General features: G+C 38.6%; 1 protein-coding gene across 3 annotated transcripts; it reads left to right on the top strand.

Annotated features, from left to right (window-relative positions):
- The first annotated feature begins 85,769 nt into the window (after nucleotides 1–85,769).
- Nucleotides 85,770–143,440, top strand: LOC143856124 (uncharacterized). 3 transcript variants are annotated; one of them, XM_077366204.1, is made up of 8 exons: nucleotides 85,776–86,593; nucleotides 109,625–109,710; nucleotides 121,381–121,549; nucleotides 128,327–128,415; nucleotides 136,328–136,492; nucleotides 136,844–136,921; nucleotides 141,146–141,249; nucleotides 142,902–143,440. In XM_077366204.1, exons 1-8 carry the CDS (start codon nucleotides 85,909–85,911, stop codon nucleotides 143,005–143,007), a joined length of 1,482 nt encoding a protein of 493 aa, XP_077222319.1. In that variant the 5' UTR covers nucleotides 85,776–85,908; the 3' UTR covers nucleotides 143,008–143,440. The 3 variants fall into 3 exon arrangements, with proteins under 3 accessions (XP_077222321.1, XP_077222319.1, XP_077222320.1); XM_077366205.1 differs by having other exon boundaries at nucleotides 85,779–86,593; nucleotides 109,634–109,710; XM_077366206.1 differs by lacking the exon at nucleotides 136,844–136,921 and having other exon boundaries at nucleotides 85,770–86,593.
- Nucleotides 143,441–144,179: the final 739 nt, after the last annotated feature.

Below are 144,179 nucleotides of genomic sequence, written 5' to 3'. Positions count from 1 at the left end.
AGGCGGGACCCATTAACCCCGAACTGATCATTCGAGGGGAAGATAGTCCTCCCATAAACAGACGCCCTACGGGGTGCACTAAGAATACCCTCACCAACAAAATTCGCAAAAGCCTGAGGAACATTCGAAAACCTCGCGGCGCATCGTATATATGCAGAGATGTCAATACGGTTACATACCAAACAAAAAAATAGGTAGTTCAAAAGTTATTACAGACCAAATAACCAGGAACATTAAAAGAAAAGAGCAAGCCCCCCGAGGCATTTACAACATCACTGGGCCCCCTCAGAAGTCTCGGCAACTACGCGATCCACCGGGGCGGCCACCTCCTCTCCTACCGGCTCCACCACTTCCGCCGGTACCGGCAAAGGATCAACCTCAGACTCATGCATCAGTTTATCGAGAGGGAAGGAAGGATCGACCTCTTGAACGCGCCGCCGGCATTCAGCAAACGCATCAATCTCAATATCCACGCTGAACGCAGCCGCAGCCTTAAAAAACTCCGCAGAGTCGCGCCATTCCTCCCGTGCCTTCGCCAATTCCCGGGCATGAGTTCGCCGAGCCAGCGCCAACTTGTCCGACGCACGGCTCCTCCCCTCCACAGTTACCCGGAGATCTTCCCGGAGTTGAGCAACGGTGTCATCAAAGGTCGCTCCTCCGCCCGGGCTCTGTCCGGTTCCTCGCGTAACTGCCGGTTTAGCTCCCCCGCAGCACTTATCTCAGCCTCATCCTCAAGAAGGCACTGCACCATCCTCCTGGCATAACTTTGGGACTGCAAAAGGCAAGTTATCAGAAAACTTCCAACATACAATCTCGAAAACAGCAAGGAGAGAAAAATACCATCAGAAAACCGGCCACCCGTTACTTACGCAGGAAGTTGATTGAAAATACTGAGCCCCTAGGGCCCTACGATCGTAGCCTTTCAGCTCAGCCTCGTCACAAGGAAGGGCAGTTGTCACCCCTAGCTCCACCCCAACCCGGGGATTCGCAAGAACGCTGTCCTCAACACCAATCCTCCAGCCAGGCTTAAACAGTTCCCCTCGCACCTGGAAACTCTGCGGGGGAAGCTCTGCCCGCTCCAGAAGAAGCTTGGTCATTACCGCCCCCTCCATCCGACTTGGCACGTCCTCCGCAAAGATTGAAGGACACGCCACGCGGCCGGCGACCCTCTTGGCAGGATGCTCAGACCCCGGGGGTGAGGAACTAACCGGCCCCTTCTCTCCAACCGCTCGACCAGAGGGGCTGGATGGCATAGATGTTGCGAGCCTCGCTTGCGACCGACCTAGCCTGGCCGCGGCCATAAAGTCAGAAGGAATTTTCTTACGGCTCGACAAGCCCGTTGTCACCGCCGCAACCTCCTTCCCCTTACCAACGTCACCAGAAGAAGACATCTCTCCTGCCAAAAACAAGAAAATAACAATTGCTCAAAGCAAAAAAAAAAAAGAGAGAGGAAGAGGGGAGGGGCTCACCACGATAGCTGGCTGAACTCTCCCCCGTTCCCTCGCCCGTGCAACGGACCCTCCTCTCCACAGCTCCCACCAAGCCAAACCTCTTCAGGCTCCTCTCCCACCTAAACTCGGAGACATCAATAGCCTCCCCAGAGGCGAGCTTCCCCAAGTCAAACTTGCTGTAGTCAGACTCGTCGGGAAGGGACTTCCTCCGCCACTCAATGGAGCGCCTCCAAGAACGAGGAAAATCCCAGCCAGCGCCCGATGGAGGGGTAACAAACACATACTCCTCTTTCCACTTCTTGATGGACGAAGGCAAGTTCGCTGCAATCTTCACCTGAGGACGCTGGGTCAGATAAAGCCAGCTGTCCTCCCCCTTCACCAACGGACTGAGGGCAACGCAGGCCCGGAGCAGCGGAAGGGTGGGCTGAACCTTATGAAGACCCGCCTTGGCCACAAAGGCCAGGAGTGTGCCTCAACTATTAGGCGCCAGTTGGGAAGGAGCCACTTGGTAAAACTCGAGGGCCTCTATTATAATGTCCAAGAGCGGAAACCTAACCCCCGCCCGGAAAGCTTCCACGTAGAAAGCTGCCTCTTCCTCCGTGGTACCCCCACACACCCCTTCTACAAAGGAGGGGACTCTAATCCCATAATCGTCGGGGATATGGAACTCCCTCCTAATTTTCTCCGCCAACCCTTTTTCCAAAGTATTCCTGAAACACGCCACCCGGCCGGGACGAATAACGGCGCCAGGCCGAATGTCCCCAATCTCCGCCCCACGAGCATAAGAAACTCGAGCCAGAGATTCCGAAGCAGCGGCCCCCACCGACGACCCGGAGGCCCCGGAACTATCCCTCAACTCCGTGGGCTGCCGCACATCTTCAGCGACGCCGCCCCCACCCTCTGCAGACAACCGCCTCCTCTTTCTCACCGGAGCCCTCTCCACCACCTCTACCGACGCGGAAGAGGGGCTCTGAGGCACAGTCGCAACAGACATCGTAAGCTATGAAACAAAGACACAGAACTCACCGAACGAAGCGTGGACGACAAGCAACACGAAGAAGAATCGCCGCGGAGAAAAACCCGTTCTAATCGAGCAAGACGAAGGAATACAGTAAAAAATGAAACCCCCAAAAAGGCTTTAAAAAGGGCTAGGGTTTTGACACCTGTCGTTCGATCTCCCGCCCTTTCTAAGTCGATGGGACGCGCACACGTGGCACCGATTGAGAAACCCAAGGGAACCGCCATAAGTCGAAGCGCCATACGGAAAGGACGTCTCTACCCCTACCCACGACATAACTTCCCCAGCAAGCCATCCATACACCTCCACCAGATGGAAAAACACTGCGTTCATAAAGAAAGGGCTCGGACCCCGTCACAAGGGCTCGGCATACACCTCCCCAAGATGGAAAAAAACCACGTTCGATGGCAAAGAGCTCGGAACCCGTCATAAAGGTACGACTAGATACCCCGTACAAAATACCACCGGGCCAAAAATATCGAATTCAGCGACAAGGGCTCAGAAACGCGCGAGAAAGCAAGCATGCAAAAGAAAAGCAAACACGTAAGGAGAAAACACACATCAGAAACAGGAAAAAGAAAGGCGCCATTCATAAACCACTTCCTCCTGGCCCAAAGGCCTACAAAAAGGGGGAGTAAGGACAATAGGCGCGCATGCCCGAAGCCCCCAAGACCCCTAAGACAAAAAAAGAAAGCGCAAAGACAAGAGGCTTCCTCCAAAAATTCTAAAATCCCACCGCAATTAGCTCAGAGGGACTGGCCGCTGAAAGAGTTTTCCGCATCAGAAAGCTCCCTATCGCTCTGTTCCCCGTCCGAAGAGCCACAAAAAGGCACCAGGGTAATTCCCCTCTTTTAAACTCGGGAAAGAAATCCTGGTGCCTCGAGACAAGGCAGCCTTCCTAACGACGCTGCCGCTTCCCAAGGACAGCCGCCGGATAAAACGGCACGTCTCCTCGCACCCCGGAGCCCTCGTAAATATCCTCATCATGACTTAGCTCGAACAAAACGTTACTCCCTTGGCCCATTCAATGGACCAAAGGAGTAAGGGGGAGTTATGATGGGGCACAAATACGGCTACGCTCCCAGATATCGCCACGTGTCATCCATGCACGAGCAGAGCCCAACCATCATGAAGAAGGGTGTTGGAAAACGGCAAAGACCACACATTCATGACACATGTCGCCCTCTCACCACCCAGGCCTCATCATCACAAATTAGGGAAGGAAATGGCCGCCAAAGCCACGCGCGCCGGCGAGGCAGAGGGACGGCCCAATCCTGCAAAGGAAGTTTTTCCCTCCATAATGATGAAAATGGCCGCACACCTCCCTTTAAAAGGGGAGGGAAAGGAAGAAGAAAGGGACCTTTTTTTTCTTTTTGCCCCTGAAAGCAGGGAATTCACCCATTTTTCTGATCAATTTCGTATTCTCCGGCAAGCTCCGGTGAGCTCCGGCCAAATCTTCTACCTTCTTCAGCTTCTTCTTCATCTTCTTCTTTTTCTACTTTTTCTTCTTTTTCAGCTATACCTCTTGAAATCTTAAAAAAATTCTTCTTCTAGCTGTTGAAACCCTAGATCCAAGCACCTTATAGCTTCTATTGTTGTTCTTGCTCTAAGATTGTATCAATTGCAAGCTCATCTCTGTCAGATTTGATGATTTTCATTGAAATCCGATGGTCTCTGCAATTTTGATGTGTCCCTGTTAGACTTGAGAATCATCCTTTCTATCTCAATCATTATTAGCTGCGGCTTTCGTATTTTTTAGCTCAGATTTACTTCAAAACAAGCTCTGATTTGTATTTCATGGCCATTTGAAAGAACATGGAGCTTTTAGGGATTGCAGAGAAGTGCAAAAATAAGTAAGGATTTCAAATTGTGTAATTTTCTTATCCAGGTAAGTTCCGTTTACATTTTTTTTATTATTCTAGTTCATATTTTTTTAGATGAAAATGATATAATGCTTTATTGTGCTTTGTATCTTGATATTTTATGATTTGTAGAAGCTAGCTCTTCATTTTTATATAATTTGTCTTACATGTTTGAGATCTATAAGTATATGCAGAGGCTGTGCATTTTTAACGTTTAATAGTTGTTTGCTTTTAGCTCATTATTAGCATGACCAGATTTAAAGGCAATGCATGATGTAGGAGTTGTTGGCCATAGATTTGGGTTCAGGAGTTTTTCCTGCTGTCATTAAATTTCAAGTGAATCCTCATAGTTCATTGTTCTATTAGGGAAGCAAAGGCTTCAGTTTTTGCATTCAAGATGAGGTCAGGGTATAGTGACATTCTAATTTTCGGTTATCCAAGTGTAATTTAGATGAATATAGAGGTAATGTCTGACTAATTCTCATGTCCATGTTGGTCCTCCAGCTTGATGTGTGTATATTTGGGGGTGGAACAAAGTGAAGTTCCTTGTTCTAAAATTTATTCTTAATCCATTGAGGTTCCCTCGAGTGAACTGAGGGAGTAGTGAGGAGATTTGTCTTTAGTTTCAGTCTTTTTACCCATGTAAATTCTTATGTGCTTAGGAAAAGGTCAGGATGAGATCTCGATGGGTTACAGTCTCCATATGAATATAAGAAATCTTATGACTTGTTCTTTGAATGAGTAAGTTGTTAGTTCTTTAACTTAACAGAAGGATTTTTTTTTTCTAGTGAGGGCCAGTTGTTTAGTTTTGGTTCAAAAGGTTTGTTTTGGATTATTATCTTTGAAAAAGATACTTAAGTTTAGTCAGTTGTTGTTAAGAAACAGATATCTTAGGTATGGAAATTTTATCATCATTTGTTTGTTAAGGACGTCCTCATAAGCAAAATCATGTGTTAGGATATGCAATGCCTTTTTCTTATGTGTAAGGATATCAGCTGGGCTTGTTGAATCATTAATTGTAGTTCATGGTAAATTTGGTCCAAATATCCAGCTGAGCTTTTTGTCCAGGTTGTCACATTTGTGCCTTGATGACAATACGATGACAATACTACTTGTATTTTAATGCTGGTTCAAAAGTCAGGTTGTTGTCCTGATTATGATTTATGTTCTTGTTTGTATCTTATAGTCCTAAGAAGGAATTTCATTGATGGGAAGCAAAATGAATCTTGCTTATAGGAAACTGTAGGGGGATAATTATCAGTTTTTTTTACAGGTCATCTTAAGAACGCATGTGTATTTTCATGTCCTAAGAATTATGTAGATTGGTTTCTTGATCTTAGCTTTGTAAACTTGTTCTAGGGGTAAGGTGTTTTAGGGGTAAAGGTGTCACTTGATTCTAGTATGTCTGTGATTGACATAATTCAGTTGTCTTTTCAGCTAATACGATTTTAATTGTATAGACTTATTTCTTGGTCTTAGCTTTGTAAGCAATTTTAAGGGTAAAAAGTGTCACCTGATTCTAGTATGTCTGAGATTAACATAATTTTGTTGTCTTTTCAACCAATGTGATTTTAGAGTTTTCTAGGAATTGAGATTCCTAGTATCTCAAATCAAAAATGTATTCCGGATACATGGATAAAAGCAGCACAATTTATTGGAAGGGCAAGTTCTATTTTCTACCTCTTATTCCATGTTCTATTTGCTTCCTTGTAATGTATCCTTAAGTCCATCTGACATGTACTCTAGGGATTTATTTTTGGTCTACTTATCTCCTTGCAAGATCCTATTTGCTCAAAGAGGAGTTTTGATTGCTTTGTTGTCTAGCTAGTTTTTTTTTTCTGATAAATATAATGCTATTGTTAGGATGCAGGGTCCGTGGTAATGTAATTGCCAAAAGGGGATTAAAATTTTGTGTTGCATTTGTGTTGCTATGCCTTGTTTGCTTAGACTTTGGGCTTCTTAGTTCATCTTTTACTTCACAGTAATAAAGGGATAGAGCTGTGCTAAAGATATTCCTCACAGGTTTCAAAATATGAGTGTCTGAACAATGTCAAAGTATCCCTTACTGATTACATTTTGTTTTTTTTATTTCCGAGCTTTTCTTAGGTTAGTTGTTGTTTGATATGAGTGTTTTTTTTATGGGCTTTAAAAAGATTTTTTAGCCTTGCCTGATCATAAATTAATCATATCTCAATAGAACTTTATTGTTTGAATCTCTATAAGAATTTTGTCAACTTTATTTGATTTATGGCATTTTTTTTTAGTTTGGACAATATGAATCTGTTGTAGTTATTTTAACTACTTGATTTGTAAAAAATGCAATGGTTTAGGTAGTCACTTTAAATAAGTGTAAAGACATGGTGTTATCTATAATAGCTGCTGGTCTTTATAAAACATGAGTCATGTATTATTAATTTTTTTCTTTTTCCTTCATTGCATCGACGATGAAGGCGATAGCCCAAGCCCATCCTTAGGGGACCTGCACAGTCTGAATAGCGCTCCCCTCTTTTTATTTAAAAGACTTGCCTAGTCTTTTAGATGTGTATCCCCTAGACATTAGATCTCCTCTGTCATTGCTTGGGCAATGAAAGAGTCATCTAGAGCCAACCCCTTTCAAAGAGACAAGCTATGTCTCGATAGAAAAGTCAAATCATTTAGAGACAGGCTTTGTCTCATTGGTCATAATTGTCCTCTCTCTGTGTCTAGGAGACTTGAGCAGTCTCACTAGCACCCTTCTTTATCTCCTCTTCTTTTAGGAGACTAGCCTAGTCTCATTAGCACTCTCATCTTAGGGTTGTGCACTAGGAGTCAGTCCTTTCGTATATGAGTCAGTCTTTAGCTAGAGAATCTGTCCTTAGTTAGAGAGTCATTCTTTAGCATATGAGTCAGTTCTTCAGCCTTTTAGGAGTCTGTCCTATCATCATAGGGGTTAGGATTCTGTCCAACCTCTCATCAAGTCATGTGATTTTATCCAACTCCTGCAAGGTATAGGATGGTGTCCAACCCTTGCAGAGATGTGATTCCATCCAGCCCTCCCCGCAAAGTATAGGATTCTGTCCAACCTTTGCGGGATATTAAAAGTCTGACTTTCCCTTATGATGATAGGAATCTGTCATCTTGAGTCAAAAACATCAAAAACACTTCAAAACATCCAAAAATTCTAAAAATCTTGAGTCATTAGGAGAGTGGTTAGGAAATCTGTTCCGAACTACGTTGCCTTGATCCCTCTCCACAGGATACGTAGGCAGCTTGGGATCTTTATCCCAGGTTCAGTCAAAACTTTCAAAATAAACATTTCAAACCTTCCAAAAATATAAAAAATTCTTCGAACAATTCTTTTACACTGGTTTTCGAAAAGATCTTCCCCTAGAGTTAGGAGTATGTCCTAGATATTTGGGGTGTCTTAGAGTTAGGGGTCTGTCCTGGTTATGTTGATGCTTTGTATGTCTTGTCGTGTGAGTGTCCCTAGAGTTAGGAGGCCTCAAGTCGTGGTCGGTTATACACTTAGTCGAGCCGATGGCTAGACTAGGAAACACTTAGTTAACCCATGGTTTTCCTTAGGACACACAGCCTAGTGACAAATAGGATATAGAAACCACCTGCATTAGCTTAAGGCTAACCAACTTGCATTAGTTAGGGCATATAGAGAGTCCTAAAAATTACAATTCACTTGAACTTAAGCAATCGCACAAGAAGCTTTAAAAACTAGTCAGGTCTAGTTGATCGAGTCTAAGATAGCGGCCTTAGATGGTTAGGCATTGTAGTTTAGAATAGGTCATACGTAGAGCAGCCGGAATGGATGGCCATTTTGGTCCGAGTCAAGTGTCACATTAGAGTTTAGGGTTTGTTGTGTCGAGTCGTGTGTGGAGTCGAGTTGTGTCGTGCGTTTCGTTTTGTTTTCTTACTTTCATGTACAGACCTTATACCTTTAGCTGTAGCATGCATGCGTTTGTTCACTAGAACTGAGACACCAATTAGGTAATGACACTCATAACCTAGCTATTCTTAGGTGGCATTCCTTTCATTTCTTTTGTGTGTGCTTATTATTCATCTCCGAGACATGCATGATTAGATAGACGTCTTTTTGGAGATATATGTTCCAATTTCACATGACTTTTGCCCAAAATTCTTCAAAATCAATAAATAAATGGCATAAGAGACTAGGTGCTTACACTTGGGCGGATGAGGTGCTCTTCGAACCTTCGAAATTTGTAACCAGGCACGAACCCTCGTTTATATCTCTGGTTATCCATTACAACAGAGCATAGTATGGGATCCAGGGCCTACTTCCTTAGATGACGACTCTTCTTTGTTTAAGGTACGTCTTGAATCCGGGCTAGTCCCCGAATCTAGAGGTATCTCACCGTTCATCGCCACTCATGCTGTGAGGGGCAACCTTTTTTAGAGTTCCTTGGTAGAGCTCTCCTTCACGTGGATGATCCAGAGACTTTCGGGGGCTCATCCCCCGCCTCTCTCGGATCGGGGTCCACAGGCTGGCGACTCTACTAGGGAACTTTTGAGATATTGTATAACTCTGTTAAAATGCCATTTAAATTAATTTTGAAAAAAGTTTGGGCCAAAATCATTATAAATGGGAATTTATTCGCTTAGAATCCAGGGGCACCAAATAGGTGTTTAAAATGAGGGATTCACACACTGCACAGCATGCATTATCATATTCTTTATCTTTTTTTCATAGATTTTATTGGCTCCACGGGATAGATACAGTGCGTGCCAGATGGGATGTCATTACCCTAATGGTGCTGTTGTATCTATTTCCAAGCTATGTGCCAGTGCTACAGCCGTAAACACTAAGCGTACTTGTGTTTACAGCAGCCAATGAGCAATGGAACATACTATGTATAACACTCGGCGTACTTGTGTTATACATCTAAAGTATGGATCATACGCATAGTGTCCGATATATTGAGTCCGGAGCCCTACTTTCATTTTACATATTATGTATATAAATATATTTGCTAACTTAGTGAAAACCCAATTAGGCGTTGCATGTATTTATATATATATATATATATATATATATATATATATATATATATTGCATTCATATAGGGACAAACATGTGTTGCTTACACATGTGGAGCCTAGAGTTAGGAGCCTTGTCCTATCTATAGACTAGGGTAGGTTACTTTATGTGGCTACAACGCGGTCCTAGTACATTCACATGTCTGTCTTGAGTGAAGCGTCTTGACTCTGCTGGATCATTTTTAGGGCTGGTGCCCCTGGTTAGGATGTATATATATATATATATATATATATATATATATATATATTGATTATTAGAGTAGGGCCTACTCTTTAGTGAGGTTTCCTTATCTAATCTAATCAATTATATCAGTCCGTTTTTCAGATCTAGACCCGACCAATGGCTTTTACTTACCACTCTCATTGTCGTAGTCTATCTTTTGATCTATTCTTGGAAAATTTGTCCATATATTCCTTGATTATGAGGTCGGGACCTACTTTGTAGTAGAGATTCCTGGTTTGAATCAATCAATCATACAAATATATCCTTCAGATTTAAACCCGGTTTGTGACTCCTACTAGTCATACTTATAACTGTGGTTTATTCCTTGATCTAGTGATGATAATTTCTGCTTGTTATTATCCTTCAAATTCAAACATCATTCATCCATTCTTTTATTGTGTGTCATAGAGTCATATTACATATGTATTACTCAGATTTTTGCTTACTACCTGTTTTGTCTTAGATATGGTCGATAGCTTGTCTGCTGTCTTTATGGCCATAATCTATCATTGCTGATCTCCTTGATCATACAATTTTAGAGTCCATCTTCCAGATTTAGATCTAGTCTATGATCTACTTTTGTCATTTTGTGACCGTGGTCTATTTTCTGAGTTTCTGATCATCAGTGGAACATTCGGCGTTGTCAATTGTATCCTTCCTATGATTGATTGTTAAGTTTATCCCTATTCTTTGTTTATTCCAAGTTATCTTCATTCTCTCATTATCCCGTCATATCTTTGTATCGGGTCCGATTATGGCGAACATTTTGTTGGACAACTAGATAGCCGATGTTATTAGGGTTCTTCCGTCTAAGCATTCAAAGAGAAATATGGATGATCATTTCATCAATTCATTCACTCATCTAAACAGTCGTGATATAAATTGGAAGTTTCTTCAAGCAGCTGCTGCACTTTGGGATCCTGTTCTTCATCTCTTCCGATTTGGCTCTTTTGAACTTTATCCCATATTTGAGGACTGGTGTACCTTGCTAGAGCTCCCGTCTGAAGGAATCTGGATCAAACGTTCAAGAATATAATCCTCTCGCGACCTCTTTTGCAAACTATTCAAAAACAAAATTGTGGATGCTCTGCCGTGTTTAACGAATACGTGCGTGAAAGTTCAAGACCTGGTTAAGCTTTTTTCCAAAAACGTCGATCCTACCAACTCATGTTTTCAGGATTATCGACGTAACGCTTTAATCTTTATGGTCTTCACACGTCATGTTCTTCGCAGAAACTCCCATGTTGCTCATTTGACCTTATTAGGAGTTGTAGATCAGATCAATGAAGCGAGGAATCCTATAACCACCATGTTAGTAGAGACCTTCTCAGGACTAGACCTTATCGCTAGTCAAAAGATTGAGAACAATTTCTTTGGGTGTGTTAAATTGCTATATGTTTGGCTCTGTGAAAAACTTACTATTCTTCAGCGACAAAAACACAACTCGTATACCTTAAAGAATTTTCATTTATGACAACCAATGGTTAGTCAACCTCAGTCCATTGATGAATGGCGCAATTGGTTGCAACATGTAGAGGAAAACCAGTTTCGTTGGGTGAGTCATTCATGCTTCCAAGTTTTCACTAACACCTACCCACATCCGTTTGTTTACCTCATGGGTATCGAGAAATCTTATTTTTATGCACCCATGCGATTTCTCCATCAGGTTACGGGAATTTCATGTCCTCCCGAAGCCATAGTCCCTCCTCTTTGTGAAGATCTCACTCTTGATCTCATTAGATGCATTGTGGCTGCTTGGGGAAACAAAAATATAGAGAGGAGATTTTCTTTAGCAGCTAAAGTCCGACATGGAAAAATATCTGAAGAGCCCGCAAGCTGGAGAGCTCGGATTGGGGGACCTTGAAGATCTCTATCATGTTTTGTTATCTTGACTTCTTGATTTCCCATTATTGTTAGTTTGCTTATCCAGTTGTGATCACGGATTAGTATTTTTCGTCAATTGTAATCACAGTTTGAATTTCATTAATGAAAGTGTGTTTTTGTTTCTCTTGTCACTATTTGATCAGAATATCTTATCTCGATTATCAATGTTTTAATCTAGTGTTTGTACTTCCATTTCAGGATTCTTGATTGAGCAGCCATTGCTCCAAAGAAAATTACAATTTCAAAACCAACCTGGTCCCGTCAGACATCTGATTCCAGGCTGAGTAGATATTCTTCTTCACCTACTTCTTTTACCTCTCATCTGTTACCTATTTTGAATTTCCAGGAAATTCTTTCATCCATTCAACCCACACCTGAACAAATGGCTGAGTCTGGAACCGCTCCGCCTGAAATGAGCGAAATGATGAAGTCTATGCTCCAACAGATGAATAATATGAGTGAGGAGATAGTCAGGCTGAAAAATGATAGAGGGTCCACTTCTAAAGAGCATGCACCTCAGCAAACCCCGGTTATGCCTCCACCTCCTGTGGCGACTAGGCCAGCAGTGTTCACTGTTGATGATGACTTTTATGATGAGCAGTATGCAGGAGAGAATTATCACCCTCATCTGGATAGAGCTGATAAGGGCAAGGTGAACAGACAGACTGGACAGGCTGACCCAGGAGATGGAAAATATAAAATTCTAAGGCCCGAAGAAGTTGAATATGGCTGGTTTCATGATATACCCAGGGGTCACACTACCTCCGAGATTCAAAGTGCCAGATATGGATAAGTATAATGGGACAGGGTATCCTAGAAGCCATTTAATGTTTGCTCTTCCGCTCCTACAACAACACGGTTTCTCTCCAGAGCAAGTTGCTCTTCTCTTTCCTAGATCCCTTGTTGGAACGGCTAAGAAGTGATTCCTAAGTTTAATGTCTGAGGAGATCAGAACCCTAGAGGATATAGCCAATAGGTTCGTCGAGCAATTCTCCATGGAGGAGAGGATCAATGTAATTAAAAGAGATTTTAAAGCTTTGAAGCAATGCCATAATAAAACCTTCACTTCCTTCATTCGCAGATGGAGAAGGAAATTTGCGCAGATGACTAATCGTCTGTCAGATGAGAATCAGATTAAGATTGTGGTGAAGAATCTGTCCCCACAATACTACCATCACATGGCTATCCAGTACTTCCTCGATTTCAATCACCTCATCAAAACGGAAACCCAAATAGAGGATGCATTGCCCAAAGGCCTAAGGTCAAGAACCTCTTCTGATTCAAGAGAAGGAAAAAGACCAATGATAGCACGTAAGGAGGTTCATAATGTGAATATTGCCCCGCCAACGAGGAGGGTAAACTTTGGTGAAGGTCGCCCGGGGAGCAAAGAACCAAGACGATTCGATCCTTTGCCATATTCCCTTTCAGTGGCATTGAAGAAATTGTTGAGGGACAAGAAGATCGAACTGTTAGAACCTAGAGAGGTTCCAAATCCTCTCCCAAGGTACTGGAGGAAGGACTATTATTGTGAATACCATCAGAGTGTTGGACATCTGATTGATAGATGTATGGCATTGAAGCATAATACTCAAGACATGATTGAGGCGAAGAAACTTTCTGTTGAAGCTCCTAACGTTACTCGCAATCCCTTGCCGACACATGCCATTCTTCCGCCAAATGTTTATGAGATCCTTACATAAGAAATCGTTTTGGATCATTCCCGTATCTGTGCTGTAATCTCTGAGGAACTGTATGTTCTGAGATGGGAAGAGGAAGATGAAGATACCGAAAACGAGAAGCCTTATGTACTGTCTGCTCGAGATGGGGGATTTGCAGAATCTGCCGAATGTTCATATGTCCTCAAGTATGGAGAAGAAGAGAGCAAAGAAAAAGTTCCTTATGTTTTAAGGTTGGAGGATGAAGATCTGTTACTTCTGAATGACTCATGTGATGAACTCCGCCATGTTACACGTGGTGGACGTGTCTTTAAACCGGCCGAGCTACGAGTCGAGAATCCTGCCGAAGTAGCAAGGGCATCAGAAAAGCAAAAGCAGAAACAGAGTCTGGATGAAGAAGAGGACAATTTGCTGCAACAGCTTAAAAAGACGCAAGCTAATGTGTCCATATGGGGTTTATTAATGGCATCACCAAAGCACAGACAAGTAGTACTCTGTGAGTTGAATGTGTCTCAAGTATCAGTTGAAATCACCCCTGATGAGCTGGTCAGCTTAGTGGTCGTGGCCAAAGCTTCCAAGGTGTTGTCTTTTACTGAGGAAGACCTACCTCCAGAAGGAAGAGACAATACCCGTCCTCTCAGGATTACCATAATTTGCAACAAGAAGAGAGTGCCTAGAGTGCTAGTGGATAACGGGTCAGCCTTGAACATATGTCCTTTGAGCACCGCCGTTACCTTGGAATTTGGGCTAGATAGCTTCATACCATGTGAACAAGGCATATTGGCGTATGATGACACTAGAAGAGATGTAATCGGGATATTAGCCATTGAGATCGAGATTGGAGGAGAGACTTTTGAAGTCGAATTCCAAGTGCTTGATATCAAAACCTCTTTCTTTCTTCTCCTGGGCCGAACTTGGCTGCATAAGGTCGGAGTTATTCCTTCAACGCTACATCAGAAACTGAAATTCATCTGGAATAACAGAGTGATTACAGTGCGAGGAGATCCAGAACCTGAAATTGGACAGATAACCGCTGAATCAAATGTCGAAAATGCCAAGGATGTCAGCCTGACGGGATTCTCACTAGAAGTCTTTACTATTACTATGGAGGAGGCCATGAATGAGGAAATCATGTTTTTAACAAACACCAATGTCCATGTAGCAAGAATAATGCGACGACATGGGTATGTCCAGGGAGCTGGCCTGGGGAGAAATTTGCAAGGCCTAACTGAATGGCCAGAAATGAAGATGGTGAATGGATTATTCAGGTTAGGGTATCTGCCAACTCGAAAAGAAGTCCAGGAAATGAAAGCTTACATGCTGAAATGGGCTGCATGTCGTCGCAAAGGCCTAAAATTTCCGATGTGACCATATAGTATGGTCATGAACGGCCGATTCAGAAAGAAAGGGGCTGATTGTCCGTATTACGGTTTTCCTGAGTCATGGTATGATGAGAATGGGGCAAAATTGCAAGGACTAGAGATTTTCTTTACTGATGAGCTGCCAGAGGACTTTTTCTTTGAGCAGATTGCAGAGACAACTGAGCTAGAGATCGATTGGGTTGAGAACTTTGAATCTGGACTCCTAGACTCCTTGTTCCAAGTTGAGGCACCAGTCATTGCGATGATTGGAGGAGACAGACCGTTCATGAACCCAAAGAGCTGCATCACCCCAGCTGAGAGACCTTTGGATAACTGGACCTCATAGGTTATACCCCAAGTAGTCTTTCAGTATAGTCCAGTCACTTCAAAAGAGTTAGTCGTTTCAAAATTTGTATCAGTTTCTGAGTCCAACCCAGAGTCTGTCATTTCTAACTTTTCTTTTGATGCAGGTACTGTAAAGGTTGGGTCTACTTCTGGAGTTCGTGATGAGTCTATCCCTGGTGGCATCGAGTCTGCGTATGGAAGTGTTTCCATTGATGTTTCGTCTGTACATATTTCAGCTTGTGTTGACGTTGACACTGATGTCAACATGGCATTCCATTCTGTTTCAGAGTCTGTAACGCCTGATGTGGGCGAGTCATCTGATGTAATCATTGATTCCGATGACATAAAAGACTCTTTTGTGTATATTCCTGTACTTGTCTCTTCTACTGATTCTGTTTTTAAACCTGATCAAGTAATTAATAACGATAATCAAGACTCCCCCTCTAATGAGGAAGCCGACGAAACTCCCCTTGAAATCAAACACATGATTCAACAAGAGGAGAGTCGTCGAGCGAAACCACTTGAAGAGAAAATTAAAACCATAAATATAGGTGATGAATCCTTAATTCGGGAGATACGGATTGACAAAATTTTATCTCCCGAGGAGCGCGAAGAATTAATCACCTTGTTAAAAGAGTTTAAGGAGGTTTTTGCTTGGTCTTATGATGACATGCTAGGATTGAGTGAGGACATTGTACAACACAAATTACCTATAATCCCTGGCATCAAGCCGAAAAAGCAAAAACTCCGGAAACTTAAAACATAATGGGAGTTAAAAGTTCATGATGGGGTTAAGAAACTACTGGAAGTGAAATTCATCAAAGTAGTTGAATACCCCGAATGGCTTGCAAATATCGTACCGGTGGCCAAGAAGGACGAAAAAGTCAGGATGTGTGTCGATTTCAGAGATTTGAACAAGGCAAGTCTGAAAGACGACTTTTCGCTTCCAAACATTGATCTCCTGGTTGACAATACAGCTGGACATGCAATCTTATCTTTCATTGATGGATTCTCAGGGTACAACCAAATCAAAATGGCGCCTGAGGATATGATGAAGATGACATTTATTACTCAGTGGGGCATATATTATTACAGAGTCATGCCGTTTGGTCTTAAGAATGCTGGTGCTACTTATCAGAGGGCTGCGACTACTCTTCTTCACGACATGATTCATAAGGAGGTTGAGGTTTATGTAGATGACATGATTGTCAAGGGAAAGACTCGACCAGAGCACACAATTGCCTTAAGAAAGTTTTTCGAGCGAATCCGAAAGTATCAACTTCGCTTGAACCCCAGTAAGTGTGTATTTGGGGTCACATCAAGAAAGTTGCTTGGATTCATGGTCAGCGAGAAAGGAATCGAGGTGGATCCTCAGAAGATCAAGGATATCCAAGAAATGCAACCACCGAAGACATAAAAGCAGATTCGTGGATTCCTTGGCAAAGTGCAATACTTGAGGAGATTCATATCTCATTTAACTATGACGTGTGAACCCATCTTCAAGTTATTAAAGAAGAATTCTTCCAAGAAGTGGAATGAAGAATGTCAGGAAGCATTTGAAAAGGTCAAGCAGTGCTTGTTTTTGCCTCCTGTCTTATCACCAGCCATTCCTGGCCAACCGTTGCTTGTGTACTTATTCATCACAGATACAACAATGGGTTGTATGCTTGCTCAACAGGATGCAGGATCTAAGAAGGAAAAGCCCATTTATTACATCAGCAAGAAAATACTAGAGTATGAAATCAGTACACTATCTTGAAAAAGACTTGTCTAGCATTAATTTGGGCAACTCAAAGGCTTGGACATTACCTGCTGTCGAATAAGATATTTTTGCTCTCACGGATGGATCCGTTGAAGTGTTTGTTCTAAAAACCAGCTCTTACTAGAAGAACAATTAGATGGTTGTTACTGTTGTCTGAGTTTGACATCACTTATGTCACTCAGAAATCAATTAAGGGGCGGGTCATCGCTGAGCAGCTCGTTGATGCTCCTGTTGAGGAGAATGCTTTTCTAAAAGCAGACTTTCCTGATGAAGAGATCATGGACATTGAAGAAGAGAATCTGAATACCAAATGGCTTATGTACTTTGATGGAGCCGTCAATAATCATAGTCAATGAATAGGGGCAGTTTTGGTATCTCCAAAGGAGTACATCCCTATATCCATCAAGTTGCAGTTCGAATGCACTAATAATATGGCAGAATATGAAGCATGCATCGCAGGACTTGAGGCAGCTTTGGCTTTGAAAATTCAAGAGATAGATGTATTCGGGGATTCAATCCTGATCATTTGTCAAATAAATGGGGATTGGAAAACAAAAGAGGCGAGGTTGATCTCATATCACACTTATTTTGAATCTCTGGTCAAGAAGTTCAAGAGTGTCACCTTTACTCATCTGTCGAGGACAAGGAATCACTTTGCCGATGCTTTGGCTACTCTGGCGTCAATGTTAGACATTTCTGCGACGATAGAGGTTCAACCTTTAGCTGTGAGGTTACAATGGGCTCCCGAACATGTGAATGCCATAAAGATATCTGCTAGATGTCCGGATGGAAAGTCGTGGTACACAGACATTAGAAATCTCATTTCAGGCAAGGAGCATCCACTTGAGGCTTCCAGGAAAGAGAGAAAAACTCTTCAGAGGTTCGCGGTTCGCTGCCAACTTCATCATTTGTGGTGAAGAATTGTATAGAAGGTCATTTGATGGGATATAGCTTCTATCTGTTGATGAAGATCAGGCTGCAGAGCTTATAGAGTAAACACATGAAGGTGTTTGTGGCCCTCACATGAACGGTAAGATGTTGTCAAGAAAAATCCTAAGACTTGGATTTTATTGGCCCACAACGGAAGCAGACTGCTTTGTATTCGTGAAGAAATGTCATAAATGCCAAGTCTATGCGAATCTCATTCATGTGCTTCCATCGGAGTTACACTCTTTGACCCCGCCATGGCCATTCTCAGTATGGGGGATTGATATCATTGGCAAAGTTTATCCAAAGTCGTCAAGTGGGCGTGAGTACATTCTAGCAGCCATTGACTACTTCACGAAGTGTATAGAAGCTGCTTCGTATGCTTCCATAACTTCGAATACAGTTGCGAAGTTCATCCTGGGCAAATATCATTTGCAGATACGGAGCACCTTATGAGTTGATTTCTGACAATGGATCTCACTTCAAGAAAGAGGTGGTACACCTGTGCGAAAAGTTAAAAATCAAGCATCACAAGTCATCTCCTTACAGACCTCAGACAAGCGGGGCTATAGAGGCAGCAAATAAGAACATCAAGGTCATAATCAGTAAGATGACTGAGACTTATAAGGACTGGTCGAACAAACTTCCTTTTGCCTTATGGGCTTACAGGACATCGATCAAATCCTCTACAGGTGTAACTCCGTACTCTCTAGTGTATGGAATGGAAGTAGTTCGCCTGTTGAGCTGAGAATTTCATCCTTAAGGGTAATGATGGAAGCAAATCTGTCGGAGTCTGAATGGGCAAGAGCCAGACATCAGGAATTACAGATGATAGATGAAAAGAGGCTGAGAGCCTTATACCACATCCAAGGGTATCAGAGAATAATCGAATGGGCATTCAACAAGAAAGTCAAGGTCCGAGACCTGAATCAGGAGATCTCGTTCTGAAATCATACAGGGCACTGATATTTGATCCCAGAGAAAAATTCAGGCCAAACTGGTCTAGTCCTTACATCGTCGATGAAGTCCTGTCTGAAAAAGCCGTAAGACTCCTCGATAAAAATGAAGAAAAATTAACAGAACCTACAAACTTGGACCAACTAAAGAAGTATTATGCCTAGATGTACCAGGAGGTCGTCCTTGGTCGATCAGAGCTTAAAAGCCAACAACCTCAAAGTCAAAAACCGTTTGCAAACCCTTTGGGCCTAAAAAAAAAAACCTTCTTTCTTTGATAAACTCAAACCAGGGGCATCTTTTATGACTTACGTCATAAAAGATATCGAACCTAAACTACGTTATAACCTGATTCCTTTCTACAGGATACGTAGGTAGCCTGATCAATTCGGGTTCGGTCAAATCTTTCAAATCCTTGAAGAAAAGAAAGAAACAAAACAAATAATCTTTGAAATCCCAAATGGGCGAACTACGCGGACCTGATTCCGATTCTTTGAGGTTACGTAGGCAGTCTGGAGGGCCAGATTCGGTCAAAATACAAGTAACTTACCAAAGTCAAAACACATTTGAACCCAAGCCTACCTAAAAGTCCTTCTGGTGTATTTAGGCCCAGGTTTGTAGGGAAACAGAAAGAAAAGAAAAAATGATGGAGTCTTAGACCCGCTAGACTGAAAACCCGCAAGGGCGATCTAGACAAAAGTTATGGTCATTCACCCGCTAAGCTGAAAACCCGAAAGGGCGGCTTAGGCAAAAATTAGGGTGCTAAGCCTGTTGGATGGAAAACCTACAAAGGGTAGGCAGTTCAGGCAAAAATTAAGGCATGCGGTCCACCAAATCGAAAATCTGAAAAAGGCGATTTAGTCATAGCAGTGACTTCATAAAGGACAGAACCTCTGAAAGCCAGCAAGACTTTCATTTCTTCGGCGGCACTACTCCAAAGTCTGAGTAAGCTCCAGTAGAGATTCTTCTGATACTCTCTAAGCTAGGGGGTTAAGACTAAGCAATCCAAATGGATAATAACCATGATGGAAATACTGGAAAGATGAATGAGACACCTTTAAATACAGTTTTCAAGAGATTCTAAGAGTGGTAGGCTATACCATCTTAAAACACTTATCCAACTAAGAAGCAGATTCAGTCTCTCTTCGAGTCAAAGTCATTGTGTCCGTCGAAGTCCTCATTATTGATAGTCAAAGTCCTTTCTCTGTCGAGTCAAGGTCAAATTCCAGAGTCCTGTGTGGTTAGTATCCCTTCCAAGGCTGGGGTGATAAAAAAAATGGTGAAGTTGAATCTCCTCGAGGGTGATATAAAGCAGAACAAGGTTCAGAAGGCGCAAGGCTCTTAAGCACATCTGGCGAGCTCTTAAACTTATTTGAAATGGCAGTAACCATTCAGAAATGAAAATTAACAGACAGATTCAGTCTGCTGTACATGTGGAAAGCTTTATAACCTCAAATAGTCAAGAAATGAAAACCCTTTTAACCATGTTCCTGTGTTTTGCTCCCTTATAAATTTGTCATGAAAGTAAAATCATACTAGGGGCATCTTTTATGACCTGAGCAATCAGGTCATAAAAGATATCAAGTGAACAATGATAATTGAGATGGCTATTCTCAACAAATGAAGGTAAGAGGAGCTTGAACATAGTCTTTAAATTCAACTCCTCAGTCAAATTCCTTTGAGAGTCTGTCTCAGCAATCCTTTGAGAGTTTGTCCCACCATTCCCCTGAGAGTCTTTTTTTCATCATTTCATTGAGAGTCTGCCTCATTATCCCCAGCGGAGTTTCTACTTTCACAAATGAGGTGGTAATCAAATCAAGCATTCGAACCTAACTGAATTCTTCCTGAGAGCATTCGTTCCAAGCGTAGAACCAAATCTTTTCTGAGCATTCGCCCCGAGCGTATAAAGAACCCAATTTCTCTTGGAGAGTATCCGCCCCGAGCGTAGAAAGAAGAAAATTTTTCCTTGAAAGCATTCGCCCCGAGCATAAACCCAAATTCTCCTTGATAACATTCGCCCCGAGCGTAGAACCCGAATTTTCCTTGAAAGCATTCGTCCCGAGCGTAAAACCAAATTCTCCTTGATAACATTCGCCCCGAGCGTAGAACCCAATTTTTCCTTGAAAGCATTCGCCCCGAGCGTAGAACCCAATTTTTCCTTGAAAGCATTCGCCCCGAGCGTAAAACCAAATTCTCCTTGTTAACATTCACCCCGAGCGTAGAACCCAATTTTTCCTTGAAAGCATTCGCCCCGAGCGTAAAACCAAATTCTCCTTGATAATATTCTCCCCGAGCATAGAACCCAATTTTTCCTTGAAAGCATTCGCCCCGAGCTTAAAACTAATTTCTCTTTAAGAACATTCGCCCAGAGCGTAGAAAGAAACAAATCTTCTCTGAGAGCATTCGCCCCAAGCGTAAAACCAAATTTCTCCTTGAAAGTATTCACCCCGAGCGTAGAAAGAAGAAAATCCTCTCTGAGAGCATTCGTCTCGAGTGTAAGACCAAATATCTCCTTGAAAACATTCGCCCCGAGCGTAGAAAGAACAAAAGTCTCTGAGAGTACCAAGCAAACAACCAAAACCTATTCCATCTGAAGACCCCTGAGGCACCCATTCCATTTGAAGACCCCTGAGGCACCTATTCTATTTCAAGAACCCTGAGGCATCCATTCCATTTCAAGACCCCTGAGGAATTTGATCCTTCCAAAAATTCAACTTTCGCAAAAATCATTTTCTTCATTCTTCTTTCTCTTCAATCCATCTTAGGCCAGTCAAAATATGTTGTTTGTTCAGCTTTAACATTCACGTGACGAGCACGCTCTGCCAAAGAAGGGCATCTGTAGACACCCCATTTTGACCGTGCCATAAACCTCCATGTTTGAGCAAAACCCCATCAAACCAATATTTTAAAAGCCCAAATTTCATCCTAGGATAAGTTAGGGTCTCACCAAGGTCCCTACAAAATTTCGTCGAAATCTGAGCTGATTTGCCCAGCGAACGAACCTTAAAAAAGCATCATGGTGTAAAATAGAAGGGGGGTGAATTATCTTGGAGAGGGCCAATCCAAATCCGAATGGGACATGAAAGAACCGCGCGCCTATCACTTTTTTCGTCAACCGCGCACTTCATCAAAATAGTGTGCCAATATCAACTTCAGAAATTTCTATATATACTAAATTTGAGCTTATTTTTTTTAATCAAAGGTTTTCTGCCTAATTAGAGAGAGATAGAGAAAACAGATCTTGCGAAACCCTTTTCCCCATTTTTTCGATCAATTTCGTATTCTCCGGAAGCTCCGGCCAAATCTTCTACCTTCTTCATCTTCTTCTTTTTCTTCTTTTTCTTCTTTTTCAGCTATACCTCTTGAAATCTTAAAAAAATTCTTCTTCTAGCTGTTGAAACCCTAGATCCAAGCACCTTATAGCTTCTATTGTTGTTCTTGCTCTAAGATTGTATTAATTGCAAGCTCATCTCTGTCAGATCTGATAATTTTCATTGAAATCCGATTGTCTCTACAATTTTGATGTGTCCAGTGTCCCTGTTAGATTTGAGAATCATCCTTTCTATCTCAATCATTATTAGCCGCGGCTTTCGTATTTTTGAGCTCAGACTTACTTCAAAACAAGCTTTGATTTGTATTTCATGGCCATTTGAAAGAACAAGGAGCTTTTAGGGATTGCAGAGAAGTGCAAAAATAAGTAAGGATTTCAAATTGTGTAATTTTCTTATCCAGGTAAGTTCCGTTTACATTTTTTTTATTATTCTAGTTCACATTTTTTTAGATGAAAATGATATAATGCTTTATTGTGCTTTGTATCTTGAGATTTTATGATTTGTAGAAGCTAGCTCTTCATTTTTATATAATTTGTCTTACATGTTTGAGATCTATAAGTATATGCAGAGGATGTGCATTTTTAACGTTTAATAGTTATTTGCTTTTAGCTCATTATTAGCATGACCAGATTTAGAGGCAATGCATGATATAGGAGCTGTTGGCCATAGATTTGGGTTCAGGAGTTTTTCCTGCTGTCATTCAATTTCAAGTGAATCCTCATAGTTCATTGTTCTATTAGGGAAGCAAAGCCTTCATTTTTTGCATTCAAGATGAGGTCAGGGTCTATGACATTCTAATTTTCGGTTATCCAAGTGTAATTTAGATGAATATAGAGGTAATGTCTGACTAATTCTCATGTCCATGTTGGTACTCCAGCTTGATGTGTGTATAATTTGGGGGTGGAACAAAGTGAAGTTCCTTGTTCTAAAATTTATTCTTAATCCATTGAGGTTCCCTCTAGTGAACTGAGGGAAGTAGTGAGGAGATTTGTCTTTAGTTTCAGTCTTTTTACCCATGTAAATTCTTATGTGCTTAGGAAAAGGTCAGGATGAGATCTCGATGGGTTGCAGTCTCCATATGAATATAAGAAATCTTTTGACTTATTCTTTGAATGAGTACGTTGTTGGTTCTTTAACTTAACAGAAGGATTTTTTTTCTTTTCTGGATGGTCAATATTTTGTTTGGTGAGGGCCAGTCGTTTTGTTTTGGTTCAAAAGGTTTGTTTTGGATTATTATTTTGAAAAAGATACTTAAGTTTAGTAAGTTGTTGTTAAGAAACAGGTATCTCAGGTATGGAAATTTTATCATCATTTGTTTGTTAAGGACGTCCTCATAAACATAATCATGTGTTAGGATATGCAATGCCTTTTTCTTATGTGTAATGATATCAGCTGGGCTTGTTGAATCATTAATTGTAGTTCATGGTAAATTTGGTCCAAATATCCAGTTGAGCTTTTTGTCCAAGTTGTCACATTTGTGCCTTTGATGATGACAATACGATGGCAATACTACTTGAATTTTAATGCTGGTTCAAAAGTCAAGTTATTGTCCTGATTATGATTTGTGTTCTTGTTTGTATCTTATAGTCCTAAGAAGGAATTTCAATGATGGGGAGCAAAATGAATCTTGCTTATAGGAAACTGTAGGGGGGTAATTATCAGTTTTTTTTTACAGGTCATCTTAAGAACGCATGTGTATTTTTATGTCCTAAGAATTATGTAGACTGGTTTCTTGATCTTAGCTTTGTAAACTTGTTTTAGGGGTAAGGTGTTTTAAGGGTGAAGGTGTCACTTGATTCTAATATGTCTGTGATTGACATAATTCAGTTGTCTTTTCAGCTAATGCGATTTTAATTGTATAGACTTATTTCTTGGTCTTAGCTTTGTAAGCTATTTTAACGGTAAAAAGTGTCACCTGATTCTAGTATGTCTGAGATTACATAATTTAGTTGTCTTTTCAACCAATGTGATTTTAGAGTTTTCTTGGAATTGAGATTCCTAGTATCTCAAATCAAAAATGTATTCCGGATACATGGATAAAAGCAGCACAATTTATTGGAAGGGCAAGTTCTATTTTCTACCTCTTATTCCATGTTCTGTTTGCTTCCTGGTAATGTAACCTTAAGTCCATTCGACATGTATTCTGGGGATTTTTTTTTGGTCTACTTATCTCCATCCAAGATCCTATTTGCTCAAAGAGGAGTTTTGATTGCTTTGTTGTCTAGCTAGTTTTTTTTTTCTGATAAATATAATGATATTGTTAGGATGCAGGGTCTGTGGTAATGTAATTGCCAAAAGGGAATTAAAATTTTGTGTTGCATTTGTGTTGCTATGCCTTGTTTGCTTAGACTTTCGCTACTTACTTCATCTTTTACTTCACAGTAATAGAGGTATAGAGCCGTGCTAAAGATATTCCTCAAAGTTTCAAAATATGAGTGTGGTTTCAAAATATGAGTGTCTGAATAATGTCAAAGTATCCCGTACTGATTACATTTTGTTTTTTTATTTCTGAGCTTTTCTTAGGTTAGTTGTTGTTTGATATGAGTGTTTTTTTATGAGCTTTAAAAAGATTTTTTAGCCTTGCCTGATCATAAATTAATCATATCTCAATAGAGCTTTATTGTTTGAATCTCTATAAGAATTTTGTCACCTTTATTTGATTTATGGTATTTTTTTTAGCTTGGACAATATGAATCTGTTGTAGTTATTTTAACTACTTGATTTGTAAAAAATGCAATGGTTTAGGTAGTCACTTTAAATAAGTGTAAAGACATGGTGTTAACTATAATAGTTCCTGGTCTTTATAAAACATAAGTCGTGTATTATTAAAAAAAAATTTCTTTTTCCTTCATTGCATCGGCGATGAAGGTGATAGCCCAAGCCCATCCTTAGGGGACCTGCCCAGTCTAAATAGCGCTTCCCTCTTTTTATTTAAAAGACTTGCCTAGTCTTTTAGATGTGTATCCTCTAGACATTAGATCCCCTCTGTCATTGTTGGGGCAATAAAAGAGTCATCTAGAGCCCACCCCTTTTAAAGAGGACTTACCTAGTCTTTTAGATGTGTATCCTCTAGACATTAGATCCCCTCTGTCATTGCTGGGGCAATAAAAGAGTCATCTAGAGCCCACCCCTTTTAAAGAGACAAGCTATGTCTCGATAGAAAAGTCAAATCATTTAGAGACATGCTTTGTCTCATTGGTCATAGTTGTCCTCCCTCTATGTCTAGGAGACTTGACCAGTCTCACTAGCACCCTCCTTTATCTCCTCTTCTTTTAGGAGACTAGCCTAGTCTCATTAGCACTCCCCTCTTAGGATTGTGCACTAGGAGTCAGTCCTTTCGTATATGAGTCAGTCTTTAGCTAGAGAATTTGTCCTTAGTTAAAGAGTCATTCTTTAGCATAGGAGTCAGTTCTTCAGCCTTTCAGGAGTCTGTCATATCATCATAGGGGTTAGGATTCTGTCCAACCTCTCATCAAGTCATGTGATTTTATCCAACTCCTGCAAGGTATAGGATGGTGTCCAACCCTTGCAGAGATGTGATTCCATCCAGCCCTCCCCGCAAAGTATAGGATTCTGTCCAACCTTTGCGGGATATTAAAAGTCTGTCTTTCCCTTATGATGATAGGAATCTGTCCTCTTGAGTCAAAAACATCAACAACACTTGAAAACATCCAAAAATTCTAAAAATCTTGAGTCATTAGGAGAGTGGTTAGGAAATCTGTTCCGAACTACGTTGCCTTGATCCATTTCCACAGGGTACGTAGGCAGCTTGGGATCTTTATCCCAGGTTCAGTCAAAACTTTCAAAATAAACATTTCAAACCTTCCAAAAATACAAAAATTCTTCGAACAAATCTTTTACACTGGTTTTCGAAAAGATCTTCTCCTAGAGTTAGGAGTATGTCCTAAATATTTGAGGTGTCTTAGAGTTAGGGGTCTGTCCTGGTTATGTTGATGGTTTGTATGTCTTGTCGTGTGAGTGTCCCTAAAGTTAGGAGGCCTCAAGTCGTAGTCGGTTATACACTTAGTCGAGCCGATGGCTAGACTAGGAAACACTTAGTTAACCCATGATTTTCCTTATGACACGCAGCCTAGTTACACATAGGATATAGAAACCACCTGCATTAGCTTAAGGCTAACCAACTTGCATTAGTTAGGGCATATAGAGAGTCCTAAAAATTACAACTCACTTGAACTTAAGCAATCGCACAAGAAGCTTTAAAAACTAGTCAGCTCTAGTTAATCGAGTCTAAGATAGCGGTCTTAGATGGTTAGGCATTGTAGTTTAGAATAGGTCACCGAACTACGTCGACTTTGATTCTTCCCGAGGCCGGGATACGTAGAGCAGCCGAGATGGATGGCCATTTTGGTCCGAGTCAAGTATCACATTAGAGTTTAGGGTTTGTTGTGTCGAGTCGTGTGTCAAGTCGAGTTGTGTCGTGTGTTTTGTTGTGTTTTCTTACTTTCCTGTACAGACCTTATACCTTTAGCTGTAGCATGCATGCGTTTGCATACCAGAACTTAGACACCAATTAGGTAATGACACTCATAACCTAGCTATTCTTAGGTGGCATTCCTTTCATTTCTTTTGTGTGTGCTTATTATTCATCTCCGAGATATGCATGATTAGATAGATGTCTTCTTGGAGATATATGTTCCCATTTCACATGACTTTCGCCCAAAATTCTTCAAAATCAATAAATAAATGGCATAAGAGACCGGGTGCTTGTACTTGGGCGAATGAGGTGTTCTTCGGACCTTCCAAATTCGTAACCAGGCACGAACCTTCTTTTATATCTCTGGTTATCCATTGCAAAATAGCATAGTATGGGATCCAGGGCCTACTTCCTTAGATTGCGACTCTTCTTTGTTTAAGGTACGTCTTGAATCCGGGCTAGTCTCCGAATCGAGAGGTATCTCTCCTTTCATCGCCACTCATGCTGTGAGGGGCAACCTTTTTTAGAGTTCATTGGTAGAGCTCTCCTTCACGTGGATGATCCAGAGACTTCCGGGGGCTCGTCCTCTGCCTCTCTCGGATCGGGGTCCACACTAGATTATGAGCATATAGGAAGTCCTAAAATTCACAATCAACTTCAATTTAACTCAAACACCCTCAATAAGCTTTAATCATTAGTCCAATCTAGTCGATCGAGTCTAGTTTAGTAATTTTATGCACAATAAGTATTGTAGCGTAGAATAGCGCCACCGAACTATGTTGATCTTGATTCCAAAAGAGGCTTGGATACATAGGCAGCTTTGGACAGCCATCCAGGTCCAGATCGACCCTATGCACATTCTTTTAGCTTTCTAGGATTTGTGTTCTATTGTTTATCTTTATCTCTTATATAGGTGCATGTTAGTGTGCTTACTTCTTTGTCTTGATGGTTTACTTCTCAGCTATATCTCTTGCATAGTTTTACATGTTTGCACATGCTTAGCTATAGTGGTATTTGCTCTATTATTTTGTTCACATGCTTAGCTATATCATATATATTTCTTATTGCCTTGATTACATGTTTATTTGCAGCATATCTATCTTTTTGCTGCCTTATTTACCTGCTTATTCACATGCTTAGCTGTAACATTTACTTACTCATCATATCTTGATTATCTGTTTATCTTATTCTACTTATTTGGTTATTATCACATTATCTCTTGATATCTACTCATATATCATTATTTGCTTAACTGTAGTCTGCATTTGGTTGTTTACCGTTTTTCTAGATGTGATGAGTTAGGATTAGATGTGATGAGTTAGGATTAGTGGAGAAATGTATCAGGGTTATCTGATATTGGATTAGCTCTAGTCTTCTCCGCCTCCCGATGAGTGATGTGAGGATTTTATTCATATTCTATATGTATATGGCATGTATAATTGAGAGGGGGAGACGGCGGACTCTAGTGCTCATTCCAATGTCAGGTGATACTGATATCAACCCTCCGTAGACCATGGATGTTTTCTCCTTTCTTTTGTGGATATCATTGCCCATCCCTGGGCCATGCATGCTTTAGATAGGTCGTCTTTCTCGAGGATGTCGGTTCCCATTACAAAATTTTCACCCAAATTTCTTCAAAACTAATCAAAATGGCATAAGAGATCGAGTTTTCTCGGGCGAGTGGGGCGCCTAACACCTTCCCCACTCATAACCAGGCACGGACCTGTTCATTTCTAGTTATCTATTGCACAGAGTATATTATGGCCTAAATTCTGGATGGCGACTCTTCTTTTTAGTTTCCCATCATATCCTTGGATATGTGTTGGGACACATAGTCAGGTACGTCTTGGTTCCGGGTTCTTCTCCGAATCAAGAGGTATCACACACGTCATAGACTCATTCTGTGAGGGCACTATATTTGAGAGAGCCGCAGCGGAGCTCCCGTGTGGAGATCGAGAGGCTGCGGGATTTCGTCCCGCCTCGAGATCGGGTCCCACAGGCACTCTGTTGGGGATCACTCTTGATTTTGCCTAACTCTGCAAAATGTCATTTTTATTAATTTCGAATAAATTTAGGCGAAAATTTCTAAAATTGGAGCTTTATCGTTAGAAATCCAGGGGCACTTAGGTGGGTAAAAAAATGGATGCACACACTTCACTTCATGTATTATTTATTCGGTTTTGATATTTATATGAGTCGGCCTCGGGTAGATCCAGCAAGGATAGCATGAAGTCATGACCTGAACGTGACACCGGTTGGGATCTACACCCAATGCTATCTAGCCTTTGGGCAATGATGCATAGCTCTGTACATCACTTAGATATTCGTGTTGCACGCTGAGTTGTGGATCAGCATAAAGACATATTTTTGGCCTTGTGTTGACATTATTATATTATGTATGCATATAGGACGTACATGTGCACCTAGCATATATGAACTTAGGTTAGAGCCTGGCCTTGACCTATGTAGTATAGAAGAGTAGTCCGCCTTATGTGGCTACTCTCTTCGTCTTTTAGCACACTCACCAATCAGTCATGAGTCAAGACCACCTTGACTCCGCTAGATTAGAACTAGGGGTGGTGCCCCTGGTTAGGGTATTTATGTATATGTTTATACCCACACACACACACACACACACACACACACACATATATATATATATATATATATATATATATATATATATATATATATATATATATATATTATATTTATTGATATAAGACCTACTTCTAGTTAGGATTCCTTATCTAATTCAATCAATCAATCTATTCATCATTCAGATCATGATCAGATCGATGGCCTTTAATCATCATTATCATAGCCATGATCTATTCTTCGATCTTTTGATAGCAAATCAGGACAATTGTTAAATGTCATCATTCATGGTCACTTCCCCATTTCATTACATCTCTCTGGTGACCAGAATCTGCTTATTGGTTACCAGCCTATCTTGCCACCATTATTTGAGTACAAGTATTCTTGTTGAAAGCCCTATATTATTGTGGCTCTGTTTGCATACCCCTTATGTTGAGCTATGGGGATCGCTTTGTAAGGCCGTCATGCTGGCAGATTTTATCTGCAACACCTTGAGTGTGATTTACTATTCTTTTAGGTTTGTAGACCGTCACGACCCTTCTTACGATTGTTATGCTACTGGTTTTTACCCAGAGGAAGGAGGTGTTTGTATTATCTCTTGTTTCAACTTGTGTATAACATTGCCATGAGATTGCCTCATACTAAAATCAGTGTTTGTCAATTCCATGACAGGAGTCTAACCTAATTGGCCTCATCCATCTGCTGCACAGTTTCCTTTCACCCCACCCAAGCAAAATAGCCGAATCTATGGACTTCCTAACAGAAATGGCAGAAGCATTGAGGAAACTATCTAGAGATATGTTGAGTATGAAGGAGGATGTAATCTATCTAAAAACCAAAGGTAATGAGAAAATCATGGCTTATGAGGACTCTGTAGTCTGAAATCACCCTCCTATGACCCATGTTCATGTCCCGACCATGGTAGCGCTAATTGATGATTTTGAAAATAAGCAACATGCTGAAGAGAAGTCCCTCCCACCTCCCACTACAATAGGAAAGGAGAAAGAACTTGATAAAAAGGTTGAAAAATTGGCCCTTGATCACCAAAATGTGGAGAATCCGAAGAACAATAGCAAACAAGTTGCTGATTTTAAAAAGATCAGCGATATTGAGTCATTCCATCAAGCATCTCAAGCTGTTGTGCGTAAGTCTAATCAAGAGGATGAGAAATCAGCACGGAAACCTAAAAAGTTCTCCCAATTACCAGGACCTCCAGCAGTCATTCTCCGAAAACTTGTTAAGGATGGGCAGTTGAAACTCAGGGCTCTGCAGCCACCCCCCAAGGTTCTTCCAATATTATATAATAAGGATGAATTCTACAAATATCACCAAGGTACTGGTCATATCATTAATCGTTGTAGCGCTCTCAGATTCTCAATCCAAGACCTCATAGATAGGGGCCGTCCAATTTTGTTCGGGTTCAATGTCACTCAGAATCCTTTGCCTAAAGAGATTGCAATTCCTCCAGCTGCTACTAAATCCATCTCAACAGCCGAGCCTTTTGAAGATCCCACTATCATCATCCGTCCCTGGAATTAGGAAATACTTCAGTTGTGAATTTGGGAATGTCAGGAGGTGGTTATATGCCAGAAAAAAATGTCATCAATGCCAGCTATTGAAGATCAGCTTAAGCCAGGTCAACATGACCGACACCAGGGTTGAACCCCCAATCATTGTCATCAGGAAGGAAGGAGCGCTACCCATAAACTTTCAGTGTCAGTTCATTACCTTTAAAGAAGTGTCCTGTGTTTTTTATTTGTCTTTCGTCAAGTGTACACCAACTTTCTTCTCTCAAAGTTGGAAAGTTTAGTTTGTCGATGTCAAAGGTATGTTATGTCTGTCAATCTTTTGTCTTCTGTCAAATCTGCTGTAGAGCCCACTGAGGCGGGTCTAAAATTACTGATGTATTTGGAGTTTTCAATTCAATAAACATTTGATTTTATAGTTTTTGGTATTCTATGATTCACTCTTAGATCTAATGTCTAAATAAATAGACACCCTCCTCGGATGAGGTGCAGACGAAATTCCCCTCGAAATCTAAAAGATTGTCAAACGAAAGGAAGAGCGTCAAACATAGCCACTCGAAGAAGAAATCGAAGCTATCGGTAGTGGTATCGAAATTTGAAACTCGAAAAAGATGGATTGGCAAAACTTTATCTGCCGAGGAGCTCAAAGAATTGATAAACCTATTTAGAGGGGTTCAAAGTAGTCTTGTTTGATGCTATAAGGATAAACCGGGGGAATGTCATCTCGTTGTGCAATGCAAGACTCCATCAGCTTTACACATCTAGTCAAAAGCTAAAATTCGAGAGAGGCAAATATCAAGCATCAAGTGAAGCTAATAAGAGCATTGAGAGAAGACTTTCAGACAAATAAAGTCATGTCTATAGCGCATGAGTTCTAAAAGAACACCAAGGTTATGTGTTCTAATGGAATTTCAAGTCAGAACATTCAAGTAGTAGGGACAGTTCGTATGTCCAAAAGAAAGAGAACATCCAAAAGAAAGGAAACCGCGAGAGAAAAAAAAAAGGAGAAAGGAGTGTGTCCCTAAGATGGCTCCTTCGGAATATCAAAGACCCAGATGATGGATTCAATGAGATAGATTGAAGATGGGAATCATCTTATGCATTCGGAGACTATTGAGAGTTGTGGAATCTTGAGCATAAATTCAAGATCTCGGAGGCGAGAGTTGAGCATCGTGATGGAAGTCTTGCATGGAAATATCGCCAGACTCCTCGACAAAAGATTCAAAGCCATTGAACCTTAATCATTCAAGAAGCTTGTACGCTAAAAACACCAAGAGGCCATCTTTGGACATTTGAGCCTTAAAAGCTAAAATCCTAACGTCTAAAAAACCACTTGCAAATCCCTTTGAGCCGAAAGCCAAATTAAACATTTCTTTCGCACACACAACAAACCAGGGACATTTTTGTACCCGAACTACGTCGGACCTGATCCCCATCTCTTAGGAGGTACGTAGGCAGCCAGTATAGCAGGTTCGGTCAACCTTTGGAATAAAAGTCAAATTATTCCTTTTAACTTTTAAGCTAAAAGCTAAACCATCATTTGCCAAATCCCAAAGCGAACTACATGGACCTGATCCTCCATTTTTAGGTACGTAGGCAATCTGGCTAGACCAAATTCTGTCGAAATCGTTTGAACCAAGAAATATCCAACCCCTTTGAACCCAAGCCTACCTAGAAAGTCATTCTGATGAAACAAGCAAAGGTTCGAGGCGAACAAAAACACAAATGAAAAGAGAAAAACGAGAGTCTGAAGACCCGCTAGATTGAAAACTCGAAAGAGCGGCCTAGACAAAAGTGAGAGTCATTTATTTGCTAAGTCAAAGAGTTGGCTTATGCAAAAATAAGGGTAGCGGTTTGCTAGATTGAAAACATGAGAAGGCAATCTAGACAGGGGCAAAGACTTCCCCTAAATAGTGAATTGATAAGATATATGAGGAGTTCCTTAGTCATGAAGAATTCCAAAGTTTGAGTATTGCGGGACATCCAGATGAAAGTCAAGGCAAGTGGTTTGTTAGATCAAAAATCTGAACAACAGTAGTCATGAGTTCTCGCAAGGAGAGAATTGATGAGATGGACAAGCAATCTTCAACCAGGGCAGAATTTCAGAATCCGAGTAGTGTTAGTAAGGCTCACTTTGATTCTTCTCTAAACTAGGGGCATTAAAAGTGAGCAATCCGAAGGGGGTAATAACCATGACGAAAATACTGATTGAGGAAATTAGAGCCTCTTGACATGGTCTTCAAGATTATTCTGAGAGCGGCTAGCCTCACCATAAAAAAAACACATCAGATCTAAGGGTGAGTCAAAAATGAGTTGAGTCCCTTGAATAGTATAAATCTTCCTTAATCGAGTCATTGGAAGTCTTTCCTGTGGACCCACGATCTCGGATGGCGGGGGACGGATCCTCCTCTCATCGTTCGATCCCCACATGAGAAGGAAAGCTCTACCAAGGACCTTTCAAAATATAGTGCCCTCACAGCATGAGTTGTGGCGATATATACGATACTTCTTGATTCAGAGTCAAAGCTCGGAACCAAGATGTACCTAAATATGAAGAAGAGTCCGCATCCATGGATTAAGACAATGGAACCCATAAAATGTACTATGTTGCAACGGATAACCAGAGAAGAAAGGGTCTGTGCCTAGTTACTAGTGGGTGAAATCCCAGTTGGGCAACCAAGAGGGGGGGTGAATTGGGTGTAAAAACTTTTGCAGTGTTAGTTTTCAAAAGTTTAAATAAATATTCTCTCTTAGACCTTTTGACAAACACTTGTTAGGTGACTTTTGAAAACCCTATTTGATTATTTCTTTTTTAATCATTTTATCAAAACACTTGGTGGATGGTTGAAGATTACAAATAGAATGCAAATCCCACAACAAGATAAAGAAATGAGACGAATGGTTTCTTTTAAGCCTTTTATCAAACACTTGGTAGAACCCTAGTTAATTTACTCTCTTTAGTTCTTTTGACAAACACTTTGTTGATGATTCATACAAGTAAAACAAAATAAAGAACAAACACGACAACAAGATAAAGTAAAGTGAGTGAGAGTGAGAACATACACACAAGAAACTTAGAGTGGTTCAAGAAGGAGAAGATAGCACGCAAGATTTATAGTGGTTCGGCCTTCAAATCTAAGGCCTGCGTCCACTCTTCTTGAGGTAGCACTTAAGGGAATCCACTATTTGAAGGCCACACAACGGCCGCCTTCGAGGCTCTTTACAAGTCAATTTTGATGCAAGAGGATGGCTCCGCATCCTCCACACTCGCCAACAATCTCTCTTTAACTACCGAGATTAAAGCCCTTCTCTTCGAATCTTTAAACTCTCGAAGGGTTGCAGCCCTTCTTCACAAAAAGTAAAAAGAAAGATGAAGTACTCTTTTGCCTCTTTTGTAGGCTATTACAAAGATGATAGCTTACAAACTCTCCAAAAGATTAATACAATGAATACCTAAGGAGATCCTCTTCAAATAGATGTGCAAGTGCAATGCTCTTTGAGGAATTCTAAGAAAACTTGTAGATTTGAAAGTTCTAGCTCAAAAATGATTTTCAATCTTTCCAAAAATTCTAAGAGTTATGTTTTAGGGTTTTTAGAGATGTATATATAGTTGTAGTTTGAGAAAAAACATAACCTTTAGTCTTCACGGGCGTCGCGGACGAAGTCCGGACGTCCGGCATATATGACCATTTGAATTTTAAGATCATGCCTCGATCCATCACGAACGTCCGCCGATTTCCCAGGTGTCTGGCATCAACTCGGCTATTTTTTTATTTTCAAAATCAGTTTCAGACGGACGAAGTCCAGACGTCCGCGGTTGTAAAAACTGGTTTTTCAGCCGGTTTTGTAAAATTCATATCTCACTCATTTCTTATCGAATTTTGACGCTCTTATACTTGATTTAAATTGAAACGATGAGATATATCTGTTAAAAATATTTTTAAAAATACTTGAAAATATTTTGAACTATTTAAGTCAGGTTTAAATAGATGAATTCAAAATTCAAGTGCCAGTGTTATGTTTTTCCATTTGTAAACTTTGGTTAGCACTTGGGCTTGCTATGGACTTTTATTTTTGTAATATTTAGGACCTTAGAAAATAATTTTTCATGTAATACAAATAGGTTTCAGGGAATTTTTTAGAATGGTTTGAAAAACACTTTTAAATGCAAAACCACATGAAAAAGATCTCCAATACAATCTAGAAGGTTAAACTACTTAGTGTGGGACCCGATCCCGCGAGAGGGGTGGGGCACGAGCCGCCACGCTATCTCTTGGTCTCTCGTACCCACGCGATTGGCGTGTGCTCTTTTATTATTGATTTTAATTCGTCTTTTATGTGAACTTGGGATCACTAAGGCAATCCGAATTCTACACAAAAGAGTGTGACAGAGTCGCCACCTAGATGTGGGATCTAGGACCCATAATTAACCAGAAATCTAGACTCGTTACCTCGTTACAAGAATGGAAGGTATGGTGAGTTACCACCACATGCACCATTCCAGCCCGATAATCGGTCTTCAATTCCATATTTGTTTTAAAATATTTTTCAATGGAAACTTCCATTTATTATTAGGCTTTAATTCTGGAAAGTTTCATTAATTTTTAAAGTGATTTGGTATTTATTAAAAATAGCCGAAATTTAAAATAATTAATAATCCGATTAAATAAACTCCAAAAAATATAAAAAAATTTGAGTGATCTAAAAACCTTGTAAAACTACTGGAAACAAACTTTCACTAAATTTGGACATGATTTGATATACTTTTGGCTCCGTTCATCAAGAAATAACCCCTTTCGGGGTTATTGTTTGAAAATTAAAACGGCCAAACCGTGATTGAAAATTAAGTTTCCAGTAGTATTTTATTTTATAGAAATCCCAAAAAATATCAGATTTTAAAGAAACCCACGTTTTCTAACACTTGCTTTGATAATCCGATTTAAATCCATATTGAATAAAAACGAAAGAAAATCATTATTAAATGGAGTAAATTTAATTTTGGGATCAAATTTTGGATTTTGAAAACTCATAATCTATATTATAACATACTGGAATTTCAAAAAAAAATTCATTGATTTGATCTATCAAAAGTAAAACCCTAGCATGCTTTTCTACTTTTGATATTACAAAGATAAAGATCCTACCGTTGATCGCGCTCCTTGTCTCTAGGGTGCGTAGATCCGAGGTATACGCTTTGTCGCACCCTTTTATATGATGAAGATGACCCAAAGAACACTCCAATAATTCTTGATTGTGTGATGCCTTGGAGAAGAAAAAGGTATTCAAGAATTCCTTTTGTGACGAACACTTGAAAGAGAGATCACACTTCAAGAGAAAAGAGATTTTTTTATTTTTTTTTCTTCTTGGGAGGAGAGAGAAAAAAATGAATTTTGATCTTTTTCCAATCTTTTTTAGGATTGTTTGCTTTGATTTTTATACAAAAAAGCTAGGGTTAAGAGAGAAATAGTAGTTCCCAATGTGAGAGCTCTCATTTTTGGCTTGTTTCCAATTTCCCCCCTTGCTTGCTTTTTTCTTGTTTCCAAATTGGATTTGATTCCAATCTTAATTTATTGTCAATCAAGACATGCTATTCTTTATTCCACATTGCTTCTTTGGAAGAAAACCTTTTTAAGCAATCATTCCTCTTTTCCTTCTTTCCTACTTTTCTTCTTTTTATTCTTTTTATTTTTCTTTTAACAAATATGATGTCACCATTGTGACATCATCAAGGTTGGATGCTCAATTCATGTGGGTCAGCCATGTGGGGCGCCCACCATGGTGGTCGACCCATATGGGTGAACCCACATGAGCTCCTTCTTTACGGGCTTTAACCCAATGGGCCATTTCACACGGGTTTCGGGTTTTTCCATAAAAATTCAATAAAATCTTTCTAAATTCATGGACCCAACCTATTTGACATTTATGGTGTATCCCTCACACATGATCGAACCATCTTTTTTGGGAAAATAATTTTTCGGACCAAAATGCCCCTATTTGACAATTACACATCCAAATGTGACCAAAATAACCTTAAATTGGTTCACCCCTACAGGGAAATGTTAAAAATAGAAAGTCTTTGAGATCAAACTTCAAAAATAGAAACTTTTAAAGTTGGGTCCTTTTGATGAGAAATATCAAACAGGATCATTTGGTACCCCCTGAAAATACCCAAAATGCCCTCAATACTTAGAATTTCCAAATTAAGCGAAACTCCTGAGAAATTCTAAATTTAGCAGGTTTTCCAAAATTCAGGAAATCATTCATAATCTCTCAGACATATTTCGATGATCAAAAGAAATACACAGGAAAAGACCAAATTACCGCGAGGTGCTAGAATTTGGCGAGACTAGGGAAAACCCTGAGAAATTCTAAAAATAGCAGATTTTCAAAAAATTATGAACGGACTCATGATTTCTTAGACACAACTTAGGGACCAAATATGATATGTTTAGAAATGTCTAAAATACCTCTGAAGTGCAAGACTAAGAGAAAATGTTGAGAGATCTAAATTTAGCAGGTTTCCCAAAACTTACGAAATTACTCATAATCCATCAGTCGTACCTTCGAGATGGTTTTGGACATATCCATAAGATGATGAAAATGTGGAAGCCCCATGAGTTTCTAAAAATAGCAGCTTTTTCAAAAATTTATAAAATCACTCAAGATTTCTCAAATATAACTCGGGGGTCAAAGGAGACACATCAGGAATGACCAAAATACCCCGGCAGTGCAAAATAGGCAAAAATGAGGGAAACCCTGAAAATTCTAAAAATAGCAGGTTGTTTCATTTACTTGGAAACTTGAACTTTCATCTTTCAGAGGCCAAAGGAACCCCCTAGAGACCTTCAGGATTGCGAATCAACTTCAAAACTCTCATAATGAAATGAAATCTACTCTAAAATGCATGGATGCCTAATCTAATGCTGAATACGGATTCAAAACTCGATGATACTACCGAATCTTTTGCTTTTTAAAGCGTAGCAAAATGGGGGTGTCTACAGATGCCCCTCTTTGGTAGAGGCGACGTAGTCATCGAATACCAAAGCAAAAAGTGATAGAACCATTTTGCGCAGCTTTAATCAACAATGGATTCACTAGACAATGCAACCTAACCTAATGCAAGACCCTAGATGAAGTCCTAGAACATAATCAAGATCATTTACTCTAAACATCGTAACTTGGTGGTTCAGAATAATAAAGAACTGGATTCAATCTGGGTGTAAAAAATCATGCAACCTAGACGTGGCACCATTTTCAAACGGGCAACGACGGAAGGAGGCACCGTTCCCTGAACGGGCTCAGAGTAATCAGAGAATTAGCCTATTCGCGAGTGAGACGGGGGCTAATGGATTTAAGATCGGATTTGACAATTGAGAATGAGACTGGAAATTGCAATTTAAAAACCGGAGCACTCGATTACCGGAGAATTAGAGGCTTAAGGACTTGAGAACCGGAGAACTGAGAAACTGAATAATCAAACAATGGGTGGACTGGAGAATTGGAAGACTGGATAACTTAAAACTGGAGAATTGAAGATTTGATGAACTGAAGAATTGAAAAACTGGAGAAGTAGAAAATTTCGGGACTGGATATTTGCAGAGCTGAAAATTGGAGAACTGGATGATTAAGGGACTCAATAGTCGGATAACTGGAGAATTAAAGAACTGAGAAGTTAAAGAGCTAGTTCACTGTGAATCGTAGAACTTGATTACTGGAAAACTGGAGAGTCAAAAATTGATAATTGGTGAACTGGGGATTAGATTGGATTGACATTTTGATTGATTCAATTGGGATTGGAATTTGATCACTAGATGTTAGAACTGGAAACTGGAAACTGGAATCTTGATCTAAACATCGGGAACCGGGAATCTAGAACGAAGACATACCGGATACTAGAATTAGAGTATCGAAACACTGGATTTTTGGACACTGGAACTGGGTGTTGGAATTGGAGTGTCGAAATACTGGGAACAGAAATACGAGTACTGGAAAATGGAACATTGGAATACTAGTGATAGGGACACTGGACACTAGAACTGTGATACTGGAATATTGGATACCGGAACTGGAGACTAGGACTGGCATAGTGAAATACTGGAATACTGGAATTGAAACTGGATACCGGATGCTGAAACTGGAATACTGGAATTGAAACTGAATACTAGATGGTGGAACTGGAATACTAGAATACTGGATATTGGAACTGGAATACTAGAATACTGGATATTGGAACTGGAATACTAGAATACTGGATACTGGAACTGGAATATTGGAATACTGGATACTGGAACTGGAATATTGGAATACTGGATACTGGAACTGGAACTGGAATATTGGAATACTGGATACTGGAACTGGAATATTGGAATACTGGATACTGGAACTGGAATACTAGAATTGAAACTGAATATTGGATGCTGGAACTGGAATACTAGAGCACTGGATATTGGAACTGGAATACTAGAATACTGGATACTGGAACTGGAATATTGGAATACTGGATACTGGAACTGGAATTTTGGAATACTGGATACTGGAACTGGAACTGGAATACTGGAATCGGTGAACTGGTACTGGCGAATTAGGAATTGGTAATTGATGAACTAGTAAACTGGTTTTTACACAAGTTTATTAGCATTTTGAATTGTTTACTGGGGATGAACAAGAAAGTCTCACAAGACTTGAAATTTCTTAGATCAAGATCTTCTTTACCCGGGATATGAATTGGGGCCTCGGAATATTTGGACACTGGTACAGAGGATTCTTCTTTTGACAAGCATTCAGACAAATATTCAACTGACTGGAAGGAGATTCCGATTTTTAATGGTTCATCTTTATGAGAAACTGGCTCAACCACCATTGCATCTAAGGCTCTTCCAAGCTCAAGGTGCTTTTCTAGGGTACGATCTTCTTATGAAAACTGGGCTTACTGATGTTTATGCTTCTGGACTCTTTCTGAATTGATTTTTGCTTAAATTGGATCATTTTCACTTGATTCCTGAAGTCCTTCCTTCAGGATTAGCATGACTCTGGCGTAGTTATAGAGAGCTAGCTACACCGGGCCTCTTTCACCAAGACAGTCGCAACATTTGACTAACTGGACAATGATCGACTCTACCCAAAACGAAAAAAAAATGGTAAAGACACTATTTGAGGAACGGAAAGTTTCTAAAAGAATGAGCTAAAACGAACATGAATGGATTGACTGGACTGATACAGAATGATGCTCCTGACTTAATTAACATTTTGTTTGGTAAGTCTAGCCTTTCAAAGAGTAATTTCTCAATCGATAAACACTGGACTTCTTCTTTGAAACGGCAAAGCCTCAAGGAGCTGATTACAACTCATTCGATTGCTTGGTTTCAATGCCCCCAATTTCTAGGATGACACTTGAACTCGCTTGAACTTCTTTCGATCTTCAGTCTTAATACCGGCTGTAGCATTCTTACAATGATTCTCTTACTGTGACCAAGTCACCTCTTTGGGGTTTTTAACTTGGCGGACCGTGTTAGCCTTAACTTTTGCCTGAACCACCTTTCTAGGTTTTCGATCCAGCAGGCTATCCCCTTAGCTTTTGCCTAAGCCACCCTTTCGGGTTTTCAACTTAGCAGGGGAATGATCTTAAATTTTGCCTAGACCGCCGTTTCAGGTTTTCAGTCTAGTAGATCTTCAAACTCCGTTCTTTTTCTCTTTTTTTTTCTTTTTCACTTTTTTGTGTTTCGGGACCTAGATCATTAATTCTGAACACCAGAAGGACTTTTATAAGTAGGATAGGGCTTTTCAAATAATGGCTTAAGGTTTAACAAAGATTTCGACCGAACCTGTGAACAGGTTGCCTACGTATCCCAGGGTAGGAATCAGGTCGTGCGTAGTGCAGGGCGAATGCCCCTAGTTTGAAGATAAATTGTTTGAAGGTTAATTAATTTTTCTTTTTTTCTTTCTTTCTGGAATGATTGACTTCTCTTCTTTTGGAACTTGTCCCTCTTTTTTTTCTGGAACGATTGAATTTCTTTTCTTTTTTGAATCGACCGAACTCGGTTTAACCGAGCTGCCTACGTACCCCAGTGCAGGGATCAGGTCTCGCGTAGTTCGGGGGGATGCCCCCAGTTTGATGGGTTTTCAAGAAAATTTCATTCAGGCTCGAAGGGTTTGCAAACCGGTATTCTTTTGACGTTGGGTTCTGATTTGGGATTTATTCGGCCAAAGGAGGCCTTCTGATGTTCAGATTGGGAATCGATCTAGGTTACTAGAGTCCCTCTGGTACTGATTATTTTTCTTTTTTTCCTTTTTTTTTACGGAGTTTGACGGCATTTCCCGGTAAGAGATAATGATTCTTCTTCCTTCTGGATATTGATAAGTATTTGACTTTGAGGGTGCATATTGGGGTTTTTGGACATCATTTCATCCTTGAGTCGGTGGCTCTTAATACTTTGATGATCGCTCTGAGATGATTGCTCTTGCACTTTTCATATTGAATTTGATAGCTTTACATTGTCACTGGTGAAACCTGTGACCGGGGCCATTGACTGGAGATATAGAAGTTATTTCGAATCCATGCCCCTTGTATAGCATGTGATATTCACTTCATTCTTTCTTGAACCTTCTATCTGGGTCTTTCTCTTGGCATTAATGGTAGCGCTTACTGGACCACCTCTTTATCCTCGAAATGGGTTTACCAATTCTTTACACTCTTCAGAGGGCAATGTATTTCCAATAGGCATTTACTGAATCAAAGTTTCAGTGCCAATGTTTATCATTTCAATTTCCTCTTTTAGAAGCTGGGCTCGGCGCTCCTCCTCTTGTTTGAGCATAGGCTGCAACTCAAGAGGAGTTTCGTCGGCATCTTCTTCCTCATTTGAGGAGGGAGTATTATTCTCATTGGTTATTAAAGTTAGAAGCACACGTTGGAATGTATAGAGAAAGCAAGTTTCATTGAATTGAAAAAGACGACATCTGATAAGACTTATTCTGAACAGACTCAGAATTCACACTCTTGACTCAAAAATAAAAGTGAGAAACGACTCAACTGGACTAGAAATTTATTCAAACTTTTAGAAGACTGCACTTAATAACTGGACTTGACATCATGACTGGACTTAATTAATATAACAAAAGGACTAAGACTGCTACAACTGTCTGGCTTTGGAGGCTCGGCAAGGGCTGGCTCATAACTAGACCTGTTTCTTTTGTTAACCATAGGTCGTCTAAGCATCCAGATCATCCGGCGACAGGGGATCAAGGAATCCTTCTGGCAACACTACGTTTAGATCTCCTCCGGCATCTGAGTCACTGTCGTCGTCACTGCTACTACTGAGCTCGATTATCAGATTTGGTTTGGATTGTCTTTCGTGTTCATGCTCATGAGTCAGAGACTTGAGTGGTTCCTTAGAGCTTTGACTGGCCGAGTTCCATATAACAAAACTTCCTTCTCTATCATCTTGGAGCTTGGAGTCTTGCGGTTGGAAACAATTGGTCTTCATTTGTTGCTTCATTTGATGAATCTCCTGCGCGAGGGCGGCCACTTGTCTAGAGAGATTCATAATCAATCCTTCAGAACCCGTGGCCATGGAACTTTGAGCACGCCCATATGCCATGGAGAAGCTAGGGCTTTTTCCTTTAGAGGTAACATCAGCTGAGCCAAATATCTCATTCAATTGAGCCCTGATGCAACGATTCTCTTCTTTAAGCTCTTGCAATTGTTGGAGGATAAGTGCCAAAGTATCAGCAGTGGTATTGGACCGGGTATTTCTCGAGCTTTCAGCCAAAGGAGCTGACAGAGGAAGTGGTGCAGAATCTGGATCAACAACGGAAGGTTGTAGAGAGCCAGGCCTCATTTGTAATAATGAATTGATCCGGACCCAAAAAATATTAGACATGGCTATGACAGTTCCTGGAATGGAAACAAGGAATATAAAGTGTAAGCTTGACATTCAAGGTGCGCTCTATACTTGACGATTGAAAGATGGTTATGGGTTAAACAAGCAATAGAAATGACAGAATGAATCCCATAATGACTGAGACACGATGATGGCGACACAAATGCATTAGGGGATGCCCCTAGTTTAAGGGTCATGGGAATAAACTCTGAGAAGCTTATCGAAATAATCTTGTAACAGGTTACCCCTAGAGTAAGAAGAGACCAATGATATAAACAAGATTGGATCATCTGGACCAGGTATGATCAGATTATGAGATTGCATAATCGAAAGATTATGAGATTCTGCTCCTGCCAGTTAGGGGATGGCATGAAGATACGATCGAATCGTATGACAGAAGAATGAAAGACACACGATCAAAAGATTAGATGAGATTACATAGGATTGCTTTCAATGGGTAGATCAGGAATGACTAATCCTATGAGATCTTTGGAAATGATGGGATTTATATCCTAACCCCAAAGAAAAAGTTTTTTTAATCCTTTTACATTTTGACAAGGGTTACCTGAAGGCATCAAACCCTAATCCTAATCTAGCGGAGTGGAGAGAGGATCTCGACTCATGACTTTGTTTGTGCACCTAAGGACCGATCGTGGCCATTGGAAGATGGACCACAGCCTAATCTAGACACAAATGGGTAGGATATCCTAACTCTTTTGAATTTCTTTTAAATGGCTCATTTAACTCTATATTAATGTGCGAACTATGTGACATGCATCCTATGATCTAATTTCAAAGTAAATCATAAATGTGTATCTTGATTTCCTAATTTGTTGGAATTCAATCTAAGTGAAAGTTCTCCTAAAATGCTAATTTGAAGGAAATCCTACATATTTTAATTAAGAATTTATAAGAAAAGTAATATACAAAACCCCACCATTTGTGTGGAGCCGACTCGTGATTGGTATGCCCTCAAGCATCCAAGCTGCCTACGTACCCAAGCCTCACTGGGATCAGAGTGGACGTAGTTCGGTGCACCTAAGCTAAGCTACTTATGCCTAACTCATCTAAGACACCGATCTAGACTAGATTGACTGTTTCAACAGTTTTAAAATAAGTTGTTTAATTCAAGTTGAAGATTTTATTATCCTAGGATTTCATCTAAGATGCTATATGATCCTATCTAAGTGCAAGTTGTCCCTTAGACTAATGCAGGTTAACCTACATCCTAGGTAACTAGGCTTGTCCTAGGAAAAGATTGGGTGACTAGTGTAACTAGACCTATGGCACAGTTGCTATTCATAGCAAATGTCCGTGATGAGGCTGGACTCCTAACTCTAGGACTCCCTAAAACCTAGGACACGACACGACATAAGTGTTCCTAAATAGGGCTCTAATGGTTCTTATGACGGGAACTGTAATCCAACGGTTCCGAAAGACATAAGGTAAATCGATTCAAGTTCTTGAAGTTAATGAATTTCAGATTTCAAGGATTTTCGGTTTCTGGACATTTAAGGAATACCAAAGGTTCTAAGGTTCGCAAGCTTCAGCCTTGAATCGCATCCATGGAAGGGAATCGTGCGCTCTTCCCTTGCGCAATTTAATACTTAAGTTACAGCACCTTATTGCCTCGCATATTTCTCAGGATTTTCGTGGACAGTAGACCTCGGAGCCAATAACATGCTATAATTTAAATACTCAAATTGTCAATGATCAATCTTAGTATACGATTACGGTTGCGATCTCGGCAGTTAAATTGTCACAGAATAGCCAATTTACAAAGGCAATCTATGAACCCTAAGGTTTCTGTTTCAAAAAAGTTAGGGATTGCATTTATGATGAAAACTTAAGGTTTTTGGAGATTGTTACTGACTTTTGTATTGATTTGCTATTAAATTGTGATTTAATATCATTAAGACCAGATTGCTAGAAATACACAGTAACCCTAAGCAATCGAACTCCAAATCAGTTGAAACTTTTCCAGTAACAAGATATGGATGATTGTGGCTTACTGGAAAATTTTCAGGAATTATCATTAAGATTTGATATCAATTCCCGATTTTTCAAAATCCAGATCAGATTATAGATTAACACAGCAACCTATAGTATATCAATTTCAAATCAACTTAAACTCTTACAGTATAAAGATAATCATGAGATTAGACTACTGTATGAATTTCATGGATTTTTATAACGATTTGATGCCCATTTAAATTCACACAAAAATCAGATGAAACCAAAGAATTACTTAAAAAGCAAACCTAATGGTATCCTAAAATCAAATGAAAAATTCCAGTAGATATATAATAGATTATAGAATTTATTACCAAAATTTCAAAACTTAAAACTTAAATCTCCTCCATAAAATTGGTTTTTAAATATAAGAGATCAATTTGTTTCTTAGTCGTTAAAACCCGTTTATTAAAATAAATTGTAAAACATTATTAAATCTTTGCAAAATTAATTGAAAATATTTCTCTAACATTCCAGTAACCAAAGTTACTGGTTTGTAAAGAAAATTTTTGAAAATATATTAATTTAATAAGAAAAGAAATTATGGCACGTAAAACGGAGAAGCGATTAGAAAACAGTAAAAACCATATTTGTTTTAAAATATTTTTGAATGGAAACTTCCATTTATTATTAGGCTTTAATTCTGGAAAGTTTCATCAATTTTTAAAGTGATTTGGTATTTATTAAAAATAGCCGAAATTTAAAATAATTAATAATCCGATTAAATAAACTCCAAAAAATATAAAAAAATTTGAGTGATCTAAAAACCTTGTAAAACTACTGGAAACAAACTTTCACTAAATTTGGACATGATTTGATATACTTTTGGCTCCGTTCATCAAGAAATAACCCCTTTCGGGGTTATTGTTTGAAAATTAAAACGGCCAAACCGTGATTGAAAATTAAGTTTCCAGTAGTATTTTATTTTATAGAAATCCCAAAAAATATCAGTTTTTAAAGAAACTCACGTTTTCTAACACTTGCTTTGATAATCCGATTTAAATCCATATTGAATAAAAAACAAAAGAAAATCATTATTAAATGGAGTAAATTTAATTTTGGGATCAAATTTTGGATTTTGAAAACTCATAATCTATATTATAACATACTGGAATTTCAAAAAAAAATTCATTGATTTGATATATCAAAAGTAAAACCCTAACATGCTTTTCTACTTTTGATATTACAAAGATAAAGATCCTACCGTTGATCGCGCTCCTTGTCTCTAGGGTGCGTAGATCCGAGGTATACGCTTTGTCGCACCCTTTTATATGATGAAGAAAAAGGTATTCAAGAATTCCTTTTGTGAAGAACACTTGAGAGAGAGATCACACTTCAAGAGAAAAGAGATTTTTTTATTTTTTTTCTTCTTAGGAGGAGAGAGAGAAAAACGAATTTTGATCTTTTTCCAATCTTTTTTAGGATTGTTTGCTTTGATTTTTATACAAAAAAACTAGGGTTAAGAGAGAAATAGTAGTTCCCAATGTGAGAGCTCTCATTTTTGGCTTGTTTCCAATTTTTTCCCCTTGCTTGCTTTCTTTCTTGTTTCCAAATTGGATTTGATTCCAATCTTAATTTATTGTCAATCAAGACATGCTATTCTTTATTCCACATTGCTTCTTTGGAAGAAAACCTTTTTTAAGCAATCATTCCTCTTTTCCTTGTTTCCTTCTTTTCTTTTTTTTATTCTTTTTATTTTTCTTTTAACAAATATGTTGGATGCTCAATTCACGTGGGTCAGCCATGTGGGGCACCCACCATGGTGGTCGACCCATATGGGTGAACCCACATGAGCTCCATCTTTACGGGCTTTAGCCCAATGGGCCATTTCACACGGGTTTCGGGTTTTTCCGTAAAAATTCAATAAAATCTTTCTAAATTCAATATTCTATATATGGACCCAACCCATTTGACATTTATGGTGTATCCCTCACACATGATCGAACAATCTTTTTTGGGAAAATAATTTTTCGGACCAAAATGCCCCTATTTGACAATTACACATCCAAATGTGACCAAAATAACCTAAAATTGGTTCACCCCTAAAGGGAAATGTTAAAAATGAAAAGTCTTTGAGATCAAACTTCAAAAATAGAAACTTTTAAAGTTTGATCCTTTTGATGAGCAATATCAAACAGGATCATTTGATACCCCTGAAAATACCCAAAATGCCCTCAACACTTAGAATTTCCAAATTAAGCGAAACTCCTGAGAAATTCTAAATTTAGCAGGTTTTTCAAAATTTAGGAAATCATTCATAATCTCTCAGACATATTTCGGGGATCAAAAGAAATACACAGGAAAAGACCAAATTACTCCGAGGTGCTAGAATTTGGCGAGACTAGGGAAAACCCTGAGAAATTCTAAAAATAGCAGATTTTCAAAAAATTATGAACGGACTAATGATTTCTTAGACACAACTTAGGTACCAAATATGATATGTTTGGAAATGTCTAAAATACCTCTGAAGTGCAAGACTAAGAGAAAATGTTGAGAGATCTAAATTTAGCAGGTTTTCCAAAACTTACGAAATTACTCATAATCCATCAGCCGTATCTTCGAGATGGTTTTGGACATATGAGAGATGATTGAAATATCCATAAGATGATGAAACTGTGGAAGCCCCATGAGTTTCTAAAAATAACAGCTTTTTCAAAAATTTGTAAAATCACTCAAGATTTCTCAAATATAACTCGGGGGTCAAAGGAGACACATCGAGAATGACCAAAATACCCCGGCAGTGCAAAATAGGCAAAAATGAGGGAAACCCTGAAAATTCTAAAAATAGCAGGTTTTTTCATTTGCTTGGAAACTTGAACTTTCATCTTTCAGAGGCAAAAGAAACCCCCCTAGAGACCTTCAGGATTGCGAATCAACTTCAAAACTCTCATAATGAAATGAAATCTACCCTAAAATGCATGGATGCCTAATCTAATGCTGAATACGAATTCAAAACTCGATGATACTACCGAATCTTTTGCTTTTAGCGTAGCAAAATGGGGGTGTCTACACTTAGCACCTTGATCGTATCACCTTCAAAGGTCTTCTTTGTACTTTAGGCTTGTAAATGAACACTTGTGATTACTTTGGTACATGTGACTTCTCTTCTTGAATCATCTTCACTTTGAAAGTTTGAGATAGTCACCAACACTTGTTCAACTTCAAGCTCCTCTTAGCATATGCTAGGCTTGCTTGTGGGATAGTCAACTTGAGCTCTATGCTTGGACATCTTCCAAGGATGATGCCTCCAATATGTACAAGCTCACTTAGTTCCTTCGTGCATGTCGATCCTCAAGCCATATGTTGGTTGTATTATGTAATGGCGATATGACATGTCAAGTTCCTGTCTTTGGCACAACACTACAAAGCAACACCTTAATTCATAAAAACCAATCAATTTAGGTTTGCTAGCATCAAAATAACAAAGAAAAGGTGATTAGTTGAATCCATGGGAACCCCCTTGGGCTAACAGTGGGGAAGGTGTTAGGTACCCCACTTGCCCGAGCGCACTCGATCTCTTATGCCATTTTTGTTATTTTCGAAGAATTTTGGGCAAAAATCATGTGAAATGGGAACGGGCATCCCCGAGAAGACGTCTACCTAAGCATGCATGTCCCGGGGATGGGCAATATCATATAAAAGAAAACAAAAAGATCCATGCCTAAAGAGAGTTGATATCAGTATCATCTGTCATTGGAAAAAACAATAGAATCTGTCGTCTCCTCCTCTTAAAATGAAAATACATTTACAATGCGGAAATACATACATCAATATCATGAGGAGGCGGAGAAGACTAGTGACGATCCAATAACATTAATCCTGCTACCTGTCTCCACACATCACATATAATCCTAACCACGATTTAAAATTTCGGTTTCGGTACCGATTTCGGACCCATGAAATTTCAAATTTTCGGTCGAAATCTGGTACAAAAACAAAACGAATATTTTATTCAATATTAAATTTCAGCCAAAATTTCAGTAATTTCGATTTCGAAATTTCAGTGAAATATTAAATTAATTAAAAAAAAAACCAGATTTTTTGGGTCAAATTTCGAAAATTTTAAAATTTCGGACGAAATAAAATACCGTTTCGGTTTTTCGGGTTTCGGTGTCGGTCTCCACCGAAATCCAAAATTTCGGTTGAAATTTGAAACCATGATCCTAACTCATCACATCTAAGAAAGCGGTAAATATACTCATGCACAGCTACAGCTACGCAGGTAATGGCAGATATAAACAGATGTAAGATAAGATAAGTAAATATAATAAGATAAGCAAATAAGATAAAATAAACAGATATGATAAGCAGATAAGGAAGAAATAAGCATATAAATGATAAGCAGATAAAGAGAATAAAATAAGCAAGTAAATGCTACAGCTAAACATGTGAATAAGACAAGTAGATAAGGTAAACAAACAGATAAATATAAGCAGATAAAAAGAATAAAATAAGCAACTAAATGCTACAGCTAAACATGTGAATAAGTCTAGTAGATACGCTAAACAAACAGATAAATGCTACAGCAAAGCATGTGAGTAAGCAAGTAGGCATGTGAGCAAGACAAAAATGACAACACTATAGCTAAGTATGTGAAGGAACAAATAAAAACACACAAGAGATGTATCTAAAATATAAACACTCAAAATAAGGGAAGAAAACACAATAACATATCTATGTACAAGAAATAATGACAAGCACTAGACCAAAGACCCCTAAAACTCCAAAACACTAAATAATGTGCAACAGTATGATCTGGACCTGGATGGCCGTCCAAGCTGCCTACGTATCCAAGCCTCTTTTTGGAATCAAGATCATTGTAGTTCGGTGGCCTATTCTAAGCTACGATGCCTATTTGTAACTAGACCACTAGACTAGACTAAACTAGTTTTTAAAGTTTATTGAATGCGATTAATTAAGTTGAAGTGGATTGTGGATTTTAGGACACCCTATATGCCCTAACTAAATGCAAGTTTAGCCCTAGACTAATGCAGGTGGGCCCTACATCCTATGTGCAACTAGGTTGTATCCTAAGGAAAGATAGGCTATCTAAGTGTATCATATTCTCGCCATCAGTTTGACTATGCGTCAAACCAACAGCACAGAGGCTCCTAACTCTAGGACTCTCCTAACTCTAGGGCAGACTCTTAACTCTAAAAACTCTCTATACATCTAGGATAAACTCATATGCTAAAGGAAGATCTTTTTCGAAAATGTTTATTGAGTTTTGATTAAAAGATTTTTTATTGAGATGATTTTTTTGAAAGGTTTACAAAGTTTTATTTGAAAGGTTTGACTGGACTTTGGATAAGGATCCCAAGCTGCCTATGTACCTCGTGGAAGAGGATCAAGCCAACATAGTTCGGAAACAGACTTTCCTAATACGCTCATAATATCTTTTAGGTTTTCTAACCTTTTTAATGTTTTTTATTTTTAAATTTATGATGTTTTTGAATTTTCAAGTGTTTCCATTATTTTTGTATTTTGAAGATGCTTTCACCCTTTTGGCCAAAGGGAACCTATATGACCACACTCCGTGATCAATAGCATGGCGGAGTGTCAACACTAAAGAACCGAATCCCTATAGCCTAAGGGTATCCCTAAATGAGTGAACAAGTGTCCCAAGGTAAATGACATGGATAAGATCCCAAGGAGGTAAAGACTCTAACAAAATTAGGCTAATCTCTATGAAAAAGGAGAAAATAACCAAGTCAGATGATAGATTCCTAAAGTAGTAGCTCAAGGAAGAGAAGAGAGACGCTAGTCAGACTGAGCTAGTCTCCCAAAAAGAGAAACAACAACTAATGCTCATGAGACAAAGCATGTCTCCTAAAGAAGGAAAAGTAACTATCACTAATGAGACAATGTATGTCTCCTATGGAGGGCTCCAAGTAACCTTATCATTACCCTTGCAATGATGATTAAGGGTCCAAAAGGCTGAGTTAGTCTTGCTCTAATAGGGAGTGCAACTAATAATGAGACTTGGATAGTCTCCTAAAGGTGCGACTTTTCTAACGAGACAAAGCATGTCTCCTAAAGACTGATCCTACTAATGAGACAAAGCATGTCTTCTATAAGGAGAGGCTCTGGATAGCTCCATCATAGCCTCTGCTATGATGGACAAGAGCATACCAAAGACTTGGTCAGTCTCTAAAGATAAAAAGAACACATCTATGAGACTAGATAAGTCTCTGAAAGACAAGGGACAAAGAGGGGATGAAATGAACTAATGAGACAAGGTAAGTCTCCTAAGGATAGGCTCCTAATATCCCTCTCATAACCCCCTTAGCTCCCCCCAAACAACAAGATCAAAATCAAAGCTTTTTACAACATTAAATTTGAAGACCAAATTCCATTTTCGTATTGCTTGGACACGAGTCCAGAGTCAAAGACCATAGGAGTAATGAAACCAAACACATCAAGAGCCGTTGATCCAATGCGAAAAATAATTCTCAGGGTCGAACCCCTATCACCGTATCATTGGAATATCCATCTCAAAACTATTAGCATATGGCCATGCAATTGTACTTGTTCCACATGAAAGCGACCAGTTCTTTTATAATAGAATAAAAGGCTAACCTAATACATATAACCCCATTAACGACAGCCCTAACAAAGAATTACCAAAGAGGAAATAGTTGCACAAGAGATGATTACAGTTCTCTTAAAGGTCTTACAAACTCACGTGGAGGTAAGGCAAGTTAGGGTCATACAACATTCAAGCATGGTAATGCCGACATGATCACTCGATGTCCAAAAATATGGGCACTGCAATTTTGGTGAAGATGTAAAACCAAATGTGAAGAAGAAAACAAAGTAAGCTGGAACCAGTCCCATGTCCTATGGGTTTGATCCTCAAAGAAGTCACTCTCGTTTTGCTCTCTAAATTTCACACAGAAAGTGAAATCACTTTTGGATGAACAAGTTCATGATCTTGATGATAAGAAATTAAATTTCACAAGGCATATTCTCTGCATCAAAAAGAAGAAGACACCCTCAAGGTAAATGCCCTACAAACACATTGCTGTGTGACAAGGATTATGACATTATCATCTTAGCTCTTAAGTGAAAACCAAACATGATATTACCAGTGTATTTGATACCCTATTGACATATACTAATTAATTGAAAACAAGATCACAAAGGAATTAACTATAATAACAAGAAGGAATAGAACAAGGCTAACCACACTGAAATCACTTTCTATCTTTTTCAATTAGGCAATCAAAAGACCACAAGATCTTCATCAACAATAGAAAAGACAAAATCAGTACTGCAATCTCTCTTTTAAGACCAAATGAAGCTATTTTTTAGGTTTTAATGTATTATTTATTTATTTTCTTTTAGACAATCAAGAGGAAAAATTGAAATGAAGAAAGTTAGAGAAATCATAAAAAAAAAGTCTGCTGAAACTAAGGATAACCTTGCACCAAAATTACAGAATGAGGTGAGCCAGGGAGCAAATCGTAACTCAAGAAAATGACTCTGAGATCTAAAATGATGAAAGTAGGTAGAAAATGCCATGGATTACCTTGTCTTAATGATTAGCCTCGCGCGATACGCTATGGAAATGATAGTTCTTACCAAAATTGCAGAAGAGATCGGATCTCTTGTTCCTCCTTCTAGATCTACTCAAAAATCTGCAATTCTTCCTTTAAATCCTACAGTCTTCCCTTGGATATGATGAAAAAAACTACCAGAGATGGCGAAATTCGTCGGAATCTATGGTAAAGGTGGCTGGAATTGGTAGATCTCACCGGAAAAATAGAGCAAAAGGGGCGGATCTAGTTGAGGTTGGGGTTTTTGGCCTGAGAAATGGTCAGAGGTAGTTTCAATGGAACTTGGAGTTTGTAATCGAGAAAGAGAAGTGGTGGAGGCCGGTTGGATCTCCGGTGAGACCAACGAAAAAAGAGACCGGAGCTCTCTCTCTCTCTCTCTCTCTCAGCGAGGATGGAAGAGAACCCCTTTTTGATTTTCAGATCTCTTTCTCCCTTCTCTATGTTGTTTTATGCCAATGAGAGACACCACCCCCCCCCCCCCCCCCCCCCACGAGAATATCAGATCCGCTCAATTTATTTACTTAGGTTGAACACAAAGCCCTAAATTCTAAGTGTCATCTCCCACCATCCATTTGATCCAACAGAATAAAATCAAGAAACCCTCTTTTGCTTTCTCTCCTCTTTTACCAAATGCCCTTCCCCCTCTTCTGTTTCTCTTCTCACCGACTAATTTATAGATAAAGTGGGGTGTGCTCATAGTAGCATACCCCAGCTTTGATAATTGCACCACCTATTTTGCTTTCTCCTTTCCTTTCCTCATATACACAATAGATCTGTAATGGCACATCCATGCTTTGATGAATCATCCCCCTTTATGCAAGAAATGATATATATTCGCCTTCTTGTTCTTCCCTAGACAGCCCTATTTTGCATTAATCTTTACACTATAGGGGTGATCCAAACAACCAAAGGGGTCTTCTAAAAAGATGACAAAAAGAAAACCATGATATATTCTACCCATTCTGTTACTTGGGACAACCCTCATAGTGTGTTTATGATTAATCTTTTGCTATAGAGTAGGTGGTCCAGGCAAGAAAAGGGTAAAAAAATTTCTTTTTCTTTTTTTTATTTTCTTTTATATTTTTGTGGGAAATGACATTGGCACCACACTCATTTTTCTCTTCCAGCCCTAGACAGAACCCTTGCAACCTATTTTTCATAAATGTTTACTCATTGGGGTAGTTCGGGTAACAAAGGGGTGAGAATATACTCTTCCACCCTTTGAAATGATATCGACACAATCATGTTGTAATAATTGCACCAATTCGTCTTGTCTTTTAAGAATAAGAAGGCTACTGATATCGGCTGACCCATGTTTTTTCAAATTCACTCCCCCTTCTCGTTCATCTCGGAATTAATATTAGCGCAAGCCCGTTTTGATAATGGCACAAACTCAGCTTGTCCTTTCTAGCATTTTTCGCCCTATTTATTTGAAAATTCACAAGAATGCTTTTGGGGAGGGTGACAATTACTGGGTAGCCTCTTTACACACTACGGGACAATATGGGTTAGCGAAAATGTCATTTAGAGCTTAGGGGTACGAATGGATGAGTGCTAATATAAAAAAAACTTAGGGGTACATTGTGATCTTTGCAAATTTCAGGAACATGAGTACAGGGATCAAGGTTTCTAATTCCAGAGTACAAATAGTGTTTTGGGGTTTCCTGGGCTGCGACAAATGTTCAATAAGCTTTGCAACATGGATTTTTTGAATTTTTCGGGACTCTGATTTCGGGAACTTTATTCGATTTTGAGGTTTAGGGTCCGGTCAAAACGGGGTGTCTACAGTTCTTCATTCTTAACTGTTTTATTTCAAGGTCCAAAGTTGTCTGGCACTAGAAAGAATGGGTGTATACCTTTCGAAATGAAAAGAAGAATCCTGAGTAACTCCTGGTTTAGGAATCAAAGAAGGGCGAGAGGCATCTTGTTCAGACATGTTGGAGACATTAAAACTTCAAGTGATGAGTAGCAATGGAGGGGGATTTCTCAGATTCAACCATTGTGGAGATTATCCTACCCTTGTATCAAAGAAAAGAATCCATGCAAACTCAAACTTTCTTACCTATCTTAGTTCTGCTCTCCTATGAATCTTGTCATGGAAGTAAAATCACACTAGGAGCATCTTTTATGACCTGGCCTATCAGGTCATAAAAGATATCAATCATACAAAGATAACAGGGATAGATATTCTCAGCAAATAGAGATAAGAGAAGCTTGAGCACATTTCTTCGAGCGAAACTTTTAAACTCCTTGGTTAAATCCATTCTTCAGCAAAGTCAATGTTCCAAAAATTGATTTCCTTAGCGGAGGCTAGAATTAGCTCCCAGTCTTCAAAACCCCTTAGAATGCTGTTTATTTGTTAAAAAGGGCAAATACCCAAAAAACCCATCCAATTACTTGAGTCTGGTATTCAACGAAGATCATGCACTCCCAATTATTCTTAGCAAGAGATAGTTATTTCATCAGTGAAATCGATAAAAGTTTGGTAAATCCATCAATCATGTTGTCATTGTGAAATTTCTTTTGTTGTAGCTAGTCGGTGAAATGCCAAGTAGTGGTCCGTCTAGTTATCCTGGCAATTAGCAGTGAAGTGCCAAGCAGTGGTCTGTCTAATTGTCAAGCTTGCAATGTACCGCTACCTAAGGAATTAGGAGTCAGGTATATCTGTATTGGTTTATATGGAGCCTTTCCATAAGACCATATAAATTTTGGGTAATCCTCTACCTTGAAAAACAGGAGTCAGGGTTACCTAGATAGCTAGTACGGATGGATTCTATGTAATGGTCCATACAGCTATCGTCTGGTCAAAATTAGTTTCACCGTGCTTTTGTTTGTTTTGGGCAAAAAGTAGTTTTCTTGAGGTTTTGAGTGTTTCATCATGGTCTTGATTGTTTTGGGCGAAAAGTATTTTCCCCGAGGTTTTGATTGTTCTGGGCAAAAAGTAGTTTTCCGTGGTTTTGAATGTTTTGGGCGAAAAGTAGTTTCCCCGTGATTTTGATTGTTTTGGGCGACGAGTAGTTTCCCCGATTTTGAATGTTTTGGGCGAAAAGTAGTTCCCCTGTGGTGTAGAAGGTTGGGCGAAAAGTAGTTTCCCCGTGATTTGGAAGTTAGGTGAAAAGTAGTTTCCTCGTGGTTTTGATTGTTTTGGGCGAAAAGTAGTTTTTCCGTGGTTTTGAGAGTTTGGCGAAAAGTAGTTTCCCTGTGGTTTTAAATGTTTTGGGCAAAAAGTAGTTTCCCCGTGGTTTTAAATGTTTTGGGAGAAAAGTAGTTTCCCCGTGGTTTCGAAAGTTGGGCGAAAAGTAGTTTACCCGTGGTTTCGAAGGTTGGGCGAAAAGTAATTTCCCCATAGTTTTTAGTGTTTTGGGCGAAAAGTAATTTCCTTGAGGTTTTGAATGTTTGTGTGAAAAGTAGTTTCTTTGTGGTTTTGAATATTTGGGCGAAAAGTAGTTTCCCTGAGGCTTTGAGTGTTTGAGTGAAAAGTAATTTCACTGTTGTGTATTCTGTGAAAAGTAGTTTCACCAATATGTATAGTACATGAGTTAAGTGTCTGGTGAAAAGTAGTTTCACCAATGTGGTTTGTTTTCACTAGTTAAGAGTCCGGTGAAAGGTAGTTTCACCAATATGATTTGTTGCTGAGTTAAGAGTCCGGTGAAAAGCCGTTTCACCAATTTACCTTTGTGAATGTTGAAATTCTAAAACCAAAATCCAAAATTTAATTTCGGGTCAGCCAAAATGTGTTGTCTTGTCAGCTTTGGTATTCGTATGACAAGCACACTCTGCTAAAGAGGGGCATCTGTAGACACCCCATTTTGACTGAACCCTAAACCTCCTTGTTTGAATAAAAATCCCTTAAATAAATGAATTAGTGTCCCAAAATTCCCCTATAGTAGTTTAGGATCCCAATTAGGTCCCTGCAAAATTTTGTTGAAATCCGCCGAAAATTACCTGATAGGACGACCCAAGTTTGTACCAATAATGTAGCTTTGTTGATGTAAGAGGGGAGTAAATTATCCGAGAAGAGGTGGCCTAGGGAGAAAAATGGTTGTTTAAAAAGGCAAAGAGTGGTGTGAATTAGAACAATATGAGGTGTGATGCGAAATCCAAGAAAGGCAAAGTAATTAAGTATTTCCTTATTCGTTTTTACCCGAGCCACCCCTATATGAGGGAAAGGTAGTCATGAAATACACAAAAGGGCTGTCCGGGGAAACTTAAGGAGGTGACAAATTATCCTAAAAATCTATAAATAGAGGGTAAGGGTTCTCATTTTGGCTAATTAGTATTTCCTAATCTCATTTTAGAGAGAGAGTGTGTGTGTGAGAAAATAGGTGAGAGAAAGTAGATCTCAAAATCCTCAAACCCTAACTTCATCTTCTCCAGCGAGATCTCGCTAAAATCCGGCCTTTCCGCCGGAGTTCCTACCGCCAGAGTTCTTCTACATCATCATTATTACATTCTCTTTCCTTTTATGCTCACCAAAACCCTAGATCTCCACCCTAGAACCCGATCTACCTTCCAAAACCCTAGAACAAAGCCTAACTTCTCATCTTCTCCAGGATATTCACCGAAATTCGACGGATCTCCATGAAATTCCGACAATAACTCCTTGAAATTTCAGTAAAAACATGATCTCATCACCACTGTTCAAACATCACTTTGCCATCACGAGAAATATAAAAAATCAAGGAGGTTTTCTCATTTTACAGAGCAACAGAGAATAGAGAGAAGTGATTCACTTCTCTGGCCGTATTTCCAGCCGGAATCTAGCTGTGGCCACTTCTCCAATCGGATCCAGGTATATTACCACTATTTTGTCCACACTGACCTTCATCAGACCCTAATAAAAGCCATCTTCACCATCGCCAGACCTCTTTGATCATTTCAGCAAGCATTCCTCATTTGAGAGTCTCAAATTTTTAATCCATCTCAGATCAGACCCCATCTCAAAAAGAACCGATCATCAATTCCACCTTGTTTTCTTCTTTTAGGGACCTCCATCTCCTCTACTTACTGTTGCCTCAATTGCAAAGTGCTTATTCAACAGATTTTGGGAGGTTCTCACTTCTCTGCAAAGAAAGGGGCAAAGAAGATTTTTTTTATTTTTTACTGTAAATTATAGCTTTTATCCCCTCCATTAGCTTCTCTAGCTATCACACCTGATCTCCGGCAAACTCGCCGGGTCCAACCATCCTTCGCTTTGTGAACTGGATCCCGAGACCTTCATCTTTATGCGTTTCTCATCATCTTTATAACCACGACAATCACGAAAGAAAATGAGATCGGAACAAAAGGGATGTGATGTAGATATCGATTTTTTTTATGTTGTATCCTTGGATCACATGCAATTGTGCAAAAGCACTTCAAAATCAAATCCTCATGGTGTTATTTCCTTCCATTCAACAGTGAGGTAATCTTCTACTCTTTTCTAAAGTTAGGATTTTAATTGAAATAAGGAAATGATTTTAGTGCCCCAGTGATTTGATAATTCCTCTCTATTTCCTTGTCTGTTAGTATTCAAAGGGCTTGTGATAGCTTCTTGGAACTGAAATAACCTTTTGATAGCCTCTTAAATGTTAGGAGACAAGAAAATGAATATCATTTCCCTTAAAATAAAGTCCATTTTTTTTAGTCTAAAAGCTTCACATTGTTTTGCATCTTATTATTTCAGTTTCTAAACATGATTAAATTTCAAATAAATTTTGTTGACCTGTAGGTGATCAGATATATCCCTAGTCCAGGTTCTTAAATCCCATAGAAAATAAAGAGAACTTCTTTGTTTGTTTTTTAGGAAAGTGATGTCATCATGGTCATGTTTAATTAACTACACTATTTCAACTTGTTCTTCTCTGACCCACCCCTCATGAGACTTACTTGAATCTTTTGGACAGCCCTCTTAAAACCAAAGGACAAAGTGAGTTGGTGTAGCTATCAAAACAAATGTTAAATCATTTCCCTAGCTATCACCAACATATTTGTTAATTGCATGACTTCAGCATGTATTTTTCTTTCTTAAAGGGTTTCTAAGAACCTTTTGGGAACTATAGTAATATTTAGCAGCTCTTCAAACATTAAAAGACCAAGCAAGTTGCGCCTTTGTAAAAATGCAATAGTTTGCATATCAGCTCCTACTGGATAATATAGTTATTGCCGTGCTTTGACAACTACACCTCACCATTTCATTTTTCATAGAATTGGCATCTAGTTGCCTTTTTTTCCTTTTGTTATAGCCAAAGGACTTGGATAGTCTCATGGATGTGTCTTTCCTACCCTCTTTGGAGATCAATTAAGTCCTTTCAAAGTCTTTTGTTTATCCTTGCATGGGCAATGATAGAGCTATCTGGAGCCCCCCTTTTAGGAGACATGCTTTGTCTCATCAGAGAGTTATCCCTAAGAGACTATCCAAGTCTCATAAGTAGGACATCCCCTACTAATTAAACACTGACTCAGTCTTTCCAATTTATATCTTTATTTATCATTGCAAGGGCAATGATAAGGTTACTTAGAGCCCATCTCTGTGTCGAGAAGACTTGCCCAGTCTCACTAGTACCCCAGTTGTCTCTTCTTCCAGGAGACTTGCTTTAGTCTAGTCAACACTCCCCTTAGAGTCTATAGCTTTGGAGTATGTCCTATATACCAGTATTTTGCCTTCTTTAGAGACTAGCTCACTCTTATTCATCTGCTTGGGATCATATCATTTCAGGGACTCTAGTTCACTCATTTGCTCCGTTTGGTTGTCGGAATGTTTTTGGTTCTTGGGACTTTTGTGGAATTTTCGCAGGAAACCCACGTTTGGTTGTTGGGCCCAAAATAATCCCAGGAACCAAAATAACCCTGCACAAAACCCTACCCTGGAAAAAAAATGCTCCCAGGAACCAAAAGTTAGCTTGCAGAAGAATTTTTTCTTCCCAACAGTTCAAGCAACCAAACAAAGCATTTTTTCCCACCATAGTCCAGTCAACCAAACATGGGATTTTTATTTTATGGGATACTTCCAGGGAGTTTTTTTCTACAAATCTCACAGGGAATTTTTTGTTCCATAGAAATCTCAAGAACCAAAAAACTTCTGGCTACCAAACAGAGCAAGGGATACCCTTTAGCCTCAGAGATTCTATCATTAGTGTTGACACTCCGCCAGGCTGTGGATCATGGAGTGTTGTCTTATAGGTTTCCTTTAGCTGAAAGGGTGAAAACACTTTAAAAGCAACAAAAACATTGAAAAATTCTAAAAGACACAAAAAAGCTAAAAAATATTAAAACGTATTTCGCAAAGCAGTTTTCGAACTACGTTGGCTAGATCCCTTTCCACAGGGCACATAGGCAGCTTGGGTCCTCCCAAGTACAGTCAAACCTTTCAAAAAACCTTTTTGTTAAATCATTTTTTTTTAAAAAAACCTTCAAATATTGTCAAAGGAGTCCTAGAAGTTAGGAGTGCCTCAGTCTGGTCAGTTGTACACATTGTCAATTGATATCTAGAGGCCGATTCACTAGATCGCCCATTATTTTTCAGGATAAGCCTAGTCAGACTCAGGAGTAGGAGCTACCTGCATTAGTCTAGGATTAAACTTGCATCTAGATTATGATCATATAGGAAGTCCTAAAATCGACAATCAACTTCAATTTAACTCAAACACCCTCAATAAGCTTTAATCATTGGTCCGTCTAGTCGATCGAGTCTAGTTTTGTGGTCTAGGCACAATATGCACTGTAGCTTAGAATAGCGCCATCGAACTACGTTGATCTTAATTCCAAAAGAGGCTTGGATATGTAGGTAGCTTTGGACGGCCATTCATGTCCAGATCGACCCTATGCACATTGTTTTAGGGTTCTAGGATTTGTGATCTATTGTTTATCATTATCTCTTGTATAGGTGCATGTTAGTGTGTTTACTTCTTTATCTTGATGGTTTACTTCTCAGCTATATCTCTTACATTGTTTTACATGTTTGCACATGCTTAGTTGTAGTGTTATTTGCTCTATTATTTTGTTCACATGCTTAGCTATAGCATATCTGTTTCTTATTGCCTTGATTACATGTTTATTTGCAACATATCTATCTCTTTACTGCCTTGTTTACCTGCTTAGTCATATGCTTAGCTGTAGCATTTACTTACTCATCATATCTTGATTATCTATTTATCTTATCCTGCTTATTTGCTTTCTATCACATTATCTCTTGATATCTGCTCATATATCATTATCTGCTAAGCTGTAGTATGCATGTGGTTGTTTACCATTTTCCTAGATAGGATTAGTTAGGATTAGATGTGATATTGGATTGGCTCTAGTTTTCTCCGCCTCCCCATGAGTGATGTGAGGCTTTTATTCATATTCTATATGTATATGGCATGTATATTGAGAGGGGGGGACGGTGGACTCTAGTGTTCATTCCAATGTCAGGTGATACTGATATCAACCCTCCGTAGGCCATGGATATTTTTTCCTTTCTTTTGTGGATATGATTGACCATCTCCGGGCCATGCATGCTTTAGATAGGTCGTCTTTCTCGGGGATGTCGGTTCCCATCACATGATTTTCACCCAAAATTCTTCAAAAATAATCAAAATGGAATAAGAGACTTAGTTTTCTCATCCGAGTGGGGTGCCTAACACCTTCCCCTCTCGTAACCAGGCACGGAATTGTTCATTTCTGGTTATCCATTGCACATAGTATATTATGAGTTCCAGGCCTAAATCCTGGATGGTGACTCTTCTTTTTAGTTTCCCATCATATCCTTGGATATGTGTGGGGACACATAATCACGTATGTCTTTGTTCCTGGTTCTACTCCGAATCAAGAGGTATTGCACACGCCATAGACTCATGCTGTGAAAGCACTATATTTGGGAGAGCTGCAGCGGAGATCTCCAACTCGTGTGGAGATCGAGAGGCCACGGGGTCTCATCCCGCCGTCCCACCTCGATACTGATTACCATGAGCCCCCCTGTCAGTGTTTGTGGCAATCAGGGGCATTGAATTCTTCTGACATAAGTACAACCGCCCCTCTTTGGTCATTGATGCACTGACAGGGGGTGTTCCTGGTGATCAAAAGGGGTGGATTTATCATTTCCCTATATATATATATATATATATATATATATATATATATATATAGGGAATTGATATTGACACGACCATAATGAGAGGAACTTTCCTTGTGTTATATGCCTAACCAGTTATCAAAGACTGCTAGCAACCTTTGGCAGCAACTTAAAACATATAAAACAAGGGGAGATTGTCTCGTTATCAAAACATAGTCGTACCAATACCATTAGCGTATATATTATACGGCAGCAAGACAGGGAGTGTGTGTGCACGTGTGGGTGCGTGTGCGGCACTATGGCATTCCCACTAACATGTTTTGATAAATAGACAACTCACATTGTCTTTTATTATTTAACCAGTTGTCAAAGACTATTGCAATACCCAAAAAGCTCTTAGTGTTGGCAAAGTTGTCTTATTTCCCACCCACAGGGGGTTGCTTAGGATCGAAGGCAAGAGGCAAATAGTTGCTTCTATCTTGATGGGTTGGAGAACGAGAAAGAGAGAAGGAAACAAGGAGAGAGAAAAGGAGAGAAAGAGGGAAAGAGTTCCTCTTGGGTCTTCTTCTTAGGTTTCCTCTCAGGTTATTCTTGGGTTTCTCTTATGTACAACCTTGGTTTGAGTGAAGCAAGGTAAGGGTTGTGGGTTTGTGGATTTGGGTTTAATCCAATCCTTGTATATTGTTTTCTCATAGTGGAAGATCGTGCTTCTCGCCCGTGGATGTACGCTTGGCCGAACCACTTAAAATCTTTGTTTTCATCTTCTCGCTTGTGATTCATTTTTGAAATACAAGGTGACAACCCAAGAGGGGGGTGAATTGGCCAATTAAAATTTTGGGGCTTAATTAGGTAGATTATTAAAATCAATTTATTAATTAAGCCTTAACAAATCCAACCCTTAATCAATCAAGCCGTACACCAACTCCTTCAACTTCAAAGGAATCACACCCTTTCGCACGAAGCCTTTCCGATGACGCCTTCCTCTTACAAATGATTTACCCTTCTTTCTGGGCCAAATCGGAGACCCTCAATTATAGAATGAAGAAATAAAAAGTAAGAACTCTCAATGCCTCTTGATAGGCTGATTACAACTTTTAAAGCTCACAAACTCTCCAAGGAATATATACAAATGTAAAGCCGATGGAGATCCTCTTGATAGAATGCAAAAATACAAGTTCAAAGAGGCTTAACCTTTCATATAAAAGTTTATGTTCAAGAAGATGTGATTTGATCTTGCAAAAAGTTGTTTAGAAAGGTTTAGATAGTGTATATATGGCCCACAAGGAAATATGACCGTTTGGGGTAAAACTGTAAATTACAGAGTTGAAAAAGTCAATCTGCGAAAGCCCCAACGGATCTATTTCCAAGCTGCGGCGGTCGACCGAGGCACGGCGGTCGCCCGCCCTTATCGGGCTCTTCTTTTGAAATTCAAATTTCATACCAGCGCGGTCGACCAGCCCTATGGCGGTCGACTGGACCCATGGAGGTCGACCGCCCAAACCATACTGGATTGTTTCTGTCTGAAACAGAAACATATCCGCGATCACCCGGCTTACCCTGGTCGACCGACCCGATAAATTTCGAGATGCCCTGGAATTCCAGGTTCCATCCCGTGGTCGCCCGGTCTACCGGCCCTGAGTAAAATTCCTTTTTAACTTTAAAAACCAGGGGCTTTTGGGCTATGGTCTTTGGGCTTAAATCCATGGTTTTCAAAATACATTTTTAGGTGTGTGTTGATGATTTTCAAAGATGTAAAATGTTAAGTATGAAAATCATTTTGAAAACCTTTTGAGAGTGCATTTTGAACAGTGAAATTCCAAGGGTGGTCCCTAGTACGGCAACTTATGAGGAGGCAAGATTTAGGTTGCTAACAAGTTTTAGACTTTTGAAAACTCTAACCCAAATTTTGAAGATTAAGAGATCAAGAATGAAAAATAAGCACACGAGTTAAATCCTAAGTGCAATGCAAATGTAAAGCAAGAGTTTAAGAGAGAGTGCACCCGAGATTTAAAGTGGTTTGGTCCTCAAAATACGAGGCCTACTCCACTCCACCAACCAAACCCGTTGATGGCTTCACTATTTGATCTTCTTAACTCCGGCGAAGATCGGTGCCGATTACAATTCCAATTGCTTTAACCTTGGTGGCAATCCTCACCACGGAGAGTGGGCTCCGCTTCTCCGAACACTCGCCCGAATACAATGTTTTTGAATAAGAAAGAACGAAATAAAAAATCCCTCACAAGGGTTTACAATTTGTAGAAGATGTACAAATTTGAGCCTAATGATCCAAATCCTAATCTTAGAGGATGAGAGGCACAAACAAGCTTTAATCACTCTTTGGATGTTCAAATGAAGTTTTTGAGTGTTAGGATTAATTATTGGGAAGATTATAATACCCATATATATAGGAAAACCCAATATGACCATTTGAGGGTCATTGTCGTAGATCTGACAAAGTTCCCAACGGTCAAATTTCTTCCCGTTATAGTGTTCTCGGAGTTTCGAGAAATTCTCGGAGTTCCGAGAATTTCTCTCGGAGTTCCGGGAATACAAACAGAAGATGGAAAAATTCTACTGGACCAAATCTCGGAGTTCTGAGAAGCCTATGTCAAGTAGATTTTCAATTCTGTTTCTTATTTGTTTGGGCTTCCAACTTTACACCAAGTTGGGATTGTAAATGAGAGTTCCAAAGTGTTGAAACACCACAAGGACAATCACATAAACATTTAGGGTGTGTGATTATTTACTTAATTTATGCCTTTCAAAACACTTAAACTAGGATTGGATCTTATACATTCTAAAAGACTTTGATCTTCAATGCGATGCTTCAAGTATTCATTCGTCTTGGATCTCCAATGTCTTTGGCCTTCATAAGCGGTCCAATGAGAGCTTCTTGGCCTCAATCCAAGCAATCTTGACTTAGCACAATTATGATCTACAACTTAGACAATCAAACACATTAGTGATCTTAAATCACTTGTGTATTGGAATCATCAAAATAAGATGGGAATGCCAAAGTGGGAACCATTGGGCTTACAATCTCCTCCTTTTTTATGATGACAAGCACAAGAGATTTTCCAATAAAAGCACACATATATTTCCTTACACTAGAATTCTCTCCCCCTTTGGCATCAATCAAAAAGATTGGGGTAAAAGAAAATCAAGGGGATGAAATTTACAATTTTAAGCTCCTCCTTTTTTAAGAAAAAAGATAAACATAGAACTCCCCATATTTAGAATTTTTATTCAACATAAGAGGGGATATTTAAATAATCATAAAAAGATATTCAATTTTAATAGCAAGCCCCTAATCTAAGCACATATGAAGATAAATCATATGGGGGCTTTGGGAACCCAAGCTTTTTTTGTTCCACCTCTATCCCTAATCTTAGATGTACATTGGAATTGGTAATGACCATTAATTCCACAATAATGGCATCTAATATGAGGGTTAGATAGACTAGTCCTATTATAAATTGCATGATTAGGTCTTTGACTAGTCTTCTTCAAGATTATGTCAATAATTTTGTCACAATTTAGGAATCCATGGAGACATAATCTTAACCTTTCATTTTTCATTACGAAGATGTGTTATTTGATTTAAAGAATCATTAAATTCATCTTCATAAGATTTGGAAGAGCTTGCCACATTTTGAAGTTTAACAATTTGGCAAGTTTTCTCATCCAAACAACCCTTAAGGGTTTCAATCTCAAGTTTAAAATTTTCAATTTGTGCTTGAGATTTAGATATGGAAGATGACTCATTTTTCAAAACATCAAGTTCATTTTCTAATTTTGAAATAGATTTTTTAAGAACTTTATTTTTTGAAATTTGAGAATGCAAGGTTATGCACAATTCATCATAAGATATTCTTTCACTATCACTACTTGATGAATTACAAGAGGAGTTAGAGTTTACCTCAACTTCATGGGAGAGTGCCATGAGGCAAAGGTCACCTTTTTTTATCTTCCCCTTCACTTGAGCTCTTTCCCGAGGTGCTAGAAGCATCCCAACCGGCTACAAGAGCCTTGTTCTTCTTCCAATCCTTCTTTCCCTTGTACTTTGAGGAAGATGACTTGAGAAGTGGACAATCCGGTCTTTTGTGTCCCGTCTTCTTGCAATTGTAACATCGTATTCCTCATTCTACTTCATTTTCTTCTTTCTTCTTCTTTTTATCCTTCTTATGTTTCTTTCTCCATAAGCTTTTAAATTTCCTTAACGCTTCTTCCTCATCACTATCCGCTTCACTTGAGGATGATGACTCCGTCTTGGAGGCCTTTAGAGCTAGAGATCGACTTTCTCTTTCTTTCTCTTTCAGCTTCTTCTCTTCTTGACGGCTAGTGAGGAGCATCTCATGAGTGATAAGAGATCCTACAAGCTCTTCCATAGTTAGCGTCTTCAGATTTTTTGATTCTTGGATGGCTGTGACTTTTGGATCCCAATAAGGAGGAAGTGACCTAAGCAACTTACTCACAAGCTCATCAGTAGGATAAGATTTGCTAATTCATTAGAAATTTTAGAAAATAGGGTATACATATCGAAAATACTTTCATTTTTACCTATTCTAAACATCTCATATTTGCTCTTTAACAAGTTTATTTTGGAATCCTTAACTTGTGATGTTCCCTCATGGGTAACGGCAAGTGCATCCCAAATAACCTTGGCGGAATCAAAGAGAGCGACTCTATTAAACTCCTCCATAGATAAGGCGCAAAACAAAGAGTTTATAGCTTTGTAATTTAAATTTGCATGGCTTTTCTCTACAACATTCCATTCTTCAAATGGTTTGGAAGGCAATGTGTATCCATTTTCAACAATGTGCCAAAGCTCCACATCTATCGAAAGATGATAGATGCCCTTGTCTTCCAATGTTCATAGTTGAACACATCAAAGAAAGGAGGTCTAGTTGTGAAATGGCCTTCTGGAAGTCCGGTTCCATTTACGTTTGCCATTTCACAATTAGAAAGTTGCCAAAGATCTTATGATCTTTCCCTTGTTTAAAATTTTTAAAAAAAAATTTACCAAGATTTTAAGAAAAGAAAATCTTTTAAGAGCCTATGCTCTGATACCAAGTGAAATTCTAAGGGTGGTCCCTAGTACGACAACTTATGAGGAGGTAAGATTTAGGTTGCTAACAAGTTTTAGACTTTTGAAAACTCTAACCCAAATTTTGAAGATTAAGAGATCAAGAATGAAAAATAAGCACACGAGTTAAATCCTAAGTGCAATGCAAATGTAAAGCAAGAGTTTAAGAGAGAGTGCACCCGAGATTTAAAGTGGTTTGGTCCTCAAAACACGAGGCCTACTCCACTCCACCAACCAAACCCGTTGATGGCTTCACTATTTGATCTTCTTAACTTCGGCGAAGATCGGTGCCGATTACAATTCCAATTGCTTTAACCTTGGTGGCAATCCTCACCACGGAGAGTGGGCTCCGCTTCTCCGAACACTCGCCCGAATACAATGTTTTTGAATAAGAAAGAACGAAACAAAAAATCCCTCACAAGGGTTTACAATTTGTAGAAGATGTACAAATTTGAGCCTAATGATCCAAATCCTAATCTTAGAGGATGAGAGGCACAAACAAGCTTTAATCACTCTTTGGATGTTCAAATGAAGTTTTTGAGTGTTAGGATTAATTATTGGGAAGATTAGAATACCCATATATATAGGAAAACCCAATATGACCGTTTGAGGGACATTGTCGTAAATCTGGCAAAGTTTCCAACGGTCAAATTTCTTCCCGTTATAGTGTTCTTAGAGTTCCGAATTTCTCTCGGAGTTCTCAGAATTTCTCTCAGAGTTCCGAGAATACAAACAGAAGATGGAAAAATTCTACTAGACCAAATCTCGGAGCTCCGAGGATTTCTCGGAGCTCCGAGGATTTCTCGGAGTTCCGAGAAGCCTATGTCAAGCAGATTTTCAATTCTGTTTCTTATTTGTTTGGGCTTCCAACTTTACACCAAGTTGGGATTGTAAATGAGGGTTCCAAAGTATTGGAACACCACAAGGACAATCACATAAACATTTAGGGTGTGTGATTATTTACTTAATGTATGCCTTTCAAAACACTTAAACTAGGATTGGATCTTATACATTCTAAAAAGACTTTGATCTTCAATGCGATGCTTCAAGTCTTCATTCGTCTTGGATCTCCAATGTCTTTGGCCTTCATAAGCAGTCCAATCAAAGCTTCTTGGCCTCAATCCAAGAAATCTTGACTTAGCACAATTATGATCTATAACTTAGACAATCAAACACATTAGTGATCTTAAATCACTTGTGTATTGGAATCATCAAAATAAGATGGGAATGCCAAGGTGGGAACCATTGGGCTTACATGAACATAAAATCAAGAGGACTCCAAATACATTCTAATAGTGTATGCCATTGAGTCTTCTTGGAATGTCTTTGCTCTTTGCACTTCCTTAGACTTCTTCAGCTTGAGTGAACTTCTTGAACTTTATTTAACTCTCTTGACTCCTCCAATCTTCAATGCATGTTGGAAGGTGCATGAGATGTCACAAATGACTTGTTCAAATCCAAGCTTCTTATTGACACTTGTTGGGAACTTGTAGGATCTTTATGATGAGATTTTTTTCTTGAACATCTTCAAATGAGGATGTCTCAATTGTAGGTGCAAGCTCTTAATCAATGTGAGTGTGGATCCACAAGCCATGTGTTGTGTTGAGTTGTACAGTGGCGATATAACATATCAAATTCCTGTGTAGAGCATAACATCTCAAAGCAACACATTAGTCTGACAATGCTAGTCAATTTGTGTTTGCTAGCATCAAAACAAGAAGGTAAGGTGAATAATTGAACCCATGGGAACCCTTGGGCTTACATTCTCCTCATTTTTTATGATGGCAAACAAATTGATTAGGGAGACAGAATAAGCATGATATGATATACACAATAGAGCATAGCTCCCCCTCAATATATGCACAAAAATAATTAAGACTGTAAAACATATAGTGCATATACAATTGGACTACCTAATCAATTTCCAAAATTCTCCCCCTTTTGGCAACATCAAAAAGTAGGGATAAATAAGTGAAAGTGCAAGTGGGGTGTCAAGATGAATAATAGCTTTGCTAAGCTATGTGCCTTGTACATGATAATACATTTAAGCTCTTAGAATGCTTATCAAAAAGAAAAATTAAATATAATGCATGATAAGCAGTTTTTTTTTATCGAATGATTTGCAAGTTAAGCATAAGAATAGGGGTAATAAACCATATGAGCATATCACATTAGTCCATATAAGTGTGAATATATACCTATTTAGCTCTCCCCCTATAAATTTGGCATTGGCCCTAGGTGAAACCTATGTTGGATGGTATGACAAGGTACAATGATGCAAGGTGAATGATTTGAACACTTGGGCTTTATTTACAAATTTTGAAGGCAGATAAGTATCTACATGAGCAAAGATATGCTCAGATCTATGACTTAACCATTTAAGTTCGCAAGTTGCATTTTGTTGGAAATTTCTTATCATAGGGCAGACAAGTCTCTTCCTGAGCATGAACATGCTCAGAATTATAACATAACTTTTGAGTTTGAGTTGTTTGGCCCTAGGTAGTTATACATTTGCAAGTGAAATCTCCCCCTGATTATGTGCGATTAATCTAAATGTAATTGACTCTAGCACATAAGCCCTAGATTTTAATCAACTTACCCATTTCAATTTTTGCTCCATTCAAATGAGAGAAACACTTTGAATGGATGATTAATAGACATAGGATTATAAAGTTGAAACAAATACAGTCTAATAAACACATGGATACCAAAATAATAAACAATCAAAGGAATACACATCCATGGCAACCAAAAGAACTCATGTATATATAGAGATAAGACAAGAAGAGATCCCATATACATGAATGAACGATGGAAGAGACATACCCTCTTCACATCATGTCAAAACATAATCAGAGATACATGAATAGATACTGTCATACAATCTCTGAGTCATGAAAAAATTAAATAACCCATAAAGCGTAATGCCCCTCTGCGCATCACCATCTTTTAACCAAAATATCAAGCCCATACTAGGCATCCAAACATACTATCCATAAGCCCATCTAGGGCAACATTCACATAGTCATAAGAGCCCATACTGGGCATGTACAAACCAAAATAAAAGCCCACATCGGGCATAAACATCATCCATGAAGAAAATGAAAGTACAATGTCCAAAAGTCCAAACTGGGCGAGAAGAAAGCTAAACAAAACATGATAATCAGCAGCAAAATGTGATCATCTGTGTCTGCTGCGAAGAAGGTGTTGTCTATCTATCAGCCCTGAGAAGGAGGAGGCTGATGCTCACGAGATGGAGACCGGGAGGTGTAGTTTGGTCTGACTCCTCTGATAAAATTGGATCATTTCCCTATGCTGCCTTGTCAGAAGCTCCATCATAGCTTTGTGACCAGAAGCTCTTTGGCTCTCTGCAGTCGTAAAGGCAATGGAGAGTGTATCAAACCCCAGTCGTGAAGATGTTCATGGCGGTCCTCAAGGATGCAATGTCTCTGGCTAGATCCTCATATGAGCCAGTAGTGGGAGCTTGGAGCTGCTGAGCCTGTGCCTGCGCATGTGCTCTACTCTGCTGCTGCACCAGGGCCACTCTTTTAGCTCCGTCTGCAGCCTCATCAATCTCATCTAGTGTAACTCCACTAGGACCTTCTTCACCAGGTATAGGGATCCTCATAAGCGTAATGGTGGTTTAGTTGAGCATGGGATCAGGGTTTTTGTAGGGCTCATTTGATAGATTAATTTTCCAATGTCTTACAAGCTTAGTAATGAGCGTCCCAAAGGGTAAACCTCCATGTCTTCTCTTGACAACCTCATCCATATATCCCAAAATAATATACCCCAAATTCAATTTAATTTTCTCCATGATACAGTGAATTACTAGGGCTTCAAAAGGCTTCACGGCATTAAAATTTCCAGCCCTGGGAGTGATATTGTAGGCTACTATTTTGTGAATCACTCTAGCAGTATCATTCATGGAGCTGGCAATGATATTTAGTTTTTCTCCAGGAGGAGGAACAGTTCTTAAAGTTTTATAGACATCCGTCATAGTGAAGTGATTGTCGATCTCATTCTTACTCCAAAAGAAAATTATTTTACCATCATTGAGCACCTCAATAATTCTACAGAATTCAGCTATGTTTAGCCCATCCTTTTTTTGAAGATATGTGTTCATCACAACACCGTTTTGTGAAATATCAAGATTAGCATAGAAGTATTTGATCAATTCGAGATAAATTATAGCACCATATTCGAGGAAGAATTGCCAACCTTGATGTGCAAAGAGCAGCCTAAGTTTGAATTTTTTGAAGTCCTTGAACATCACTTTTCTACCTGAGATGAGGACATGCTTTGAGTATTCTTCGTAGCGGTCCATTGCTCTTTTATTGAAGAAGCGCTCGGTGGGGAACACTTCTTCTTCGGGTTCGGTTCTCGCTCACTTGCCCTTATGTGCGATAGTTTTTCTTGATGCCGACATTTTAGAGTTAGGGCTTTAAGAGAAAATGAGAGAACTAAAAAGAGACCAAGGTGGTTTTGAAAGGGATGATAGAAAATAGATGAAGAAGATGAAGTATGAGAGAAATAAGTAGATTAGAGAGAGATATGATGAGAGAAACAAAGAAGAGAAGGAATGGAATGATAAAATAAGAGAAATATGAAATGGAAAAGGGAAAATGAGAGAATGAGAGGAGAAGATGGAAAAAAACTCACTAGAACCCTTTAATCTTGAAGTTCTCCAACCGAAATTGGCTTGGGAGCAAAGAGGGAAGAAAACCCTAGGAGAGAAAATAAATGGTGAAAGTGAAAATATGATTCACGGATGCCCTTTAAGAAGCAGTTTTCGACCGTCGCGGTCGACCGGGCTATCGTGGTCGCCCGTTGCGACACGACTGACTCTTTTTATTTATGTCATTTGAACCATCTGGCATTTCCCACCAGAAGGAATTTTTGGGTTGGGTAGGGTTAGTCAAAGAAAGGCTTCAGGATTTTTGCAAATTTTGATTGAAACTGGATCAACCAAGCTGCCTACGTACCCCAATGTAGGGATCAGATCGCACGTAGTTCGGGTGGGGTCAATGCCCCTAATTTCAAGGATGACATATTTTGGTAGCTTTTATGGATGTCGACCGAACCTGGATTGACCAGGCTACCTACGTACCCCATGGTAGGGATCAGGTCGCGCATAGTCCAGGTGGGGTCAATGCCCCTAGTTTCACCGTGCAAAAGGAATCTTTTGTTCTGGGCTCCAAGGGGTGTCGAAAGGGCAAATTTTCTTTTTGGGGTTTATGGGATTTTGTTCGGCCAAATGAGGCTTTCCAGTGTTCAAGCATAAAATTGAATTGTTCTGGGTTCGTTGGCTTTATTAACTCTTTTTTTTTTCATCTCGAAGTTTGACGGCTTTTCCAGGTAAGATTAGATCCAATAATGTATAGGATATATCAATTCGGCATGAACTAGTGCTTGTGATTATTCTTTCAGGATTCTGATGCGCACTTTCTTATTGAAGATTCTATCCAGTCTTAATGTTCTTGACTCATCACTTGTAGCGAAATGTATTTGAATTTCATCTGAGAATTTGATTGACAACTCTTTATTCTGACAATTGCTTTGATATTTTATTGGTCGATTCCGGTGATTGCAATGTTTAATCTTGAATTCCGTGTCTACACATTAATTTCGATGAATTTCAAAATTGAAGCTGGTGATCGGAAAACATAAGAGGCGGACCCAACCCATGCCCTTGTATGATGTCTTTGTCTTATATTTTTATTCTTCTAAGCTCTTTGTAGCTTATATTAGATGATCTCAAAAAATTTCTTGAATTCACGAAGCAGGTTTACTAGTCCTTTGCGCTCCTTGGAAGATAGGATGTTTCCAATTTGTATTTTCTAAGCTAAGGTTTTAGTGCCAATATTTACTACCTCAATTTCTTATGTGAAGGCATGGCTCGGCACTTCTCCTCTTGCTTAAGCATTTGGTTTATTTCAAGGGGAGTTTCATCGGCCTCGTCATCTGAGGAAGGATTCTTGATTTTATTAATGTCATTTTATCATAAGCATACACAGGAATGTACTGGAAATTGAACTTTTATTAATTTATCTAAAGAGATTACATCAGATATATCATTGATGAAGGACTTATCCTGAACATGCTCAGGAATAACAGACTGGGATTAATAAATTCAGAAACTGACATGGGTAAATAAAAGGACTCATGGGACTGACTAACTTCATTTGAAATTAACAAAAGAGAGTGTCGACACCCAATTTTGACCGAACCCTAAATAATTTTGTTTGAATAAAAATCCCGAATTTGGATGAGTTAAAGTCCCAAAATTGATCCAAGGGTAGTTTAGGATCTCAGGAATTATCCCGCATTTTGCCTCGAGGGTCCCATAGACTGCCAACTCTGTTGGAGAACCCGCCCCTCGATCTCCACATAGAGATGACACTTCAACTGGAAAAAGCTTTCTTCGGCTACAACACCCTGGTTCTGAGGATCAATGACTGTTACTTCTTGAACGGTTGCGACTTCTGAGTCAAAGTAACCTTGCACATATATCTCTGGTTCAAGCTCATCTGGCAATACTAACATTTCTTCTTCCTCCCCTTCCCGTGGATGGATCAAATTCTAGGTGATCAAAGGAAATGTTGCCAATATGGTTAGAGGTTGAAGTTGAATGGTTTGGGAAAGGGTTCTGAGTAATGTTTGGTTTAGGAAGGAAAACAAGTTTTTTCCTTCTCAAGGAGCTATTGAAGAACATGTTTCAAGCTAATACACTTATCAGTCGTGTGACCAGGGCTTTGATGGTGCTCGCAATACTCTCGTTCATTATAGAACCTCGGGAGCAGGTTAGGGGTAGGACGAGGAGGAAGTAGAGTAATGAGCTTTGCTTCAACACGCTGTTTTTGTGTAACTGAGGGAGGGAACGGGGAGGGGAGTAAATTCTCTTCTCGGTTTTACCGGCGGCTGGGGAAATTCTTGGTTATAATCGAAAACAATGGGCTTTTGTGGCTGACTTGTTGTGGCAACCCTGTTTACTTCTCTAGTTGGGGTAGATGGCTTCTTAAAATCTTTTGAGGGAACAACATTTTTGGATATTATCCCTTTGGCTAGAGCATCCTCAATCTGCATTTCAGCATTTATGAATAGATCAATATTCGGATGATAATTCAATGACATGAGTTGGAGGAGATGGGGTGACAGATTGTTTAACATAATCTTTACTTGTTCTTTTTCCTCGGGGCGAACCATCATGTGAGGTGCCTTCTTCCTCCACCTTTTTACAAAGGTGAGTAACGTCTCATTAGGTTCTTGTTTCGTGGCTTCTAGGTCTCGGATTGTGACTTCTGACCCATCATCATAAGTGAAATGCTTCACGAACTATTCTACAATTTCCTTCTAGGTCCTCAGTCGTGTTCTATCCAACCCGAGGAACCATTTCCGTGATGTGCCTACTAACGACAGAGGGAACAACTAGGCCATTTGCTCGGCATTAAGCCCCTGAGACTGCTGCCTGATAATGTACATCTGTAGGTGGATGGTAGGACACCCTATTCCATTATACTTATCAAAATCTGGCACTGTATAGTTCCGTGGGAGGCGAACTTCAGGGAATAATATGAGGTTATTGGGATTAAAACCGCCTTGCTCATGGTTTTTTATATCTTTGACTTCTTGGACCAACTGCTCAAATTTCTCAGCCAGACACTTGTCCTCTTGGACACAATTTTCTTCGGCATATTGCTCGTGGTCCGATATCTCGAGGGGAAGGGCGGCTTTGGTTCAGATGTGGTTGTTTGTGCATTGCTGAAGGCTTTGGTTCGGACGTGGTTGTTTGTGCATGGCCGAAATGAAAGGTGACAAACTTTTCTGCCCACTGCCTTTTCATTATGTCATTGTCTTCCTGAATTTAGTTCATCTTTTGGAGAATATTACTCAGCATATCCTCAGTCCGAGGTGATTGGGCTATCTCTTGAAGATCATCTACTGATGTCATGATTGGAGACGGAAGGGCTGACTTACTCACCAGGCGAGAGGAGACTCTGACCCAAGTAGCATGTGATCAATCAATGGTGTGAATTCCTTCATGGAAGCAAATAATATCAGGTTCAGTATGATAACCTAAGATGCATTTCATCCTTTTAAGAAAACTGAAATTGAAGACTTTTCATTATAGAACGGGGCTGAAAGAGACAAGGAGATGGAATAGACCATGGTGGATGTGATCGATGGCAGGGGATGCCCCTAGTATGGCAAGACTTAATCATGAGATATCAACCAGGCCATGCAAGGTGTGATTGGCATCATAAATGTGATTACTAGGGTCATGTAGTACACGAATCCTTTCTAAGAGAATTTAGCCAACACTGAACCCAAGGGAAGTAAAGATCTAGTCTAGAGAGAATGCGACCCTTGGGATGAATCTTAGGGATTCAAAGATGAACTCTGGGGAGATGCCCCTAGTCTGAAAAGATTGGATTTTTAGGGGTTTAAAGATGACCTTTAGTGAGATACACCTAGTCTAAATAGAAGACAGAGTCCTAAGCTAGGGTTATGAGATGAGTCTTGAAAGGGAAACCTAAGCTATAGGAGATATGACCCATAGTGAATGGACGATGATGTATATGTGGGAAGATCATGGGTAATGAGACAATGGTTGACCATGGGATCAGACGGACTGATAGATCATGGTTAAAAGAACCTAAGTTCATTTAACCAAATGAGATAGGATTCCCTAGATCTAGGAGTGATGAGATTCTTATCCTAATCTCAAAGGCTTCTTTTTTGTATTTGTTTCTGTTTGGAGGGTACAATTCCTAATCCCTATTCTAGCAGAACTAAGATGTTCGGTTCATGACTTTGTTGGTGTTCCTAAGACATCGGATATAGGCTCAAGAGATCAGCTACCTATTCTACAGATGGGAAAGGCTTTCCTAGTCTAGTCTCACATGCACGATTTGCACATGTCTGTTCTACATGAGTATGCTGGGGTAATGCAGGAGGTAAGGCCAAAGGTTCCCTCATCACGAATTCGTGACATACTATACTAGTGTCTGGGTGAAAGTACATCAACAGATCCGTTTAGCACCATAAAGGTACTAAGCTAAGAATGTGATGTTTATCCGACACAGTGCAACTGACCCTACCAGGGCCCAGACCACCATATCAAATACGCACCCTTAGGACAAATAGGTATGCAATAACGTAATGCAGAATGCATGCGAGTGATTTATGTGTGTGCATTCCTTTGGTGATTCACATCTAATGCCCTCAAGTCCTTCTATTAATCTCTTAAGGATCTGGGTGATTATGTTTTACAAGCATGCATTATTGTCCCCCCTTTTCATTTTCTTAGTGAACAAGTAACATCAAAGTTCGTCTTTTCGCACACAATTACGTCATGTTCATTACACATTATGGATATGTAAGATTGGTTCCGCTTTTTGTTCTTTCTTATGAGTAAACAATTTTTGTTCTTTTTTTGTACTTTTTATCCACTTTTACCCATTTCAACTATCATTTGCATAAATAGAGTCATCAAAGTTCTAAAGTTAGGCATCCCCAGCAGAGTCGCCAGTCTATGGAGCCCCGCCCGGGATCCGTTTGGGATCTGGCTAGGCACCCACGATGTGTGTTGTTGTTGTTTGTAGGGATTACTGATTGTTTGTTAGCATTTGCTCGATCCGAGTGTATTGCATTTGATTTTCCTCGCTTTTCTGTGAACTAAGGATGAAGGGGTCCGAATTTCACGAAGAAGCGTTGACCAGAGTTGCCACCTAGGTTAGGGCCTAGGACCCATGAATGACTCTCAAACTAAGTCCGCATTCTAATGAGATTGGGTTCGTTGCCTGGTTATGAAAACGGAAGGTGTTAAGCACCATTCTCGCCCGGTTAAAAATCGATCTTTATAATTGAGAACTTATTTATTTAAGTGCTAACTAAAAGGGGGTTTTTATTAAGGTATTTGTAAGCCCAATGGTTTTCACCTTGGCATTCCCATCTTATTTTGATGATTCCAATACACAAGTGATTTATGATCACTAATGTGTTTGATTGTCTAAGTTGTAGATCACATTGGTGCTAAGACAACATTGCTTGGATTGAGGCGAAGAAGATCTCATTAGACCACATCATGAAGGCCAAAGACATCGAAGTCCAAGACAAATGAAGACTTGAAGAATCCATTGAAGACCAAGTCATATTTTAGATTGTAAAAGATCCAATCTTAGTTTTAGATTTAAGATGCATAATTAAGCAAATAAACAAACACCCTAAATATATAAGTGATTGTCTTTATGGTGTTCCAACTATGTGGAACCCTCATAACAATCCCAAGTTGGTGTAAAATTGGAAGCCCAAAAACAGAAGTGAAAATTTGCATGAAATAGGTTTCTCGGAACTCTGAGAAATATTCTCGGAACTCCGAGAAATGGTCCAGTAGCTTTTTTTTCATCTTCTATGTGTATTCCCGGAACTCTGAGATTTTTTTCTCGGAACTCCGAGAACACTACAACGGTCGGATTTTTAGCCGTTGCGATTTTTCCTGGAATTACAACAATGCCATTGAACGGTCATATTTTGGTTTTCCTATATATATGGGCATTCCAAACATTCAAATGATCAATCCTAACACTCTAAAACTTCATTTGAACATCCAAAGAGTGAATCAAACTTGATTATGCCTCTCATCCTCTACGATTAGGATTTGGATCTATAAGCTCAATTTGTACATCTTCTACAATTTGTAAACCCTTGTGAGGGATTTTTTTTTCTTTCTTTCTTAGTCAAGAACTTGTATCGAGCGAGTGTTCGGAGAAGCGTAGCCCACTCTCCGTGGTGAAGATTGCCACCAAGGTTAAAGGTAATCGGAATTTGTAATCGGCACCGATCTTCGCCGAAGTTAAGAAGATCACATAGTGAAGCCATCAACGGGTTTGGTTGGTGGAGTGGAGTAGGCCTCACGTTTGGAGGACCGAACCACTTTAAATCTTGGGTGCAATCTCTCTTACTCTTGCTCTTTATTTTGCATTTGCACTTTAGATTTAACTTGTGTGCTTGAACTTTATTGTTGATCTCTTAATTTCCAAAATTGGGTTTGAGTTTTCAAAAGAGTTAAAACTTGTTAGCAACCTAATTCTTCCCTCCTCATAAGTTGCCGTACTCGGGACCACCCTCAAAATTCACTTGGTATCAGAGCAAAGGCTCTTAAAAGATTTTATTTTCTATAAATCTTTGGTAAATTTTTCTTTAAAAATTTCAAACAAGGGAAAGATCATAAGATCTTTGGCAACTTTCTAATTGTGAAATGGCAGATAGAAATGGAACCGGACTTCCGGAGGGCCATTCCACAACTAGACCTCCTTTCTTTGATGGGTCCAACTATGGACATTGGAAGACAAGGATGCGCATCTATCTTCTTTCGATAGATGTGGAACTTTGGCACATTGTTGAAAATGGATACATGTTGCCTTCCAAACCATTTGAAGAATGGAATGTCGTAGAAAAAAGGCATGCAAATTTAAATTACAAAGCCATAAATTCTTTGTTTTGCGCCCTATCTATGGAGGAGTTTAATCGAGTTGCTCTTTTTGATTCCGCCAAGGTTATTTGGGATACACTTGCCGTTACCCATGAGGGAACATCTCAAGTTAAGGATTCCAAAATAAACTTGTTAAAGAGCAAATATGAAATGTTTAGAATGGATCAAAACGAAAGCATTTCCGAAATGTATACCCGTTTTTCTAAAATTTCTAATGAACTAGCAAATCTTGGTAAATCTTATCCTACTGATGAGCTTGTGAGTAAGTTGCTCAGGTCTCTTCCTCCATATTGGGATCCAAAGGTAACCGCCATACAAGAATCAAAGAATCTCAAGACGCTAACCATGGAGGAGCTTGTAGGATCTCTCATCACCCATGAGATGCTCATCACTAGCCGACAAGAGGAGAAGAAGCCGAAAGAGAAAGAAAAAGAGAGTCGATCTCTAGCTCTAAAAGCCTCCAAAGCGAACTCATCATCCTCTAGCGAGGCGGATAGCGATGAAGAAGAAGCTTTAAGAAAATTTAAAAGCTTATGGAGAAAGAAGCATAAAAAGGATAAAAGAGAAGAAGAAAGAAGAAAGTGATGTTGAGGGAGCCTTAAGATGCTTCAACTGCAAGAAGATTTGACACAAAAGACCGGATTGTCCACTTCTCAAGTCATCTTCCTCAAAATACAAGGGAAAGAAGGAATGGAAGAAGCACAAGGCTCTTGCCGCCGGTTGGGATGCTTTGAGCACCTCGGGCAAAAGCTCAAGCAAAGGGGAAGAAAATAAAAATGATGATCTTTGCTTCATGGCACTCATCCATGAAGATGAGGTAAATTCAAACCCCTCTTATAATTCATCAAGTAGTGATAGTGAAAAAATATCTTATGATGAATTGTGCAATACCTTGCATTGTCAAATTTCAAAAAATAAAGTTCTTCAAAAATCTATTTCAAAATTAGAAAATGAACTTGACTTTTTGAAAAATGAATCATCCTCTTCCATATCAAAATCTCAAGCACAACTTGAAAATTTTAAACTTGAGATTAAAACCCTTAAGGGTTGTTTGGATGAGAAAACTTGCCAAATTGTATCTAAGATTAGGGATAGTATTGGAACCAAGAAATCTTGGGTTCCCAAAGCCCCCATATGATTATCTTCATATGTGCTTAGATTAGGGGCTTGCTCTAAAATTGATTATCTTTCTCTGGATAATTAGAATATCCCCTCTTATGTTGAATAAAATTTCTAAATAGGGGGAGTTCTAGGTTTGTCTTTTTCCTTGAAAAAGGGGGAGCTTTAAATTAAATATTTCATCCCTTTGTTTCTCTTTTACCCCAATCTTTTTTATTGATGCCAAAGGGGGAGAGAATTCTAGTGTAAGGAAAATATGTATGCTTCTATTGGAAAATCTCTTGTGCTTGTCATCCTCAAAAAGGGGGAGATTGTAAGCCCAATGGTTTTCACTTTGGCATTCCCATCTTATTTTGATGATTCCAATACACAAGTGATTTATGATCACTAATGTGTTTGATTGTCTAAGTTGTAGATCACATTGGTGCTAAGACAACATTGCTGGGATTGAGGCCAAGAAGATCTCATTAGACCACATCATGAAGGCCAAAGATATCGAAGTCCAAGACAAATGAAGACTTGAAGAATCCATTGAAGACCAAGTCATATTTTAGATTGTAAAAGATCCAATCTTAGTTTTAGATTTTAGAGGCATAATTAAGTAAATAAACAAACACCCTAAATATATAAGTGATTGTCTTTATGGTGTTCCAACTATGTGGAACCCTCATAACAATCCCAAGTTGGTGTAAAATTGGAAGCCCAAAAACAGAAGTGAAAATTTGCATGAAATAGGCTTCTCGGAACTCCGAGATAAATTCTCGGAACTCCGAGAAATGGTCCAGTAGCTTTTTTCATCTTATATGTGTATTCCCGGAACTCCGACATTTTTTTCTCGGAACTCCGAGAACACTACAACGGTCGGATTTTTAGCCGTTGCGATTTTTCTTGAAATTACAACAATGCCATTGAACGGTCATATTTTGGTTTTCCTATATATATGGGCATTCCAAACATTCAAATGATCAATCCTAGCACTCTAAAACTTCATTTGAACATCCAAAGAGTGAATCAAACTTGATTATACCTCTCATCCTCTAAGATTAGGATTTGGATCTATAGGCTCAATTTGTAAACCCTTGTGAGGGATTTTTTGTTCTTTCTTTCTTAGTCAAGAACTTGTATCGGGCGAGTGTTCGGAGAAGCGTAGCACACTCTCCGTGGTGAAGATTGCCACCAAGGTTAAAGGTAATCGGAATTTGTAATCGGCACCGATCTTCGCTGAAGTTAAGAAGATCACATAGTGAAGCCATCAACGGGTTTGGTTGGTGGAGTGGTGTAGGCCTCACGTTTGGAGGACCAAACCACTTTAAATCTCAGGTGCAATCTCTCTTACTCTTGCTCTTTATTTTGCATTTGCACTTTAGATTTAACTTGTGTGCTTGAACTTTATTGTTGATCTCTTAATTTCCAAAATTGGGTTTGAGTTTTCAAAAGAGTTAAAACTTGTTAGCAACCTAATTCTTCTCTCCTCATAAGTTGTCGTACTCGGGACCACCCTTGGAATTTCAGTATTTTATTCAAAGGAAGTGAGCCGACCTAATGTTTTATTGAGTTATTTTTGCCGTTCACAGTTTATACTCATGCGGGCCATGAGTTTCAGTCCTAAATGCCTAGCTAAGATTCCTAATGCCTAGCATGGGTCCTATGCATCTAAATGTAGTTGACTGAGCCTGAGAATTGGACGTTCTAGATACTTGAAAGCTAGTGAAAGCAAATCTATACATGCCTAAAATGCAGGTTCTATATGATCCTAGAACTAATGTAAGGAATCCTAAGAGCCTAAGCTAAGGCTTGATCTAAGATGAGGGTTTGGATGTCCTAGATTTCAAGGTTTTAGACGAGGGGTTCCTATGATAAGGTATCATAGTTTTGGAATCGGAGAGTTGCGATAAGGTATCCCGATTTTAAATTCTAGTAGGCTTGAATTCTAGGATTGGGTATCCTAGGTCTAGGTTCTAGGATAAGGTGTCTTAGGGTTGAAGATAGGTTTTCCTAAGGTATTGGATTCCTAAGGGAGGAGTTTTCCATTGAAAAGAGTTTTCCTAGAATAGGTTTTCTAAGGATTTAGAATTCCTAAATGCTTTAGTTTTCCAAAGAATTGGAATTTCCAAGGATTTGGAATTCTCAAACACTTTGGTTTTCAAAGGATTTGGAATTGGTCTTGATGAGTGTCTAGCTCAGATGGACTCTGGGAGACTCTGGTTGTGAAACTGGGTCACTCTTAGAGTACTCTGGTGTCTTCTGATTCACTCTAAGAGGCTATTCAGTGTATTTCAGAAGCTTTCTTGGGTACTCTGTGTCATTCCAAATAAACTCTGGGTGAACACAGTGAACTCAGGGGAACTCTAGATGATCCTAGCTCTTAAAATGTGTCCTTAGGGTAACCATTTGGGTTCAAGGCCAAGTGAACCCTTGGGTTTTAGGACAATGGTTAGGACGGGTTGGCTGCGAGGTCGAGCTCGGGTTAAGATAAGATTGTGTTTAAGGTTTAGACCGAATGGATCTTTATAGGATTATGAACAAGGGTAGGCCGAGTTGGCGTTTGGGTTGGGTTAGGTATAATTGAAGTTAGGTCGAGGGGTTAAGGCGCAACTATGGTTAGGTTGGAGTGAGGTGGGTTGAAGTATAACTTGGGTTGAGTTGGTAGATTAGAGTGCAACTAAAATTAGATTGGGATGGGTTGGATTGGGTTGAGTTTGGGCTTGGTTTGAAGGAGTTCGGGTTTTGGATAGGGGTAGAGTAGGGATGTAACTTGGGGTGAGTTGAGGCTTGGGGTGAGTTCAGCTTGAAAAGGCATGCAACTTGGGTGGGTTAGGGTGCTGATTTGGGTTGAGTTTGGGCTTGGAATGCAACTTGGGGTGAGTTAGGGTGCTGATTTGGGTTGAGTTTGGGCTTAAAAGCCAGTAGATCATACCTCAATGGGGCTAGATGATATTGAAGCCTCAATGGGCGAGTACGAATGGGTCACTTTTTCAGTCATCATGAAAAAGGAAATTACACTCTCGGGTACGCACTTCGAAAGAAATGAAGCACCTCGAGTAGAAGGTTTTAATATTTCAGGCACGCACCTTAAGAAATATATCTCAACTGAAATATGAGAATGAAGATTTGTGTTAGCCCAAGGGTTCCCATGAGTTCAACTAATCACATTTTCCCTGTTGTTTTAATGGTAGCAAACCTAAATTGATTAGTATTTTTGGACTAATGTGCCTTGTAGTGTTGTGCCTTAGACATGAATTTCACATGTCAAACAACTTATCCACTACACATTGCTTTTGTGCACATTGGAGGCATCATCTTTAGAAGCTGCCCAAGCTTAAATCTCAAGTTGAAGATCCCACAAGCAAGCCTTGCACTCAAGTGAAGATCAAATGGAGGCTAATTAAAATGAAGTACAAGAGAGTGACTTATGCGCTTAGATTGTATCTTTCATCTCTCTTGTGTTTCTTTCTATCAAGGAACACTTCAAAAGGTTTCAAAAATGTTTTAAAACATCTTTCAAAACACAAGACAAAAGATTACAAAAATTCAAAATGGTTTGAAAAACACTTTGACAATGCAAAAACACTTGCATAGATCTCCAATACAGTCTAGAAATATAAAATTCTTGAACGCCCTTTATTATTTTGGCTTCATTTGTCTTCTCTTGAACTTTTGCTCGTGCATGAGAACTCTTTGGCTGATTTGTGCATGTGACTCCACCAACTCTTGAATGTATTCACTTTTGGGTTATTTAGTGGATCACCAACACAAGTTCATCTCCAAGCATTGGGCTCTTGGCTTGCAAGTGAACTCTTGAGCTTGATTTTGTCCGTGTGACTTCCTCCAATCTTGAATGGATTATTTGCTTTGAATTGTATGAGTGAGTTACCATCACTAGTTCAACTCCAAGCATCACTTTGGCACTTTGCAAGTAGTGTTGAGTTTGATAAAACCTGGCTAAAGCACAACACTAGCAAGGCCATTAGCAATACTTAATCAATTTGGATTTGCTGATCATCAAAACAAACATAGGGTTGAACCCTTGGGCTTACAATTTGAAAACAATAAGAATTTTGGGGAAAAAAAAGATGAGCGACAACGAATGATTATCGGCAAACATCAACAAAAATTATCGACTCTGAAAATCTGGACAATGTGAAAAAGTGTGCAAATATTGAATATGAGTTTTGAGAATGCAAATCACTTTTTCCTCTGTGAAGGTGTTGACAGCAAAATAAGGAGACCTGGTAATTGACACAATATGATGAGAGGGGTGTATTCAATAAGATGAGGGGTCATTGAAGGCAACTAAGAAAGTCTTGAAAAATATATGGGAAAAGGGGTGCCAATATCAATATCAATATCAAAGAAAATGTATATTCCAAAAGCCAAATGAAGGCTATGCCGAGAAAAGTTTCTGCTATGGAAGTGATGTGGTCTTGGATTCAAAACCATCTTTGAGCCATCTACTTTCATTCTTACTGCAGCATGAGAGCATCCATATATTCATAGAAGAAAGAGCAAATCCCCTACTTTTTCTCTTCTAAACCTAAGTCAGGCAAGAAAAATTAAAAAAGATGACAGCCTCATATAAATTCAACAATGTCGATAGGGTATTTATTTGTGCAGTGACCTGAAAGGAAAGGGGCCAAAAATATCCGGATGTCGTGGAAACGATGACATCATCGTAGAAATCCACATTTAAGGAGCACCGAGGACAAATCTTGGATGCAGTGCCCCGTGGGCGGTCGGAAAACAAAATGGATGGATGTGTACTCAGTGTGTGGTACGATCGTCCCCCTCTGATACCATTATAAATTTAGAGAAGATTTCACTAAGGGAAATGTTATCAGCACTACTGTATTTTGATGATCACACTCCTCACTTTATTAAAAGTACGGTATGGCCCGCACCATAGGATGATCCAAACCGTCCATGAGATGGGCCACAGCCTAAATAGGTTGTGCCCCAAAAATCATTTCCATAGTTTGATCCTAACCCTCCGATTCGAATGTTAGAGGGTTGATCCTAACCCTCTATAGATCGGAGGGTTAAGATCAACCTATGGAAATAATTTTTGGGGCACAACCTTTTTAGGTTGTGGCCCATCTAATGGATGGTTTGGATCATTCTATGGTGCGGGTCATACCATACTTTTAATAAAGTGAGGAGTGCGATCATCAAAATACAGTAGTGCTGATAACATACATAGTGCTTATTGGATGAATTACAAGGAAAATCAATGATGTTTATATAGAGCACATACATGATAAAGATAGAATGAAATCAAGATGGTTATAGAAGGAAATAACCCTAATCCAACCTACTTTCCCAATCTTTCTTGATTACCTCTTCTAATCCACTTGCCTAATTTATCTAGTTGCCTCATCTAACCAACTTACTTAATCTACTACCAAGACGATCCAACGGTGAATCTCTACCCAATCCAACAGTGAGATCTAACATATTCTATCAATAGCAGGAGTTGTGAGAACTGAAAACATAATATCAAAATCTGCCACGACCAAGTTGCAGATCAACATCACAAACCATCCAAAGCCCTACAGGCTTGTATGATTGAATCGAAGAAGCGACATTGATTCGTCGGAGGATAATGTATCGAATTTGAGGGTGAATCCTTCTCAACAGAGGCTGACTAATGCAATCCATAAATTATTTGGCATATTTTGAGGATGGCTATTTTGAGAAGATTCACAAGTGTAGTTTCACTAATGGAAAATATTTTGTAGTTTTTTTCTAGCTTATAGGCTAATTGCTAGCTTTTTCCTATTTTGTAGGATTTTTTTATAATTTGTAGGTTAATTGATAGCCTTTTCTATTTTGTAGGAATTTTTACTTTTAGAGTCTATTTAGGAGAATGCATGGACGTTGAGCGAGAGAGATTGAATAAAAAAATTATCTTCACGGCATGCGTGAGATTTCTTAGAGGTTCTTCTTGTTACTTGTTCTTGCTTGGCTTTTGATTGATTTTAGTGTTTGAGGCCCGCTAGTTAATATGCATCATAGATAGATGCAGCGATGATATGAAAGCTATTATTAATATTGGCACTGGCATGTTTTAATATTTGCACTAATCCGCCTTTTCTTGTACTTGTTTTTTAATTGGCTTCCGAGAGCTTCTGGTAGGGATTTCAACGGATCTACTTCGGAAATTAATTCACCAAAGTCTTGGTCACAATCCATTTAAATCTCTTATCTGTCAAATCGGATTCGGAATGTTTTCAGATCATACTTCCCATGTCTCAGTCACGATCACTTTCAAATCGAACTCTTAAACTTCTCAAAAGAGGCCGAGGGCGAGTGACACCCCCGAGGCAAGCCCGCGACTCAAGACTTGAGAGATGAATGGCAAAATATTGAAAATAGAAATCATTCAAAAAAAAAAAATGCACGACTTATTTTTACTAAAATACCCCTAAAAATAATACTTAAATCCGATTTAGGACCATAGTCCCACATAGTTTTGTTAGTTGTCTAGATTAATAATTTCGGATCTTCTATGAGTAGGGGTGTAAATGAGCCAAGCCGAGCTTGGCCAGGCTTGGCTCGGCTCGTTAAGCTCAAAAGCTCGGCTCGGGCTCGGGCTCGGCTCGGGCTCGAACCAGGCTCAGGCTCGGCTCGGCTCGGCCAAGCTCGCGAGCGGCTCGCGAGCCTTACCGAGTTCGGGTTATATTATGTTCGCACCCCTCATCTTCCCTGGACAGCCCTACTAGTGTAATTTGACTACTTTTTTTACATTATGGGGCGTGGTCCTAGTAACAAATGGGGTTCCAAAAATGAAGTGACATATTTTGCCCCTGCCTTTCACTCCCTAGACAACCCTTTTAATGTATATATTAATATATAATATATATATTTAAATATATTAAATTCTTAACGAGCCTTAACGAGCCGAGCCTGGCCTAAATCGGGCCCGGCTCGTTAAGGATTCGAGCCGAGCTTTTTTCGAGCCGAGCTCGAGCGAGCTTTCGAGCCCGAGCCAAAATTGACACCCTTATCTAAGAGGGATCTCAAATATGTCCACGCATATCCTTGTAATAAGTCTATATCTGTCCTTTAAAGTTCGGATTCGCAAAATCCATTGGAACAGCTGTTTAAACAATAAAAGACAAGCTAAGTCTGTGCAGTTATCAAAACAAGGTAAGTGCCGTGTCCGAACTATGACTCGCTTTCTGTCGTTCTATAAAAAGGTGAGAAAACACCGTCCAATTCTAATTCTTGGAGCTCAAGGTTTAGGTTTTTGTTCCTCATCGTTTCCATTTTTCTTGAACCTGTGACCCATTGTTGAATCGACCTTAACATTTGTTCTAGAATCGTAATTATGGAAACATCTGGTACCAATTCCGATCAATACCGGAATTCATCTATTAGTTCGAGAAGATATGGGATGCAATTTTCTGCAGCAAATTTGATACAGGCACCCCTATCAGCACTATTGGAGTATTCTGGGATTCTCCGTACTACTCGTCATCAAGAAAATGAGACTCTGATCAATGGTGGAATGGGATTCCGGGACCACGCTCAGAGCAGTTTGGATGATTCCGGTGATGGAAACGATGGCGGGGTTGTTTCGATAAGGATTATAGGGGCTGGTGAGCAAGAGAATGTGAGAACGGGCCCACCCTCGCCTGTGGGGCGGAGAAGGAATGGGGATTCCGGTGAGAATGGTAATGGTGCGCCTGTTGAGCAGACTGCTGGGGTAGTTATGGGGTCAAATCGAGACGAAGACCGTCGGAATGGGAATGGGAATGGGAATGGGAATGTGAATGTGAATGGGAATGGGAATGCGAATGGGAATGGAGGGGGGGCTTCTTCACCGCCTTTGATCTCGCAGGCGGATTTCTTGAACAGTGGTCTGACAGGAGAGGTGGGGAGTGGGGTGGTAGGTAATTTCATGGATTCTTCGTACCAGAGATATGATATTCAGCAGGTGGCTAGGTGGATTGAGCAGATTTTACCTTTTTCTTTGCTTCTGTTGGTGGTATTCATTAGGCAGCATTTGCAAGGTATTTGTTTTTTTTTAATGGGGTTTTCGTTTTGTACTCTTAGCATTCATTATATCATTCTTGTTGCTCTTATAGTGCTTTCACTGCAAGTAGGAAACATCCTATGTATCTTTGTATGTAGTTAATGGTTTTAGTTGACGTGAAATTATCGAAATAATTGGTTGAATTTTAACACGTTATCCATTCATTAACATCTACCTGAAGTTTGGATGGAATTTAAGTCCTATAAAAAGGATATGGGCATCTTATCTGTGTACTTAGGTGTTGATGCATGTGTTAGTGTCAATCATGGAGGTTTCAGACACACCAATTTGGAAAAACTGCTATCCATTTTGTTCCTTAAAAATGTTGAAAGAAATGCTATTAGATGAAAGTATGAGATAATGACAAAGTATTTATTTTTTATGCGGGTTTGTCCTATACTCATAGCATTCCTTATATCCTTCTTATATGCCATCCATTTTACCGATTAAGAATGTTGAAAGAAACGCTATTTGATGAAAGTATGATATAATGATGAAGGAGACGAGAATATGTGTTCTACTATGTTATGACCAGTATACCAGTATTGGGTATAGGCTCAGTTGCACGTCTGTTCCTGCGTTTATCTTGTGTCGACATATACTCAATGATAAGGAATAGGTTTGGATTTTGGAGGTGTGGGTACTAGGTTTTAGTAGGATTTGTTGTTAGGCTAATCTCTTTTATATAATATATTTCCGAGCTTGTATAAGTTAGTAGTCCATAGGGTAGTGATTATTTTTTGGTGTTATAATAGAGTGGAGGGTAAAATGGATTAGGGATGGGTGATTAGACTGAACTTCATTGATAATAAATATGAGTGTTCCAATTAACAACTTAGGATCTTAAGGAGTGTCCATATTTCACCCTTTGAAAATGGTAGGATGATTGGTCTTGTAGTTCTCAAAGTATATTGAAATCCCAGGTAGCAACTCGGGGGTTGGGGGGGTTGATTTGGGTTTCTTAAAACTTTTTAGATTATCTTTGAAATCAAATTGATTTTGCAAACTTACTTCAATACAAATATAAAAGTAAATGGAATGAGATTACCAGTCACCAATGAAGAGATGAAGAGGAAGAGACAAGATGATCACACCAGAGATTTTTATAGTCGTTCGGCAATCCGCCTACATCCACTCTTCTCAAGGTACCAATTACCAATCAACCAATCTCCTTTCACGGTAGAGATCAACACCAAGTACAAATCAACCGAGCTTCTCGCTTTAAGGGTGGTGACCTGATGCAGGTGCATCTTGCCTTATCACAAGATCAACGGCCCTCATTGATCAAAGTATTAAATAGTTTTTTATTTCTATTTTTATTTTAGAATTTTCTTTATTAGGAATCTTGGACGAATTCCAATGGTCGTTCAATTAACTTTGAGTTGAGAAATCTTAGGAAAAGTAGAGAGAAGTTTTAGGAGTTTGAGTTTGTTAAGGATTTTAAAAGATTGAGTTAGATACGTTTTAGAATTTGATTTAGAGAAAATTTATGAGTTTTTGTTTGAGATGGACGTCCAAAGAGGGTGAGAAATTTGAGTTTTAGTAGGAATAGGAAAAACGTCCATGTAAACTCTTTAAATACTCCACCATTGTAAATTATTTACAGCTTTTGATGAATAAAATTTGGTTGCCCCCTGTTTCCTTTTTGGAGAACGTACACTAGAGCCATCTGCTGCTCTTTTGACCCTCTATGAGAGAGTCACCTGCTGGTATCTCCACAACAAGCCGTCTGCTGCTTGTTTTTGCTGCCTCAATTCAACCACCTGCTGTTGAATATTTCAAATACAAGCTTCCGCTATACATCCCTGCGTTATTTGGTATCAAAGCTTCAATCCTCCGCGTCTCCCCTGCGTTATGACCCTTCTCACCAAATATAGTGAAGAAGACCAAAAGAGCACGATTTGCCTCTTGTAGGCTGATTACAATTTATAGCACATATCTCATACTCTCAAAGGAAGATTACAAATGATAAGCTTGATCCAAACTTCACAAGATTGATAACAAGTTCAAGGGGCAACGAGATTGAGTGTATCTCCTCTTGAAACGAATGATACTCAGTTAAAAGCTCAAAACAATAGTGATTTATAAACCTTTAAGATGTTTTGAATAGTGTTAAGCACTTGTATTTATAGAGGCCGTTTGACGGGTCTAACGGCTCTCTCGGTACCATTCAACAACAAAAAAAAACGGCCCTCTCGGTTGACTAGGAAGGTCAGACCTTCCAAAAAAGCTCAAAATTCAAGTTCGGCCGGCTGCACCGACGCTCGGTCGGCTGGGCCGGTTGCCCGTGCACTCTCGGTCACCCTCCATGAAGGTCATGTGCCTTGAGCATTCACTATCCAAGTACCATTTTTCATCTGTGGATTTTTTTCTCAAGCACACCTATAAAAATATGTGCTCAAGTTGAAGCTTTAGGTAACTTCCTCGGTCCTTCATGATTAGTAACATGGTACAAGTCCTTTCTAATCCAAACACATTTTGAGCTATAAGATTTCTTATATTTGCAACAAACTTTAAAGTGACCTACTTTACCACAGTAGTGACAAGTAGGAGTGGAGGAGCTTGTGCTTGCTTTAATGAATCCATTCTTAAGGGTGTGTTCCTAGAAGAGTTTCAGTAACCCAAACCAACTCTTCCTAAAGGAAACCCTTTCAAGTATTTATTATAATTTTGTTGTTCCACATGAAAATTTGTAAAGGAATTTTTAAATCATTGTATTTCAGAATAACCTTATCATTTTCCTCCTTTAATTTCTCGCTTTCTAGAACAAGTTTCTCATTTTGATCACTTCGAACCTTGTTCTCAACAATCAACTTTTCATCAGTAAGCATATGTAATTCAAATTCATTTCTCAAAGTTCCAAAATCTTTAGTGATATTTTGAAGAGATCTTTTCATTGGTTTATTTTTCAACGTTTGATTGTTTAGAATTTCTTGAAGTTTTTCACAAACAATCATCAATTCATCATTAGAAAATTCTTGCATATCATCAAGATCACAAAAACCACTTACCTCGGTTTCTTCAGCAAGTCCCATGAAACAGATGTTACCATCTTCATCTCCGTTGGACTCGCCATCAGATGAACCCTAGTAAACCCCAAGTGGCTCACATTACTTTCTTTGCTTCTTTCTTCTTCTTCTTCTTCTTCTTCTTGAATTTCTCTTCATTTTTGTTTAGGGGTTGGGTCGGATGTGCCCAACCATTTTACATTTGAAGCACCGAATTAGATCATCGTTATCCTCTTTGCAAGGTTTTCTCTTCTATTTCCTTCTTTCTTGAATTTCAAGAACCTATTGAATCTTTTGGAGAAAAGAGCTAGGTCTTCATCCATGACCTCGCCTTCACTTTCTTCTTCTTCACTTTTGGTTTGTGCTTTGAATGCGATGCTTTTCCTTTTTGTGTCCTCTTTCTTATTTGCTCACTTTTGAAGAACCATCTGTGGACCCCCATCCTAAGGAGGCGGTGAGGAAAGAGTCCCCCGTTGGTCCTTTAGATCTCCACATGAAGGAGAGCTCTACCAAGGAAATCTCGAAATGGTGCCACCCTCATAGCATAGCACGAGTGGAGAAATATGTGAGATACCTCTTGATTCGGAGACAAAAGCCTCGAAACCAAGACGTACCTAAAACAATGAAGAGTCGCCATCCATGGATAGGCCATGGAACCAAAAACAAATGCTCTGTTTGCAACGGATAACCAGAGAAAAGAGGGTCCGTGCCTGATTCGAGTTGGGAAGGTGTTAGGCATCCAACTCGCCCGAGCACACTCGGTCTCTTATGCCATATTTTATTAATTTTGAAGAGTTTTGGGCGAAAATCATGTGAAATGAGAATGAATATCCTCAAGAAAACGTCTACCTAAACATGCATGACCCGGGGATGGGCAAAAAAATAAATAAAAAAACATCCAAATCCTAAAGAGAATTGATATCAGAACCATCTGACATTGGAAAGAACACTAGAATCCGCCGTCTCTCAAAGAGACGAAGAAAACTAGAGCCCATCCAATAATAGGTAATCCTGCTACACATCTAACATCCATGCTTAAAAGAGTTGGAAACAGTATCATCTGTCATTAGAATGAACACCAGAATCAACCGTCTCTAAAAGAGACGGAGAAGACTAGAGTTTATCCGATAACAGATAACCCTGCTACCAGTGTTTATATATTCCATCTAATCCTAACTCATCATACCTAAGAAAGCAGAAAACAAACACATGCATGCCTATAGCTAAAGAGACAAACCTGCACAGTGAGCAAATATTAGTAGATGATAACAAAAGTAATAATCAGCAATAGTAAAGAGCTACAGCTAGGCATGTGATCAGGAGATAATAAACTGAAATCAATAAAGAGCTACAGCTAAGCATGTGATCAGGAGATAATAAACTGAAATCAGTAAAGAACTATAGCTAAGCATGGAATAAGCAGTAAGCTAGATAAAATAGGCATGTAGATGCTACAGCTAAGCATATGAATCACCTAAAGAGAGTAATCACTCAACATGTCAGAAGAAAACACAGTAATATATCCCTATACATGAAATCATAACACGCCACAAGTCACACAACCAAAATTACACAAGAGATATATCAAAAGAGAGAAAACACTCAAACATACAAACGAGTACCAGACTACAAATCCCTATGACTCTAGGATAATAAACCCTAAGACTCTAATTGTTTTTCGGGCCCGAATCTTTGGATAGTCTGATGTTCATCCAAGCCGCCTACGTATCCCCGCCTCTTGAAGAATCAAGGCCACGTAGTTCTTGTGCGCCTATTCTAAACTATGATGCCTAACACATATAGGACTGCTATCATAGACTCGACCTAGAAGACTTGACCTGTTCTTAAAGCTTCTTGTATGCAATTAGTTACGGTAAAGTGAATTGTTGATTTTAAGACTCCCTATATGTCCTAACTAATGCAAGTTAACCCTAAGCTAATGTAGGTGGGCCCTACATCCTATGTGTACTAGGCTGTACCCTAGGAAAAACGATGGGCTATCTAACGCACTCTATTCTAGTCATCAGTCGGCAATGTGGATCGCCAACTAACCGGACAGAGGCTAAGACATACTCCTAGCTATGACAGACTCCTAACTCTAACACAAATACAAAACACTCAACACATCTAGGATAAAATCCTAACTGAAATACAAGTAGGCAACCCAAGAGGGGGGTGAATTGGTTAATTAATTTTTTTGCCTTAAATAGAAGGGTGTGTGAGATTAATCCTAGATTATTCTAACCCTTATTCAAATGTGCTTATAAGATAAAAGGAGAAATTACCAATTTTGGTAAGTTATATCTAACCCTTATTAATTAAGAAGGATAATAGAATTCGGGTTTAGATGTTACCAATCACCATGTGCAAGAGGAGATACATCAAGATTTATAGTGGTTCGGTCTTTTAACAAGACCTACTCTACTCTTCCAAGTTTAGCTCCTTGGGCGCCCCACTAATGATGAGATTCTACACGCCGAATTTCCAAGCTTTACAAACGTCTTCTCCGCCTCCGAGGGGACGAACCCTCTTTGCTCCGGATTATCCTTTCTTAACGGGCCGAATCGGAGACCCTCTTACAATCAAGGCTGAAGTGAAAACCCCTGTCCACAATGTTGATTCACCTTTCTTACCGGGTCGAATCGGAGACCCTAAATACAATGAAGAATAAGGAAAAGGAAAAACTCTCTTAGCATCTTAATAGGCTAGATTACAACAATAGTAGCTCACAATCTCTCCTAAAGAATACACAAGTGAAAGCCCTATGGAGATCTTCTTCAAAAATGAAATATGTAAGTTCAAAGCTCTTGAAGAAAATAATGGATTTGAAGGTTTAAGCTCAAGTAAGGCTTTCAATAGGTCCAAAAGTCTTTTAATCCATGATAGAACAACATATTTATAGCCCACAATGATTCATGACCGTTTGGGGGTAGTTTGGGCAAGAAAAGACCAAAAAAGGGTAAAAAAAGCAACTAGCCATTATGCCCCAACGGTTAGTTTCTCGCGTCGTGGCGGTCGACTGGGGTAGGGCGGTCGACCTCTGAAGGTCATCTGGAATTAAAAAAAAAATAGAATTTTTACTGCCACGGTCGACCTGGGCTCAGCGGCAGCCCGTCACTAGTCTGATGTTTCGGCACAGTGCATATTTTCAGCCCGGTTTGTAAAAATCATATCTCCCTCATTTCTCGTCTGATTTTAAAGTTCTTATACTTTAAGGATATTAGAAAAATGAGAGCTATCTGTTGAAAATATTTTCAAAAATATTTCAAAAATATTTGAAAATGTTTTGAACCATTTAAATCAGTTTTAAAGTGTTGTTTTCACAATTCAAGTGCTAATGTCATTCTTTTTTATTTGTAAACTTTGGTTGGCACTTGGGCTTTGGTTCAATGGGCTATGGACTTTTGTTTTACTAATGTTTAGGACCTTTGAAAATGATTTTCCATGAAATACAAATAGGTTTCAAGTTTGGTTTTGATGGATGTTTAAAAAACACTTTGAAATGCAAAACTACATGAAAAAGATCTCCAATGCAATCTAGAAATGTAAAACTTCTTAGCATCTTAATCGCATTGACTTCAAAGGTCTTCCTTTGTCTTTTGGCTTGTAAGTGAACACTTGAGAATGCTTTGGTACATGTGACTTCTCTTCTTAAATGAATCTTCACTTTTGAGGCGTGAGAAGGTCACCAACACTTTGTTCAACTTCAATCTCCTCTTGGCATATGCTAGGCATGCTTGTGGGATCCTCAACTTGAACTCTATGCTTGGACATCTTCCAAAGATGATCTCTTTCATGTGTGTACAAGCTCTTTGGCCCATTGTGCATGTTGATCGGCAAGCTATGTGTTGTGTTGAGTTGTGCAATGGCGATATGACATGTCAAGTTCCTGTCTAAGGCACAACACTCAAAGACAACATATTAGTCCATAAAGACTAATCGATTTGGACTAATGTGTTGGGGATCAACAAGGGGGAGAATGTAAGCCCAATGGTTCCCATGGGTTCAATCATTCACCTTTTTCTTCTTGTTTTGATGCTAGAAAACCCAAATTGATTAGTCTTTATGGACTAATGTGTTGTCTTTGAGTGTTGCGCCTTAGACAGGAACTAGACATGTCATATCACCGCTACACAACTCAACACAACACAACACATGACTTGCGGATCAAAATGCACAATGGGCCAAAGAGCTTGCACACACATGGAAGAGATCATCTTTGGAAGATGTCCAAGCATAGAGTTCAAGTTGAGGATCCCACAAGCAAGCCTAGCATATGCCAAGATGAGCTTGAAGTTGAACAAAGTGTTGGTGACCTTCTCATGCCTCAAAAGTGTAGATTCATTCAAGAAGAGAAATCACATGTACCAAAGCACTCTCATGTGTTCACTTACAAGCCAAAAGACCAAGGAAAACCTTTGAAGCCAATACGATCAAGATGCTAAGTAGATTTACATTTCTAGATTGTATTGGAGATCTTTTTCATGTGGTTTTGCATTTCAAAGTGTTTTTTTAAACATCCATCAAAACCAAACTTGAAACCTATTTGTATTTCATGGAAAACCATTTTCAAAGGTCCTAAACATTAGTAAAACAAAAGTCCATAGCCCATTAAACCAAAGCCCAAGTGCCAACCAAAGTTTATAAATAAAAAAGAATGACATTTGCACTTGAATTGTGAAAACATCACTTTAAAACTGATTTAAATGGTTCAAAACGTTTTCAAATATTTTTGAAAATATTTTTAACAGATAGCTCTCATTTTTCTAATATCCGCAGAGTATACGAACTTTAAAATCCGACGAGAAATGAGGGAGATATGATTTTTACAAACTGGGCTGAAAATATGCACTGTGCTGAAAAAGCAAACCAGTGGCGGGCTGCCGCCGAGCCCCGGTCGACCGTGGTAGTAAAAATTCTATTTTTTTAAAATTCCAGATGACCCTTGGAGGTCGATCGCCCTACCCAAGTCGACTACCACGGCGCGAGAAGCTAGCCATTGCGGCATAACGGCTAGTTGCTTTTTGACCCGTTTTTTGTCTTTTCTTTCCCAAACTACCCCCAAACGGTCATGAATCATTGTGGGCGATAAATATGTTATTCTATCATGGATTAAAAGACTTTTGGATTTATTGAAAACCTTACTTGAGCTTAACCCTTCAAATCCATTAGTTTTCTTCAAGAGCTTTGAACTTGCATATTTCATTTTTGAAGATCTCCATAGGGCTTTCACTTGTGTATTCTTTTGGAGAGATTGTAAGCTACTATTGTTGTAATCTAGCATATTAAGAGGCTACGAGAATTTTTCATTTTCCTTGTTCTTCATTGTATTGAGGGTCTCCGATTCGGCCTGGTAAGGTGAATCAACATTGTGGAGACGGGTTTTCGCTTCGGCCTTGAAAGAAGAAGCTTGATTGTAAGACGGTTTCTGATTCGGCCCGTTAAGAAAGGAGAATCCAGAACAAAGAGGGTTGTCCCCTCGGAGGCGGAGATACGTTTGTAAAGCTTGGAGATTCGGCGTGTAGAATCTCATCATTAGTGGAGTGCCTAAGGAGCTAAACTTCGAAGAGTGGAGTAGGTCTTGTTGATCGACCGAACCACTATAAATCTTGGTGTCTCTCTTCTCTTGCTTGTCCTCTTGCACATGGTGATTGGTAACATCTAAACCCGAATTCTATTATCCTTCTTAATTAATAAGGGTTAGATATAACTTGCTAAAATTGGTAATTTCTCCTTTTATCTTATAAGCACATTTGAATAAGGGTTAGAATAATCTAGGATTAATCTCACACACCCTTCTATTTAAGACAAAATTTTAATTAACCAATTCACCCCCCCTCTTGGGTTGCCTACTTGTATTTCATTTGGTATCAGAGCACAGGCTCTTATATAGATCTTTGAGCTTTCAAATTTCTACAAGAGAAAAGATCTATGGCAATCCCTATGGATTTTGAGAAAGGTCAATCCTACCTTGCTCCTCCATTCTTTGATAGAACAAGCTATGGAGTGTGGAAAGTCAAAATGTTGTTCTTTCTCAAATCCTTGGATTATGAAATAATGAATATAATTGAAGAAGAATTCACCTTGCCTAAAAAATGCAATAAGCTTGCTTTGAAAATGGTTTCCTTGAACTCTAAAGCTATGATTGCATTGTGTTGTGGAATTTCTAAAGATATTTTTATAAAAATCTCTTCATGTGTTAATGCAAAAGAAATTTGGATTACATTTGAAAACATCTATGACAAAAATATTTGCCCATGCGCATCTAATGATGAAAATATTATTTGTGGACAAAACAAAGTCTCTCAAAATTCTTTTGCAAATGAAAATGGTTTCCAAAAGTCAATTTCGAATTTGCAAAATCGAATTGAAAATTTGAAAATGGAAGTTGATGAAACCATTTCCAAAAATGAAAAATTAGGTCAATTGAATAAAATCTTGATAAATAAAAATGTTGACTTAGTTCAAAAATATAAAGATTTGGAAAATGAAAATACTAAGCTTATTGAAAAATTTAATTTTTTGAAAGAAAATGAGGAACAACTAAGAACTAATTCATCTCATCAAAGTCTTGAAAATAAAATAGAAGAGATGAAATTAGAAAATGAAAAACTCTCTCTGGAATATAAAAGACTACAAGATAAGAATACTAAACATGTTTGTAAATGCTCTTGTAGTTCATCTTTATATTCTTTTAGTCCATCTACTTGCTCTTCATTTTCATGTAGTTATTGTGGTAGAATTGGACATTACAAATCTAAATGCAAATTTAGATTTGTAAGTAGTTCTAAGTTTGTGTGGGTTAGATAAGACTCATTACATCACACAAACTTAGTTGGGCCCAAGATGGTTTGGGTTCCAAAACCCCCTACTTGAAGCATTTCCTATGCTTAGTAGATTTAGGGATTGTGCTTAAATTGTAATATTATTTGAATGTTGAGATATGAGATACATGTGCTGATTCTTGATTATTGTCTCGTATCCATATTTTGCTTAAAAGTTATATCTTTTGCGACCATGCATGCTAGATGCCATATTCCTAAGATAGATTAAATCTCTTTGCATCTAGTTGTTTGTGTCTCATTTGTTATATCTATTGGAAAAGGTTCCCTAGATGTCTCATGTTAGCATCTAGTTTATACTTGTGTTTCAATGTGTAGATTATTTCTAAGTTTGATCTCTAGATACCTTCCACTCTATTTTAGATATAAAATCTTGTATCTAGTTGATTTGTGCCAAAATGGTAAATCATTTGAATTCTTTCTAGACATTTTGTAATGATTGAAAATCATGTCTAGATGTTTGTGCTTAAAAGATTACATCTTTTTGAAAATATTCTATAGATACAAATATGCTTATCTTGCTTTATCTATATGTATCTATATATAAGTGTTCATACCATTGATAACATGATATATTATATTTATATCTAAAAGCTCATGTTATTGTGCGCAATTGATTTCACTCTTATTGTGGTGTGGCCATGTACCTTTTTCTAAGTGTTTGGTGTCACACTTGAAATTTGCTCATTCACTTAGTACCCCCATTGACCCATAGGATTAGCTTAGCTTGGCTCAATTGTCTTGCTATTGCTAGATTCTATCATTTTAGAAGTTTTAATCATGTCATTCTAGCAAGCATAGGAGAAATAGAAAGAAAATAAGAAAATTAATTTCAAAATATGATGTATAAGCAAAATCATTAAAAATCAATCCTTAGACTTCTTTAAACAAACAAGGTTGGGTCAAAACACAAAACTTAGTGAATTTTCAAAACGATTGTTAATATCTTGAGAAATTCATAAGTTAATTCATTAGCCCAAGGCTGTTTTCATCCATGAAACACTCTTGAATATCCTTGGCTTTTGACATAATTCCCTTTATCTCAAAACTTTAGATCATTCAAGGGATTATGAAACTTAGTTCAATATGAGAAATCCACATTGGTTATCTTACTCTCTCATTGAACTAATCATGTCAATGATGCTCAATCTGATTATTCATATATGACATGCATATCACTTGTTTTGATAAAAACTAAGATGATTTTGAAATATACAAACAAGTGAAAATAAACTCATTTGTGTATGTGAAGTGATAAAAATTTGTAATCATCTTAAACCCTTCACATCAAACATTGGTGCACTTGAAAAATGAAAACTTAAGTTAAAATCTCGTAAGTATGCACATTTGAACACATTGTCACTATGGAATGCATTTGATATTTTTCATCTATATTTATCTTCCATGTGACATTGAACCATGGACTAAAACTTGAACCATTCTTGTTTTGTGAACTAAAAACTTAAGTGAAATCATTAAATGAAATGATCATCAAAATCCACTTAAGTAAGATGCATGTGATTTATATGTATATATTCATTATGCCTAAATATGTGATCTATGTATAACATAGTGAAATATTCCCAAGCTAGATCACTATAAGTTTGAGGTATTTGAGAATATTTACATCATATACTCAAACTTGTATCTCATGAGTTCATTACAAATTGTGAACATCATTAAAATCATGAGATTATGCCTAAAAAGCCAGGAATGTGCTAAAAATTAAGTTATTTATATAATTGGCTTTAAATAAGAAGAATACAAATGAAATGTGTTTTGAAAAATCACACTTAATCATTTAAATTGAATTTAATCCATCAAAACACATAACAAGCAATTAGGGATCATGAACATGAAAATAAAATTGAAATCTAGCATTCCCTAATAGTTGGAAACTAGTGTGCCTTTATAGGAAATCTTCTAGAACCAGTTGTCCTCAATAGGATAGAGTTGCTTGTCCTAGGATAGTGTGTTTCATCAAACTTGTTTGATTTTGCTATCCTTGGTGTGCTTTTGTGTGTTTACTTATAGCACTATATATATATAAGATATTCCCCTTGTGTGGTATTAACTACATGGTAAGATGTTAAACCTTAAAGTTAAAAGGTACTCAATTGGTGCTTTTAGCCTTCTTACCAGTTAAGAGGGAGATTGTACCTTCACTTTAAATTAACACATCTAATTACTTTGGCTTCTTGCCAGCATCATAACCATGGTAAGTATATGTGCTTTGTATTGCTACTTATATATACCATATATGCACATAGTTAGGGGGAGCATGGTCTGCTAGGTGGTCTTCTCATTCGGTATCACTTGATTACCCCTATCAAGCATGCATTAGTAGCCCAAAGGTTGTTTGTCAATCATTCACCTCTAAATCCCTTGGAGCATGTGTCTAGGACAGCCCTTTGGATTCATACACTGTATGATTCTTTAACAAAGGGGGAGCTTTACATGTCATAACTGTCATTTTCTATCTTATCATATGTTGTTTGATATGTATACTCCATTTTATATGATAAGCATACTCATTTGGAGCCCCATTGCTCCATTTGTAGTATAGTTGAGTCTTTTCTTATGCTTTCACCTTGAGATTGTTTCTCATTTATGACAAATACCCTTAGCCTGAGCATTAGTGTCAAATCCTCTTAGGTTTTATACTTATCTTGGATAGACTTACATGTTACTATCTCTTCGAATAATAAGTATCTTGTTCTAGAGTTCAAATTCAAAAAAATCTCTAGAACTCTTCTTCATAGGATTGTGCTCAAATTGATCATCTTGTTTCCTATGAATTCTTACTTATCATGTGCATTATAAGTCATTTGTACCCAATCTTCATGATAAGTTTCCATGGCTATGTCCTCATTGTCATATATTTAGCCATTGTGTATTATTATGCCTTGCCTTATAGGTTTCATCTAAGGCCAATGACAAATTCTCAGGGAGATAGCTAAATTGTCTTATTCTCATCCTTATATCGATCATAGTGATGTGTTCACAATGTCCATTGTCCCATTAGTTGTGCTTAAAATGAAAATCTTCTAGATCGAATATATAAAAAAAAAATGCTTGTCTTGCACTATATTTGCTAAAACTCTATGATAAGCACTAAGAGTGCTCAAATATCAAAATATTTTTACTCATAGACTTCTTAGGGTTGTATTTAGAATGTCCATGCTAGAAATCACTCTTTAATTGTGATTAAATTGCATATTTTTACTTACCTTACAAAAAAAAAAAAAAACAGGTGATCACTTCAGTTTCATATGTTACTTTACTCTTATCATGCATGTTTCACTTTAAGCATCTTCTAATCATGATAAGTAGATAGGGGGAGTGCTTATTGCACATCTTGGCATATTAGTTTGAGCTTTCACTATTGAAACCTCCATTTTTGCTGCTGCCAAAAGGGGGAGAATTTTTAAAATTGATTAGGCAGTCCATAACTTATATGCATCACTTGCTTTATATTTATATATTACACTTGTGCATATAGTGAGGGGAAGTTACACTTTATTGTTATATTAATTGATGTCTATTTATTTATCATTTTGATATCTCCTGCCTCGTAATCAATTTTTGTTTACCATCATCAGAACAAGAAGAAAAAGGTGAATGATTGAACCCATGGGAACCATTGGGCTTACACTAACTCTAGAGGAAGATCTTTTCGAAATAAGGTTTTAAAATGGTTTATATGATTTATTTTTAAAGGTTTACAAAGTTCTATTTACAAAGTTTGGCTGGACTTGGGATAAAGGTCTCAAGCTGCCTACGTACCTCTTGGGAGAGGATCAGGCCAACGTAGTTCGGAAACAAACTTTCTAACTACACTCCTAAAACTATGAAATTTTATAGTTTTCCAATGTTTTCTGGTTTTCAAATTTTTTTGTGTTTTAAATTTCTGATATTTTTGGATTTAAGATGTTTAAACCCTTTTAGCCAAAGGGAATACTCAAAACAACACACTAGGGTAAAATCCCTAGGGCTAAAAGGGAAACCCTAAACCAGTAAACTCACTAAAAGTGGAATGATCCCAAAAAAGAGTAAACTAGTGTTCCAAGGAAATGGAAATGATCTGAGATTCCAAGTAAGTAAAGCTCTATCAAGGCTAAACAAGTCTCTAAGATAAAAGGAGTGACAACAACAATAAAGGACAAACTCCTATCTAATAGGTAAACTACTAAACTAAAGGACACATTGATAGTCTATGAGATAGACCCCTAAACAATCACCAATAAGGAGGAGGCAAATAAGTCAAAGCATGACTCCTAAATGGAGAGGAAATAAACAAGGGTGCTAATGAGACTGGGCAAGTCTCCTAGACACGAAGGTGGGCTCAAAGTATCCCTATCATTGCCCTTGCAATGATAAATAAGGGATTAGGCAACTAACAGACCAAGTTGGTCTCCAACTAGTAGGGGGTACAAGTTGGGGTACAACTTAGAGAGGGTTCTATAAATGAGGCCAAGCATGCTTCCTATGAGTAACTTTCTAATGTAACTGAGCTTGCCTCCAAACATCTTTTAGTTAATCATTTCCACATCTTTCATTTCAGTTTTGATTTCCACTTGAATGCATTTAACATTTTTGCATCATAAAGCATTACACAAAGCATGTAATTGAAGGCATCCAAACATAGCAAGACTCAAACCAATTAACTTAAGCATGAGTGAAAGCCTATAACATGTATAATATCAGAAACTAAACTCAAAACATTCAAAGCATTTCATCTCATCCATCACAAACTAGGTTAAGCATGAATCAAGCATCAAAAGCATGCATTTGCATTCTACATGGAAGCTGAAAATTTGTATTCAAAATCAAACTATCCAAATGGTAAAACTAGCAAAAATGATATACATCAAAGTTGTAGGGGACACATCAGGAAACATTTGATTAGTTATGCACTTCGGCCGGTTCTCGCCGGAAGTGGCCGGAAAGCTACCATCTTTGGGCTGATTTCAGATTTCATTTATGTAGTTTTGTCTTCAAAAGTTCCAATTTTGTTTTGCAAAACAGAGAAACCAAAACACATTTTTAGGAAAAGTGTTCAACAGCAAAGTTTCAGAAAATTCATTGATAAAAACTTTCCGAGTTGACAACTCCTGTTGGATTTGGCCGGAACTGGCCGGAAAACAGCCATCTCCGGTCTAGCCACAAGCTGGAAATTGGTTTTTTGGCTAAAATCTTAAAAATGTCATAACTTTTTCATTTCTAACCCAATTTTAGCTTAAAATATATCAAATCGAAGGTCTTGAAAAGCTCTACAACTTTGATGTGTATCTCTTTTGCAAATTATAACCGGAATTTAACAAAAAAGCACAAACACAAATCTGGACAGCATGTATTTCAACATTTTCAACATCTTACAAGAGCATTTCACATCAAAACCCTAGATTTATCATGGATTTCACTAGATATTCACATCACACACATATTAACACATATTTTTGAACTCTAAAGTCTAACACTTCAGATCTAAAGGTTTTCACAAAATATCCAAGAATTCACCATTTTAACCCAAATTTTTAATTGAAATCTTAAAATTAGTATAACTTCTTCGTTTCTTGGGCAATTTTGGGCCATAATATCCCAAATCGAAGATCTCAACGAGCTCTATACCTCTATGCGAGAAATTTTCACGAATTCCAACCGGAAATTGATGAAAATGGTAAAAACGAGCCTGGACAACACATAGTTTTGCTATTTTCACATTGAAATTCAACTAGAACTCAAAATCTGTTGTGAATTGCTTTAGCTCTTGTTATTATGCATGATTTTATACATGTTTTGATGAATTTTAGCCCTAGCTTGTTAGATTTAACTATTTTCATTCATATTTAGTTTAGATTTGTCATTTTTAGGCCAATTTTCAAGAGACAATTTAAAATAAACTCAAAATCCACCAACCTTGTGTGAGAAACTTTAAATTTTAGCATTTCTTGGACTCTTCTCTTGGATCTCTCCTGAAAAGCTTCTCCTTCTTGTTTCTCTCTCTAGATCTCTTTCTTTCTCTCTCTAAAACTCTTTCTCACTCGAGAATTCTCTGTCTCTCTAGAAAGCTCTCTCTCTAGAAAGCTCTCTCTCCCTCTCTAGAAAGCTCTCTTTCTCCAAAAGAGATTAAGAACCCCAATTCCTTGCAAATGAGAGCCCAAATGCTCTATTTGTAGAGTTTTCCCTTAATTTTTACCCCACATTAGTTTATAGGACAACCCCTTTTCAAAAATTTTGCTTTTGTTTTGGTTGCAAAAGGGTGGCCATTTGGAAAAAGTTTAATGAAAAATTAACTAAAAGAAAATTTTCACCCCTTAAGTTACCTTAGACAAACCCCCTATTCATGTATATGTTGTATTTTAACTAAATGATGGGCATTTTCAAATAAAACTTTTCATGGGCTACTTTACAGGGATAATGCACCTCCCTTTCTGCTCTAGTATAAAAACTGGCTGGCTTACAGGATATTTCACTCCCCTTTTGCACTATCTAATTCGGCTCATCTTATTAGGTAATTTTTGGCGGATTTTGACGAAATTTTACGGGGACCTACTTAGGATCCTAAGCTACTCTAGGGTACAATTTGGGACTCTAATTTACTACTTTACTAGAGTTTTTATTCAAAACAAATGTTTAAGGTTCGGTCAAAATGGGGTGTCTACACCATCTCATAGGTATCAATGATCCGATGAGTTCTTCTAGTTGTAGCTTCGTCACGTCCTTTGCTTCTTGAATTGTAGTGACCTTCAGATCCCAACTTGTTGGAAGTGACATCAATACTTTATTTACCAGTTCAATTTTTGCATACTCCCTACCAAGAGACTTCAACTCATTGATAATGTTAGTAAAACATGTAAACATTTCAGATATACATTCATTACTTTTCATTTGAAACATAGCGGCCGTTAGATGTCCTTTATGGCCACTGTTACAGAATTGGAAAGATTTGAAAACGAGATGTGAACACAAGCTCACTTCCGGTTCGCGATTCTCCTGTGGCTACTTGCTTCAGGTCTCAGGGCAAGTATCCTTTGAGTTGTTTTCTGCTCTGATCTCCGATCTACTACGACTGCGGCTTTCTCACTAGACGTGCAGTCCTATTGTAATTGGAAACTTATTAGACGTGCTATCCGTGGTTTTGACACTAGTTATTGCTTCATCGTGCATATCCTTAATCACATCAACATATTTAGTAGACACTTTTTTCCTTTCAAGTACCCACCAAATAACACTCCTGGGAACCCTATCATACGCTTTCTCCAAATCAATGAAAACCATATGAAGGTCCTTTTTATTTTATCTAAATCTCTCCATTAACCGCCTAATCAAGAAGATAGCTTCCATAGTCGATCATCCGGGCATGAAGTTAAACTGATTTTCTGACACCTTAGTCTCTTTTCTTAGTCTATGCTCAATTGCCCTCTCCCAAAGCTTCATGGTGTGACTCATTAGCTTAATTCCCCGGTAATTTGTGCAACTCTGAATGTCCCCTTTATTCTTATAAATAGGTATTAATGTACTCTTCCTCCACTCATCACGCATCTTCTTAGTCTTCAAAATATTGTTAAATACTCTAGTTAACCAAACCAAACCCACATCACCCAAGTATCTCCAAGTCTCAATAGGAATATCGTCAGGCCCCCTAACCTTACCTAATTTCATATTTTCCATAGCTACTCTTATATCTGATGTTCGGATTCTAGAAACAAACCTCTGGTTTGTATCATCAAAAATATGAAATTAGATTCTTACCGCACAATATTACCTTTGACTCTGCAATATATAGATCCTTGCCGCACAAAAAGTTAAAATGAAACCTTTGTTTCCATGTAACTTCCAATCTTTGGAGGCAAATATACTTTAGAAAGTAATTTTTTTTAACTTACACAATTTGGAAATAAAAAAGCTACTGATGCTTTCTAAAACATTTTAAATAGAATTAGGAAACTAACCTAAACACAGTTAAAACTTTCAAAAAGACACTAAATTTCCGAATATGAAATTTTGACCATCATAAAAATAACTAAACTTAACAGATTCAGTTGGAAAAATGGTCGAACACCAAAGGGCTCCATCCATGCTCTCGAATATTAAAACGAGGCTTAAATACCAACGTGGACCAGTTTGACCCAAGTTAACTGCATGAAATTACAAAATACCCTTATTGATGGGGATCCAGACTTTCAAGTCTACCAACGACGGAGGAGATCTGGATAGACGACTGGATTCTCTGATCCAAATGTCCTAGAACGACGACGACATAGTTGATCAACAGATGTTGTAGACATATTCCTGATGCCCGATGAGCCCTCATATTTTTCAGAGATGATTCAGATGTCATCCAGGCCCTTTTGGTTTCTATATGTTCCTTAGAGTTTTTTTAGTTATAGGATTTTGAATGAGTCTTTTATTAGTCTTCTATGGTGAGATGCTAATGATTCTTTGGTGTGATGCTAAATGGTGTGAAGCCTTGAGATAAGTAGATTACTTCTTATTACCTGTCATTTATTATTTCTATTCATCTTCTCTCTTTTTTGGTTTTTCTAATAAATCACCTTCTTGGGAACCCCAAACCTCTGTTACCATATCTTAAAGCGTCTCTTGCATTATTTCTCACATATCTTCTATCCAAAACCCCTAAATTACCCATTTAAAAAATGTCCTACCTTAGAAGCGTCATTCAAATCCATCCATATCCCGCGCCTCATTCCTTTTGTCCCAAATCTAATTTTGCACCTTCCCAACATACGTATGCAACCCTCCAAACCTATCCCAAATATAGTAGAAATATTTTTCCAATCTAATTACTTATCTCAGGACCTAAACCCTTAATTTTCGTATTTGTTTTTCACTCATATTCCCCACCACAACAGTACATACACCATACCGACATAAATCTGCAACTTCCTGGTCTGTGTCTACACACCTCTAAACCTTTACAAAAACCCTTTTTGAGGTTCAAAATCTTCCTAATAGGCATATTGCTATTGTTTTGAGGCATTGTGAGATTTTTGTACGTAGGATCATTGTAGCCAGATACTCCTCGGGCAGATGGAAAACTCGTTTCCCTTTAAACACAGTTCGGAAATGTTTCCGAAATGTGATAAAAAAAAATTGGGGAAACGTTTCCGAAACGCGTGAGGAACACATGGGAAGCGTACGAGAAACTTATGTGAAATATGTTTAAACACGTGAAAAACATATGGAAAACTTTAACATTCAAAAAAAAAAAAACATATGGAAAACCTGTAGAAATCATATGTGAAACATGTGTGAACCTTATGAAAATTGTTTTGGAAAAAAAGGGAAATTGTGGAATAGATATTAAAAAGGGAAAAAATAGGATATAATGTAAAAAAAGATAAAAATATTAAATATTCAAATAGAAATTTTAAATTAACAAATTTTAAATCTACAAAACCATATATTCTACGTTTTCCTTCTGTTTATGTGCATTTTCATTGACGTTTCTCTATCATTTCTGAAACCTTTTTTAATGTGTTTCGTAAGACATTTCTCAATTTGTTTCTTATAAGATGTTCTATCGTTTTCCCATTTTCCCTCTATTTTTCCCTGTGCTTCCCATTTTTGTTTCACGTTTTGTTTCCCGGATTCATTTCCCACCCTGGTAACTATGTGTTGGATTGGTATACATTCTTTGTGGGGCTGCTAAAATTTCTTGACTGTGAGAATTGTGACTTCTTGATATTCTTGCTACTTGCATGCTAATGTGTCTATTGATTATACAATTTGTTAACTGCCAACTTCTCCAAAAGCTTAAGCTGTTGGAGAAAGGCGTTATTTATCTTTTATACTTTAACACTCCCCCGCACGTGTGGCCCACTTGGCAAACACGTGGCACATGTGGTCCCACTTTGGGCCGACCATCGCAATTGGATTTTTGCTATCCGGGATGTTTGAACTCGAGACCTTTGGCTCTGATACCATGTTAACTTACCAACTTCTCCAAAAGCTTAAGCTGTTGGAGAAAGGCGTTATTTATCTTTTATACTTTAACATAATTAAATTTACTCATAGGTTATCTTTAAATCTCTATTGTTTTATCATATTTTCATGGTTGAATCATAGGAGTTGCATTTTGTCCAGATTTACATCACTTTTGTTCTTATCCTTTCCATATTCCTGGACATCCAAAACTTGATAGGTTGTCACCCTCATTCTAGTTTCTAGATAATCCCATACAACTATACAAGTGTGATCTGTCCTACATTACTTATGAGTTATTCTCTAGAGAATGGATTTTGGATCAATCCTTGATTCTAAAGCTTCTAGGAATGACATTCTTGCTTAACTGCTTTCGTGGATGGTCTCATCAATCAAAGTCCTAGAGCATGGAACCTAGCTACCACTAGGGGAAAGTTGGGGCCCGCTGGCGCATGGTACTCTCTGGACCTATTGGTGCGAGGGACCTAAATTAGGTGAAGGCAAGAGCTCTTCTAACCGGACTTCAAGTTTTCATGGAGAACCTCAAATATATTATTGGTGAGGGTGATTCAACGCCACTACATGGCAAAGAGATCAAGTCCCAGTTCGTGGAACCTTGATATTAGGGGTGCAACTCGGGTCGGGTTCAGGTCCGGGTTGAGTTTTCCCAACCTGGAGTTTGGGCCGGGTTCGGGTTGAGGTGTTGGGCAACCAGACCCGAGTGAAACTCGACATTTTTTTATCATTTTTTATTCAAGTAAGCTTAAAAAGTCGGGTCGTGTCAGGTTCGGGTTGGAAAAATGGGTTCCTTTGGTTGGGCTGTGTTGATCCCAACCCGACCCAAGTTGCACCCATACTTGATTTCACTACTAGCTCAATAAAAATCCCACGCCCAATTCCCAATGCAAGTTTCTGAAACCCAAAACCAACTTCCTAATCTGATTATGGCTGGGAACATGCAGCAAGCTGCCTAGGGAGGAAACAAAAGATCTGTGTTAGCAGTCTAAACTGTTGATGCAACATGTAAACAAGCTGATAATAACAAGTGCCTAACTTCAATAAACCTTTCTAGACCTTTCAAAAATTTAATAAAAATGGTGGACCTTGCTCCACCCACTTGAACTTCTGTGGAATGATACTTCACTAAAAAGCAAGACAGCTAGATCATCCAAATCTTGTTGCGAGTAGGACTTGGGCTTTCTGCTGATGCCACCATTTAAAATTCATCATAAATTACATTTCTAAGCTTTGAGCTCCATTTCTAGTCTTGATCATGGTTTGAAATTTCAGATTTGGTTTCGGCCTCAGCCGAAAATGAAATTTCGGTGATAATCTTATAATTTCGAATTTCGGCCGAAATTATAGGATTTCGATTTCAGTTTCAGTTTCAGTTTCAGTTTTAGGCCAAAATCTGAAATTTCGGTAAGATTTCGGACGAAATTTAAAACCATGATATTGATGATTATTCTAATTGAGAGATAACAGACCCTTCAGGTTATACATTAACCACATGTCACATGTATGTGCTCGCTGCATGCCGAATTTATCTGAAACCAGTTGTTGAACCCTTTGTCATTGGGCTCATGGCTCTTTTTTATAGAAGAACCTGGGACGTGTTCATAGACAAAAGTCTAGGCACTGAGACAGCTTGCCATCCTCTGTTGGGCTTTGCTGGGCCTTCTCACCTTTTCTTTTTCATTTTATTTGACAACAGGTTCTTGCCACTCTCGATTATAATCTAGAAATTCATTTGTTTGAATGGAATTCTCTTCCTTAGACCGTTCATTTTGACATTTTTATTTTTATTTAAACAAATTTGAGACTTAAGTTACTTCATGTTCTTTGGCATGTCTCATAATCACTGTGGAAACTATTAGAGTGTGACAGGCGTTTTCCGTTTGCCTTGCATTTGTCTTTATGGGACTTCCTTGTTCTGTTTTCCTTCTTTTTGAGAAAGCTGGTCATTTTTATTTATTTATTTAATTTTCGAATGGTGTAAGATATGGAGAGCACATTCAGTGGGACAAAGGTAGCTAGTTAATTGATTGAAATGTAGTTTTGTTTCTATTTCCTTGGGTTTCCTGTGTTGTCTTCTTTCAAAAAGTAGGCATCTAATCTTTTCTTTACTGCTATTTTCTTTTTATTTGCCATGAATTTCCTTGTTGCTCAAAAGTTATCAGGTTACTGCCAATTGCAAAAGATTGCAAAATCACCACTGGCTGTAAATAATGCTAAAACTTTCAGCTATATCATTTATATGATTCACAGACTCAGCATTTCCAATGGTTACTAAAATGGTTGAAGTTCCCTGGGTCTCAAAAGTAACATTTGAAAAGCTTCCGTCGATGTAAACTTTTCTAAAATACTTGCTCTCTAAAGCCACACTATTCGATTCTTAACTGGTCAAAATCGCTTGAATGTCAAAATTAAAAAATAAAAATTTCTAGTTATTGTCGAAGTTACTGTAATAAGTGCCTTCCTTCCAAACCAACCCTGACCAAGTTTACTCTGCTGAAGCTAAGACAAGCGGCAATTATCTTATTTGTAACTTGTCATCTTTTAGGAATGATTTTCTGTTTCATATGTTGATGTGTATGGGCCTTTCAAAGTATGACACGGAGATACTTTTACATCTATTATGTTCTAAGTTGGTTGACTTGTTCCTCGAAATGTGGTATATTCATTTATGACCGAGCGCTGAAGTGCAGCCTATTTAAATTTGTGCGGTATATACTTTTGCATCCATTGCATTCTAGGCAAGGTTTTAAATTTCAGTCCTCACTGAAACAAAAATTTCGGCCGAAATTCGGTAGAAGCGCTCGAAATGTTGGTTTTTTGGGCCAAAATTACCGAAATTTCGGCCCGAATTCGATAAAGAAATAAAAAATTAATATTTTATCGAAAAGTTCTCCGAAATTGCCGAAATTTCTGAAATTTCGACTGAAATTTGGTAAATTTCGGCAATTTCAGTTTCGGTCGTGACCGAAATCCGAAATATTTTGGCCAAAATTAAAACCATGATTCTAGGTAGAATTTTTCTTAGAAATGTTGTATATGCATTTATGATTCAGTGCCTGAAGTGCGGCCTATTCAAATACCTAATTAATGTGTTGTTTGTGATCATGGTAATATTTATCTTGCATGTGTGGGTTAAATTTTTACTTTTTTGATATTGTTTCTTCTGATAGTGATATATCATCTTTTTTTAAGAATTTGCAGGTTTCTTTGTCACAATTTGGATTGCGGCGGTGATGTTCAAATCAAATGATATTCTACGAAAGCAGACAGCTCTAAAGGTTCTATGCTTTATGTATCTGTTATGAATCTTCTGATTCTTTTCTTTGAGATGCATTGTGCCTAATCTGCTCATCCTCTGTCTAGTTCTGTTCTCTTCTTTATCCACATATTCAATTAATAAATGGCATTTTATATTATGATATAAGATATCATAAGATTTATTTTCTGGTTTTACTAAATAAACATAATTCATAATTCGGAACCGAAGGCACTTTTTCGTATTCCTTACAAGATCTTTTTTTAACTTGGAAAAGAATGCGGCCCCGGGGCAGACCTCAACTCAACTCAACTCAACAAAGCCTTTGTCCCAAACTAGTTGGGGCGGACCTCCACGTGTATAAAGTTTAAGGAACATACAAGAGGAGGACATGCCACCTAGACTTTGAAACAAAAAATAGAAAGCCCTTCTACAAAATTTAAAACCTTGCTACAGATAATGGGCTGAAATGTAGCCCCTTGTGAGAGGGGCTGCTAGATGAGAGCGCTAAGGGAGCTGGCCTGGGCTCAGGCTCGTCTTGCCGGGAAGATTGGGGAAACTGAGCGCATCACATCTAGCAGCCCCTCTCACAAGGTGCTACATTTCAGCCCATTATCTGTAGCAAGGTTTTAAATTTTGGTTTCGGGTATAATTTTTATCCTCACAGAAACTGAAATTTCGGCCTAAATCCCGAAATTTCGGCTGAAATTCTGTAGAAGCACTCTAAATGTTGGTTTTTTGGGCTGAAGTTTCGGGCCGAAATTTCAGTAATTTCTGCTGAAATTCTGTAAAGAAATAAATAATTAATATTCTATCGAAAATTTCGCCGAAATTGCCAAAATTTCTGAAATTTCGATCAAAATTTGGTAAATTTCGGGTTTCGGAACGTTTCAGTTTCGATCCTGTTGGCTGAAATTTAAGACCATGATCTGTAGTAATGGTTGGAAATAAAAAATTAATATTTTATCGAAAATTTTGCTAAAATTGCCGAAACTTATGAAATTTCGGCAATTTCGGGTTTCAGAACGTTTCAGTTTCGGTCCTGATGGCCGAAATTTAAGACCATGATCTGTAGTAATGGTTGGACTTAGAAGAGCAACCGATGTTGGCCAGGGCGTCCGCATCTGTGTTTCCTTCTCTGAATTGGAACTGACATATAGGAGAGATATGATCTAGGTGGGCCTGTATTTTCTTCGATATGTATTTGATATGTATTTGATCGACCACGGGATCTGACCATGATAAGATCAATGAGTACCAGAAGCCCCTCAAGCCCCTCCAGGAGAGCTCTTGTTTCTGCCACCATGTTGGTGCATTTCTCATACTAGGAGAACGTCAAGATGACCTTTACTGATTCGCCACGAGTGAATTCCAGACTCACCTGGGTTTCCTTTTGCAGCACCGCCAATTTTTAATTTAATTGATCCTCTCGGGGGTCTCCTCCACCATATCTAGCTATCCTTCTAAATCCTGGGAGGGCGAGACACTATTCCTGGATTGGCCAATACTAACGCCGATAACATGCTTGATTCCTTGTAAATCGTTGTAAATTTGTCCAACTTTTTTATGTCTTCTTTGATGTTTCTGATCACCCATCGAGTGGGGTGAGATTTCCTTTCCATGTGCCTTAGGCAGCACTCCTTTCATATCTCCCAGGCTATGAACATAGGCAGAGGAGTCAAATAGGAAGGAGGCTTGGGATTGTTTGCTCTAGTGAACCAAGAAGAAATTCTGGTTTTGACAGATTGGAAGTGTATGAGATTAATGTTCCAAATATTAGCGAACTCTGACCAGATCTCTCGGGCCAGATCTCCATTTACAAACACACCTAGATGGCATCTGTGCCTGTGTGTTTTTTATTTTGTCGTCCTTAGGTTTTTGACTACGAGACCAGTGAGATTCTGGATCTGATGTGATCCCAAGCCAATTGCTTAGAGAAATTTACAGAGGGGGCTGGGAACCAGGACAGTTTGTCTTTATCAGCGTCTAATTGTAGTGCAGCTCTTTCCAGCGTGTGAATCCATGAAGCTGAGAGGTAAGGAGAGATCAGAAATACCTTCAAGCTACCCGAAGGAAGCATTATGTTTTATACTTAATTTGTTTTCTATTGCTGATCTGTTGACTGCTATTATATATTAAAGGGCAGTTACCTATCCAAGGTCCTTCTAGAGTTTTATGAATCCCTCGCGAACAAGATGTTGTAGTTCTAGCGATAAGAGGGCAATGAGATGGAACCCTCCACCCATTCGATTAAACATAACTTTTACCAATTGTCTTTAGGGAACCGGTTCAAGTGGGTAATTGGAGGTACGGTTTTAAATTTTGGCCGAAATGAAACGAAATGACCGAAATATTTCTGTTTTGGCCACGGCCAAAATGAAATTTACATGAAGTCGTTTGTTTACAAGATTTCACCGAAATTTTACCGAAATTCCGAAATTGGTGAAATTTCAACAAATTTCAGTTGAAATTTCGTTTTTAGCCATTTTTACAAAATTTCCACCAAAATTTTAAAAATGTCTACCGAAATTTATGAAATTTCCACCGAAATAGCCGAAATTTAAACCGAACTCGCCAAAATTCACACTGAAATTTTCGACATTTCAATCGAAATTTAAAAAAAAAACGAAATCATTATCATATTTTTTTCATGATTTCGGCTGAAACCAAACCGAAATATTTCGGTTTCGGTGGTGGCCGAAACTGACATCGAAACCGAAATTTAAAACCTTGATTGGAGGTGTTTGTCATGTTCCTCTCTTGGATTGGAGGCCAAAGATAAGCTTTCTTTATGAAGGCCCGTTGTGGGCCGATCTTTTTGCAAGGTTACAGTGCGCTAAGGAAATGCCATTTTTATCAAGGGCCCTTTTTGGTTATTCTCACATGGGTGTTGAATTGTTATTGACACACAAATGAGATGTGGGTGCTCATTCTTTTTTGTCATTTTCACCAGGCGTTGGATTGATATGGGCACCCAAAGATTGTTTGGGTGTGGATGAGTCAGTGTGGAAATTAGTTTCATGGAAAGAGCTCTTTTGGCTTTTCTCACAAGGGTATTGGGTTGTTATTGGCACCCTCTCTTCACAAAGGTGTTCACTATTCTCACAACCACTTATAAGAAGGCTAAGTGGGCAGGTTTTTCACATGTTTTGTTTTATGCCATCTATTGTTTCTGTTCATGGGCTGTTTGGGGCTAGTGAAGCCAGCCAAGGTGCAAAGTTGCAGGTTGTTTATCACCTACTTAGAGGTAAATGCAGTGAGCATTTTCCACCCTCCACCTTCCATTTCTCTCCCATAGCTTGAAAGAGCTTGAGATCTCATTCGGTCAACATTCCTGGGGCATCAATTTCAGTTTGGGGTATTGTCCATTCTACACCAACAATCCCATTTTCAGTTTTTGTGAACCTTATGAATGTAAATCATTCATTTCTCTTTTGAATGTGAAGTGATTATCCATCTGACTTTCTTGGAATGCTCTAGTTCATCTCAGAAAATGTATGGATTTTGGTGATTAAAGTGCAATGAATATATCTACAGTTCATGTATGTGGTTGTGATGTGATGTTAGATGGTTGTATGATTGGGTTTGCATAAATTTAGAAGCAAGAGAACAACAAGGCACATTACACTGGTATCAAAGCTAAATCATGCCAGCCTATGTCTTCCGCAGGGCGGGGCAAGATTGCATGCCAACTTGTTGTGTGATCCGTGACACAAACTTCCTATGAGTGCCCGTAATTTGAGAGCTCAACAATGGGAGTTGATTCGTGAGCAGGCTGAGAGGGCAACTCATACACTCTTGCCCGAAGAAGATCCTATGGAGTCCAGTAGAGGGGAGTCTAATGACATTGATGCTGAAGGGCAGTTGGTAACTCGGTTGACTGCTGCTATCGATGCCCCCATAGCCCGCCTAGAGCGCACTATAATCAGAGCTATAGAGTGTCTAACAGTCGACCCGAGAAGGGCTGACCATTGGCCTGAGTTACATGTGGAGGAGCGAGATGACGTGATGGCTGATATACAATTGGAGACAGATGCTCTCATGGAAGACTACATGGCCACCAGTAGAGAGTTCCGAGAACTCATAAGCTTCCGAGATTTTTGCAAGTGGAGGTCCAAAAATAGGCCAAGAGCTGAGGCTGATTTCAGGGCAGCGGCGGATAAGTTCAATCGGATCCCATTGTCTCACTATGATGGTACACCGGGGAAGGTAGCCCGCACTTTTTTGCAGAAAATAGATACTTACTTTGAAGTCAATGACATGGCAGAGACAGACAAGATCCGTTTTGCAGTTTTACACTTGGATGGTGCCGCGCATGATTGGTGGCATCAAGGTAGGAGGACATAAGATCATGACAGGATCACTTAATTTCATGAATTTAGCGAGAGGCTGCTACGAATGTTTGACCCGGCACTACCAGAGCAGTGATTCAGAGACTTTACAGACCTTCGCCATACTACATCTTTACATGCTTACGTTGATGAGTTCCGCCAACTCTTCCTTGTAGTAGACGGGTTGAGTGCTACGCGCCTAACATACATGTTCACCCAAGGGTTGAAGGAGCTGCTACGAGTATGGGTGTGTGCTTTTGACCCCCTAGTTTGGAGAGTGCCATGATCAAGGCGCTTACTATGGAGGCCTCCTCCACGTCGACTCATGTGAATCGCCCCCAACCAGCTAGGCCACCACCTCCCATCATGGAGCGACAGGGGCAACAATTGGTCCCCTTAGCTAGCCGACCTTTACCCCATACACCACAAGTGACCCCTAGCAATGACCGTCGCAGCGGGCCCCCACCTCACACAGATAACTTGTCGCGGACAGCAATGAAACAATTGAGAGTTTGTTTTAGGTGTAGAGGGCCATGGGAACCAGGACACAAGTGTGCCCAAGTGCAGATTGTAGAGATTCATCCCGAGGATGATAGAGATGGCGATGATGGCATTGCAATGGATGGGTAGGAAGAAATTCTAATTGGGGAACAACAACCATCTAGCTCGAGCTTTAATGAAGAAATCTTAGACACAGGCCCCAAACCCTCCATTGCTTCTATCTCAGGTGTAACTCACTTCCATGCATTCAGAGTGAAGGGAATGACGAAAGGTCACCATATGGCCATCTTGATTGATATTGGCGCCACTCACAACTTCCTTGACCAGTCGTTAGTAACTTCCTTAACCAGTCGTTCGAGGTGGAGCGATACACCGAGAATTGCGAAGTAATCTAAGATGGCGGTAGAATCAAGTTCTACTCAGTTCAACACTGACAGATTTGACGGAAAGGGCAGTTTCACCCTATGGCAGATGAGGGTGAAGGACATCCTAGTTCAACAAGGCTTGGCTAAGGCGTTGAAGGGAAAGGATGGGAAGCAGGAGAAGATGACGGATGTCGAGTGGGAAGACATTGAGTCGAAGGCGGTTAGCCCGATTCGACTATGTCTGGCAGATAGCGTTATGTTTAACGTTATGGAAGAGGAAGATGCGCCTAAATTATGGGAGAAGTTGGAAAAGATTTATATGTCAAAAATCTTAGCCAACCAGTTGTATCTAAAGTGGTAATTGTATGGGCTGAAGATGCAGGAAGGCAGGGATCTTCTGGAACACATTACGGTGTTCAATGGGCTTGTGAATCAACTCGACAAGGTTGATGAAAAGTTGAAGGAAGAAGACAAGGCCCTTTTGCTTCTTACTTCTCATCCTGATTCGTATGACAACCTGGTGACGACTTTGTTGTATGGTAATGATACAATTAAGTTGGAGGAAGTCACGGCATCGCTCTTATCGAATGAGATGCAAAAGAAACCTGTTTTTTGTGGAGGTGAAGAGCATGGGTTGGTTGTTCGTGGTGGGAATCAAAGAGGAAGGTCGTCTGACAGGGGATCAAGAAAAGGCAGGTCAAGATCCAGGGTCGGTAGAAAGGGCGTGCAATGTTACCGCTGCAAGGAATATGGCCACATCAAGCTGGATATTCCAAAGAGAGATGACCGGGCGGACAATGGTGCTACGAATGCTGTGGTGACGGTAACAAATGAGCAGGGTGAAGAGTTTGGAGATGTTCTCACAGTCTTCACAGCTAATCACACTTCTCATGATCAATGGATTTTAGATTCAGGGTGCTCTGTTCATGTATGCTCCAAGAGGGAATATTTTGATATGTTCCAGGAGACAAGGGCGGGTGTAGTGTCCTTGGGTGACGAGTCTACTCGTAACGTCACGGCTGTTGGAACGGTGAAGATCAAAATGTTTGATGGAGTGGTTCATACTTTGAGTGGTGTGGCGTATGTCCCAAAGCTACGGAAGAATCTAGTATCTCTTGGCCGGTTGGACTCCAGGAGTTGGAAGTATTCAGCTGCAGTTGGAGCCATGTAAATCATTCGCGGTTGTATGGTTCTGATTGAAAGGAGAGAAGTGTGATGGGTCATATCGTCTGGTCAGGGACACGGTGACTTGTGTTCCTAAGATCTCGATAGCTAATTGGAAACAAGGTAATGGTGTGCGCACACGTAGGGTCTCTTTAGCAGTTGGGGCAGAGATGAGTTTCTAGGTGGCAGACTATGGTGACAGGATGACAGTATCTGCGTTGAGGAGGATGGATCGGGATCCCTCTCCAAGGTTGACCAGGTGAGTCAACGGGTTGGCAGCTACATCGAATCGGGTGGAGTCAGAACCAGGATGATTCGAAGGTGTGTAGCTGGTACTTTAGAAGGCCAATGGTGGTTTACGGCAATAGCGGACCGGTGGCGACATCAACAGAAAATCTTCAGGTGGCTGGCAAATAAGCCAAAGTGGAGATTGTTGGGAAAGTTACCTTATTTCCCACCATAGTCGGTGGGAAGGCAAAAGGGAAACGGGAAAGTGCCTCTTAGGGTTTTATTTGGGAAAACCCATAAAAGACACTTGGTTCTTCTCTTGGAAATGGCAAGAGCAAGAGACTTGAGAGAGGTGTGTTCGGCTACCTCTTGGAGAGAGAGAAATATTAGACAGGGAAGAGAGAGAAGAGAGAGGAAGAGGGAAAGAGAGAGAGGAGAAATAGGTTTTCTCTTGGGTTTCTTCTTGGGATCTTCTTGTGGGTTTTCTCTTTGGTTTTCTCAGGTTAATCTCTTGTGTACGGTCTTGGGTTGAGAAGCAAGGAAAGGGTTGCGGGTTTGTGGGTTTGTGATTAATCCATTGTAATCCTTGTATTTTGTTTTTCTCTTAGTAGAAGATCATATTTCTTGCCCGTGGAGTAGGCTTGGCCAAACCACGTAAAATCTTGGTGTTCATCTTGTGGCTTGTTTATTACTTTTATCTTTTCCGTTTAATTTGTGCATGATCGATTGATTTTCCCAGTGGATTTTCTCAACATATATATAGGGAAATGTTATCAGCACTACCGTATTTTGATGATCGCACTCCTTACTTTATTAAAAGTACCGTATAACCACAGCCTAAATAGGTTGTGCCCCAAAAATCATTTCCATAGGCTGTTCCTAACCCTCTAACATTCAGATGATCAACCTATGGAAATGATTTTTGGGGCACAACCTATTTAGGCTGTGGCCCATCTAATGGACGGTTTGGATCATCCTATGGGGCGGGCCATACCATACTTTTAATAAAGTGAGGAGTGCGATCATCAAAATACAGTAGTGCTGATAACATTTCCCTATATATATATATATATATATATATATATATATATATATATTTATAGTGTTTCTAGTCGACCGACTAGAAAAGTTATCTAGTCCGTCGGACATAAAAACAGTGGAGCCCCCCATTTTTTGGGTGATCCGAAACATTCATTTGATAGGCCCTGACATGGATGGGGTGTGCCCAAAAAATCAGCTCCATAAGATCATCCCAACCCTACGATTTGTGGAGGTTAAAATGGACGGGTATAAAATTCCACAAATGTGTCCATTTTTTAGCTCCACATATCGAAGGGCTAGGATGATCCTATTGAGCTTATTTTTTTAGCACACCCTATCAATGTCAGGGCCTATCAAATGAATGTTTCGGATCACCCAAAAAATGCGGGCCCATTGTGTTTTTGGGCCGCGGACTAGAGAAGGTTCTCTAGTCAGCCGCCCTCACATAGATAGGGTGTCCACAAAAAATCAGCTCCATAGGATCATCCCAACCCTACGATTTGTGGAGGTAAAATGGACGTGTATAAACCTTCACAAATCTGTCCATTTTTTGCCTCCACAGTTCGAAGGGTTACGATTTGTGGAGGTAAAATGGACGTGTATAAACCTTCACAAATCTGTCCATTTTTTGCCTCCACAGTTCGAAGGGTTAGGATGATCCTATGAAGCTGATTTTTTGGGTACACCCTATCTACGTGAGGGCCTATCAAATGAATGCTTTGGATCACCCAAACAATGTGGGACCCCACTGTATTTTAAGCTAGTGTGTAGATAACGTATCTACACTTGTAGAAACCGTTTTCTCATATATATATATATATATATATATATATATATATATATATATTTGAGAGAAAAGTGTAGCTACACCGACAGCTTAAAATACAGTGGGCCCCACATTGTTTGGGTGATGCAAACCATTCACTTGATGGGCCCTCACATAGATAGGGTGTGCCCAAAAAATCAGCTCCATAGGATTATTCGAACCCTACGATTTGTGGAGGCAAAAATGGACGTGTAAAAACCTTCACAAATTTGTCCATTTTTTCCTCCACAGTTTGGAGGCTTGGGATCATCCAATGGAGCTGATTTTTTGGGCTCACCCTATCAATGTGAGGGCCTATCAAATGAATGGTTTGGATCACCCAAACAATGTGGGCCCACTGTATTTTAAGCCGTCGGTGTAGCTGAGTACACGTATGTGCAGCTTCACTTAACTCTCTCTCTCTCTCTCTCTCTCTCTCTCTCTATATATATATATATATATATATATATATATATATATATATACTAGTAAAAAACCCCGTGCGATGCACGGGCGGACAAAGAACTGTACGGACCACATCATAGGTTGATCCAAATCGTCCATGTGATGGAACACAACATCAATAGGTTGTGCCCGTAAAATCATTTCCATAGGTTGATCCTAGCCCTCCAATCTATAGAGGTTTCCATAATAAAAAAAGCATAAAGGAGAGGGGTAGGATTGAAATTATGTGGCTTTAATGGGTGCCTTTGTTAAAAAGCATGAAGGAGGGGGTAGGATTGAAAATATGTGGGTTGAATGGGGTGCCTTTGTTAAAAAAAGTCAAAAAAAGTGATGTGTAAGTCTCATAGAATTTTAGTAGAAATTCAAATAATTCTCTCCTTTTCTCTTCTGCTATATATATAGAGGAAACTGTTGGTGCGCTTAAGCTCACCAAGCTTATGGTGCGCTTAAGCGCCCAATCACATGGGTCCCACATTTTCTGTGGTGATCCAAACCATTCATTTGCAAGGCCCTATCGTAGATAGGGGGTGTACCAAAAATCAGCTCCATAGGATCATCCTAACCCTCCATTTGTGGAGGACAAAAATGGGCAGATTTGTGGACAAACAAGGTCTGTCCATTTTGACCTCCACAAATGGATGGGTTAGGATGATTCTATGGAGCTGATTTTTGGTACACCCCCATCTATGTAAGGGCCTTTCAAATGAATGCTTTGGATCATCCTAACAAAGTGGGCCCCCATGTGATTGGGAGCTTAAGCGCACCATAAGCTTGGTGAGCTTAAGCGCACCAACAGTTTCTTCATATATATATATATATATATATATATATATATATATATATATATATATATATATATATATGCGTGATACAATGACCAAAGTACCCTTAATGAGTGTGGTGCGTGTAACAGTGCTATTGTCTTATTATGTTGCGAATTTTTTTTGCTGATTCCAATGAAGCGGGGGCAAGGGCTATTTTAACGGGCTAAAGAGTTAGGATGTACCTTGTGGGTGGAGGATACTCTCTTAGTGCGAGAATGTTGGGGAATCATAACAGTTCAGCGCTGTTGGACTGGCTTGCCTTATTAACAGATTTCTGGGTCTATGTAGAGAGGGTACTTACTTTTTTTACCATATTCTTCGCTGTGCTATTGAGCTTGTGGAGTCACTTTCAAATAGTGGGGGACCACAGATATGTTCTATACATGGGGCAATCTTTGCCCCAGTCTCAAATTTTCTGTTTATTTTATCTAATAAAGTTTTAGTCATTTTGTTTTAATGGCAAGCATTTCATTAAAAAAGACCGAGATGGTCAATTACAGGATACATAAAAGGAAGGGACAATATAAAAAGAAGATTGCAATGGAGAAAAACAAGAAAAAGGGGAATCAATGAATTGAAAGTGCTTGATTTCATTGCCTTTTTTTTCTAATCATCTAGGAAGTTTTTGGCCCATCTTAATTTCAAAATTCTACAGTTAGGCTCTGTTCATTTGCCTTCTTGAGAAAGGAAAGGAGAAGAAAGTAAGCCAAATTTTCCTGTGATTGGACATGACTTGACATTTTCCACCGTTCACTTGTTTTCTCGGGAAAGCAGAATTACACAGGTGGAAAATATAAATAATGTCGTGGAAAACCAACTTTCTTGCACTTTCCCTCTAAATTTTCTCACCAAAAGGATGGGAAAATCACTTTCCTGAGAAAACCACTTTGCCTGCATACTTTCTTTTCCTTTCTCGGCCAAGTGAACAACGGAATTTTCTCACAAAAGGAATTTTCTTACAGTTTCTTTTCCTTTCTTTTCCAGTTTTCCACGCCAGATTCTTTTCCTTTCTTTTCTTTTCCTGCAGCTAGAAAACAAGTGAACAGAGCCTTAGGGAATGGTGTACACTTAGGGATGCATATTGGTTATAGGTTATTAATTTTCAATTTTCTTTTTAATCTTTAGGAGCGGTTAAGGGGATATATACACAAAATTTATGTATATTTCTATAGCTACATTAATTCTGAGAAGTGTCAAGAGTATATCATTGCTGTATGGAATTCTAAATCATTGATTGTGGCAATAGAGATATGCTTTTCCTGCTTTGGTGGACAATTACTATTTCAAGAAGTAGAAAACCATCTTTGTCCTTGTGTATTTTTTGTTGGTTTCTTGGTTCATTTGGTCATTTTTCTACCTTAGCATATTTCTAGTCTTTGACTGGTAGCATTTTGTGGTTCACTCCCAACAGCAAAAACTATGGAGTAGTTCTAATCCAATGCAATTCTATACCATGATTGGATGTAGTTTCTCATCAACTGGAGATTTAATTTCTTCTATTCGTGTCAGGCTTTTTGTTGATTTTATATATCATCATTCTCTTGCCATTTAAAATGTTTTAAAGTGTTAAAGTATAAAAGATAAATAAGGCCTTTCTCCAACAGCTTAAGCTTTTGGAGAAGTTAGTAAGTTAACATAAAGAAACATCCTTTTCTATTTCTTCACCAATTACTCGAAGGGATATAGTGATCTAGCATTTTGATGATATGTGAAATTCCTTTTGCATTTGTTTTTAGTAGATGCTGAAAGCTTGCTTTTAATGTGATGAATTGCAGTTGATTTTTTTAAAGTTACTGTTATTTATTTTTATATCATTTTAAAGTTCATTCCTTTGTACTGATCATAAAGATTTTATTGGCTTTACAGTCCTCAGTTAAACTTTGGTTGTACAATTTGATAGGTGAAATATGGGATACTATAGTCACCTTTGGTTCATCTGACACAATAACTGATTTTTGGTCTCTGCAGGGTGAGAGAAAGATTTCAGTTCTTGTCGGCATCACATTTGTTTTCGTGCTTCATGTGGTTGGAGTTTACTGGTGGTGCAGAAATGATGACCTTTTATACCCACTGGTCATGCTCCCTCCTAAAGCAATACCGCCTTTTTGGCATGCTATTTTCATCGTCTTGGTGAATGGTATCGGTCTAACTCATATCTATTCTCCTATGGATGTAAAATTTGTTCCAAATCTAGTTCTTATTATATGTGGTATAATAAAAACTAAATTGATTTTTAACATTCTTGAATGTGCTGGAAATGAAATGCTGAGGTCAATCACCTACGTGATATCCAACATTATTGCTAGTTTCCTCTGGAATTTAAGAGAAGGCTGACCTAGAAATGACGTCCTCTAGAGGAGTAAAAAAATTATGGTACTGGTGAGCAGGAAGAAGTTCAATCTGGCAGAGGAGATCTGATGATGGTGGTTATATTTGCTTTGGTTATAAGAGGTGTTGCAGGGTAGCCATTGGATGAGAAACCTTTTGGAGAAGGGTGTACGAGTTCCAGACGAAGGGCAAGAGAAGATGGAAACATGGACTCCCGTGTATCTGATCTGGATCCTGTGTGGATGGAATGAATGCTGGGTCTGGTGGGGGAAACAAGGATTCAAGTGGCCTGTCTCCCATGAAGACTCTGGATAGGTAGGAGGAAAAGGTTAGCTCTCTGGGGAGAGCCTTTAAGGAGGTTGCAGAGCTACCTAATTGGCCTCAGGAAGGAAAGGCGTGTGAAGGAAAACTGCAAATGGAAACCTAAGAATTAGGGTGGACAATGCCACAATAGAGAAGTGGAGCTACATAGAAAAAATGCTTGGTTTCAAACAACTCTAACGAATTGATTGTTGAGAAGCTTGAATTCTAGGCTTGAGAAATGGTGGAATAAGTCCCTCTTTCCACGATGATGATGCGAGGTGATTAGTTGTTATTCATTTTGTCTTCAAAATTTGTAGCCCTTTATGAGTTTGAGCTGTGGTGAATCTCACAAAGGATCACATTTTGTACATATTACTACCATCTATGAAATCCAATTGCATGCTTTGGACTTGAGACGTTGCATGGATTTATCCTGGGATCAATGGGGGAGATTGATTCAGCATATGCTATCCCATGGAGCTTGTAGTGCACTGAAATCCAAAGTAAGTCTAGAGTATCTTTTCAACCTTAGGATTTGATTTGAGTCGTCATAGTTGGGAAGCCATTTTCCTATGGTTTAGCGGATACTTTGAATTTATTGTTTACACACGTGTCGTGTTGTGTCGTGTCATGTTGGACACAACACATGTGTCCGTATGTCATGAGTGTCAAGACTCCTTTTGACACTTTTAAATGTACTAGTAGACGTGTCAGACTTAACGTGGGAGTGTCGACACATTTTTGTACCATGTCAAGTGTTTTAGTTCTTCTTTAACTAATATTTGTTGTTATTTTCCCTCCCTAAATCTAAAACATTAAATAAACTCTTATTCCAATATTATATTCATTGTATCCTATTTGTCTCCCTTTTCTCAATGCATATTGGAGAAGGAAGAGAACTAGATTTAATTAATGAATGCGTTGTTATTTGTTTATCTCTGGTTTGTTTTAGATTATAGTTGATTAATGCCAATATATATTGGTTTGTTAAATGAATACCGTATTTCTTTTGTTACAAATTATTATAGTTATCAGTAATTATATGTATATGTACTTGTATGGGTGTGTCACCATTTCTAGATTTTTAGGGTTTTCCATGTCAGTCACATCGTATCCGTGTCGAAACTTGGCACGTGAATCTGTGTCCACAAATCATAATTGTATATACTTTCTATTTTAGCCATGCACCCGTTTTTAAATTTTAAGGTTTTGCCGTGTCCGACTCTGGTGGTAAGGTTGCTCCATTGTGACCTGGTGGTCATGGGTTCGAGTCACCGGAACAGCCTCTTTGTAAAGCAGGGGTAAGGCTACATACATCTAGCCCTCCCCAGACCTTGCAATGGCGGGAGCCTCGTGTACTCTGCTGCCCTTTCTTTTTGTCGTGTCCGTGTTGACACGCGACACTCTTGTCCGTGTCCACAAACATAGTTTTAAATTTCTGCCGAAATATAGAAATTTCAGTCAAAATTTCGAATTTCGGTTGGACCCGACACCGTAACCACCTAAATCTGAAATTTAGGCTAGAAACCATTTCAGCTGAAATTTCAGAAATTTCGGGAAAATGTAATTGTTTTTAAAAAAAATTCCAAAATTTCAGTTATTTTGGCCAAAATTTTGGCACAATAATGAAATTTGATTTTTTTTTTTTTTACCGAATTTCGGCCTAAATTTCTGTATTTCAGCTATGTCCGAAACCGATTCCAAAATTTAAACCTTGTCCACAAATCATAGCCCTTTTCAGTGGATGTTAGGGGAAGAGGGCCTCTTCAGGTCGGGAAAACTATTTTGTGGTTTATGGTCATAATTTTTGTTGAAGGCATCAAAGGATTACATTCTGATGGGGTCAACGATTGGAGATGAGTTGCTTCCATTTGACGATTTTAGTATCAAGGTTAGGGATGGCCAAGAGGCCCTTTCTTGACGCCTATGTTGATAATTCCAATGGGAGGCTACACGATACGGCCTGGTTTAGTGGAGGTGGAGAGTTCATTAGAGGGACCAGCGCAGGGTATGCTGGAAGGAGTGGTGGCATAGGTGGACCAGGCAAAGATCCATGATGATAGCTTTTCTTTTTGCCTCCTACCATCAGGATGCTCTGTTTTTTCGTAAAAAAATAAAAAGGTAAGCTTTCTTGAACCCACAACCTTGTGACTGCTACATGAAGCTCCTTGCAACTGAGATATGGGCTCAAGCCCCTGCATATAGGTTATAAAAACTATCATCGAGGGATTGGGTAGGTGAGAAAATTGACACCTTTAATCTAGGCATGAATAATGCTGGGAAAGGTGCTGGTAGGGAAAGTGAGAAGGATTTACTAATTCAATCTCCTCGGACTATCATTGCCTTTACGACAGAGGAGTTATTTGAAATTTTAAGGCATTTTTTTGAGTTAAAATTTTAATAAAGGAGATAAGGTTAGAAACCAACAGAAAAATGACCTAACTTGAAAGAAAGAAAACTCACAAACAACCAATAGGGTCGAATTTTCCCGAAACTAGCCAAATATATGACATGATTGACCAAAACACGAACCTATTACGGCCTATTCTGTATTTCGCAAGTTTATGAGCCTTTCAATTAGCCTCCTTCCTGTTCATTATCTCCCAACCTCACACTGTCGTTGGACATATTTATACATAAAGCTCCATGGAGCATCATCATGCTTATTAGCCATCATATTTCCACTTCAATACACATTTTATGGTTTCTAAATGTAGTAAAGAATTTGCCACCATTTCATAAATCCCAGACTTTGCACCAGCTGCATGACAGTTCCAAATCTGTCCGGTGAAAGCCAACATTATCGTCCTTGAATAATTTGATATAATTCCTCTATGTCCCGCCCTCATGATGATGAACAATCCCAAGATGCTGAACCACCTGAGAACTCTCACCAAAATTTAACTTTATATCGCCCTCTTGTGGTGCCACCATATGCACTTTATCTCTGCTAGGCAAAGACAAAATCTTGCGCCCACCTGTCTTGTCCAATAGCTACAAAAAATGCCAGCATTTCTCTCTTTCCATAACACCTGAGGATGGAAATGAGTAAAATGAACCCCAAACATTTCATTCTAGAGTCGTTGTAGGATGATGCCACCATCCCAGAAACTACATGCGATGTTTTGAAAATCAGAATCGAATTGTAAATTGTGATAGAGGTCGAATCGTATTGGATCTTAAATCGTAAGATTCATTTAGATTTATACACACATACATATGCATATATAGATATATTAAAAATAAAAAATCAGGAAAAATTATAGAATAGTAAAATAGCCAAATTTTTTTTTATCCAAATTCATTAATGCAGAAGGGAAAGGGGGTCATTTGAAAGAAAGTCATATTTTCTTTTATACGAAACTTTGGATAAATTGCATTAATCATATAAATTATATGATTTAATGAATTGTAACATCCAATAAAAAATCGCATGATTCATACAAATTAAGATTCAGTCATGCGATTCAAATCATAATCGATAAGATTTGATTTGAATCGTAAGATTTTCAAAACAATGACTACAAAAGTGAACAAAATCCGCTGCGATCCAGATTACCTTTAGAAAGATTGAATTAAAAAGATCAAAATTTTACTTGGTCATCACAAAGTTTATAGGAGTTCATAGTCTGAAACTTTTCGGCTGTCTCAGAAATGTTTCAGTATTGGCTGTAGCAGATATGAAATCTACATTTATTCGAAATATTACCAGATTCAGGTCTGGTTTCAGTTTCGTTTCAACGATACGATCGCAATGTAACCCACACGTTACAGTGAGGTCTAAACATGATCAGTTAAACAACAAATACTTAAAATAGTTTGCTAGACAAGTGTGGTTCTAAGCAGAAAAAATATAAAGACGAAGAAAATGGGAAGAGGCATTGAGTACCCCTCTCTACTTGACTGAGGTTTTGCGGCTTGCAATGTTTCTTTCTTTGACTCAGTATTGGAAAGTTCCATTAGAATCATCTGTCTGCAATTACAAAGATGGGGGATTTCAATCTTCCTCTATAGATCGTTCATGATGGCTTTGGAGATCCTTATTAAAGTGCAACCCTCCTCTTCCTAATATTGTTGCTTCGACTCCTCTCTTTTCTTTATCTCTTTGATGCTAAGAGGAAGTAGAAGAAGAAGATAGTGCAATCATTGTCGTTGTTATTGTCACCATCGTCGTTGCCATTGCACATCCTATCGCCATAGTCAGCTGCAAGGCTAATTATCTAAAAGTATAAAAACATCCCCATCCTTTACTACAGACACCCCATATTTTTATTTCATTTGAAAACGATATCTATACTCCTTATGTTTTGATAATTCCACTCCTCATTGTTTTAAATGATAAAACCTTTTTTGGTTTGGGCTTGAGTTTTGAAAATTATAATAGCCTTTAACAACTAATGAAATAGTTTAAACTTAAACTGAAAAAAGGAATGTTTAGTATAAGATATGGGGGTCTAGATATTATTAAGCTCAAGCATTTATTATTATGTTATTTAGATTAAACATGTGAATGAGATGCTTGTTCTGTATGGGGTGAAAATCATGTTTAAGCATTTATTATTATGCCATTTAGGATTTAAACATGTGGGTGAGGTTTGTTCAGTATGGGATCAAAACCATGTTGGAATCACGAGACAATCAGCATGGTTCTGGCTCTAGTCTCAAACAGAACAGACATCCTATCCGTAAGGTTAATGCTTACAAAAATCAATGGTTAATATCTAGTAGGGATTTATCTGATTAGTGGAAAGTCCGTTTACCATGGGGCTAGAACCAAGTGCGTCTTAATAGTAATGGAATGCAAGATCATTGCTTTGGATTACGCATAAAATCCACAAGAGACCCAATAAATGAGGTGTCAATAAAATAAGCAATTAACATAGCGGATTTGCTATGAGATATTACTTGATGCATCACTTTTTTTTTAATCTAATCTATATACACACACAGATCTCTCTCTCTCTCTCTCTCTCTCTCTCTATATATATATATATATATATATATATGAGAACAGTGTTCCTGCGCAGGGAGCTCCCTGCGCTTAAGTGGCTTAAAAAGGCACCAATTGGTCGCTTTTTGTGGACCCTGCAAAGGTGAACCCTCCATACGAACCAATAGGGTGCCCTCAAAAAATCAACTTCCTAGGATCATCCTAACCCTTCCATTTGTAGAGGTTAAAATGAATGGGTATATATGAGAAAAGTGTTCCTGCGCAGCTGCTCAGATAGCTTATCTAAGCAGCTGCTTCAAAAACTCATGTGGCCCCACATTTTTTGGGTGATCCACAGCATTCATTTGGAAGGCCCCTCCATGGATACGGTGTGTACCAAAAATGAGCCCTTTAGGATCATCCTAACCCTACCATTTGTGGAGGGAAAAAATGGTCAGAAACAGTGTCTGTCCATTTTCTCCTCCACCTTTGATTGGGTTAGGATGATCCTATAGGGCTGATTTTTGGTACACACCCTATCCATGGAAGGGCCTTTCCAATGAATGCTTTGGATCACCCCAAAAATGTGGGCCACATGAGTTTTTGAAGCAACTGCTCATATAAGCTATCTGAGCAGCTGCGCAGGAACACTATTCTCGGGTGTATATATATATATATGGGGAAAATGTTTCTACTCAATCGAGTAGATAACGTTATCTACTCGATCGAGTAGAAACACAGTGCTAATATATGCTTTTATCACAGACGCGTGCGGTCGCGCTCACACACACATATAATCTAGGATTTACCTCTGCTATGTTTCTTGAGTCTGATATGTAACGTGTACTAGTATGTTGGTTATTTGTAATTCCAAACATGAACTCTTAGAGTTTGGGGTGTTTTATCCATTCTCTTTTTTCTGGGTGTGTTTCCCAGAGCGTGTTTATTTTGTTTATTTGTTTTTGGGGTTGGAGGGGTGTCATGTTGAAATGTGTTTATTCTGTTTATTTGTTTATGAGGTTGGGGGTGTCATGCTTGAAATATGCATGCAAACATTTATGAGTGAGTACATTTTTTTTTTGTAATTTATTATTCCTTATAATAATCATAAAAAAATATTATTCCTTATAATAAATATATCATAGTTCCTTTTAATATCTGGGATTTGTAGACGAAACACAATGGCACTATCATGGTTCTTTTCTGGTCATATAGCGTTTAAATCTTTTTTGTTGTTTATTGCACTTTTTCTTTGGATTTCTATAAAATCATTGCTTTAGCTAAAGATTATATATTTCGTTTCTGATTCACATGTTATAAAACTTGGAGCACTTAATATCGTTTTGCTTCCAGATACCATGGTGCGGCAGGCAGCAATGGTTCTCAAGTGTATACTACTCATGTACTATAAGAATAGCAGAGGCCGCAATTATCGTAAGCAGGTAATATACCTTGCCATTCTATATTTTAACTAATAATATTTCTACTTTGTTCTTTTAGGTTGTATGTTGATTTCAAAGCTTTTTAAGGTTATTTATTTTTTCAAATCTAATATGAACTTATTGATTGCATGATTGCTCAATTATCTCCTCTTTAAAGTCACAAAATTCCCGTATTGAGCGGACCAGCAAAAGCTGAAGAATTGCTGGGAACAATTCCAGCGGGATTCTTGAAAGTTCCGGTTCAGTCACTTGATGGCTTCCCTTATTTGGACATAAAATTTATTTCATTGTATCTTTGTAATCCCGAAATATTTGTTCGGGTCAATTAGAAGAACAATAAATTTATCCAGGATAAAATACGTCACCCATGCCATTTTTGGAGAGTTGGTTGCTTAATTAAGATGGTAACTTTTTTTTGAAAAGTGACATATTTCATTAATATTCAAATAGCATTTGAAACCAAGAGTCCCAGCCTGTAGTACAAAATATTAAGGTGAATTGGCACGGGCATACCCGAGACCAATTCAAAGAGTAAACAGAATATCCAAAATTACAATAGAAACCAAGCATTCATTTTCCTTATTCTGCTGAATGCAGTCTTTACATCTTCTATAACCATTTTAAAACTATCACACATATCTTTTCAAGACTGCTAATAGATATAGAACTCCTAAACAAAACTCTTAAAACTTCACGCTGAACGAATCACCAGAAAGTACCAAAACCTTCCTCCAAGCCGAACGGATCATCGGATACTACCGAAACCTGCCTCCAGAAACTCCAAGATGAGATGAAAAGAGAAACTTCCAGGAAGATAAAGCACAACTAAAATATCCAGATAAGAGAGCCCAAGCGAAAGAACGAATCTCTCAAGCTATAGCTATGGAAAAATGACAATTTCTGGATAGTGGCAAACAAATCACAGTGCTATTCAACGATAGAAAACTGAGTTGTATCTCCCTTTTTCCAACACATCTCTGTCTATTCAATTACAGTTCTCTTCTTCCTCTTTTTCCTTTCTCCCTTTTTTCTTTTCTCCTTCCTGTTCTAGCGATCCCTTTTTTCTTCTCTCTCTTTTTTTTTTTTTTGGGGGGGGGGGGGGGGGGGGGCGGAAGGCCTTTCATTCAGGGTTACTACCCACGGCCCCCTTTTCCTCACCTTTCTTCTCAATACCGACCTTCCTTAATTCTTTCAAATCACTAATAGCCATTGACTGAAACAAATTTTTTGTGGCTTCCAAATCATCGTCAAAACCTATTCCGAAGACATCCCCTATAGCCAGCAACTCATCCATTTCATCAGAGGGAATGAATCTGTTCTCTTCTTATTCCAAAAAATCTATCAACCTTGAATCCGCCTCATGTCTTTCCACATCCTCTCCCATCCGGGTCCGAACCTCCATGCTGACTTCCCGATCCAAGGAATCCCATGACTCTTGAGGTACATCGTCTGAGTAACCCATCAGTTTCTCCAAACGCTCAATCTCTACTGCTCTATTCTCCTCCCAACGCTGACGACGGGCTCTTCGCTCCTCTTCCAAGGCGTCCTTAAAGAAAGAAAGTTTATAGATTCTAACAAAAGCCTCTTTTGGGTCGGACTTCCCTGAGACCTTTAAAAGGCTATCCTTGTTGGCCAGTGCATCGTTCTTAAATTGTTTCCATTGCCTCGTCCATATTCCCATGGAGATTTCCTTAGGCGTAGGACATACTTCTGCCGCCATCGCTTCATCATATTGCAGGGCCCTAAGAAACTATAAATCATCTATCTCAAATGTGTCTGCCTTCCTTTTCCTAGATGAAGAACCAGAGTCGGTCGACATAGCAGTTGAAGAGGCTTTGAAAGGCTTATCAAAATCATAGAGGAGGCGACTAAAATTAGAGGCTAAATTAGATTTCTTGGTTCTTCTTTTCTTCGAGAACCCAAGAGATTTCTTTTAAATAAATAAAGACCTCCTTTTGTAGCTAAACGATAATTCTCAAGACACACACCCCTCCCCTTCTGGCCAACTTTACCTTTCTGAAACGACGAGCCCTTTTTGGAAGGATTGGCACGAAACCTATTGATGTGACTATTGAGATCATTCAAGACTTTTAAATTTCCTTTATTCTTTTTGCTCTTAAAAAGGCGGTTTTTAATCTTAACCGTCTTTTCCACTGACAGGGGTTGAAGGTTACAACAGTCAGAAATATCTGGAAGCTTTTCCAGCGAAAGTACTTGGTTTAGCTTTTAGGGGCTTCTGACGCGGTCCTTCCCCAGGACTGACCAATTTTCCCTTCAATGATGAGGTTAAACTTTTTGGGGCTTCTGCCGACTTCTCCATTCCCAAAGTAGAGGAAAGTTCAAATTCTGGGACAGAGTTATCCAACGGCTCTTTTGACTTGGGAATGACAGATTTACCCCTAGAGCTCGCCGGCAAAGGCCCATCCACAAGCGGTTCAATCACCGACGGGGGGTCAGCAGAGACATCTAAAGTAGGGACCAAAGTAGCGAAATTTCTTTCTGCGAAGGGATTATTAAAAGACATTAAAGACTCATCCACCATCTTAACTCCAACTGGATAAACCGTAGAATCTACCAGAAGGTTAATAAAGGATGGCAAACAATTCCACAATCAAGTTAGAACCTTAACAGAAGCGAATTCCAGGCAGTGGTCATGATTACCCGACATCTGAGTTTCCAGAACTTGACCAAAGTGCTGACCCAAAGTTTCCACCGTGGAAAGAGAGACCAGGCATGAAGTGGGATGTTAAAGAAATTAAGTCTCACTGTTCTAGCACCAGTATTTAAGGCAAGTGACCACGGCTGAAGGGAAACTAGGTATCCACCCAAAGCATCACCTCCTCGCCAATGAATGGAAGGAGCCTGACTTTGAGACTCAAAGCAAAAGAGCACCAATGAGGGACTAATGCAGAAAGGTTTGCTTAAAAGCGGCAGAGCCCATTTTCTCTTTGCCCAGGACCTTACTTCTTCCAATAAGGACCTATTCCTCAAGGAACCTATCAAACAACTTTTTTAAGTCTTCTTCCTATCATTGATCACTTCGCTTGGAATAGTGAATACGGGGGTTTTTTCATCCACTCTGGATACATGGAGCTCCTTGTGGATCGCCTTAGGTATCCATGACTTAGCGGCCTCTACCTTTTTGTTAGACTTCGGCCCCGAACATTTTCTACAGATACGTCGAGTACTATAGTTGCTATAGCTGCTATAGCTACACTTCAGACACCCGTAGTCATCTACTCTTTGGTTTGGTAATGTCCACCTTCCTCGAGTAGATCCATTTCAAAAGTCAAACCTTGTTGTTATCAAGTCCAGATCCTCCTGGCTCCCTACCTATCGAGGAAAGGATCTTGGGGACGCCAAAGAGATCTCACTCTACTCTCCCCCTGACTTATCAAAGTCAGAGACCTCCGACAACAGCTGTTAAAGACTCCTAACGAATAGAAAGCTTCCTGAGCTGAGTATCCACTTTCTACTAGGTCTAAGAACGTTGGAGCCACCCAGTCAAGGTTGGAACCACAAACACACTGATTTGTGAAGGTATCCCGGCTTGTATGTCAGTGATTGAACAACTCTCGGGCGTACATTATCCATCCCTCCAATCGTATCAGTCTCTTTTCCCCTTTTTCAGCAGAAATTTAATTAAGATGGTGACTACCCATTGATTATGAAGAAACATTTAACATTCAATTATCCTTCCTTTTTGTATAAGCCTCCTACACCATAGAACAATCTTTAAGCCTTCCTCCCTTTCCTTATATAGAGCGCAAGAGCTTTTAGTGGCCCCCCTTTTATGTGTCACAGTCCCCTTGATGATAGGCATCTCTCTCTCTCTCTCTCTCTCTCTCTCTCTCTCTCTCTCTCTCTCTCTCTCTCTCTCTCTCTCTCTCTCTCTCTTATCCGGGATGAATTCAGACACCTTAGGGAAGATAAAATACCTTCTTTTCTATTGATCAGCTTCAAAGAATGAATTTCATGATATCAAGATAGAAGAAAAAAGAAGATACAAGAAAAAAAAAAAGATACAAGATTTGAACTGCAAGTGGCAAAGTGGGAGCATCCATACAGACTCTATTAAGTTTGACTTTGATGAATCTTGGTAGGCAATATGGGTGTGGCTAGTATAGGAGGATTGTGTGGAAACAATGGAGGTGGGGGTCAAGCTAACCTTTTTTTCGGCACCTTAGGGAGTGAAGAATAAAAGATGAAACCAAAGTTGACAGTGCTACTGGAAAGGTAGGATTTTTTATTTTTATATAAAATTATCTATAAATCTCATTCTTGAAAATGACTCATAAATGCCATTGCGTAGCATTGAAGAGGAGTCAAGACTTCGATGAACCTTGGTAGACAATATGGGTGTGTGTCACTAGAATAGGAAGATTGTGTGGAAGCAATGGAGGCAGGGTGAAGATGAGCTTCTTTCAGCTCCATAGAGATCCATGTTACATGGATTCTTCTAAATGGGAGAAGAATCCGTGTCGGGCAAAGTGAAGATAAGCTTCTTTCAACGCCATAGAGAGCCATGTTACATTGGCTCTTCTAAATGGGCAAAGAATCCATGTCGGATACGTCTCGGATTCCAGTACTTCAGAATTCTTTGAGACACTTTTAGATCTCTTTTATCTGTTTCTTCTGAATACTACTACAACAACTTAGCAGTTACCTCATAATTTTGAGTTTTACCCATCCTAATAGTAAGTTTCTCAAATGAAAATAAAATATATCTACTTAATGTATTAAAGTTTTCAATATATTACTTGTTATAACCACATTATTATGTAAAAATAATAAAATTTGAGAATTGATTAAAATATTTTGGCGAATCCACAAATTGTTCTTTTTGAGGTTTTTTGAATCCGGCACTCGATACCTGTGTCAGATTCCGACACTCGTATCCCGTACTGATGCAACATAGATAGAGAGTGAAGGATAAAATATGAAACCAAAGTTGACAGTGTTACTGTAAAGGTAGGATTTTTTTTAAAAAATTATTTATAAATCTCATCCAAGTTGAAGGGAAAGTTCTACAAGACAGCTGTGAGGCCAGCTATGCTGTTCCGCTTAGAATGTTGGGTCACCAAGAAGCAGCAAGTGCATAAGATGAGTGTAGTGAAGATGCGAATGCTTAGATGGATGTGCGATCACACAAGGTTAGATCGAATTAAAAATGAAGACATTCGTAAAAAGGTGGGGGTGACACCAATTGAAGAGAAGATGAGAGAGCACCGCTTAAGATGGTTTGGGCATATCCAACGTAGGCCTTTCGATGCTCCAGAGAGAAGAAGTGACTCGTGCCAAGTTGATGGAGTAAAAAGAGGTAGGGGCAGACCGAAAACAACTTGGGTAGAAACAGTGAGGAAAGACTTGAGGGCTAGGAACATAATAGAGAAATGACCTTGGATAGGATAGAATGGAAGAAAAGGATCCATGTAGACGAACCCAACTAGTGTCAAGATTAGACTTAGTTAATTTGGGCCGGGGAGATCTTTCCACCTTCTTCATGAAATTTTTTTAAAGGATTCATTAGCCAACTACAACTAGTTTGGGACAAAGGCTTAGTTGAGTTGAGTTGAGTATCTATAAATCCCGTGCTTGAAGATGACTTAATAAATGCCATTGCTTAGGCATTGAAGAGGAGTCGTTGGCTTTATTCATTGGGCAAGACGCATTTCTGTTTTAAGTTTTTTCTCTTAAAGAGCAAAGCAAAACGTGAAGCGAAAGAAAATGGTGAATTCCCATAATTTAACTTGGAACACGGGTTATTCAAGTACGGGGTTTGAGAATGGGTATGTGGTATGTGGTGTAGTAAGGTATCTAATATTTGGGTTGCTGCTGTTGTATGCAATAATTCTAGAGGCAGTTTGTTTGGGTCACTTCGGTAAATATAATAGCAAGTAATATGTGTGCTGCATAGTCATCCATGTAAATATGTAGAAACTGATGTCTGTTTGGTATATTGCAAAAATAGAATTCTAAAAATGTTGCCTAGTTTTTTCCACATGATTTTGAGAGATTTAGTGATATTTCAATTTCCTAAATGCTTCAAGTCAAGTTTTTGTGCTTTCTAGAGCATGTCCTCTTGTAAAAAACCTCAGTGCATGTGCGTTTTCCTTGCGCCTCTCCAAGTGTGCCATCTAGCATAATCTCCAAGTTCAAATTTGAGAATAATTCTATGAGGCAAATGCTCGAAAAAAAATTGGGAAAAGATCTGGAAAAATTCGCAACTCAGTTTTACCTTGATCGAGTTCTCGGCCGAGTCAGATTTTCGCTCTATTGAGTTAATAAAAAACACCTTGGATAGGATAGAATGGAAGAAAATGATCCACGTAGAAGAACCCAACTAGAGCCAGGATTAGAGCCGGGTAGATTCCTTCTTCATGAAATTTTTCTAAAGGATTCATTTAGCCGACCCCAACTAGTTTGGGATAAAGGCTTTGTTGAGTTGAGTTGAGTTGAGTTAATCAAAAACACATTTGACTCGCCGGAGTAATTGAAATATTGTCGCATCCATCATTGTGTCATCTGAGTCGATTCCTTTTTACCTTTGGTCCTGTTCTCATCTGAGTTCGAGGTTTTGAACAGTGGTTTAGAGTATATATGTAGTGTATTGATTAACAAAAATGTATTTGTCACTTGTGGGTTCAAACCCTTTAGCTTTTAAATGTCACAATTTCAACTCTCCTTTATCTCCCTTTGTAGGATTTTGTCTTGCGAGATATTTTAATCAGCATGAACTTCTTGATCAATTCAGAAAATGCAGGATCCTTAGATAATAAAATCATGAATTCTTTCTGTTAACAAAATTTCTTGTAGAAAGTTTGTGAATAAAACATGAATTTTTTAAATATTTCCTGAACTTGGTGACTATGTCTTCCAAATTTCAATTCGTGTCAATTTGGCAATTAAATTACTTAATACAATTTCTAATTTATTGTTTAGTGAGTTGTTATTATATTTTACTTTATAGTTTTTCTACTTTGTCATATTTGTATTGATAATCATTTAAGTCGATAATAGGCCATCTGACCTATGCATCCAGCATAGGCTTGTTTATTCCAGTGGCATGGCGAGGTCAAGTCACGCAAAGCAAGTAAATATTCTGAAGCCTAGAGTTCAATTTCCATTGAACCCTCAGCATTGAATGACTAGCTTAGCTAGGATAGGGTAGAAAACCTTGTGATACATTATAAATTCTAGAAAGAGTATTTGTCAAAAAGCACTTTGTAGGCATACACAAAAATGAACAAGAGGTTTCTATAAATGGTTAGGCCACAATTTTATATTCAATTTGGAATTCTATATTATTTGAAATGAAAATGGCATCTGTGCTCACTTGTTTCTATGATAGCTCTCTTAACAACTTTTTTTTATTGGCTGTTGGTAGCTTGTTGGGAGTAATAAGAACTCACGACAGCTTATTAGAAAAATGTCAATAAAGAGAGGGGTGCCATTATCAAAACGCGGGAGAAGATATGATTTCCCCATTTGAAATCATTATTGAGTGGAGGGATCAAAAGGCCTTGTTTGTGTTGGCATGTGTTAAAAAATGTGTTGTTTTAGCTCTTATGATTTTCTTTACCTGCCCCCTCAGTTATCATTTAGGCCTCCACATTTATTTTGAGGATTAAATTCATATTTGCAAAGGTCTAGGATCTAGGATTATGGTTTTTATGTTTTAATGTGCGTGGAACATGTATGAAGCAAATACCATGAGGCAGTCTATTGAATGCCTGATGAATTAGTAATGTTTCCACAAGTCAAGAATTCCATATGCCTCATGTTTTGCATTTTGTATATGCATGCCGTTGTTTTTTATATGAATTTCACTTTATTTTTTTTAAATGTTCTCATTATGCAGTATTAGTATCAACAGAGCATTTTCTTACATTATTTTCCATTGGTTTTCCAGGGTCAAATGCTAACCCTAGTTGAGTATCTCTTGCTTCTCTATCGTGCATCATTACCGACACCAGTCTGGTATCGGTTCTTCTTGAACAAGGAATATGGGAGCCTCTTTTCGTCTCTTACCACGGGATTATACCTAACTTTTAAGCTGACGTCAGTTGTTGAGAAGGTGTAATTTGTTGTCGAGATTATGTTTTTTGAGATTTTATATGCTAAGTGGGCGGACTCGCTCGTATTGGAGGTACCGCCCTTGATATTTGATCCAACAGCAGCTCAGTTTTTAAGAAGCTGCCGTTGGATCAAATATCAAGGGTGGTATTTCCATTGTACAACAATTACGAGCATTTCCGGCCCCTCATCATATAATTTCTCATGTTTTATATTATTGACTTAATGCTGCAGATCTTTATAATCTTCAAAACTGCTATCGAAATGCAAGTTATGAAACACATACACATGCACACAAGTATGTATAGGTCATTGGGATCAGTTCGAGTTTCCTTGAATTTGTAACATGCAGGTCCAATCATTCTTTGCTGCATTGAAGGCATTATCACGTAAAGAGGTGCATTACGGGTCTTATGCCACAATTGAACAAGTATGTTTTCCTTTATCAAAGCTGATGTAAGTAAGCTATTAGGAATCCATTGAAAGTAGAAAACTTATGAGAGAATTGAACAATCACGCCACTAATTCAATAGATCTTCTCAAACAATGGTAGAAGCAACAACAATAAATTCAATCAAAACGTAATCATATTAAAACACAAACCAACAGTGGAAACCTGTAATTTTTTACTATCCTAGTCGAAGCAAGATTTTTAATTTCAATTTTGATTTTGGTCATCACCGAAACGAAAACATTACGGTTTCGGTACGAAATTTCAGCCGATATCTTGTAAAATCTCGGAAACATTTCTGTATGAAATTACAGCCGAAATTTAGACAAGGTCTTTGTCACCGGTTTTCCTTTTTCTTTTTTTTGGTCGTTTTTTAGAAATATCTTAATGGAATCTCGGTGTTCTTCTCTTTCTGCTAGTGGAGTTGATTTTTAACCGTGTTTCTGTTGAAACGTCGGCATTTTGACAAAAAAATTGCCTTTTTTATACGAAAAGTTACATGTTTAGCATATTTTGACCAAAACATTAACGAAATCCCAATGTTGCAGGCGAAATCTTCTATTTTTCCAAATTGAAGTGGCTTTCGTTTCAGTAGCATCCGAAATCAAAATATTTTGTCTGAAACGAAATGTTTCGCTGAAATTTAAATCCATGAGTTGATGTAGAACAAACCTTTATAAATGTTGGTCTGTAAAATATTAAAACCCTACCATAATCCTAACTATTGGTATATGTTCAATTTCAAACTTTAAATCCTCCATAGAGACTAATTTCTATTTTAGAGTGCCCCAAAATAAAATGAAAGGCGTATTGCATTTTGCTATGTAGGAAAATTAAAAAAGCCAACCTTATAAATGTAAAACTTCTAAAATAAGAGTTCCTACTTGCTGTAGTCACTTAGGGGGGCTCAGTCGACTAGAGGGCGATTTGAGGAGTAACACCTTGGTTATGCACGATTTTTTGGTGGAACTAGAAATTTCCCCTTAGTGTCTAGGAGTTTGGGAATTTAGCCAAAGAATCCCACTTTCTTTGATAGAATACCCACCCGTGAGTTCTTCTCAAATAGGTGGAATTTTAGGTTCTATAGGGTAACTCCTTTTTTTTTGTGACTAGACAGGGAACTCCGTCTTAAAAAATGAGAAAATGAGAAAAATGGAAAAAAGGAAAAAAAGGAAAAAAAAATCCTACAACACCTCTATATAATAGAAAATAACCAAAAGACCCTCTTCTCCTAGAAAATAACCAAAATGCTTCTATCTCATAAAAAATGACCAAAATGCTCTTATCTCGTGAAAATGACCAAAATATCCTTCTAGAAAATGAGCAACTAAATCCTATCTCATAGAAAATAACCAAAAATACCCCCATTTCATAGAAAATAACCAAAATACCCATACCCCATAAATAATGACCAAATATCCTTATCTCTTAAAAAATGGCCAAATGCCCCTATTTCGTAACAAATGGCCTAACTACCACTCTCATAGAAAATGACTAAAATAGCTTTGTCTCATAGAAAGTGACCAAAATACCCCCATCTTATAGCAAACTAAATTACCCTTATCTCCTAGAAAATGGCCAAATTGCCCCTATTTTATAGAAAATGGCCAAAATACACTCTCATAGAAAACAGACCAAAATAGAGGTATTTTGGCCATTTTCATGGCATAGAGGTAACTTTTGGTCATTTTCTATGTAGGAGTATTTTGGCCATTTTCAATGTGGGAATACTTTGGTCGTTTGAGATGGGGTATTTTTATCATTATGAGATGGTGTGTTGGTCATTTTATTTTAAATTGGGGCATTTTATCCATTTCTAGGAGATAATGCTATTTTGATCATTTTTTATTAGCTAAAGGTATTTTGGTCATTTTCCATAAGGGGGTATTTTGGTCATTTTGAGTAGTCACTACAAAGTCAAACTAAGCAGCTTGAGTTTGACATTTTAGTGGGGCACACTAATTTATTTGGAAGCACAAATGGGGCCCACGAACTTTCTGGGTTACCCACAGTCTGCACAAGTCCCTGCTTGAAGAGTCCCAGTCTGCGAAATCCATTGGGGATTCAAAATCTTGTGGGACTGATTCCCCAAGGGCTGAGCGACTAATCTCAAGCCCCAAAATACCATTTTAAACTTTAAAATTCCAAATTAGAATGATTCCAACATCTGATCTAAAAAAAAATCATGATTTCCTTTCACATGGCCCACCCAAACATATTTCCTTTGTTTGCCTCCCATTAGTAAAATGTCCAATATTTCTGTTTGCTTATTCTTTCCGACCTTATGAACTGTCTTTCATCATTCTTGAAAGAGACTCCAATTCTTTGAATTTGACTCATCGAAGAAAATATTGGATTAAACCCCTCCTGCAAAACCAAAATTCATGCATGAAATTATCTTTCTGAAATATCTCGTCAAATTTCACTCTCGATTTGGTAACAATTTTCATATTTAAAAAATATTTTCAATAATCATCCATGAAATTGAGTTGTGTTTAAGCTTCTATTTCTATCTATCTTATCTTCTTTAATTCCTTTTATATTAGTACCAAAGATGGGACTGCCTTCAATTTCATAGGCCGTATCTTTATGTCTTCCATCATTGACCACATCTTCGTATTTTTCAATAATGATACTAAAGGCATGGGAAGGGGACTCTCTTAATGTGATCAAGTGGCTAAAGGGAAGTCTCTCTTCCCCTTGGTGGTTTGCACATTGGTTCGATGAGATTAGGTATCGAGGGGACTGTTCTACCATTTCATTTCAGCATGTTAGAAGGTCGATCAATAGGGATGCTGATAGGCTAGCAAGAGTGGGGGTTGATAGGGAGAGACTTGAGCTCTTATATTTTTTTCCTCCTCGAGGGCTCTCTGGTGTATCTTTTTCTTTTTTTCTCTTTTATGTTTATTGTTCTAACCATCTTGGTCTGGGGGTGGGCCCCCCTTGTTTCTCTCTCTGAATCTCTTCTATTTAATAACATTCTATATCATCAAAAAAAGGCATCGGATGGGTGTTGATTGACATCATCCTTATTATCCAATGCAGATACTACTTCCGATCCTTTCTCCTATGACCTTTTTGCAAATTAAAAAGATTAGAATCCCTCTATTTCTAAGACTTGGAATTAAAATCTTTCTTTATAGAGACAAGTGTCATTTTTTTCTCCATCGCTCAAATGTGTGTTTTATTTCCCCCATGTCATGCATTGCTCTCAAGCAATGCGTGACATGCATTCGTCAAGACAGTACCATGCCACACTTCTTTGTACTTGGGGCCAACATGAAACAAAACCTTGTAATTAGGAACTATTACCTCTCCTTCATGAACCATTGCATCTTGTATCTTTTTTTTTAAAGATAACTGAATTTATTATACCATAGCAATTGCTATACAAAAATGGGGGACAAGATGTCCCCCGTACATCGTATACAACCGTTGTGTTCCCAACATAAGCGCTTACAAAGCTATATCCTCTACTGACAAAGTTAAACTTCACCCAACCTGATGGAGGGGGCTTTCTTCTTTCAATTGTATGTCTTCCACCTCCTTTGAAAGTGTGTTTCATTGGATCATTTGTTGGTAGTGAGGTTATACAGTTACTCTCTCAAGGAACACCTTGCTTGGAAGATGCTACACTTTTTCCTTGCCTCATTGATGACTTCACCCAACCCGATGGAGGGGGCTTTATTCTTTCAATTGTATGTCTTCCACCTCCTTTGAAAGTGTGTTTCATTGGATCATTTGTTGGTAGTGAGGTTATATAGTTACTCTCTCAAGGAACACCTTGCTTGGAAGATGCTACAATTTTTCCTTGCCTCATTGATGATCTTTGGAAGTGATGAGTGTTTTGCCGAATCAACACTCTTTGCTTTCATTGTTTTCATCTATTAGGCACTCATAGACTAGATCAACAAACTCTGCCTAATCAATTTTGTGGCTTTCATCTTTCGTTCAAGAATCATCTCATCTGATATCTTTATGTTGAGAAAATTTTGCACTCAAATTTTCACAGCATTCGATTATTCATACCTTTATTCTCGAGTCTCAATACAAAAAATAGAAACACATAAAAAATAGAAATAAACATTACAAAAGAAAAGTAAATGCTTAGTTTTTTTCCTGCCTAATAGAGACAACAACATATGTCCAACACAAGCATTCCGTCATGTCTGATGTGGCAATATATATTTTTTTTAAATGCAGGTTATTGCGACAGGCGATTTATGTGCTATTTGTCAGGAGAAGATGCATGCACCGATCTTTCTTCGGTGTAAACACATCTTCTGCGAAGATTGCGTATCTGAATGGTAAACTTATAGCTTTAGTGTTTCTAATTTATTCTATTATGCCATTGGTTTGCTTTCATCCATAAACTACCACTTTTATGAATGTAGGTACTTGCATGTATGTATATTGATACATGCCATCTCCACTTGTTTAGGCATTTTAACTGTGTATGTGCATGGATGCATATATTTGACTTTTATTTTTGGTTGGTAAGCTGGGATTGAACCTCTGACCCTTAGGTTGAAGAACAAAGCCTTGACCATTGAGCTAGAGGCTCAATCCCCATATTTTTGTACTGTCTTGTAGGTATGTACAAGCATGTTGGGTGCATGTATGTACATGGCTGCCATGCACAGATAGGTTATGTTGCATACATCCACGTGTATATTCGACATGGCAATGCACATAAGCTAAATGTTCCCTTTTATATTTTTTTGGGGCATTGTTTATATTTTCAAATGCATTTATGTTTAAGTGGATGTATTTTGTTATAATTAATACTTAGCCATTACACTCTTCTCTCTTGTCCTCTCATTGTGGGTTTTCACATGGAGGCAACCACTCACCTGGAAAATTTGGCAACACCTTGGTCCCTTTGGTGTGGCATTCCATACGAGAAACTTCTGTGAAATAAGGGAGGTGTAAAAGTGGTTTAGCTTTGTGATGCAATCCAAAAATTATTGACAAATTTTGAGGATGACTATTTTGGGAAGATTCACTAGTGGAAGATTCACAAATGGAAAATACGAAAAAGGAATATGGGATATTTTCTACTAAATCTACATTCCCATCTAATAGGTGCGAATCCATAAAGATAGCAAGTTGGCATCATGAAGAACATGGAAAAGTTCTAAAATCCATAAAGATAGCAAGTTGGAATAATGAAGAATATGGAAAAGTTAGAAACTTAGAAGATTTGGGGAAACACAATTTCCGAATATTTTGCAAGTTAAAAATCGTTTGTCATTTTCTACTTTTTCCTTTTCCTATTTTGTGGTTCTTTCCTAGCTTATAGGCTAACTGGTAGCTTTTTTGTATTTTGTAGGATTTTTTTTCTAATTTGTAGGCTAATTGATAGCCTTTTCTATTTTGTAGGAATTTTCCTATTTTGTAGGATTTTTACTTTCAGAGTCTATTTAGGAGAATGCATGGACATTTTTTGAGTGGGGGAGAGATTGAATAAAATTTTATCTTCACGACATACGTGAGATTTCGTACAGGTTCTTCTTACGTGTTCTTTCTTGGCTTTTGGTTGCTGCGCCACTTTTTCATAGTAACCAATATTCAGGGTATAATGTATATTTCGGCATAAACTATTTTTGGCTTGCTATAAAAAGTTTTGGGAAGACATTAATGGCGTACGGTCATGTGTAGAGTTGTGTGGTTGTCGTTCGAGTCCATTGCTGTGGTCACGCACTATGACTCCAGTCCATTGGTGGCACCCCCGCTACAACCTTAGCATCTTTACCCCTTTATTAGGTTATCCAGAGGTTTCCTTATTAGGTTTTTACGTGAAGAGTTTATTCTAAAAGCCCTATTGTTTTTCCAAATGAACTTTGTATGGGATATATATGCATCCTTGTATGAAATTTAACATGCTTATTTGCTGTTACTAACCAGTTCCAATTTTCAGTGTGTCGAAGAAATTCATGACTCTTCACTTTCCTTTCAGGTTTGAGAGAGAGAGGACATGCCCACTGTGCAGGATGTTGGTTAAACAGGCAGACTTGAGATCTTTTGGCGATGGTTCAACGAGCCTGTTCTTCCAGTTATTCTAAATCAGACGATTGCCCGAAAACTATAGAAGTTGCTTTGAACCCCTAAATTCTGCGTGAAAACAACCCTTTTTCATCATCTTATTTGGGTAATTCCAAAGTATTTTACTTTCAATTTTCGATGGAGTTCCTTGCAAGTCTGCCGGAAAGTGCCTCAGAATCCAAAATGGGCAGTCTTTGTGTTCATATTCTTTATTCAAGTGGGCGTATTTCATGGGCCCCTTGATGGGGAATTTTCCTTAACTACACAAGATGAGTGTCTCTGACCATATACATATCTCTTTTTACTTTATATAGCAATATAAAATATAAACTTGTTATATGGCCTATAAATTTATATTTTGTCAATCTTACATACATGTCAATTCAGAAACAAAGTTTGTATTATTGTATAGTATTTAATAATTATAGTGTCCGACCTTTTCCTTTTCGGTAACCTTGGTTACCCTTTTAACGTGTATTTCTATATGATTGATAATGCATAGGGGAAATTATAATTTACAAGGCATCTCAACATGGATGCTTACTTTTTTTCAAGGGAACATATGAGCGGGAAATGTATGGGCATGTTTGGGAACCATGAAAAATTATTCCACGGAATATTTGTTGGCTCAATTGTGAGATAGGGGGTGATTGTACCATTGAAAAAATGGCCCCCACTTGTACTTTTGGCTACTCATATGTTACATCAAACAAGAACTACTTAAAACTTAAAAGTGAAAGGTTTTTCATGCAAATTCATATAGGAGTGTTATTAAATAAAGGCCACTGATATTGCCACTACCATGTTTTGATAATGAGACGAACTCACCTTATCTTTTATTATTTAATAGGCTGTCAAAAGCTATTATAATTTCCAAAAGGCTCGTAGCAGCAAATTAAAAAATAAAAGACATGGTGATTCTGTCTCATTATCATAACAGAGTAGTGCAAATATCAGTAGTCCAAATAAAATGCTTCACTGACATCATCTATCAATCATTTAATTTTTCAGAGCTGGCTGCTCTCACATGCAACAGCCCAGGTGCGAAATGCCTTCCTCGATGTCCCTAGCAAATCCCACATATCTATTATAATATAGCACTAGTAGGACCAACGGTGCGATGCATAGTTAAGTAATTTAAGATCGGTAAGAAAAAGAAATTGAAAAGAAAAAAGATGCATCTTCAACCTGC

The sequence above is a fragment of the Tasmannia lanceolata genome, unplaced genomic scaffold, assembly GCF_043159265.1.
Source record: "Tasmannia lanceolata isolate RefF3 unplaced genomic scaffold, GAP_Taslan_0.1 ptg000023l, whole genome shotgun sequence".
In the NCBI taxonomy this organism is placed as follows: Eukaryota; Viridiplantae; Streptophyta; class Magnoliopsida; order Canellales; family Winteraceae; genus Tasmannia; species Tasmannia lanceolata.
The sequence above is the reverse complement of the archived record's forward strand: the minus strand, read 5'-3'. Positions and strand labels throughout refer to the sequence as shown.

Excerpts from the sequence above, each read along its gene's own strand:
- LOC143856124 (XM_077366204.1), top strand. The coding sequence starts at position 85,909 with ATGGAAACATCTGGTACCAATTCCGATCAATACCGGAATTCATCTATT. Across the intron at positions 128,416-136,327 it reads GCCGCAATTATCGTAAGCAG|GGTCAAATGCTAACCCTAGT; the intron begins GTAATATACCTT and ends TTGGTTTTCCAG. Across the intron at positions 141,250-142,901 it reads GAAGATTGCGTATCTGAATG|GTTTGAGAGAGAGAGGACAT; the intron begins GTAAACTTATAG and ends CTTTCCTTTCAG.